This window comes from Mytilus californianus, unplaced genomic scaffold, assembly GCF_021869535.1.
Source record: "Mytilus californianus isolate M0D057914Y unplaced genomic scaffold, xbMytCali1.0.p SCAF_11, whole genome shotgun sequence".
Taxonomy (NCBI): domain Eukaryota; kingdom Metazoa; phylum Mollusca; class Bivalvia; order Mytilida; family Mytilidae; genus Mytilus; species Mytilus californianus.
This window is the reverse complement of record NW_026262593.1, coordinates 30,628,047-30,767,659: the sequence shown is the minus strand read 5'-3', so window position 1 is coordinate 30,767,659 and position 139,613 is coordinate 30,628,047. Positions and strand designations below refer to the sequence as shown.

At 32.0% G+C, this 139,613-nt stretch overlaps 3 protein-coding genes and 1 long non-coding RNA gene across 6 annotated transcripts in view; 3 read left to right on the top strand and 1 right to left on the bottom strand.

Annotated features, from left to right (window-relative positions):
• LOC127719891 (uncharacterized) overlaps positions 1-4,094 on the top strand; it is a 17,347-nt gene extending 13,253 nt beyond the window's left edge. For both annotated transcript variants that reach the window (XM_052226246.1, XM_052226245.1), the window contains one exon: positions 760-4,094. In XM_052226246.1, the coding sequence (XP_052082206.1) occupies positions 760-875 (116 nt within the window). In that variant the 3' untranslated portion in view covers positions 876-4,094. The remainder of the gene's footprint in view (positions 1-759) is intronic.
• Positions 4,095-60,176: 56,082 nt separating this feature from the next.
• LOC127719894 (uncharacterized) lies at positions 60,177-63,818 on the top strand. The gene is made up of 4 exons (XR_007990532.1): positions 60,177-60,229; positions 60,799-62,178; positions 63,122-63,248; positions 63,731-63,818. It is a non-coding gene; the product is annotated as an uncharacterized LOC127719894 (long non-coding RNA).
• Positions 63,819-75,700: 11,882 nt separating this feature from the next.
• Positions 75,701-120,171, bottom strand: LOC127719886 (dynamin-like 120 kDa protein, mitochondrial). Of its 2 annotated transcripts, XM_052226240.1 has the most exons (30): positions 120,062-120,171; positions 117,033-117,414; positions 116,541-116,672; positions 114,960-115,035; positions 112,775-112,816; positions 110,115-110,185; positions 109,442-109,495; positions 107,163-107,267; positions 105,545-105,631; positions 102,605-102,681; positions 101,366-101,483; positions 100,826-100,900; positions 99,936-100,007; positions 99,427-99,526; positions 98,854-98,984; positions 98,245-98,317; positions 97,404-97,476; positions 96,343-96,458; positions 95,364-95,428; positions 94,553-94,629; positions 93,896-93,988; positions 88,099-88,171; positions 87,235-87,390; positions 86,320-86,428; positions 83,045-83,178; positions 81,501-81,587; positions 80,495-80,611; positions 79,321-79,414; positions 78,505-78,615; positions 75,701-76,734 (listed from the first exon to the last, which is right to left on the bottom strand). In XM_052226240.1, the coding sequence occupies exons 1-30, from the start codon at positions 120,091-120,093 to the stop codon at positions 76,670-76,672; spliced, it is 2,997 nt and encodes a 998-aa protein (XP_052082200.1). In that variant the 5' UTR covers positions 120,094-120,171; the 3' UTR covers positions 75,701-76,669. The 2 variants fall into 2 exon arrangements, with proteins under 2 accessions (XP_052082200.1, XP_052082201.1); XM_052226241.1 differs by lacking the exon at positions 112,775-112,816.
• Positions 120,172-120,361: 190 nt separating this feature from the next.
• On the top strand, positions 120,362-139,327 carry LOC127719872 (general transcription factor IIH subunit 2-like). The gene is made up of 14 exons (XM_052226218.1): positions 120,362-120,483; positions 126,692-126,806; positions 129,871-129,957; positions 130,614-130,719; positions 131,194-131,299; positions 131,871-131,961; positions 132,611-132,698; positions 133,254-133,330; positions 134,792-134,822; positions 135,561-135,624; positions 137,039-137,142; positions 137,594-137,702; positions 137,922-137,961; positions 138,550-139,327. The coding sequence occupies exons 1-14, from the start codon at positions 120,425-120,427 to the stop codon at positions 138,676-138,678; spliced, it is 1,206 nt and encodes a 401-aa protein (XP_052082178.1). The 5' UTR covers positions 120,362-120,424; the 3' UTR covers positions 138,679-139,327.
• Positions 139,328-139,613: the final 286 nt, after the last annotated feature.

Sequence of the window (139,613 nt, the reverse complement as noted above, 5' to 3'; positions counted from 1 at the left end):
ACATTCTCGAAAAAAAAGTGAGTAACATGCAGACGCCCAAAATTATCTGAAGGACTCGGTATTCGTATTTAGATCAAGAGAAGTGGTATGCTTGCCACTGAGACAAATTTCCAACCGAGACCAAATGACACAGAAATTAACAACTTAACAGTCACCGTATGGCGTTAAACAATGTGCAACATCCATACAGCATACATAGCTATGGGTTGGGGAATTAAAACTTCAATGCTATATTTGAAAATATTAGCGCCAACTTTAATTTCAGATCTATTTGGTTTCAAAGATTTCAATCATCCTAACTATACCAATATGCAAAATGTTCACACCTGTAGCTAAAAACAAGCTTGATGACCTTTAATTTTTATCGGGTATCAAATCATATCAAGATTTAAAATTTCGGTAAAGTTTAAGAATAATTTATCATTTTTGTTAATATTCCATGTATATGGATACTTCGCCAGATATTGTTTTTAAATAAGAACGTACCTTTTTGTGTGCATCGATTGTTTCCACATATGTATAAACAAGTCTTCTGTCTGTCAGTCTTTCAGTCGGTAATCATGTTTCTGTATGCTAAATCAAATACTTAATATTGGAAATATAATCGGAGAAAGCAATGTCAAGATCATAGAAAGCCATGACAACTTTATTGGGCCTTTCACGGGTCAAGACAAATTTTGATATATGGTTAGATATGATTGATCATAATTGAGATTATCACAGATTTGCATTTATTTGGTTCTTCATTTTTCTTTACAGCTGACCATAATCAAACAACCGTTCCTTTACTAGCAACAGATTCGAATGAAACACCCTTTATGGCATTATCAACTTCTTCAATGGATTACATCATTCAACAAAGACCAGAGTTGTAGTTGAAGATGAATGCAGATCGGAAGAACCGAAAGCTCAGATATCTTTGTGTTATTGATTTAAAGAGATATGAATAATTTCCCCTGTATTTATTTCATGCTAGGAATTTTTATTGAGTACATTCAACCTTTACTTAAATTCACAGTAGTACAGCTCCATATGCGTTGTTTGATGTTCTAACAATTTTATGGCCTATTTCTAAAAAGATCACCATAATATTAACGCAAAATCAAAAACCCACTAATTTTAACTGATTTGGAAATTTTCAGTATTCATAAACCAAATATATTGAAGAAGGAAATCTTAACTATTTCATTTGAAACTTTTTTTTATAGTTTTGTTCCTACGCATGTAAATTTTCTGAATTTTGCATAAAATTTTAAATTAGATAATTTCAATTGATTTAAAAGAGTGTGTTTTAGAAAAAAAACCAGTTTGAATTACAGACGTACTGCTAGACCGCATCTTTCAATATTTATATCCTTGCGAGTTTCGGCGTACAGGTTAAGCAATTACAAACCGTTCGATTATACAAAGAATTCAGAGATAAATTATATAAAACGAGTCACATTTTGTTTTGCGAAACAAGAGTTCAATTTTATTAAAGCTACACGTGCTTCGGATATGTTATATTTTTTTTAATCGTCGATAGATGCTCAGGTGAGGTCATACACTTTGGAAAATTATTTTTATGAAATTGATAAATAGCATGACGAATACATAAAAAAGAAAACTGTGTCACGCCAGTGACTTCTCCTGTAAAAAAGGTTGTACGCAAAGTGTCTGTGTTTTTAGCTTTTAAAATACGTATTCAGAAACTTTAGGTAAAGAGAAGTGGTTTGGTAACCGAGGTATTTGATGCGTAATACCGTTTGTTTTTAATACGCTGTATATTAGTATATGTGATATTTCATAACTACGGTATACTAACTATGAAACGTCAAGGCATATATACATGCAGGTGCCTTTACAAGGATCTGCTTGCCTTCGATGAAAATCTTATGTATGTGTTAGATGACACAGAAAACATCTAAACATATACATTTGTTATGTGGGATGTCAGTGCATAAACATTGTATGGTTTCATGCATGCATCCTCCTAAAGGTCAATTATACAATGTATGATATGGTCTGTAGGTGAGTTATGGTGTAAGGTCTGTTGTCAAAAGTCGATCTTCTTCTGTATATAATATGATTGGATTCAAATTTATCATGAAATTATGTATTTTTTTTTATCTTTTTTCTGACTTAAATATTGCTTTTGTGTTAAACCAGTATACAAACTTCAAAAGGAAACAGGATAAAACCTTCTTTGTCACAATTGGAATTTTATTATAACATATTTTAATCAATTTTTCCAATTAATAAAAAATAAAAAATTCTCAAGTTTTTAGTGCAAATGGAAGTTTCTTTTAAGCTTTCTCAGACAGAAATTGTCTATGGCTAATTTAGGTCATATTTATATTTGCTCTTGAGCTAAAATTGTTTAGCAAGCTACTATAATGTATTACTTTTCTGCTACCAAAATGGTACTTATACCATACTCAATCTTGTTCTTGATCGACAGTCATATAATGCGTCGTAGACTGTTCTGAAAGCATGCCTGCAGAGGACTTCCTTTAGACAATGCAATATTTTATAAATTGAAACTTCACAGTCAATTTAGGAAAAGAGCATTGAGATTAATGCGTATGTCAAAGTATTTAAAAAAAAAAGAGAGAAATTGCTACTCTATAATAAAAGAGTAACGCATTTATTAGAGTTAGGTTTAAAATGTATAAAATTTTCAAATTCCCATCATTATTATTGTAGAGATATCTTGTAGATTTTGTCAATTAGAACTTTTTTTTATGTCTAAACTATCTTTTGTTAGAAAATTGTTTTAATTTGGGGATGTTCACTTGTATTTTATTCGAATATTTTAGCATTCTTATTTTTAAATATTTGTATCTATTTAGTTATATAATATGATCGTAAATTTTGTCAATTTAAAATGTCAGAACTTTAATAATTTTTGTTTAATAATGGTGATGGTTTGGTGCAAAAAAGGGCTTACTTTTCCACGAATAAAAAGAAAGGAAAATACAACTTCCATAAATTATAATGCACAGAAAAAACCTACACAACAAAGAATATGGACGAAAGAAGAAATAGAACACACGTCAAAGAGACAGAAACCCAAGGAAACAAAAATCCCCTAGAGACAAACGTCAACATAAGTCATGATATTTTGGTACAAAGTACAGTTTGGATCAACATAAAATAATGTTCAAAAAGATATTATGAACCTTCATTCACTCACAACTTCATTATTTTCCCACTCTTTTATATAGCGTCTTCAAACATATGAATAATTACATACACATATATAAATGAAGTATTGGAGGGAAAATGTTGCAATGGAATTAGTTGGAGTGGGCAAATAAAACAGATTTATAACAATAGAAACTTTGAATTCACAATTTGACGTTTATACATAATATCCTATCTATAAAACATTATTTTCAGTTGAATAATAAGGGTCGTGCATAATAACATACCGGAACCATAAAGTCTGAATAAATTGTAAAAGAAGTGATATGAAGTTGATGTACATGGTACAATATTTTCATGCAACACTGTAAAGTTAAATAACAAATTTCCAAAGTCATTAGTCTGTTGTAAAGCGATTGTCGTTTGTTCATGTTTGTCACATTTCTTTTTTCGTTAGTTGTTTTGTTATAAATTAGGCCATTGGTTTTCTTGTTTGAATTGTTTCACATTTTTCATTGAACTCTGTTGGATACTGTTGTCTCATTGGCAATCGTACCACATCTCCTTATTTTCAGAGTATGGGCTTAAATTGTTTATCTCAATGTATTTTGGCATAAATTTTTATGAGAAATTTAATTTTCGATTGTCTTTTGTGATTTATTCACAGTTTTTAGACTAGTTAGAGGCCAGTTAGAGCTTGACACATTGTAAAGACACCTGTCTATTGTTAAAGACCACAAGATGAACACCAGATGTCTTTCGGTTTTTCATGTTGCCGCGTGGGTTTCTGGCTCGTCGACATATACTTAACTTCTTTTTTTAATTTATAAATATATACATTTATTTGTATTTAAATTTTAGTCTTTTTTTTAAATGCATTGTATTTAAAGTATCAATCAAAAACTTCGAAGATACATTTATGTTTTTATCATCTTTGTAATTTTAATAAAATGGTGGTGGGTTCTTCATTGAGTGTAGTATCTATTATACTGTAACACAATTCATTTACTATGAGGGGCCTGATGGGGGGGGGGGGGGGGGGGGGGGTCTCATCACGATTCACGAGTTGATTTTTTTGTCAATCACGATTCACAGAAAATAAATTTCCATGATCACGGATCACGAAAATATAAAAAGAGTATAAATCTGTAGAAAAACGGATCACGATGGCGAAAATGCGCCGATCACGAAGAACGAAAATAACCCATCAGGCCCCTCTACTATAACATTTATGTTTCTGTTGGTTATGGTTTAATATTTTTTCATTGTATGTATTATACGCAACAAATAAAAGTATGTTTTCAACAAGAGTTATATTTATTCTTTTTTTATTCGAACAAGATTGATAAACTGTTTAACATTTTTACACAAGTATTCCCAATTCCAAACTTGAAAGAGTTGGTCCTGCTTTTTTTCATATAAAAGAACGAGCAACGTAGATACAAGTAATAAGTCTTATGGATATAAAAGAATGACGAAAGATACCAAAGGGACATTCAAACTCATAAATCGGACATAAACTGACAACGCCATGGCAAAAAAAAAAAAAGGTCCAAAAGATAAAAAAAACTTTACTCAAATCACAAATTGGAAAAATTAAGACTGAGCAACACGAGCCGCACCAAAAACCATGGGGTGATCTCAGGTGATTTAGAAGGGAACGCAGACCCTGCAGCTCCACATGTGGCACCCGTCGTGTTGCTCATGTAAGTACGAACCCGGTGATAGGTCTGATTCGGGTGGTCAAATCTTGTGAAATAAGAACGGGATTGTGGTTACGATGATTGAAACATATCTGTCGTCATCTGTGAAACGGTCAACCAGCTCGTGATGGCGTCCGTGAAATTTTCGAATGGATGATTTCAACTTCACCACTTGAAACTCTTTCCGTGTGAACAGCAACCCTCTATTAAAGAAATCATGATAGGAAACGCATTCTCTGGAATATCGTAAATCAGCTGGGAGATATATACTCAATATGCAAGCGCTGCTTGAATGTTGCTTCATTGAAATGCACGTTTTCTTTTTATTGTATATCGTACCAATCGGATGTGTCAAGTACGAACCCGGTGATAGGTCTGATTCGGGTGGTCAAATCTTGTGAAATAAGAACGGGATTGTGGTTACGATGATTGAAACATATCTGTCGTCATCTGTGAAACGGTCAACCAGCTCGTGATGGCGTCCGTGAAATTTTCGAATGGATGATTTCAACTTCACCACTTGAAACTCTTTCCGTGTGAACAACAACCCTCTATTAAAGAAATCATGATAGGAAACGCATTCTCTGGAATATCGTAAATCAGCTGGGAGATATATACTCAATATGCAAGCGCTGCTTGAATGTTGCTTCATTGAAATGCACGTTTTCTTTTTATTGTATATCGTACCAATCGGATGTGTCAAGTCCTTTCTTGTTGATGTTAACACTGTTCCAGGTTAGGGGAAGGGATCAATCACGTTAAAACCGGCACAATTAAAATCCCGTAAAAACCGGCACATTCTTTATGTGCCTGTCTCAATTCAGGAGCCTGTATTTCAGACGTTGTCGTAGGTTGTTGTCTGCCATACATTGTTTTCCATTATTGTTTTAAGCTTTATCAAGGCTGTTGATTTTCTCATGTTTTTATTTCTGATTTTTTTTATGCCGGAGGATTTTAAAGCTTTTCTTTCTCTAATTGTTGAGAGCCAAACGGTTACCTATAGTTAATCCGACTGGCCACGTTATTACTGGTGACCTTAACATTGTCATTAACACTTCACTGCGAAATGTGTTATCCAAATGCCCGAAATATCGTGAGCCTTAATCCATCAATTAGAAACACAACTTATAAATAATGATGGATTCAGTCAGGATTATGGCAGGTAATAAGTTTAACGCGAGAAAAAAGACGTAGATACTCTCTCCGAATGGATTACGGCTGTGAGGTCGTTGATACAAATCAGAATTAAAAAACTGAATGGGTTTATAAATACAGATGCTTCATCAATCTTTGAAGACCGAACTGTTGCAAAGCCCCTGTCCTACCGATACCGACATGAAAAATATGTTGTTTTAACTATGGGAACCAACTGTGCTCTTCTTCTTGTTGACTTGTTCCTTTATTCATATGAGACTGACTTCATACAGGAGCTTCTTAGGAAAAACGAAAAGAAACTAGACTATCCTTTAACTTCACTTTCCGCTATATAGATGATGTTCTCTCACTAAATCATTCAAAGTTTGATGACTATGTTGAACGCATATATCCCATCGAACTTGAAATAAAGGATTCCACATATACAGTTAAGTCTGCCTAATAGCTCGACTTACATATAGAGATTGAAAACGAGGGTCGGTTGGGAACAAAACTTTACGAGAAAAGAGATGATACAAGCTTCCCAATTGTGAACTTTTCATGCGCGTTCAAACAAAGCACAAAGTCCTGGTCTAAGAGTACTCGCATCTACGTATACTTAAAGCTTGTTCAAAGCTAATTTCATCTAATAAATACCCCATGTTTTCTTAGACAAAAGTATTAAATATTACACATCCAACGGATTTAGTGTAAAGACGTCATAAACAGTTTGAGAAAAGCAAGACCTTGTGCAATGAAAAAATATGACCAATAGGGTGTAGAACAATAAGCACATATAACTGCGGTGTCTTCCTCGAATGCCAACATTTTATATGTTACCTATTCCTTGAACGCCAACAAAAATATTTCAATAGATGTTTATATAAAACAATAGGTGTTTTTATAACTATTTAAATGTTTATATAAGTATTTAACTGTTAAAAATAATTAGTGAACTTGATAAAATTGCAACATTTTATCACTTTTTGATAAGAAAAAATAGTATATTTTGGGGTTAAAATTATTATGAATTTAAAGAAATAAAGAAAACTAAAACATTTTTATTACTTTCTATTAAAAAAAAGATATTTTGGGATGGAAAATCTTTATTAACATAAGACTTATTAGAAATATCAAAGAAATTTTAGTTAAATACAATTATTTCAAGCTGAAAAACGGATATAAGAGATTTGGTGGAGAAAATCTGGTTTCAATCTCTCCAAGACTTGGAGGATGCAGATACCTCAATCAACACCGCAAGATTTACTGACTACGTTACCGAGTAGTGGGTAGAAGGCAACCGTCATCTGTGGAACCATTACAACACTGTAGGACCAAGAACAACCAACAACTTAGAGGGGTGGCACTCAAAGATTAAGAAAATCGTCCAGACTCCACACTCAAATATCTACAAGTTGATCGAGCTGTTACAACGCCAAGAAGCTGCTTCCAGATGTCAAATGCTGCAGTACGCCGCCGGTGGTAAACGAATCAACAGAAAAAGAAAATGCAGAGAAATTGAGACCAGACTCGGTAACCTGAAACAGCGAAACGCCAACAGAGAGATGACATCTGTACAGTTTGCAGACTCAGCATCGTATCTTTTACACTTGTAATAGACTGTTAAATGTGAAAAGTGCTTGTATAAACTATTCAACAATTGTAATCAGATCAAATATATAGTGCTTTTTGTCAATCTGCTAAATGTTTGCTTATGTTATATGTATTGTTTTCTGTGTGCTCTGTGTACAAATAAATAATTTATTATTCAAAATTTATTTTTTTTCTTCTTTTTATGCTATGAAAAAAGTATGAAAATATCATCCACAACTCTACAAAGTTTCAAGAAAATCCATAAAATAGGGTAACAAGAATCCTGATGAGTTGCGAACATAACAAACATCTAAACAATGTATTATGAATCACTTACAATAAAAAAGGGTGTAATATTATAACCAAGAAAAATATCCTGAACAATTGAACAAAATAAAACATAGTAATCTAACACGAGATACAAAGTTTCAAGAAATTCCATCAAGTAAAATGGGTGGATATTACAGCACACACAACTATAGAAATATTGAAAAAAAAACATCAAAGTCCAAAGAGTCTATTGTAGAATTTTTGAAACTGGAATTCCTGACAATATGCACATGTTGACTTTGTGATGCAACACTTTTCAAAGTTTCATTTTAAGAGAATCCATATTTGTTCAAGCAGTAACAGCAAAAAATGATTTTCAACAACTTGACAAACATGGACTAGATTTAGCTACCTGTAATTTACCTATCTGTTTAATTAGTATGATTGTTTTGATAAGCATGCACTTTAGTTGTGATAACTACTTACACCTATTCCTCGAACGCCAACATAATTTTACAGGTAAATTGTCGGTAGATCAAAGGATGTTGGCATTCAAGGAATAAACCATAACTGCATAGCGATACATATTTTAATTAGTCATGCTTTAATCAATTAAACAAAAAAAAATCAATGTTAGTACTAATTAACACAATATTTGAATATTTGACTACAGTGTTTTGTTGATACACTTTGAGACAAGGTTAATTTAAATTTAAATTTGAGATGCCTCGAGCATCACTGAAAAGACATTGATTGTCAAAATGCGTATCTGATGCAGAAAAAATGGTACCGTTTATGTTATTAAAGGATAAATAAGTTAACATAGATCGTATCTAAATTGACGGGATCTGTAAACAATATTACCATAAGATTTAGACGTGAAATTCAGTTTGAAATAATGATTCTACGGCTCAGTCAACAAACGTCCAAATTACATCGTTGTATTTATGAAATAATTTGGTATCGGTCTCAAGTAGTGATAACGAAATTCCCGGCTAATGAAATTACTTATTTTAGCACATGTTATAATAGATTACGTTCATTGAAATTTAAAAACATTACTACAAACATGAGCATAATGAACGAGTAGGGAAATATACACATTGTAAGAAAGAACGGAAGAAACATCACCATATAGATAGCCTGGCATCCCGGCCCGATCTAGCTGCGCATATTGTACTTTGTATAAAACAACGAATCAAACTTGATGCTTTGGTATACTGGCAAGAAATTCGGATATTGATTGAAAAAATAGCTTTTTACAATTTTGTTTTTAATTATTTTTAAACTGAGAATATATATATCCCTCCTACAAAGCTATGATTCCTTATCCAGAATTGGCTTTACTTTATGTCTTTTCTCTTACATTTGTATACGATTTAGGATATTCAAATATTTTGGCCTCGAGCATCACTGAAGATACATTGATAGTCGAAATGCGCATCTGGTGCATTAAAATTGGTACTGTTTATGGTATTAATACGTTTATGGTATTAGCCAAGAAGTATGGATAGATTATAATTGGATGAACTATATGAATAAAAGTGAACATGTTGGTGAACAGGAGAGCACGGTTGAATCACATTGGAATGCAGATTTTCTGTTAGAAACTATTGCTTTAAATCGTTACAAATGTTTTATAATTAAATAAATCAAGCATAATGTAGTTTAATAGTTCTAATCTCTTGTTTGATTCGTTGTTTTATACAAAGTACAATATGCCCGATCCTAAATCAAGACATTAATTTGTATCAACTTCGGTCATATTTATGAAATACTGTTGAATACATTTTATCCTTCTCCTTTATTTCGTGATACATACTATTAATACACAGGCACTTGTCTCTGACAAATGTGTTACCTATTATATTATTTTAATATAACAGTATATAGGTTTTTTTTCAGTGACGAGCGCCTGTGATACTAAAGTGAGGCAGTTGTCTCCTCGAGGTTGTCTCAATGTCTTAATAGAAGCTACACCACTGATGTCACACAATTAAACATTTCATAAAAATAACGGTCATAATACATTCTAAATTATTTTACGTATTATGCCTAGACCTGACATGACCTGCTTGAACTTTATATTACATGTATAAGATACCGTATAAATTTGCCAGTGGACTGCACTCTTTTTTTATAACCGCGAAAAGCTGTAATGTTTTTAATAGTCTGCCATGCGACAAATATTTTAAAGGTATTTTTTCTTAGGTTAAAGTAAGACTTTCTTGAAAACGTATTATGCGTCTTGACCTAAATGAACCTAATACTACGTGGATAATATACAGTATACATGCGCCAGATGACTGTATGCTTTTTTTATAACCATGAAAAGCTGTGTTATTTTGGTAACCATGTTTTAATACCACTCTCATTCTAGCTGTCTCTGCAAGTCAACCCAACGACAAATATTGCACACTGGGTAATTTTTTTCTGATGTTGATGACGTTTTTGTGATTCATTAAAAACTTCCGTCTCTGTTCATGCACATATATCACAGTGGGTAAGGTTGTCCTGCAAGAGAACGTTCTGTGCTGGTGATTCGGTCCTGACTGTTGCTGGTGGGTCCTGATTCTGTGCTGGTGGGTTTGTTTACATTGCATCAGAACGGAAATAAAACAACCGTTCTGTTGCTTAATTTTTTCTCTGATACGTCCTAAGTACCATTTGAGGTATGTTACAACGATTTTTTATTTCAAAAGTCTTGCAAATTCGCCAAACGAAATTGTCCTGACGACGTGCTGGTGATTAGAAAAACGGTCCTGGTTCTGTGCACCTATGTCCTGGTTCTGTGCCTTTAAATTTTAGTTAAAAGTGGCAAATATTCAAGATCATTGATGCAGAAAATAGTGTAATTGATAGAAAATATACCTAGCATATATTTGGTGGATATGTCATATGAGCAAAGTTGAGTTTATTTTGTTTTAATTTGATTTTTGAGAGGGGGCAAGATCTTTTCTGTTAAGGGATACAGTTTTGATCCCATAATGAAAATTTAATGAAAATTTGCAAATAGGCTATTTTTTACCTGATTAAATCAAATATGTAATAAAAAATATACCTTCATGTGCTACTTTTTGAGTAAAATGAGTTCGAAATTTCAGATATTTGCTCAAAATTCGGATTTGTGGACGTATTTTTCCTTCCGACAGAAATGCATAACTTTTTTGTTTTAAAAGATAAACACAAGCTGTTTTTTGTTAAATTATTTGTAATTTCTGTTTTATATAAGTATCCTCTAAATTTATGAAATCTTTTGTTTAGAAATAACTCAAATTTATCAAATGTTCATGAATGTAGAAAAAACGTCATTTTTTGCTGTTTATTTATCAAATTTAAAAAAATTGCATTATTGACTTTTTCATGAAAATTGGTACAAATAATCTTCATACGTAATCAAACCGAATGTCATTTTAAAAAAGAGGGGTCCATGAACTCGTTTTCAAGTTAAATCAGTTTGAATGATAAAAATCAGTCGTGACGTTAACTGTTATTGGCTAATTAGCTGTTTTCCAAAAATTTACATTGTTGTGAACTGTTTTTATGAAAAAATGACCCTTGTTAACTGTTTTTTTTTTAATTTTTGAATTCACACTTTCTGTTTACTCATTTAAGATAATTTAAATTGCTGTTATCGGTTATCAATATTTTAAATAACTGTTATCTATTTTGAGCAAAATAAAAGATTATTGCCCTGTAATTGAACCCCTCTTGTCCCCCTTTTGAGATAAGAAAATATGCATATGATTAGCGGGATTCTTTTGCATGACCATCAAAATACGGTGTAAAATATCCAATACCTGTATAAAAAAGATTATGTGGTATGCTTGCCAATGGACAAATGAAGTAGGTGTTAACTCCTATACGTCACCGTACGACCTTCAACAATGACCCGAAATATTAAAATTTAAAAGGTTTTGCATAAAAATGGAGAGCAAACATATAGAATAAAGGGTTTGTTTTACTAAGGTGATCACCGCAAACTATCAGGTGAGCCTGCACACTTCTTAAATGAGCTTAGATAACAAATTCAGTGTAACCTAAGCATCTTGGATATTGTTTCTTGGACAAATTTGTACGATACTGTAGATACTTTTCTTTTTATTCAACCAAATGAATCTCAGCCTTGTTTGTGCGCGTAAGAATCATGTATCCTTAGCAGCTAAAATCAGATGCTTTGTAACAATTTAGGATGAAAATAATGTTGTGGTTTTGTTTTTTGGGAAAAAGGGAGATGGAGGTCAGTGAAAGTTGCTAAGCTTGGAATAGTTTTGAAATACTAAAATTGTTGATAAAAAATAATTTGATACAGATGATCAAGAACGATTTTATTACTGCAGATGATAATTTTACCATGAAAACATTTTCCAAGAGGAGAAGGGGGTTCACGTAAGATATAAAACTTGTACTTTACCTAAAATTATTGTCTGATCAGAATTTGTCAGAGAATGAAGACTAGATAACCTAGATATGATCCGTTCATCCTATTTTGACTCCTCAAAATTCAAGAGTCTATCCTAAATTGAGGTAAATTGTATGGCTTTCCAAATACTGTTTCGATTCCTAACATCACTGAAGAGACATTAATTGTCGAAATCCGGATATGGTGTACAAAAATCTTTGCACCTTTTGTTTGCGGTATACCATCTTTGCCGCAAGTTTATTGTTTTCTGTTTGGTATTAATTTATAAATAAGATCCATTTATTACACCTGGTGATCCGTTTATTTGGCAATCGCCATTGGCAGTCGGCAGGGTTTAAGAACATTTGTTGTTCGACCTGTTAGTCAAATGCGTTTTGTTAAAATATACTTTTTCACTTTTTTGGTCTTTTGGAAAATCTTGTTTGTGCTGTATTTAGACCCCTCTAACAAGAAATTTGTTTTGCATGCACACGTATAAAAATTGCGTTTTTTATCCAACGCAATCATAGGTTTGAACGTTGTTTTCAATTTAGACTTGGTTATATTTTTTCGTTTGGGCTTGTATTATATTTGCCGTCGGGTTTATATGATCCGTTCATCCTATTTTGACTCCTCAAAATTCAAGAGTCTATCCTAAATTGAGGTAAATTGTATGGCTTTCCAAATACTGTTTCGATTCCTAACATCACTGAAGAGACATTAATTGTCGAAATCCGGATATGGTGTACAAAAATCTTTGCACCTTTTGTTTGCGGTATACCATCTTTGCCGCAAGTTTATTGTTTTCTGTTTGGTATTAATTTATAAATAAGATCCATTTATTACACCTGGTGATCCGTTTATTTGGCAATCGACATTGGCAGTCGGCAGGGTTTAAGAACATTTGTTGTTCGACCTGTTAGTCAAATGCGTTTTGTTAAAATATACTTTTTCACTTTTTTGGTCTTTTGGAAAATGTTGTTTGTGCTGTATTTAGACCCCTCTAACAAGAAATTTGTTTTGCATGCACACGTATAAAAATTGCGGTTTTTATCCAACGCAATCATAGGTTTGAACGTTGTTTTCAATTTAGACTTGTTAACCTAGATAACACACACACAAATATTTGTTTTTAAGTTATGCATTTTTAAATCCAAAAGAAAAGTCTGTTGTCAAAGATGTTTGATAAAGAATTATGGTAATTAGTGAACGATGTGTCCTACTTTTCTTTATTTTTTTAAATATATTTCACGACTAAAAATAAAATATGCCTAAATTTCAATTGAAAATGAGTGAAAAATTAGTGAACGAAAATAAAAAATACCAGTAACAAATACACCTTTAGTTAGATATTTGTAATAGCACGAAGCTTTTAATTTTTGTGTTTCAAACACACCTTCTCTGTAGTAATGCGTCAAAGACTCAATACAAAGGTATTTCACTTTACCCATTTATTTCATTTCTTGATATTGTGAATTCGCAAAGTTATTATATCAACATGTAGCCTTAATATATATATATAAAATAAAATGCTTCGCTGAGCGCAGCTAGATACGACCGCAGAGGTCCAACCCTGAACAGTTGGGGCGAAAATGGACACAATATTCGCGCTTGATACAGGTCTGAATTTGGATTGTTATTAAATATTTGACACATAATAAGTTTCTGACACCGAATAACTGTAGTCAAAGAACTTAGAATTGGTTATGTGATTTGAATTTATATTCAATATTTTGCTTTTGAGCAATACACTATGCTTTTGCGAATTGACCCCCCCCCAAAAAAAAAATACCCCCTCCCTTTTTTTTTGCTTTGTGAAATACACTATGCTATTGCGTATTGACCCCCCCCCCCCCCCCAAAAAAAAAAAAAGAAGAAATTTTCTTTTTAATTTCTGAAATCTGAAATGAAAAAAAAATTGCCCCCCACAATTTCTTTTTTAACCCCCCCCCTCCCTTTTCCAAAAAAAATTCTTTCCCTCAAAATATGTTCATAATCTCAATTCAAATTTCCAATGGAGTTTGCAACCATAATTACCAATTTAAATACTTCATAAAAGTCTTAAATAGATAATTTAAAAGCAGTAAAAGGGAGGTAATCCAGCATTGTACAACATTGTACAATTGTGTTTTTGGATTACCTCCCTTACACTGCTTTTAAATTGGCCATTAACAAGGAAACCTTTGTTTTCCCCCTTTTTGCCCCTTATTCCTAAACGGTTTGAGCCATAGCCCCCCCCCCCCCCCCCCCCCACCCAAGGCCAATCTTAACAACCCCTTTGTGGTATGGCAACTTGTGGCATAATTTCAGAGAGATCCATACACTTAAACACAAGTAATTGTCTGGAAGTTACAAAAATGCTTATTTTTGGCCCCTAATTCCTTAACTCTTGGTACCATAACCCCCAAAATCAATCTTTACCTTCCTTTTGTGGTATTGAACCTTATGGTAAAATTCCATAGAGATCCATTCACTTAAACTAAAGTTATTGTGCGAAAACCAATGTGTCTTCGGATGACGACGCCAACGTCATACCGATATACGACCGCAAAATTTTTTGCGGTCGTATAAAAATCGAATCTAAAGCCAGATATATCATACAGTTTTTATATTATACGTTTTCAGGACAAAACAATCAACTCAAACACGCCTGAACGTAAAATGTGTATTCGACTCTCTCTTAACTATAAGATAATTGCCAATTTTTAGACCCCCCACCCAAATCAAGCTAATACTATTTCCGGAGGCAGAGATGCAAATAAATGCTTAAAGATCAATATTTATCTTTTCGTGTATGTTTTTTTTCAGTTGAATTTATGATTAAAGATCCCGAAGTTTTTGCACCTACCGAAATCGGCTGTTTTGTTAAATGTATCTTTAATTAAAAAATCTACAAATATCTCGTATCTTCATACTACCAATTGAGTATAAACAAGTGTATAAGATGCAAAAAATCTTAAATTAATTTATACACCTACATTTAACTTTTAAAGGCCATAAAGCAGTTTTAAACAATCCAAAAATACAAACTTTATCTAATAAAGAGTTCCCTTTTTTTGGCGGATACCAACCTGTTTCGCCCTAAGCAAACCTGGATCGAGGGAGGGGCCTATGTGAGCTATTGACTTGGCGTCCGTAATTAAAAAAAAATCTTCTCTGATATTACTTGACCAAATGTTAGCAAATAAATTTTCCTGAGTGAATCAAAGAAAAGAAAGAAAGCTTTTAGAGTTTAATGCAAAGTATGTTTAAAGTCTTTCGCCAAAAAATCCTATAAATTACTTCTTATGTTTAACTCCATCCCTTTACGATAAATAAATTGAACTGTAAAATACTACTTTGTATCTTCCACATGACTTTATAATGTATGATGTATACATATTTATGGCAATAACTGTTGTGAGCACAAGATTCACTGCACAGTTTTGATATTCTGCTCAACTAAAAATTTTAAATGTGAACTTAAGTTTTGCGGAATGTAGGTGGGGAGGGGAGAGCGCAAACAAACATGTTAAGTCCTGTCACGAGTGCTTAAAACCAGTGGTTGTCGCTGGTGGCTATTTGTCATATTTGTTTTTTGTATTTTAAATCAGGCCGAAGGTCTTCATTTTTTAATCGTTTTGATTTTTATAGCTAGTATTCGTTATGGTTTTTGCTCGATATTGAAGGTCATACTTTGACTTGCAGTTGATCACATCTTGTTCCATTCTAGTAAGTAATTATTAGTCATGTATAAAAAGTAAATCTAGGTCGTTTTTTTTATCCTGAGTCTAAATGTATTGGACTGGAGACAATGTATATATGAAGGAAGAATTAGAGATACCAGTAGTTAGATCATCTAAGATAACCACGATTATTTCACTGAAATAAACCAGTCAAACGTTTATTGTCGTTAGAAATGTCGCTTTACCTTAAGCACCTTTTAAAACTGTTTTAGTTACCATATTATGTTGAGAATCATCAATTTAAGGGCATTTAATATCTTAAATAAAATTATTCTAATTAGATATATTTTCATATGATATTGGACGGAAGATGTTGCCCTTTTATGTAAAATAAGTCACAATTATTTGAAAACGCTTATTAAACAGCCAAATGGATGCACAAAAGTAAAAATAAGGGTCACAAATTCGATTGAATACAATTCTCTGCCCAATTTTATTGATTCTGTAACGTTTGTTTCAAACAGGATCAACCTTTTACCAAAAATCACCAGCACCGTATCAGGACCCACCAGCACAATGCCATGACCCACCAGCACAGAATCAGGACATGTCTAAACTGAGAAAATGTACAATTTTAATAAATTGCACAGGTTTTTCACAAAATGATTTTGTCGTGTGGATTTGGGTATAGAAAGCGGACTCCAGGAGCTTTTCTGTTTTATTATTTCAGTTCTAGATTTTCTAAAAATTAGCACTTTTGTGTTACTCTTACTGAAACAGTTAAGAGGGTCACAATTTTAATTGTTTGCCTATGAACCCATAAGAAACAAAAATAAAACGTCTCAACTGTTGCCTTCCATTTTTTATTCGAGAAAAACGACAAAAATCATAATTTTGTCTTTGTTTACATATTTTCAATGATCACCAGCACCAGTCAGGACCAAATCACCAGCACAGAACGTTCTCTCGCAGGACAACCTTACCCACCGTGTATATACGATCATATTCTTTGTAGTCTGTCTTGATAATTATATAACATTTATCATTTCTCTAAAATAAAACTAGTTTCAAAGAAAACCGTGCACCATCTTCTTTAGGCAACTGGCGACCATTTATCTTTTATATATGGGTGCATGGTTTTGTGTCTTGGGACACACATTTTTTTCGATATTTTTTCAATAACACAGGAACAAATTTATTTAAGCTCGATGTTGAATTCATTATTTCCGTAATTTTCGATGGAAACGCATCCCTTCTGCAATTTTTTTTTCTCTCCGTCAAGAAATAATTATTCAAAACAAACCCATGCCCTTAAAAAGATAAATTCTCGGTTACCCCCATTTTACGCTCGCCTAGCTTGTCCCTCTCGGCTGATGGAACAATTAACCAATGTTCATAGACCAAAGAAGGTTATCCCTGGATAAATTACGAGATCTTAACAACGACAACATAGGACAGGTGGGCTGTGTGCACAGTTCAAGGTCAAATCTAAATTTTATTTTTTTACGATGAAAATAAAGAAGAAAGAAACGATTTAAAAAACATAAAAAAGATGTGTGAGCAAAAAAGATTGATTTTGTATTTTTTATTATTGGTTAAAATCAAGGAATGATAATTAATAAATTTTTTGGTCAAATCTAGCCCCGGGCTGTCCTGTTTCGCGCGCTTTAAACGTCTGCCATATTGTATTTCATGATATACGAGAAAGACGTTATACTTTTTGCTCCTAGATAAAATGGCTTATTACGAAGATTCAGTGACAAATACATAATTACAGTGAGTTTATTAAACGAAAGGCAGAAGGAGTTTGAAAATGAAAATCCTGGCCTGGATAAAGCTGAAAATAAATAATGAAAATCCTGGCCTGGATATAGCTGAAAATAAATAATCTTGCACACAAGACGAGTTGAAAATTTCAGCAATTCTGCAACTCAAAATGCAGGAAACTTGATCATTTGTTAGGGGACGACCATTTCATATTCTGGGGGGGGGGGGGGGGGGGCAGGATGATTTGTTTTGGATCGGTTATTTATTTTTGTAAACTAAGAGGACAGATTATTTATTTTCTGCACTGTTGAAGCAAGATTTTTCATTTTCATTAAAACAAGGGACTGATTATTTATTTTCATAACTATATTAATAATATTTGAAAACATACAATTTTTAAATTCATTTTTTATTATAAATAATACATGTACAGTCAAGTCATTAATGTACCATTTAATCAGAATTAATCATCATCCTCTGCGGAAATGAATCTTCTGAATTCCAAATTGCATATATACACGGTATTAGAGTTGGGGCTGTGACTAGCCTCTTTTAAAAGTATTGCCAAATATATTTACGCAGAGCGGAGCGAGGCAAAAAAATTTTGAAGGGTTTTAAAGCCGCTGAAGGCCAAAAGAAACTATAGAACAAATGATGCAAAATCATGCTTTCTGGGCGTTCCCAGACCCTTTCTTATTCTGAAAACGCAAGTTCTGTTTTAATAATTTTTTGACAATATTTTGGTCTCAAAGCAAAATTTATAGATTCAGCGTAAGACTTAAGTTTTTATGGACAACATCAAAAGACCAATATGAAGAATAAAGTAAAAATGTAATTCACATAGTTAAGTATGTGGCTGCTGTTTTTTTTTTTTTTTGTTTTTTTTTGTTTTTTTTTTTTTTTTGGTGTTTCGGCATGCAGAATTTAAATCTTTTATACCTGTAAATTATATGGGGTTTTATTCAAATTAAGTTAAGAGGGGGCTGATTATCAATGATATAACTATGTCAAGTATTTTTTAATAACACATTTCAATTACAACTTGATGTAGCTCTTAACTGGGATACAATTTAAAGTAGTTAAGTTGTAAAATTAGCTAAAAAGCCTTAAATAAAATAAAACTCATGATCAAGTTGAAAACACAATTACTAAATCAAAAAAGGAATGCAACACTAAGAGAATACAGAAGGGCAATCAATAAAAAGACAAATTTAAAGAAACATTGATCCCGAAAAAACAGGTGCTACGTCCAAAGGAGAACAGAACTTGCTTCTTGCAAACACTCGCTGTGAAAACAATTTGATATGAAGACAAGCTTTTGGTTTTAAAATTTCCTACATAAAGGCATTTGCCTCAATGTAGTTACAGCCCTGTAATAAAAGTGAGGTAAGTGTTCCTGAGCCAATATACCTCAAGTTAAATGAAACCCATTTTCAGACATTTCAAGTATATTTAAATAATATTTATACCTTTATTATTAAAAGATTTGGGAAGTGTCCCGAATTTTTTTTGGAAAAAAAGATGAATTTTATGAAGAATCTGGTGCCACCTCATACTTTCGAATAGCATTTATTAAATGGCTTAAAGACCTGCCGAGTTATTCATTTTCAATACATTGTAAGTCAGGTTATTTATTTTCGAACTACCACAGAACAAACCATTTATTTTTGTGATTATCAAGGCTGAGTTATTTATTTTCAAAATCCTCCTGGTCCCCCCCCCCCCCCCCCAGAATATCAAATGGTCGTCCCCTTAAGGTGTACAAATTCAAAAGTAAATAATAACAAATTCAACATTTAACGAGTTACCATGCCAACAAACTACATCTGAGAATACTATAACACATGGGGTCTGTCTTTTCTCCACTGAACACCACCGCACACCGCCGAACACCACCGAACACCCAAAAGACCACTAACCCTTTAGAAAAATAGTAATGTTACACAATAAAACAATAAAATCAATTAAATTACGTAAAATTTAATCCTATGGTCATGTTTTTCACAATTTTATGTGCATTAGTGATGTTTTAAGTTGAGAATCAAAATAAATAAAAAAAAAAACGCTTCAGGATCCAGCAATATTTTTTTCCGGATTTACATTGTCTGTATTTCCTTGTATATTATCTTATGGTCTTTACTTTTCAATAATTAGAAATAAATTGTTCAAGTAAGTTAAAACATTTTATTTAATGTAAAATTATAACAATTATATTTAAAAAACTGTTAGACTTGAAAATGTACTGTTCTGACAACAGCCCTGCAAGACTGTTCTTTTTGGTTCTCTTGTTATCATTTCTTATTAATTTGTGTATATATATATATATATATATATATGTATAAACATATTCATTTTCGTTCAGAAGGCAAGTCAAATATATAAGTATAGATGAAAACAATATATTTATGTGTGTTAGATGGTATTTTAATGTGTTCGCCGGTGTGCGGTGGTGTTCTGTGGTGAAAAGACCTACCGTAACACATGTGTTATAGTAGTCTCAGACTAAATGTATATATTTTGTACAATTTCTTGATTTTCCTTGTTTTACATCAACTTTTAAGTCAATATAAGATAGGGAAAGTATATGTGTGCATCTCATTTGAACTCGTACCACATATCATATATCTATCCAAGAAACCACTTTGTATTTGGTTAGAATATAGTCAATGGTTATGATAAAGCTTCTCTCAAATTATTTTGTTGTTTCTTGCCGCCTGCGCATGATGTTTCTTTAAAGGAAATATTGACGGAAAACTGCACAAAGTTAGCAGTTTTCTTTGTTTTCATAAAATGTGACGTCATAACCTCAAAAATCTTGTGTATATAATTCGTTTATATTTCTTGATTTTATGCATTCCCAAACGTGCAAATTTGAAGAGTTTATTTTTGGACAAAACCGGGTCTTAATGCCCCTTCTCCTTTCATGTACATTTTGTCTTGTGTACTGTACTCATCATATTTTCATTCTTCAAGTACAATGTTAGTGCATCTCATAGCACTTTAAGGGCATTTGCTAGCTTACTGTCCAGTGTGCTATGATAATAGTGTGGTAACTCTTATAATATTTTAATGTTCCTGTCCCAAGACGGGAGCCTCTTTTGTCCTATGTCCTATCTTAATGTTTCTCTCTTAATTTGGAAAATTGGATTTTTATGGCAGAGCGATCATTTGATTCTTTTTTTTCTGTTAATATTCATAACTTTTATAGACTTTGGATGATTAACAGTTAAATAATGATTTAGAATTGAAAAGTTCACTTTGTTCGACATTGTAGAAAACATATATGATCTAAAATTACATTATTTATGCTTACAAAAAGAATCAAATGTAAGATATACATGTATATATATTTATTTAGAAATCCTAGAATTAATTTTGTTTAAAAATCTGGTCAAGCAGAGCAGTGGCGGATCCAGCCATTTTAAAAAGGGGGGTTCCCAACCCAGGATAAAGGAGGGGTTCCAACTATATTTCCCCATTCAAATGCATTGATCGTCCAAAAAAGCGTTCCCCCCCCCCCCCCCCCCCCCCCCTTCTGGATCCGCCACTGCAGTAGTGTCATTTGAGTGATGTGACTTTGCGGCAATATAAAGACTATATCATAGTTTGTAATTTCTAAATCTTTTGTGAGTGAAGAAGGTTAGTCTCCAGGATTATTTGATTTTCACAATGTAAAGCATTATAATATATATAGTCATCAGTTCATCTAGTATCTATCTTCCCTAAGGGACTAAGGGAAATAAACACTTAGCTTCTTTTTGTCTTACACATGTTGGGACCAAACAACTTATATGGTGATAATACTTGCATAAGTGAATAAAATTATCCTTCTTTAGAGGGCTGGAGGTATAAAGGTTTAAAACCATCAAATCATGGTACATAATCTGGTTGCATATATGAAAAAGGGAAAAAAATAATCCCTTGAATTTGACAGTTGAAGGAAATTAATCCTACATCTCATTGCAGTAAAAAAATCATAAACATATATCTTGGCTGTTTCAAAGCACCATTATTTTTTTTTATTTGGTGTTTCTATTGAATATTTTAGAAACTGGCTGTTACATGGTTACTAAAGCTTGTACACAGGAAAAAAAGAGGTGAAAATTTGATTGTTTAACTTCCAGTGATGGTTATTTTCTTATACGCATTGAAATGTTATTTGAAATTTAGTCTATAGTTCTGGACAGGATAAAACTTTACTCATGCCAAGTATTTTTTTTATTTGAAATAAAGATAAATTCTGCACAATTTTTTGAAAAGTGCAAATTTAACAAAGACTAATAGGTGAAATTGAATGGTGGTATTACACCTATATTTGTTTAAAGTTGATTTAAAGCAGGAAAATGGCTAAAGTGCTTTTCTAGCTACAATCTCTGTCTGTATCAGTTAAGTCTATGAAAAGGTATCAATTATTGACCGGTCAATTATTGCAGGTTACTACAAATTTGGACCACTGGTTTTCAGCTAAAGTGAAAACATTAACTTGCAATCTATGTCTAGGTTAGTCTATGGAAAGGTATATACTATGAAATTTAGAGCGAGGGGCTTGCCCCGAGCTCTTAATTTCATAGTATATATCTTTCCATAGACTATCCAATTTAGCACATATTTACAACTCGAGTAATCTTTTAATTGGTCTATTGATAGTTTATTTTGGCTGACTACTTGTATCACAGGTGTTTGTAAAAAGGAGCTCATTAACGAAGTTTTGTAATTAAATCTACTCACTAGTATCATTGTTAAATATGTGATTTCAAAAGGCCCTTCACTCCAGAATGAAAAGATGGTAGCTGCTGGTGTAAGTATGTATACTGATATAAAGCGGTGTTTTACTATACATGTTCTTCTTACATGGTAAGATGACAAAATAGATTGACCAAAAGCAGGCAATAATTAAATTGCAGTGGAAGCTTTACATGTTTTGAAAACATTTTTTAATTTCACAGTAAAACTAAAGCTATAATAAATTTGAAACATAGAGATAGTTTGTCCCCATAGATATAGTCTAGCAGATAGGCATTAAAAAGCAACTACCAATAGATCAGAGATTATAGGTTTTGTGTTTTGTGTTGTTTTTTTTTTTATTATTTCAAAGTAAAAACTAAAAGATTTATCAGAATATGTTTATATATATATATAGGTGGCACATTATCTTCAGACATAATCACAGTTTTTCAATTCATGACATCGTCCTGAACATGCATGAAATATTTGCCACTGGACATTTAGCAACCAATAATCAATAAATCAATCAATTCATGACGAAATAGATCACCTTCCTTAAGAAAGTTTATCACCAAGTTGCTTTAATTTTCCTGCACAAGGTTTCATAGTACACACTTTTATGTGTACAAAGTAATTGCATGGATGATACATTATCATAATTTTAAGATATCGTTGTACTCTAATCAAGGTATAAAGAACCATATGTATTACCCTTTATTTAAATGATAAAATTTGCAGTTGTCAAAAACAATTTTTAGATCCAAAGATTTTAATAGCAGGATATTTAAAAATCAACGTGAAAACTAATTACAAACTATTTAATTTGATTTGGAACACAGCATTTTATTCAAAATAGCCAGTGGCAATTTTTGTTTTAAATATCTTGATTACGATACAATGAAATCTTACCCTTGTGGTCATTCATGCGTAGTTACTTAGTACACAGGAAAAGTATGTACTATGAAAATTAGAAGGCAAATATAAGCAATTTGATTGGACGAGAAGTTGTAAATATGTGCTAATGTACCTGAACACCTGACCAACAACAAAAGGGAAAGTTGACCATTGAATTTTATGTTAAATCTAACAATAGAAATCTGTTCATTGAGGCATAACTGAGTAGAATTTACCTGATCATAACAGATTTCAAATATGTGTATTTTCAGTCACTTTAGCAGTAAAGTAGACATGTGCATATTAAATAAAGTAGGTATACATCAATTGGTGCATTGAATGTTGCAGGTTATTGCCATAATAAGTAGAAAATGCTCTTTTGCCATTTTCTGCTCAAATACAGTCTCAACAAATATATCTCATTACAGACGGATAATTTTAATCAGCTGTTGGTGGTTAAGGAAATCACTTTACAAGTATTGTCACCATATATGGGGTTTGGGTGTTGGAAATTAAAGAATTGTCTCAGATTGTATAATAATAGAATAATTTCATTATTTGTGTCAATATTTACTGATTGTTTGAATCATTGTTTTCAGGCTTACAGTTCAGTGTTTGTAATGTCAGCCACACTAGACAAAACACTTTGGCAGGCAACACTAGACAAGATGATGGAAATGACAGGTTGTTTCATGGTAAGCATCTTTTGTAATTAATTCACTCATTGTCTCCTAACCTCAAATGTAAAGTCTTCCTGGTTGGTCAGTGATAGGGACAACCTGCCAAATAGGGAATATAATACCTTAAATGAATAACTATCTCTCTATTTACTCAATTATGGTATATAATTAAAGTGTTATTGCGAACCAAATGAAAGTCTTCCACAGATTTTTTGAGGAAATAGTTGTATAAACTCGCATAAACTGCATGCAATATTGTATTTAATCAATATCAATAATATATTTTCAATCTGTTCAATATAAACACTGATTTAATTATAAAAAGTTTATTTCTGACAAAATTTTTAGTATTGTTCCAATGAATATGCATGTTTTTGTTGTTGTTCAGTTATAGAATACATTTTATCAAGACCTTAATAATTTAAACACAATAATTTTCAAGTTTTTATTTGTCAAACACACAAAAAAAAGCAAATTTTAATAGGAAAAATATAAAAAATTGGTTCAGAAATCAACTTTTAATTTTTGAATCAGTGTTTATATTGAAACTATTAAAAATGAATTATTGATATTGAATAAATACAACACCACATACAGTTTTTTTGAGTCCTTATTTAGTATTTGTACATGTATTTTCATTTTTGACAGTTCAATTTTTTGTTCAGGTAAATTAATCAGTGAGTGATAGATATCTCTTTCAAGAAATTTTAAGGTTCCATCAAATAAACTACACAGAGAAAAATAGCTATTGTATTTATTAGACAATGTTAGATGGGACAAAAGAACTTACAAAAGTTTAAATCCACAGGTAACTTGCAGGTGAATCTGTGGAAAAGTATCATTGGGTTCCCATATGAATTTATTTCCACGTCCAAAGGAAGGAAGGAAGGAGGGTTTGTTGGTTAAAGGTTGCAATTCTGTAAATATAGACAATGCAATTTCCCATAGGAACTTCCTTTGTGGCTAAAACTGTGACACTTTTACTATGAAGTTTCTTGAAAAATAATATCCCAGAACAGAAAGTTTATATGCACTACTATTTTATTCAAAGGTCAAAATATAGGGCTGTGCGGCATATTTTCAACATTTATATGCCCTGAACTTCTAAGAGTTTAAACTTATACTAAAATCCTATACTACCCTTACCTTCATTTTTGGACCTCCTAAGAATTAAAATTTAGGCGCTACCATGTTTTTCTATACTGGTTACATTCCCAAGTGATGTCTTTATGAGATGAAACACAGAGATCATAAATGGGAACCAGTACGTTAACAAATTAACATATCTATGAATATTATATATCTCCCCAAAAGAGGCGTGGTTTAAAAAACAGCTGTAATTACAAAGTGCAACCTATACAAACATTTATTCAAATAGAAAACTCTCTAAAAACACTTTTTCTCACAACAATGCTTATTTATCAGAATTATAGCCTTAAAGAAATCACTGCATATACTCTAAGTTTCCTTTTACAGTACATTTTATACCCCTACCCCTGTTTCATTTTTTTAAAGAATTTGAAAACAGAACTTTAATTATTGCCAGCTTACCCTATGTACATGTTTTCTGACATGAACTGTCTAAAACCTGTTTGAAACTGTTCTGATAACAAATTGAAAGCATTTTAGAATACTATAAATGTAATGTTTAGTAGTTAATCATTCCAAAATTCAAGATTATTCAAAGTATCCAATCCTGCCTGTGTCTCCAGTCCACATCTTACTGTATGCCTATTAGTCAATGAAAGTTCACAATTTCTGCCTTAAATGGTCAGTTTAGAATTCTTGTCACAAAAGTATCATCCCTAACCATATATCTAACATAAGTTAGTTAATATATGAACTAGAAGTGTTTAAACAAAGCCATATTTGCAAAAGTTGTATTTATGAAGATATCAGTCTGGTGCATAAATTCACTAAAAAAATGATAGAAATGACTGCTTACATCTGATTTTTGCATAACTTCTTAGCACAGTTATTGTTTTCTTTACAAAAGACCTTTAAAATAATAAAATCATAGCATTTACAAGTTAAATTATCTGTTTTATGACCCAGGGGTAGGCATTTTTCTCTGTTTTTTGTCCTTGGGGCCTCACATTTCCCATATGTTTTCCGTTTCTAGCAATATGGAATATTTAGTACATATTTAGGATAAGTCACACTATTGTAAGTTTTATTGAGGACTTTTTGTAATTCTAGCTTGTACTTTTTTATGCCGCGGTCACAAAAATGCACATTTAGGTGTTACGGCTTACTTTTGGGTTATCGACAGGACAAAAACACCCCACCAAAAATAATTAGGAAGGATCAATGAGTTGCAATGACTGTGAAGAGTAAATATAAGCACTTCTAAACAATTTAAATTACAAAAAGTCATATATTATGAATTTATTTTGAATTCAGGGCTTTAACTAAAGCATGCACACTGTAAACTGTGAATTTATGCTGAGTCATCATAGTTAAGGCCCATGAAATCCTCAATCTTCATGAAATATTTATAAAACTTCATATTTAAGTTAAATTCTTTAAAATCTCTGAGATAAACCAGATTTTATGGAATTCTGTACGTTCTATTTTTTAACCCTATATACAAACATTTATTCAAATAGAAAACTCTCTAAAAACACTTTTTCTCACAACAATGCTTATTTATCAGAATTATAGCCTTAAAGAAATCACTGCATATACTCTAAGTTTCCTTTTACAGTACATTTTATACCCCTACCCCTGTTTCAATTTTTTAAAGAATTTGAAAACAGAACTTTAATTATTGCCAGCTTACCCTATGTACATGTTTTCTGACATGAACTGTCTAAAACCTGTTTGAAACTGTTCTGATAACAAATTGAAAGCATTTTAGAATACTATAAATGTAATGTTTAGTAGTTAATCATTCCAAAATTCAAGATTATACAAAGTATCCAATCCTGCCTGTGTCTCCAGTCCACATCTTACTGTATGCCTATTAGTCAATGAAAGTTCACAATTTCTGCCTTAAATGGTCAGTTTAGAATTCTTGTCACAAAAGTATCATCCCTAACCATATATCTAACATAAGTTAGTTAATATATGAACTAGAAGTGTTTAAACAAAGCCATATTTGCAAAAGTTGTATTTATGAAGATATCAGTTTGGTGCATAAATTCACTAAAAAAATGATAGAAATGACTGCTTACATCTGATTTTTGCATAACTTCTTAGCACAGTTATTGTTTTCTTTACAAAAGACCTTTAAAATAATAAAATCATAGCATTTACAAGTTAAATTATCTGTTTTATGACCCAGGGGTAGGCATTTTTCTCTGTTTTTTGCCCTTGGGGCCTCACATTTCCCATATGTTTTCCGCTTCTAGCAATATGGAATATTTAGTACATATTTAGGATAAGTCACACTATTGTAAGTTTTATTGAGGTCTTTTTGTAATTCTAGCTTGTGCTTTTTTGTGCCGCGGTCACAAAAATGCACATTTAGGTGTTACGGCTTACTTTTGGGTTATCGACAGGACAAAAACACCCCACCAAAAATAATTAGGAAGGATCAATGAGTTGCAATGACTGTAAAGAGTAAATATAAGCACTTCTATAAACAATTTAAATTACAAAAAGTCATATATTATGAATTTATTTTGAATTCAGGGCTTTAATTAAAGCATGCACACTGTAAACTGTGAATTTATGCTGAGTCATCATAGTTAAGGCCCATGAAATTCTCAATCTTCATGAAATATTTATAAAACTTCATATTTAAGTTAAATTCTTTAAAATCTCTGAGATAAACCAGATTTTATGGAATTCTGTACGTTCTATTTTTTAACCCTATATAGGTTGCAATTCTGTAAATATAAATGCAATTTTCCATAGGAACTCCCTTTGCGGCTAAAACTGTGACACTTTTACTATGAAGTTTCTTGAAAAATAATATCCCAGAACAGAAAGTTTATATGCACTACTATTTTATTCAAAGGTCAAAATATAGGGCTGTGCGGCATATTTTCAACATTTATATGCCCTGAACTTCTAAGAGTTTAAACTTATACTAAAATTCTATACTACCCTTACCTTCATTTTTGGACCTCCTAAGAATTAAAATTTAGGCGCTACCATGTTTTTCTATACTGGTTACATTCCCAAGTGATGTCTCTATGAGATGAAACACAGAGATCATAAATGGGAACCAGTACGTTAACAAATTAACATATCTATGAATATTATATATCTCCCCAAAAGAGGCGTGGTTTAAAAAACAGCTGTAATTACAAAGTGCAACCTAAAGATGTCAGTTCATCCGTTCTCATTTTCATCAGTCAATTTGATTCTGAAATTAAGACAGTATCAAGCTTCAAGTGAGCATGCAATATAGAGATGTGTAAACTATTATTAGGGCCCTCCGATAGGACGAGGGATCCCTTTTGTTTTTCAATTTGTCCATCTGTTTTTTGTCCACAATTTTCTGTGAACGCACAAACCAAACTCCGTAAAGAAGCCAATGAAATTTTGCACAGTTGATTTGTCTTATCTGTAGATGTGAATTAAAGCCTCTCTTGTGACGAAAGTCATGGAAAGTGAAACATAGGGATTGTTTTTCTGGCAACAATGACAGCTTCGGCTCTGGCGTCAGCAATTGTTAAGTTTTCTGCTCAAGTTAGTTTGAAAGGAACTAACACAGTGCTAGATTAATGATATTTTGTATGAAGTCGCTTTACTATCAGTTTGACGACTATTTTGAGGCCCTGCCCGTAGGTCCTAGGGGCTTTGAAATAATTAGAAATTTTCAATGTTAATTTAAAGTTATTCTGCTCGAGTCAGTTTGATAGGATCTATTTGTGATAGATCAATGATATCTTGTATGTCCAGTCGCATTTCTATCAGTTGCTATCAATATAACTTAAGCAGAAAATCATAACATTGAAAATTGCTAAATAATTCAAAGTTACAATAAACAACAATATTTTCTATAAAGTTACATAAAGTTCTGTACATCTCTGTGTTTGTCAACCATTTTCAGGCCCTGCCCACTAGATCTTGGTCTAGTGACTGATTTAATAAGCAATCTTGCTGTCCATCAGATTGTCTTTTTCTGAATTTTATGCTGAAAGGCAAGACATGTCTCTGTGTCAACAGTTAATATAAGCATTAGCATTTCTCTTTTCCGTGGAGGTTTATATTTGGCCCTGCACCTTCAGTCATGGTTCATTGATTTTTTTAATGTTTTCCATAGTTTGCATGTTTAAATACTGTAATCGGGCATGTATAGTTCGCACTGGTACATTGTCCGCACCCCCTTCTCCCCACGAAATTTCAGGTAAATAAACTATTTGTAACTGTTGGAAAATGTCTAATGAAACTGCGGTAGTTTTAAATTGTGTGTGGTCGTTTGCGGTATTTTCAAATTGTGTGTGGTCGTTTGCGGTATTTTCATGGAAAAACCTGTTTTCCATCATCAAACAGAAGTTGAAACTGCTTGTAAATGATTCTAGAACACTTCACGATTGTTAAAGTAAGTCAAAATCACACAAAAAACAATTTAGAAACTTGTGTATGTTTAAACCGGAAGTTTGAATAGCACATGTAAAAGATAATAAAAACGGTGAGTCAAAACCCGTACTTATTAGATATCACTATAATACAACTTTGAAAGTAAAACAGTTCCATCCTTGTGTAAAACAATGTTTAATATATCTATCACATTAATGTATGAAGGGTCTTATGCTAATACAAAACATATTCGTCTGTATGAAACACCAAAACGTAACGAATAATAACCGATTATGTTTTGTAGTTTACACATCGTAAGCCGGTTTATTGTTGACTTTTTTTTACTCTTTTCGTTCCTTTTCATTCAAGCAGATTCCAGTTTAATTTAGGCAATGCAGTGAAAAGAAACGAGAAATTTGTAATGAAGCATTTAATTTTTGTCGAGCCTGCGACTTTTGTCGCAGAAAGCTCGACATAGGGATAGTGATCCGGCGGCGGCGGCGTTAGCTAACTTCTAAAAAGCTTTATATTTTAGAAGGTGGAAGACCTGGATGCTTCATACTTTGTATATGGATGCCTCGTGTTACAAGGTTTCCGTCAGTCACATGTCCAATGTCCCTGACCTCATTTTCATGGTTCAGTGACTACTTGAAAAAAAAGTTAAGATTTTTTGTAATGTTGAATTCTCTCTTATTATAAGTAATAGGATAACTATATTTGGTATGTGCATACCTTGCAAGGTCCTCGTACCTGTCAGACAGTTTTCACTTGACCTCGACCTCATTTCATGGATCAGTGAACAAGGTTAAGTTTTGGTGGTCAAGTCCATATCTCAGATACTATAAGCAATAGGTCTAGTATATTCGGTGTATAGAAGGACTGTAAGGTGTACATGTCCAACTGGCAGGTGTCATCTGACCTTGACTTCATTTTCATGGTTCAGTGGTTATAGTTGAGGTTTTGTGTTTTGGTCTGTTTTTCTTATACTGTATGCAATAGGTCTACTATATTTGGTGTATGGAATGATTGTAAGGTGTACATGTCTAGCTGGCAGGTGTCATCTGACCTTGACCTCATTTTCATGGTTCAGTGGTCAAAGTTAAGTTTTTGAGTTTTGATCTTTTTTTTTCTAATACTATATGCAATAGGTCAACTATTTTTGGTGTATGGAAATATTTTATGATCAATATGCAGTCGCACAGGTTTCAAATGACCTTGACCTCATTTTCAAGGTTCATTTATCAGTGTTAAGTTCTTGTGTTTTGGTCTGTTTTTCTTATGCTGTATGCAATAGGTCTACTATATTTGGTGTATGGAATGATTGTAAGGTGTACATGTCTAGCTGGCAGGTGTCATCTGACCTTGACCTCATTTTCATGGTTCAGTGGTCAAAGTTAAGTTTTTGAGTTTTGGTCTTTTTTTCTAATACTACATGCAATAGGTCAACTATTTTTGGTGTATGGAAATATTTTATGATCAATATGCAGTCGCACAGGTTTCATTTGACCTTGACCTCATTTTCACGGTTCATTGATCAGTGTTAAGTTCTTGTGTTTTGGTCTGTTTTTCTTATACTGTATGCAATAGGTCTACTATATTTGGTGTATGGAATGATTGTAAGGTGTACATGACTAGTTGGCAGGTGTCATCTGACCTTGACCTCATTTTCATGGTTTGGTGGTTTTACTTAAGTTTTTGTGTTTTTGTCTGTTTTTCTCATACTGTTTGCAATAGGTCTATATTTGGTGTATGGAATGATTGTAAGGTGTACATGTCTAGCTGTCAGGTGTCATCTGACTGTGACCTGATTTTCACAGTTCATTGCTCAGTGTAAATTTTTTTGTGTCCATTTTTATTCTTATACTGTTTTTGATTAGTGAACTATATTTGATGTATGGAATGTTTATGAGGTGTTTATGTCTGTCTGCCAGATATCATATGACCTTGACCTGATTTACATGGCTCATTGGTCAATGTTAAGTTTTTCTGCTGAACTTTGTCTTGGTTAAGTCTGTTTCTTAGAAACTATAAGCAATAGGTCAACTATATTTAGTGTATTGAATGATTGTAAGGTGTACATGTATTTCTCCTTCGGTTTATATGACCTTGACATCATTTTCTTGGATCATGTTAAGTTTATGTGATAGTTGTAGTAAAGCTTTATATTTAGGACTATCAACATAATATCAATGGTTAGTAAAGAAGGCGAGACATTTCAGCGTGTGCACTCTTGTTGAATTTATCAGTATTAATTTGATATTGAATAAAAATAACTTATTAATATGGATAAGATAAAATTATTAGTTTAAAAAATGATGAGCGCCCTCTACAAAATCAAAAACAAACATGGCAGAACATAAACAAACCACCTCGCGAAATCAGATTTTTTCTTTTATTTCTTGCTTATTGTACTCTATGGTCCGCACCCCTGTCTGGCAGGTTCAGTTTTGGAGAATAAACCGCGGACTATACAAGCCTTTTAACGGTAACCATTTTAATTTCAACATTTGCATTTAACTATCAAAATTACAAAAAGGGTGACATATCTGTGTCAACAGTTTATTTATTAGTTATTGGCTATGAACTAGCTTTCATTAATAGGATTAATCTCAGATCTGTACTTTGTGTCTTAGTGTTTTCATGCTTTTTATCCATCTGATAAGTTCAGCCCTTTCAACTGGCGTTGGTTGTCTGTCGTCCGTCATTTTACTTTTACAAAAATCTTCTCCTCTGAAACTACTGGGCCAAAGTTACCTAAACTTGGCCACAGTCATCATTGAGGTATCTAGTTGTTGAGCCTGCGACTTTTGTCGCAGAAAGCTCGACATAGGGATAGTGATCCAGCGGCGGCGTTAGCTAACTTCTTAAAAGCTTTATATTTTAGAAGGTGGAAGATCTGGATGCTTCATACTTTGTATATGGATGCCTCATGTTACGAAGTTTCCGTCAGTCACATGTCCAAAGTCCTTGACCTCATTTTCATGGTTCAGTGACAACTTGAAAAAAAAGTTAAGATTTTTTGTAATGTTAAATTCTCTCTTATTATAAGTAATAGGATAACTATATTTGGTATGTGCGTACCTTGCGAAGTCCTCATGCCCGTCAGACAGTTTTCACTTGACCTAGACCTCATTTCATGGATCAGTGAACAAGGTTAAGTTTTCGTGGTCAAGTCCATATCTCAGATACTATAAGCAATAGGTCTAGTGTATTTGGTGTATGGAAGGACTGTAAGGTGTACATGTCCAACTGGCAGGTGTCATCTGACCTTGACCTCATTTTCATGGTTCAGTGGTTATAGTTAAGTTTTTGTGTTTTGGTCTGTTTTTCTTATACTGTATGCAATAGGTCTACTATATTTGGTGTATGGAATGATTGTAAGGTGTACATGTCTAGCTGGCAGATGTCATCTGATCTTGACCTCATTTTCATGGTTCAGTGGTCAAAGTTGAGTTTTTGAGTTTTGGTCTTTTTTTCTAATACTATATGCAATAGTTCAACTATATTTGGTGTATGGAAATATTTTATGATCTATATGTCAGTCACGCAGGTTTTATTTGACCTTGACCTCATTTTCAAGGTTCATTGCTCAGTGTTTAGTTTACTTGGTTAATGTTAAGTTTATGTGACAGTTGAAATAAAGCTTTATATTTAGGACTATCAACATAATATCCATGATTAGTAAAGAAGGTGAGACATTTCAGGTGTGCACTCTTTTTAAAAATGTGTCCAAAATTTTGCAGTTTTTGTAATTATCTTGAATATTATTATAGATAGAGCTAAACTGTAAACAGCAATAATGTTCAGCAAAGTAAGATCTACAAATAAGTTACATGACCTAAATTGTCAATTGACCGCTTAAGGAGTAATTGCCCTTCATAGTCTATTTTATAAAAAAATTTTGTGAATTTTTGTGATCTTTTACAAAAATCTTCTCTGAAACTACTGGGCTTAATAGAATCAAACCTAAAATTAGTTTAAATGTTTATCACGTTAAGATCTATATACCCTATAATTTTCAGACGAATCAGACAACCCGTTGTAGGGTTGCTGCCCCTGAATTGGTAATTTTAAGGAAAATTTGCAGTTTTTGGCAATTGTCTTAAATATTATTATAGATAGAGACGAACAGCAATTAGTTCAGCAAAGTAAGATCTAAAATTAAGTTAACATTATCAAAATTGTCAATTGACCCCTTAAGGAGTTATTGTCCTTTATAGTCAATTTTTAACAATTTTTCGTACATTTTGTAATCTTTTACAAAAATCTTCTCCTGAAACTACTGGGCCAAATAGAAACAAACTTGGTCACAATCATCATTAGGGTATTTAGTTTAAATAATGTGTCCCATGACCCCCGCCTGCCAACAAAACTGGCCAACGTGGTTAAAAATAGAACATATGGGGTAAAATGCAAGTTTTGTCTATTATTCCGATAACCGTTATAACTATAGGAAATCTGTAAAGGGTTAAATTTTCAGAATGTTGAGCTCTACCAATTGTCCATATACGTCAAAACTGTCAAATGATTTCCTGTAGGAGTTATTGCCCTTAAATGACAAATTTTACCACTTTTTGTCTCGCCTTGACGCAGTCAAAAAGCGACACATAGGTATGCTGTTTCCAGTGGCGGTGGCGGCAGGGGCGTCAACAATGTATTAGTTTGTGATTAGGTCTAGTTCATGGTGAACCACTAGTGGTAGGTCAGTGATATTTGGTCTGCAGTTGTATTAGCATTGGCACATCTCATTACCATGAAGATTATTTGGCCCCGCCCCCTCATTTATGGTCTATTGACTTTGAAACTTTTGCTTACCCTTCCCTAGATTTTCCATCAAACATGATGGAATTTTGTGATGGAAAAAATGCCATCACATTCCATCATGTTGATGGAGTATTGGAACAACTTTCCATCAACTTTCCATCAATGCTGGAAAATGGTTGATGGAAAAGGTTTGATGGAATTTGTGTTCATGATGATGGAAAATTGATGGCATAATTTCGATCTGATGGTATTTTTGCCATCTGATGGATAATTGATGGTATTTTTGCCATCTGATGGAAAACTGATGGTAATTTTGCTATCAGATGGAAAACCAATGGAATATTTCCATTACATGTAAAATGCATGGAAACTTGATGGAGAATTGACCATCAGATGGAATTTGATGGATGAGTAAGGAGAATGTCTTTAGAAAATCTTTCCATTTATGGCATTTTCTGTGATTTAATAAAACAATATTTGTTCTCTGTCGTCTATAGGTAGTCCTGTTACATGTGTGTATCTTTTTGTTCAGTGTCCCATTGAACTCGCTGTCCTTAAAGTTGAATTAGTTGATGGCAAATTCTGCAAAATAAAAGTAAAAGAATCTAGCATATAAAAGAATAAGTTAACATTGTACAGATATAAAGTTAGTTAGTTACATTTGTTGTCAATTCTGAAATTATCAAATGAAAATAACACTTTTTGAAAAGATTTGTATTAATGTGTCACTTGCAGGGTCAATTTCTAAGAGTGTCAAATCCTTCTAGAAATTTAATATTCAGAGGTGGATTTAGGAAAGTGGGCTCCCCCTTTCTGAGCTTTAGAGCTACATAACTTATTAAATAGAAGTTTTATAAGTCTTACTCCTAATGTTGACTTAGCAGCTGATATATAACTGTACAATACATTAAACCTCATGTCAGTACTAAATTATCATCATTATAATAAGTGACTGTCCCTAGAAATAAAGAGGTTGTCCTTTCTTTTTTTGTTGAATATTTGTTTTTCATAATCATTGTACTATAACATAATAGGTCTTGCCCATGTTTTATATCATACTTTTGGTGGGTAGTGTATATACTATACATGTATATATAAAGATAAATTATTTTACCATTTGTGGATATATAAATGTCATATTGTCAGTCACACCACAGATCTCTAATTTTATAGCAAAATTACTTTTTCAGAAGTACTATTTTATAAAACAAATAATGTTTTAAAATGATACAAAATATGACTCATGTCCTACACAATTTTATGATATGTATATGCATATTTTATGTGTCATTTGGTCTCTTGTGGAGAGTTGTCTCATTGGCAAGCATACCACATCTTCTTTATTAATACTTTTTATAAATCTATGACCTTCTTTTTTTCTTGACTCTTAAAAGTTAATAAAACACTTTAAATGTCACTACTTTGAACTAAAAGAGCATGCACATATATTCAAAATTGTGGAAATTCTAATACATTGTACTTACCAAAAGATATAATCCAAAATATGTTTACACCCGAGACGTCCCAAAAATATATATAGGCGGTGCTCCTGTCATTGGCGGTAACACTACACAGTTTTGTACATACACATGGCGACACGAAACACAATCGGAAATCCATTTTACGATATCAAATGTTTCATAATGGAGTGGAAAATATCGTGCGCAACGTGGGCGCTTACATTTGTCACTCTATGCACCATTTCTGGTCGAAAAGGGCAATTGGCGCAAGGCGGACGTCCTTCCCGATAACTGTGTTTAATAATTTATTTAAATGGTTGTCAAGTTCCCATTAAAAAAAATTGACTTGTATTTATTTTAATGTCAGATCCTTAAACTCCCATCAAAATTAGATACTAGTACTTACTACTAGCAAACTTGTTGGCCATTTTTAATGGCTGCTTAGATTGTTAAATTACCAAAATTATCAAAATGGTTCCCAACCCCACCCCCTCCTCCTCATGTTCACTAATACCCTTAAGCATTTCATTGTCTTAATTCAATAATTGTATTTAGACCATGGCTTAACGATGCTCGCTGTTCAGTTTCAAATATTATATTAGGCCTAAAATAAAATATTGTCTGTTTCCCCAATCCCTACCGACCCTGCAAAAACGGGTCTGACTCATAAAATTTTATTGTCAAAACTAAGTCAAATATTATTTTATTCAGTTCCAATTTTCAGGCTTGCCAGATCGACCAATATTGTTCCAGCTTTTTGGAAAAAATAAAATTATTTCCCTACCTAGGCTACCTACCCACATCTGGCTTGGCGGTGTCGGATTGGGGAAACAAACAATATATTAATTTAGGCTTAATAAAAATCAGATATAAAGGATACATGTTAAGTTCTTCTCCTTTCTGTAATTAAATTTGCTGTCTCTGTACTTCCAACTAGTATTGCTGAGTAAAGGTAACTGGAATCTGCATGCAATCTGTTTACTATCAAAATTGGCAGCTCCATTTTAAAATCATTAAATCCCCTAAAAGTAAAAAAAAATCCACAAAGAATCAATTGTTCAAGACGTTTTGAAGCAATAAATTCAATAGAAATATTATTGCATGTTTATACAGTACATTGGAAGCCATTTGGAATCAAATTAATTACCCTCCCCCTTTTTTATCCCCTGAAGATTAAAAACCGGCGACTTATTATTTTCACCAAATAACCATTCACACAACTCAATATTTTTTTACATGTCTACCAGTTATGCCTGTTATGTGACAACAAGATTAGGAGAAATTCGCCTAATTGCGGACACTTTTTCAAATCCGGAAGTTTGGATACAGTTGAGGCCGATTGCGGACATACTGGTGGTTGCATTTGACAGGAGAGGATAGAGGGGTATCAAATGGACTATTTCCCGCGTTTTCAGGTCTCCTCTCTTGATTGGTAGATTGCAAACTCATAAAACCCGCGGAAATGCCGAGTCGCGTAAATGCGGACAGGGGGAGTTAAAATACGGACACCTTGTCATCAAAATGGTGGACACTTATTTTTAAACAGTTCTTGCTAATTAAAACGCAGGTATTATGCATATATAACATTAGCTCTCATGAATACCCATCAGGAATACCCTTTCAGTGCATCTTAAAGCATGTTTGAGAATGGTTTTCTCGCATGAACTGGTAATACATGTGAAAAGGTGAGAAAAATAAGATTAAAAAAGTTCATTAAATATCTTATACCACACCAATTATTAAATGATATAAGATGCAGAAACTTTTTTGTACTGACAACTTCCATCGGGATATTGTCATCCAAGATGCATGCATGCTTATATACGAGATATAGTTGTGATAACTTTCAATTTCAAATCGTATGGCATTCATTGTAATGTGTTTTAATGTCCTAATCACTTAAAAATCCGTAGCCCTCACTCAAGAGTATAAGATGCCTTGAGGCGAGATTTTTTTTGGCACTTTCCGATACTTATAAGATAATTTTATTTATCCTCGGGTTTCTATGTACTTTTGACAAACATCATTTTTTGCGGCCCATCCAACACCATGAACATCTGAAAACAGTTTATTGAATGGGTAAAAAGGCTTAATTTTTAAGAATAGGGAAATCAAAAATGGGAAAACCCAAGGTGTGAGGGAACATGCAAATTTTGTAAATTGAAATGTTAAAAAAAAAAAATAAGAATATGGAAAAATGGACACCAAAAATTGTAGGGAATTATGGAAAAGTCAGTATTATGATTAGTTTTATATGTATTGTCTATCATTTGTTGTTTCTGATGTATTGGTCTTTTGTTTGTCAATGTATGACAAATATATGTTGAAAAACCTAGCCCGTAATTATAAATTATGTAATTCATTGACCGCTCCCGACATGTGTAGCTTCAAAGCATATTTTAGCGGCGATCGATGTCTTTCAAAATTACTGCACTTTTCTTATATCCCTGGTGCTTTCGACTGAAAACCGTCGTACACAAGCATCGCACATGTTGGCACCCCGATGCGGGTAGGGAGCAAGAAGGTGAACTTTGGTTTATTTTTATCAATAGTACCGCTTAAGTCGACGCTAGGGGCCGTCTTGACCTTGTAGGATATGAATGATTCGTTCATTGTTGAAGACCCTACATCAACTGTCAAGATGAAGAACAGGAATAAAAGCCTTGTTCATTGATAATTTTTTATTTTTTTCTATGTATTGTGTGCGATTTTGTCCCATGTACATTTACTCCATATCCTTTTATTTTCTCTTATGAATACTGACCCATGTCACTCCTCAATGAAGGGTCCAATATCTCGAAAATGAAAAGTAGAAAAAAAAATGAAAGGGAGCTTCCCCTAATGTTACTAAATGTTGTGCTAAAATTTCTTTGAAAATCTGTCTAAGTAGATTTGAGTTATCCTACGACATAGAAAGTGTAGACGGACGGATGAATAGACGGACAGAGTGATTACTATAATAGGGCACCTGCCAAAAGTCGACAGGCCATAATAAAGACGTAGTGCTGGAGATTGTGGTCACGCATGATGATACGCTATTGGCGTTTGTTGCATTTATGATAGGTGTAAATTAAGGATGATTAATTACTAACATTCATTCGTCCATGCAGGTAAAAAAAAACGTGAGGCATACGTCGTTCACATGAGAAAATTACCGAACCAAATATGGAAGATGCAGGTGATACAGTTTCCCCCGAGGAGAAGGATGAGACGAGGAAGAGCTTATTAAAAACCTTTTAGTTATTAAATAGTCTACATTTGAATTGTTATATGATTATAAAGCTTTTAGTTTATGATTATTTGATAACTAAAGAAAATAAGTTTTTGATTACCAAAGCAAATATTTAATGATTATGTGATTATGTTGACAAAAATTTGGTGATTATGCGATTACTGGTACCTCCCCATGAGGGGCCTCGTTTGTTTTTCGATTTGTCACAGACGGATGGACAAACAGACAGACAGACGACTGGATGCACAAAGTCGTTACTGTTGGACGCTCACAAAATTCTAAAGAGGTCTTTAAAACCAATGTATTGGTTACATTATTTCTATCATGTTTTGAAAAGATTTATAGAAACATTTCTTTCAAAAGAATATTCGTGATATCAATAAGTTCATCTGCCTCTTCCGCAGTAAGAATGTCCAACTCTTTACCTCTTCTACTTGATTTTCTAGCAATAAACACAATGCTGCTGAATTTATTTTCCTTATCACTTTCAATAAATTCGCATAGTAGTGTTGATACATATTCATCTTTTGATAAACGTATTAATTTTCTAAATAAATAGCCAATAACATCATTGTCAAATAGCCACTCGTCTACGAAACATTTGTGCAATTTCATCCGGGTGATTGTTTTCTGTACATTTTATTTCATTCCATTTGCTTTCGCAAAAAGTCCTAAACATGTAGACATTCTGTAAAGAAAGAGAAATAGATTGGCTTGCCATCCCAGGGATGACGTTTTCAGTTTGTGACCTATTGAAGATGTGTGCAAGTTGCCCACTGGAGTGGAAATCAGACTTGTAAACGCATTATGTTCGTAATATGCAAAATGAAAGCAAAACAAATAAACCCAAATCAACACTTTATTGATATAAATGTATCGGATTGAAACTGATAATGCTAGATTATAAGAAAGTTTTGTTTATTTCCGTCATCATGGTATTGACATATGCACCACTGCACGTGTTAGTTGTTCAAAATATTTTGTGTCCGCATTTCGGCTATCATATTATTTTCGGTGGTGAAAATGCGGACACTTGCCTATTCCTATTTTGTAATAAAAATTTAGACAAATCAGTAAAAATAATTAAAATAAATGTTTCCTTGCATAAAATACGCAATGCCTATTGCTTTTCAATACATAAATTGCCATTCTTACATGAACAACTGTGTATTGAATGTGACACGCTGACTTTGGACCTTTTTCAAAATTTCCCGGTTTTCAAACTTTTTGACATAAGCTATTTATAGCATGCAATTTCAATCACATGACACAAAAGTAAATCGTAGGCAATAGACATGATAACCTTATTGCAACAAAACAGAGATTCAATAGTAAATAAAACACCTTATTTCTTATATCTATTTTATTTCAATTTTCCATAATTTTATTGAAAAGTGAGATATTCGTTTTCCGTCCGCATATCGGCGCTGTCCGCAATTAGGCGATTTTCCCCTATTCATTGTCAAAAACTCATGTTAAAAATAAACTTTCTGATGTTGATTTGCTCAAATAAAAACAATAAAAAATCATAGTTCTTCAATGAATTATAATTTATAATCATAATATACACATGTTGAATTAAATTTCTAATGCACTTATCTGAAAACATCTGCATCGGATTTTCCAGCATCGGATTTTCAAGTTTGATCTCCATATCAGCGTAATCACATTTTGATGACGTGTTTCTCAAGTGCGCTAACGTCGAAGTGACAATCTCGCCCCATATTATATCGACCAGAAATTAATCCGTTCCCGTACCGGTATTATGAAAATAGATCAAGGGTGTCGCATAAAAATATTACAACTGGCCAGTTTTAAATAAAAGAAAAAAACAACGTTAATTTAATCGGCACAGGGTGCATGCGGATGAACTATTGGCCGCATTATCTAGAACGGTATTTTCTAGGGTCGAACTGTTCAGTACAATTACAAAAAACACGTGGTCATGATTTGTTTACATTTTACACAAGTTGAGAAACCAATGTTTCACGATGTCGATCATTGATCTGATAATTAATAGAAACGCACTTATGTGAACTTGGGAGAAAATCAGAAACGCCCCAGCTTTTCTGGCAAAACAGCCGTTGGCGTTTCTCGAGTTCCCTGTCGTTTATATCGCGAAAATCTCGGCATTTTTCTTACTTTGAAATACGGTCAAACTGAAATTCGTAATTCTTCCATGAACAGGAAGTTCAGCTAGCTGTGTAAACTGTAAAATTAAGTGACCCATTAAGTGCATGGCTTCACCTGACAGCTTTGGTGTTAAACACATTGTTAATTAAACACCAATTATCTTTGCTTTATGTCAAAAACAATTTGTCTATTTCAAAAATGTTTGCCAAAAAAAAAATGAGTTACTTCCCCTTTTTTATCACCTTTTCACAATATATTCCGTTTATTTATGGGTTTTTTTTCGTAATTAAATAAATATAAAACAAATTGAATGCAAATGCATATTAGAATATTTCTTTTAATTATTTTTAACCTGAAAACACTTAGAATATAAATATTTTGAAAATTGTTTTTTTCATCTTCACTTCCATTCATTGCTCTATCAAGTGCATTGAAGTAATTCAATTTGCTATATTATAAGGTTGCATAAGATCCTAAAGATGAGTAACTAGGTTAACTTATATGAAACTCATAAGCCACTAAATAATTAAATTCAGCAGCAGTGTAAACGTGTTATTAGTCACTATTAATGACCCGAGATTTTTAAAGCTAAACATAAAAAATTGTGCCAAAAGTATTGAATTTTATTACTCCCCTTCAACTGAAACTTGATTTTACCTTAGTGCCTGAGTTTTATTTTAGTTTAATTGCCCTTTTTTCAATGACATTTTACGAATAAAATTGTCATTTTTCTGACTAGAGCACCCTGCCTTTTTAAATCCTGGCTAGAACACTGTATCTTCATATGAATGTGAATATATATATATTTAACAAACAATAGTTAATTTCAGTCCCAAAGATTTTCTTTTTTATTTGGTTGAATTTGTAATACAGATTATATTTTTTCTTAAGTCCCAATACCAGGAATCATCCAGGCCTTTTTTTTTCCATTCAGATAGAATTTGTAAATGTCCTGAAAGTTGGATGAATGATGATCGAAAAGTCCTGATATATTCTGGTTTATATAATATGATTTTTGAAAGTCTTGAGATATCCTGAGAATTCCCCCAGTTTTAAGCTGCTTGATTTGAAAGTCCTGACATTTTCTGGAATTCTCCCATTAAGTTTTTCCCTAAAAAAAAGGACTTATAGCCTAACAGGATATTTTCAGGATATCCCAGAATAATCTTAAGATATCCTTATTATAAAAGTTGTCAGGATTTATTTCTGCAAGGGGTGTATGCATCATTTGATGGAAAATGTAAAAAAAAAAGTATTGGTTACAGAACAGTCATATAAATAGTGACAAAAAGTACTTTTAACAAAAAATAATATGTCACATTTAATAAGTTTACACTGGTTGAAATAAAAACCAAAGTATTCTTGAAATCCTTTCCTGTTACAAGATATATATACAAGGTATTGCACAGTTTAGGAAATTGTTTGTTGCAACTTTCTAGCAAACAAACTCTTTCTTGCAATATTGCAAAAAAATACTGCAACTTTCTCACGAACAAATATTATTTCAGTAACATTGAGAGATTATGTTACAAGTTACAGCTGCAACAACATGTAACTTTCTTGCTAGTACTTCTTGTAAACAAATTTGTTTGCTCCAATATAATAGAAAACTTTTTACCTCAGTAAGGGATGTTAAATTTTCAGACACAATTATGCTGAAATTTTCTAAGTTTTTTTCCATCAAGCAAAATGACAGAGTTTAAATACCATCACACTTTCCATCAACAAAATATTCTAAGTCCAAATTCCATCTCACTTTCCATCAAAGAAAATGTTTAAGTCCAATTTCCATCAAACTTCCTTCATTTCCATCCTATTTTTCATCAGGTGGAATAAATGCCATCATATTTTCCATCAGAGGGTAAAAATGCCATCCAATTTTCCATCAGGGGTTAAAGATGCCATCAAATTTTCGATCAAAAGAATGCGGATGGAAATAAAATTCCTAATTTCCATCATCCTTTGATGGATTTTTTTGGTTTAGGATGGAATTCCATCAAGTACCATCAACTTTCCATCAATTGTCCATCAAGTGTTGATGGAAAATGAAGAAATTGATGGAAGATCTAGGGAAGGGTAGTTTTCATGTATTAGTTTGTGTTTAGGTCAGTTTAAGGGGAACTGTTAGTGGTAGGTCAATGATAATTGGTATGCAGTTGTATAAGCATTAGCACATCTCATTTCCATGGAGAATATTTGGTCCTTACCCCTCAGTCATGGTCTATTGACTTTGAAACTTTTACTTAGTTTACATGTATTAGTTTGTGATTAGGTCAGTTTAAGATAAACCACTAATGTTAAGTCAATGATATTCTGTATGCAAATGTATTGGCATTTGCAAGTTTCATTTCCATGGAGATTATATAACCCCACCCCCTAATTATGGTTCATTGACTTTGAAACTTTTACATAGTTTACAAGTTAATGTTTGTGTTTAGGTTTGTTTAAAGGGAACGACTTATGAAAAGTCAATGGTATTTGGTTTGCAGTTGTATTAGCATTGGCATATCTCATTTCCATGGAGATTGTTTAGCCCTGTACCTTCAGTCATGGTTCATTGACTTAGAATATTTTTATAACTTACATGTTAAAGTATTTTGCTATTTTGATTTCAACATTTGCATTATCAAAATGACAAATAGGCGAGACATATCTCTGTGTTAACAGTTTATTTTCATTTTTGTCAAGCCTGCAACTTTTGTCGCAAAAGCCGTCGGCAGCGGTGTCCACAAATATTCACTCTGTGGTTAAAGTTTTAAAATTTTAATAACTTTCTTAAACTATCCTGGATTTCTACCAAACTTGGACAGAAGCTTGTTTATGATCAAAAGCTAGTATTTAGAAGGAAGTTTTGTAAAAACTTATTTCCTGTTTTTCCGTATATTACTTATAAATGGACTTAGTTTTTCTTCAGTTTACATTTAACATACAGTCTGCAGTAAAAGTTTTTAAAACTTTTATTAGATTCGTAAACCATCCTGAACTTTTACCAAACTTGGATAGAAGCTTCTTACAAACAAAAGATAGTATCTAGAGGAAAATTTTTAATAATTTTTTCGCCATTGTTGTTGAGCCTGCGACTAACAGCAAAAGTAGGCGGAACCCTTACAAATTTTTGTCTTATATCTTATAACTTATAATAGATAAAAAGAAACTTAAATAAACAAAAATGATCAGCGAGACAAGATCTACAATTAAGACGAATGGCGGAAGTTGTCCAACAACTCCTTATTGGAGTGATTGCCCTTTAATGACGAATTTTACCATTTTTTTGCATTTTGCATTATATGATAAAAATTATAATAGAAAGATAGAAACTTAAATAATCAAAAATGATTAGCAAGAAAGACCTACTAACAAGTCAAATTTTGCTGATATAATTAGTAGACTATAAATCTTTACAGGAGTTGTTGCCCTTGAATTAGGAATTTATTTTTACCCTCTTATTTGTTTGGAGCAAAAGCTAAATTAGATAGAGAGAAATTAAACAGACTTCAATGATCAGCAATATAAGATAAAATAAAAAAAAACCAAGATTTTTGTCATTAATTCTATTCTCGTCTACAATGTTGGAGAGTATCCTTTGTTGAATATGCATATAGACCCAAGGTGAGCGACAAAGAGCCTCTAGTTATAGTTCGTTCTTGTTATGCTGTTAAACCACTTATAGCTTGTTCTTAATTTAATAATGTTATGCTGTTAAACCACTTAAAGCTTGTTCTTAATATAATAATGTTATGCTGTTAAACCACTGTCCCAATTAAGTAAATGGGAGGATTGGATGCCAGCAAACATGTTTAACCCCACCACATTTTAATGTGCTTGTCCCAAGTCAGGATCCTGTAATATAGGGGTGGTTGTTTGTTGCTGTATATCATATATGTTTTATCGTCTATTGTTAAATTTATACATATAAATCAGGCTGTTTTTTTTCTCATCTGAATTTTTTTGTTTTACATTTGTCATAATGTTGAAGGCTATTTGGTGACCAATAGCTATTGTTGTTAACTTCTACGTCTTTTGGTCTCTAGTGGAGAATGGTCTCATTGGCAATATACTACTTCTTCTGATTTTCGTATTTATTCTTATTACGCTTGTCTAAAACTGACTTATTCTTGTCTGTGGCTTATGAAGAGGATTTATCAATCAAAACTTTCACATATTTCGTGTTAATGATTAATCAAATATACTTTTTGAGAGCATTTGATGTCACTGTTAGTGTGCAATTTTCCAGGTTATATTAAAGGGACATAATTCTAGAACAATAAGTGACTCACAGCTCAAATTCGAACACTTTTTACGAGTTTTGGTTCTGAGCATTGCACATGAGTTTCTCAAATTTTTTAGCAAAACTTGGCCCAACTGCAGAAACCAGCATAACGTACCTTAGAAATAAAAAAAATACCTGTGTTATTTCCCTTATTGACTTTGGTATATCGAAGGCTCTTCATATCATAGCACAGTTTAAATATCTGTAAGTGTTGAGATCATTTCAAACATATACTTTTAACTCTGTTTAAATTGATCAATTAAGTTTTTATAAAATGTGTACCGTTAAAAGGCTTGTATAGTTCGCGGTTTTATTCTCCAAAATTGACCCTGACAGCAGGGGTGCGGACTATTAGAGTACAATAAGCAAGATACAAGAGAGAAAAATTCAATTTCGCGATGTGGTTTGTTTACGTTCCGCCATGTTTGTTATTGACATTGTAGAGGGTGCTCTTATCATTTTTCAAACCAACAATTTTACCCAATTCATATTAATAAGTTATTTTTATTCAATATCAAATTAATACTGATAAATTTAAAAATTAAATGCTTCATTACAAAATTCTTGTTTATTTTCAATGCATTGCTAAATATAAACTGGTATCTGCTTGAATGAAATCGTACAAAAAAAGTAAAATAAGACAACCGTAAACCAGCTTACGATGTGTAAACTACAAAATGTAATTGGTTATAATTCGTTCCGTTTTGGTGTTTCCTGTTGACAAATATGTTTTGTATTAGCTTAAGACCCTTCAAACATTAATGTGATAGATATATTAAACACTGTTTTACATAAGGAGGGAACTGTTTTACTTTCAAAGTCGTATTATAGTGATATCTATTATGTACGGATTTTGACTCTCGCCGGGTTTTTTCATCTTTTACACGTGCTTTTCAAACTTCCGGTTTAAACATACACAAGTTTCTAAATTGTTTTTTGTGTGATTTAGACTTATTTTAACCAGCGTGAAGTGTTTTAGAACCATTTACAAGCAGTTTCAGCTTCTGTTTGGTGATGGAAAATAGGTTTTTCCAAGAAAATACCGCAAACGACCACACACGATTTAAAATTACTTGAGTTACATTAGACCTTTTCTAACAGTTACAAAAAGTTTTTTTACCTGAAATTTCGTGGGGAGAAGGGGGTGCGGACTATGTACCAGTGTGAACTATACAAGCCCAATTACCGTAGTCATTATTTACATGGATAGGCTTAAACATATTGTTTACTTTATATGATATTTATAATCGGATGCTTATCCTAAGTTGGATATGGCACAGGTATTACAATTATATCAGTAGTTTACAAATCTAAAGTTTTCAATAATTGAATTATTTTTATATTGTAGATGATGTTTTTGGTATATATAGAGCGGAACTATAATGGAGGGGACAGCCGTAGATGAAACTTTTGAGATAGAAGATCTAATGTTGTACTGAGAAGGCAGTTCTGCTGAGAGTTTTGTGATGTAGAGGTTTGAGATTCTCTAAATTTGACTTAAAGAAATTGGTAATGAGATTGGTTAAATAAGACATTTAAAAAAAAAGGATGTTTTTAAGGGCCGATGATCCATTTCCTTTATTTTCTAAATATACAGGTTCCAAGAAATGAAGTCTGCAGATGACTTATTGCAGTTTAACTACATCCAGAATCCTGTGAAGAATCAACTTTCTACTTTACCGTTAAAAAGTCCCTAATTATTGAGTTATTTTTCTTTTTAAGTAGCCACCAAAATTAAAATGAAATTATGCTGAAATATCAAAATATTAGAATTTCCCCAAAAAACTCTAGCCTTTATATTACACATCTTTTGTTGGCGCGGCAGTATATTTAAGAAAAATGAAAAAAGTGAGAAAAAAAAATGTGGAGAGCTGAAGAAAAAAATTTGATACTGCTGAAAACCTGTGTGATATAGAGGTTTGAGTTTCTCTAAATTTGAGTTAAAAGAAATTGGTTATAAGATTTGTTATATTAGACCTTTATTTTTTAAAGTATGTTTTATAAGGGTGAAGATCTATTTCCTTTATTTTTTAATACACATGCTCCCAGAAATGAAGTCTGCAGATGACTTATTGCAGTTTAACTACATGCTGAATTTTTAGTTTAAGAATCATGGGAAAAATTGACTTTCAACTTTATCTTTAAAAATCCTAATTATTCAGTAGATACTTTTTAAGTAGCCACCAAAATTTAGGTGAAATTGTGCTGAAATATCAAAATATTAGAATTTCCCGAAAAACTCTAGCCTTTATATTACACATCTTTTGTTGGCACGGCAGTATATTTAAGAAAAATGAAAAAAGTAAAAAAAAATGTGGAGAACTAAAGAAAAAAATATGATACTGCTGAAAACCTGTGTGATATTGAGGTTAGAGTTTCTCTAAATTTGAGTTAAAAGAAATTGGTTATAAGATTTGTTATATTAGACCTTTATTTTTTAAAGAATGTTTTATAAGGGTGAAGATCTATTTCATTTATTTTATAATACACATGCTCCCAGAAATAAAGTCTGCAGATGACTTATTGCAGTTTAACTACATGCTGAATTTTAGTTTATGAATCATGGGAAAAATTGACTTTCAACTTTATCTTTAAAAACCCTAATTATTCAGTAGATTCTTTTTGAGTAGCCATTGAAATTAAGGTGAAATTATGCTGAAATATCAAAATATTAGAATTTCCCGAAAATACTCTAGCCTTTATATTACACATCTTTTGTTGGCGCAGCAGTATATTTAAGAAAAATGAAAAAAGTAAAAAAAAAAATGTGGAGAACTAAAGAAAAAAATATGATACTGCTGAAAACCTGTGTGATATAGAGGTTAGAGTTTCTCTAAATTTGAGTTAAAAGAAATTGGTTATAAGATTTGTTATATTAGACCTTTATTTTTTAAAGAATGTTTTATAAGGGTGAAGATCTATTTCATTTATTTTTTAATACACATGCTCCCAGAAATGAAAATCTGCAGATGACTTATTGCAGTTTAACTACATGCTGAATTTTAGTTTATGAATCATGGGAAAAATTGACTTTCAACTTTATCTTTAAAAACCCTAATTATTCAGTAGATACTTTTTAAGTAGCCACCAAAATTTAGGTGAAATTATGCTGAAATATCAAAATATTAGAATTTCCCGAAAAAACTCTAGCCTTTATATTACACATCTTTTGTTGGCGTGGCAGTATATTTAAGAAAAATGAAAAAGTAAAAAAAAAATGTGGAGAACTAAAGAAAAAAATATGATACTGCTGAAAACCTGTGTGATATAGAGGTTAGAGTTTCTCTAAATTTGAGTTAAAAGAAATTGGTTATAAGATTTGTTATATTAGACTTTTATTTTTTAAAGAATGTTTTATAAGGGTGAAGATCTATTTCATTTATTTTTTAATACACATGCTCCAAGAAATGAAGTCTGCAGATGACTTATTGCAGTTTAACTACATGCTGAATTTTAGTTTATGAATCATGGGAAAAATTGATTTCAACTATCTTTAAAAACCCTAATTATTCAGTAGATTCTTTTTAAGTAGCCATTGAAATTAAGGTGAAATTATGCTGAAATATCAAAATATTAGAATTTCCCGAAAAAACTCTAGCCTTTATATTACACATCTTTTGTTGGCGCAGCAGTATATTTAAGAAAAATGAAAAAAGTAAAAAAAAAAATGTGGAGAACTAAAGAAAAAAATATGATACTGCTGAAAACCTGTGTGATATAGAGGTTAGAGTTTCTCTAAATTTGAGTTAAAAGAAATTGGTTATAAGATTTGTTATATTAGACCTTTATTTTTAAAGAATGTTTTATAAGGGTGAAGATCTATTTCATTTATTTTTTAATACACATGCTCCCAGAAATGAAAGTCTGCAAATGACTTATTGCAGTTTAACTACATGCTGAATTTTAGTTTATGAATCATGGGAAAAATTGACTTTCAACTTTATCTTTTAAAACCCTAATTATTCAGTAGATTCTTTTTAAACAGCCATTGAAATTAAGGTAAACATTTTGATAAAATATGAAATTTTAGAATTTCCAATGAATAAATAGCCTTTATATTACACATTTTTTGTTGGCGCGGCAGTATATTTAAGAAAAATGAAAAAAGTAAAAAAAAAAATGTGGAGAACTGAAGAAAAAATATGATACTGCTGAAAACCTGTGTGATAATAGAGGTTTGAGTTTCTCTAAATTTGAGTTAAAAGAAATTGGTTATGAGATTTGTTAAATAAGACCTTTATAATATGTTTTATAAGGCTGAAGAACTATTTCCTTTATTTTTGTCAAGCCTGCGACTTTTGTAGCAAAAGTGAGACACAGAGATCCTACATTCCGTCATGGTCGGCGGCGTCCACAAACATTCACTCTGTGGTTAAAGCTTTCAAAATTTTAAAAACTTTCTTAAACTATCCTGGATTTGTACCAAACTTGGACAGAAGCTTGTTTATGATCAAAAGTTAGTATCTAGAAGGAAATTTGGTAAAAATTTATAACCTGTTTTTCCGTATATTACTTATAAATGGACTTAGTTTTATTCCGGTTAACATTATGTACAGTCTGCAGTTAAAGTTTTTAAAACATTTATTAGATTCATAAACCTTCTTGGAGAAAAGAATATGATACTGCTGAAAATTTGTGGGATTTGAGTTTTTATAAAATTTGAATATAAAGATATAAGTATTAAGGATCTTGTACAGTCAAACCTGTTTTAAGCATGTCACTCATGGGAAGTATCAAAAGTGATGGCTGGAGAAAAATGACCTTTAAAAAGAGTTTCTGTGGCTGGGATTGCAACTTGGTTTAGTGTTTTAGTTGGAAGATTTATTGTTCGTGTGAGCAAACAAATATTAAAGGGTGGACTCTTGCGCTGTCAATTTGAAGAAGACATTTAAAGGTTTTGATATAATTGGATAAACAAGTCTGTGAAATGCTTTTCAATGATATTAATTGAAGGGAGTGGAATACAAGGATTAAAAAATTTACTTCCTATTGCAAGATCTATGTTGCAAATGGGTTCCAATTCTCATTTTGATTTTGATACTGAACACATATATTTTTCATCATGATTATAATTATAATTAAAAACAGTAAAATGATGATTTCGTGCAAAAAATAAGGTGACCGCATAGGACAGATGACCACTGAAATGCATTAAATATATAGAGAAAATGCTTGAGAGGGTCACCAGGAGACCGTTAGAGATAGTTGACCTCTTAAACAAGGTGGTGACCTTAAGGCAGGTTTGACTGTATATGACTTTTTTTCACATCTAGAATTTTTGTAATCAATAAATCATGTAAAGAGTGACTTTCAATCAACTTGATCATTACCAACCCTAATGTTTTAGAAGTTTCTTTTTAAGCATAAGCAGCAACTGTTTTTTTTTAAAGGAAATACCTACATGCATGAGATGGAAAGAGTGGAATAATCAGCAAGGAGACATGAAATTCATTTGCAGGTATAATTGGATTGCTGCTACATAAGAAAAGTTCACAATCAGGAAATTGAAGTCTCTTTTGTCAAATTATTAGCTCTCAGCTGGTCCTTGCTGATGGTTTCTGGGCGACGGCAAGTTTTGAAGCACAGCATGCCATATCTGTTGTATCCTTCTTCTGGTTCAGTGGGTTTGATGTGATCAACTTTTGAGTTATCTATATTAAAAGAGATCACCTACATTGTGGAATGTGAAATTAAGGGATAATGCTTGATTCTTTTTATCCTTGATAAGTGCCTGTATTAAGTCTGTCTTAAAAGGGGCAAGATTCCCATAGCAATGTCAACATTTTTAGCTCACCTGGCCCAAAGGGCCAAGTGAGCTTTTCTCATCACTTGGCTACCGTCGTCCGTTGTCGTTGTCCGTCGTCATCGTTAACTTTTTACATTTTGAACTTCTTCTAGAGAACCACTGAATGGAATGAAACCAAACATGGCATGATTGTTCCTTATGAGGTGCTGACCAAGAGTTGTTACGTTGTAGCCGATCCATCATCCAAGATGGCCGCCAGCATGGAACTTAGTTTAACATAGGACCCTATGGACAAAACATACAAATGTCTTCTTTTAGAGAACCACTGAATGGAATGAAAGCAAACATGGCATGAATGTTCCTCATGAAGTGCTGACTAAGTGTTGTTACTTTGAAGCTGATCTATCTTCCAAGATGGCCACCAGCAGGAGACTTCGTTTAACATTGGACCCTATGGACATGCAATACATACACGTCTTCTTTTAGAGAACCACTAAATGGAATGAAACAAACCATGGCATGAATGTTCCTTATGAGGTGTTGACCAAGTGCTGTTACTTTGAAGCCGATCAGTCGTCCAAGATGGCCGCCAGAGAGGGACTTAGTTTAACATAGGACCCTATGGGAAATACATGCAAATGTCGATCTTCTTTAAGAAAACCACGAAATGGAATGAAATAAAACATAGCAAGAATGTTCCCTATGAGGTGCTGACCAAGTGTTGTAACTTTGTAGGTGATCAATTATCCAAGATGGCCGCCAGTGGGGGACTTATTTTAACATAGGACCCTATGGACAATACATACAAATGTCTTCTTTTAGAGAACCACTGCATGGAATGAAACCAAACATGGCATAAATGTTCCTTATGATCTGCTGACCAAGTGTTGATACTTAATACTGATCCATCATCCAAGATGCCTGCCAGAGAGGGACTTATTTTAACATAGGACCCTATGGACAATACATACAAATGTCTTCTTTTAGAGAACCACTGAATGGAATGAAACCAAACATGGCATGAATTTTCCTTATGAGGTGCTGACCAAGTGTTGTTACTTTGTAGCCAAGCAATCATTCAAGATGGCTGCCAGAGGGGAACTTAGTTTAACAAAGGACCCTATGTGAAATACATACAAATGTCTTCTTCTAGAAAACCACTGAATAGAATGAAACGAAACATGGCATGAATGTTCCTAATGAGGTGCTGACTAAGTGTTGGTACTTTGTAGCAGAACCATCCTCCAAGATGGCTGCCAGCAGGGGGACTTAGTTTAACATAAGACCCTATGGGAAGTATATACCCCAAAGATTTTTTATTGAATTACGGGGCCAATATTTGGACTCAATCATTATTAGGGTATCTATTATGATTTCCAAAACCAAAGTAGAATCAGGTGAGCGACACAGGCTCTTGAGAGCCTCTATAGTTTATTTTAGTTCTTTTTTAAATTTTTTAATAGTTTTCCTATGCCATTTTTTCCTTTTTTCAGATGAAAAAAAATTCTCCCTCTTCAACATTATTTCATTATTTAATTATTTAACTTTTTCTCATTCTGAATCAGTATAAAGGTCTGCAGTAATGCTTTTAGAAATTTAAATTATTATTTTTATTCCTCTAAATTTCCAGTTTATTAATTATGAGATAATGAAATATTATCTCTTTTGGCTTTTTAATGATCATGAAAAACTGTTTTTGGCTCCACATAGTTTTGGTTTCTGGCAATCCTAATGAAGGTTATTCCACTAACCAGTTGGCTACACTGAAAATTGTAACATCCATTCACTTAAGTTTATGAAATATTTTAATTTCTTTAAAAAATTATACTTGTCCCTCCATGTCTAGTACTTCATTTAAAAATCTTTTTATATTTTGAAGTATCAACACTAACCTGGGGGTTTACTAACATGATACTTCCTAAATAGGTTGTTAGGTATTAGTGGCGTGATAGATGGCGCAAGGGAGAGAGAGATTGATGTATGACATTCTAGTAAGGGTTTGGGGTACTAACCAGATGGAGGGATATGGTTGCTTTGTATTTATTAAGGTATGTGTGCACACTAGAATTTATTGGGCTGAGACTGACTGTCGTTAGTAAATAACTTTCAAAAGACAAAGTGCCATAAATTTAGTCTAACATGATTAAAACTTCAGATAAATACCTAATACCTAAAATTCAGAATGGGATAGTTAAATAAGGAATCTCTTTGAGGTGATGCCATGTTTAATTCAGACCTATTCACGTTTAGATTTTTTTTTACATTTGTTCTTTGCATTTCGATTGACCATTATTATAATCAGTGATATTGTTGTCTTTTTTCAAAACTACCTCTACCGTTTTTTATTGGGAAAGATGCATATTTTTTATTGAAATTGGGAAATTTGTATATTTTATTCTAAACACATTTCCGATTTTTTGCCGACCTTTGCAGTCTTTTTTGCACTGTTTTTTCATGTATATTTTGGTTGTCAGACATTTTCAACCTGAAAGGTACTTTTCTAAGAGGGGAAAGAAACAGAAGCAATGATGGTACTTAATGCATTGAAAACCACATGTGTTACAAACACCATGATGATTCTGATCAGAAAACCGGATCTCAAAAGTGCTTTCTAATATCAAAATAATAACATGAATACGATATTTACAATCATTACTACCAATGCCATCACTGTTTGGGGAAAATGTAAAACTTTTTGGGAGGAATTTTAAGCCATTTTTTTTAGTAATTGGGAATTTTCTCTAGGGGAAAAAGCCGAATTTCGGCTGTAATTTGAGGCAAACAATATCACTGATAATATTCAAATTTCAATTTAATGGGGAACAGATAAATGGCCACATTCCTTTTAAACTCAATTTATTACCAATTTAATGTCCTATTTTTGTAACACAGTTGACATTTCTATAGGAACCAACTACTGTAAACCAACTTATTTTATGGACATTTTATTTGTGTTGCGCCATTCCTATCATATTTCACAGCTGATATTTTTTTTTGCGTAGCAACATTTCTTTCATATTTCGCAGCTGATATTTTGTTTCGCGTATTGCCATTTCTATCATATTTCACATAGGAATTTTTCCGCGTATATATAAAAAAGAAGATGTGGTATAATTGCCAATGAGACAATTCTCCACAAGAGACTAAATGACACAGAAATTAACAGCTATACATTGTAGGTAACTGTACGGCCCTCAACGATGAACAAAGCCCCAATCGCATATTCTGCTATAAAATGCCCAGAAATCACATATGTAAAACAATTCAAATGAAAAAACTAATGACCATATAGACATTTCTATCCTATTTCGCAGCTGATATTTTTTTCGTGTATCGCCATTTCTATCATATTTCACATAGGATTTTTTCTGCTTATATATAAAAAAAGAAGATGTGGTATGATTGCCAATGAGACAACTCTCCACAAGAGACTAAATGACACAGAAATTAACAGCTATAGATAACTGTACGGCCCTCAACGATGAGCAAAGCCCCAACCACATAGTCAGCTATAAAAGGCCCAGAAATCACAAATATAAAACAATTCAAACGAAAAGACTTAACGACCATATAGCCATTTTTAGCATATTTCACATGGATATGTTTCGTGATTATCTAATTTTTCGGTTTATTTCATACAACAGACAATTCTATTTTGAAATTCTCGTGACTTATATTCGGCTTACTTCTTTTCTTTGAAGTCTATTAAATAAATTGTTTGAAAAATGAGTTGGTTCACAGTATGCTCCTCTTCTAGTCTTGGTTTTTCCTCCTGTAGCAGTCTCAATAATCCTTTATTCCCCGCCCCAGCTGAGTCAAAGGTAGAGACTTCAAAACTGGTATTGCTACATTATTCCTTCACAACCCAAAAAAACCTAAAGAGAAAGAGCAAAGACAAGTTGGCTTTGAAGAAACACTAGAATTTTTTCTTAAGTAGTCTTTATCTTATCTAGTAATTGTTCTAAAAATGACTCAGCATATGTATAAAACGATATGTGGGATAATTAACGTCAATGAGACAGCAACTTACTACAACACAATATGGCCAAGACACATAATAACTAGGTTAACATACTGTCTTCAACAATAAAATGCTGTTCTAGAATACAAATATGGAGATGTGATATGATTGCCAATAGACAAACTCTTCATCAAGATCAAATGACAGAGTTTGATGCAGGGTCTTTAACAATGGAGCAATGACCTAATATTTCATATTCAAATCACATTTACATATAAACATCAGATGTGGTATGATTGCCATTGGGACAAGTATGTTGCTGGTTTTAGATATCCACCCTATCGTTCATTTTTACATATGAAGTAGACTTGATTCAGGGGCTTCTTGGGGAAGACAGAGGAACTTGCATTGTACTTTTACTTCACATTTCCCAATTTAGGCATTTCTTTTTTCAAAGTTTGTTGACATTATTGATTCCTTCTGTAATTCCTACATAGCTAGTTATAAGGAGCATCCGATACAGGTAGAACTGGCTCATATCTTGACCTTAGCCTGGGGGTTGTTGGTGAGGTCAGTTGGGAACTATAAAAAATTACAACAAAGGAGACTTCTTTTTTCTGAATGTGAACCTTCTATTACTATGTAGCAAGAATCCAGGTATACTTGTATATATGGATTTTGTATCACCATGTTGATTATTCCACTCTTTGCATGTGCTGTACGACGTGTTTCCTTAATAAAATGTTTGCTGTTTTTAAAGGATATCACTGAACCAAGGGTTCTTAATGATAAAAGTTGTAAACATATATATAATTACAAGGACATGTGGTATGATTGCCAATGAGACAACTCTCCACAAGAGACCAAAATGAATAAAGATAACAACAGTATACTGCTGTTCAAAAGTCATAAATCGATTGAGAGAAAAATTAACAAATCTTGGTAACAAACTAATACCGAGGGAAACATATCAACTATAAGAGGAAAACAACAGAACAACAGAAACACTGAAGTGCAACAAAAATAAACGCTAATGGAACATGCATAGAAACGACACAAATGACATAGCAATTAACAACTATAAGTAACCGTATGAACTTCAATAATGAGCAAAAGCACCAACCCTCCCTTTACTTTTGACATTTGATATTTTTATTATCTAGAGCTGCTGTTAAAAAATAAAAAAAAATAAAATACCAAAAAATAATATGAAAACAAAATTGTGAACAGAGTTCTAGATAATAAACATGGAGGGTGGTGAAAAAAGTGGGATTATTTTAAATATTATTTATTCACCCGCTGTACATTCATTCCAAAATTGGCCTCCATTCTCCTTACTTTAGCTTGACTGGACCTTATGTTATAAAAAGTGTACACAATGCTTAATACTACAAAACACAGATCAAGTTCAAATTTGATTGGCGACACATTTTTTCCTTTTTTCGAGTTGTTCCCCTTGTGGCCCTGAAATTACAGCTATAAAACAATTAAAACGAGAAAGCAAAATAATGAATAAAAAACAAACATGATATATAGCATGAACAAATGACAATCGCTGAATTGCAGGCTCCTGACGTGGGACAGCCATATACAGAACAAGGGGTTAGGGGTTAAACTAGTTTGAAGGTTCCAGTACCCTCCCTACCCTTACCTGGGACAGTTGTGTAACAGTACAACATAACAAACTATTAAAATCAGTTGAAGATGGCTAATAACTCATCAGATTGATACAAAGCAGAAATACATCTAACAAATACACAAAACTGACCGGAAGGAGAAGGGTACTTATACATAAGTAGTTGCTGACAGTTAGTTCAAAGACAATAACAACTAATAAAAAAATTATGCATCTAAGACTAAAATATCAATCAGTACACATCCACACCAATGGATTTAGTGTAAAGACATCATTAACAGTTGGAGAAAACCATGACCTTGTGCATGTTTATTCTTTGTATGATTTATTTATGATTAACCAAAATTCTAGAAATAAAAAATTATTCAAATATTAAATCCTTATAATGGCGTATGATAGATACAAATATAAGTTTGTAAATTATTTAGAAATTAAACAGCATCAAAGACAAAAGCTTGATCTTTTTTTAATTTCTGTATTTTACTGATAAATAGACTCTCTCTCTTTTTAAATTCAATATTACACTGACAGCAGCTATAGCAGGCAATACATTAGGTTCCACACAACCACTTATGAAATTTTTAATCTTTGACATGAAATCAAACCGACTAATTCAAATGGTGACTATACCATTGCATGTTTTTGTCTGTATTTTTTTTATATTTGTGTGTACATCATGTGATATGATCATCTGCAGACTTTTTTTTTATATTTATGTGTACATCATTTGATATGAACATCTGCAGACTTCAGAGGCCGTATTCTCAAGATTTAATTTGATGGTGTCTAGTCTAAAATTTATACAAATGTTTTACTTTTTTGGGGAATCAAGGCATTGTTCATTGTTTCTTTTTGACTTTTTATACGCCCATTTACGGGACGTATTATGGTATACCGTTGACCGTCCATCCGTCTATCCGTCTGTCCATCCGTCGTTGACATTAATTCAAGAACACTTTCACCAATTTGCATGAAACTTTGGTGAATTGTTTATATCTATTGACGTGAGTTCTCTTTCGTTTTTTATAAATTTTGGATTTACCATTTCCGAGTTTTGGGGTTTTATTCATTAAAAAAGGGGGGATTTTCAAGTTTTCAGACAATAACTCAAAAACAATTTCAGCAATTTGCAAGAAACTTTGATGAATTATTTATTTCTATTGACGTGAGCTCCCTTTCGTTTTTTTTTTATAAATTTCTGATTTACCGTTTCCGAGTTTTGGGGTTTTATTCATTAAAAAAGGGGGGATTTTCCAGTTTTCAGACAATAACTCAAAAACAATTTCACCAATTTGCAAGAAACTTTGATGAATAGTATATTTCTATCGACATGAGCTCCCTTTTGATTTTTATAAATTTTAGACTACACGTTTCCAATTTATGGGGTTTTATTCATTACAAAAAGGGGGATTTTCCAGTTTTCGGACAATAACTCAAAAATGCTTTCAGCATTTTTTATGAAACTTTGGTAAATTGTATATCTAATTTTGTAAGCTCCCTTTTGACTTTTATAAATTTTCGAATTTAGGTTTCCGAGTTATAAGATTTTATTTGTTTATAGTCTGACAACAGATTTACTAAGCATTGCGCAACAGCACAGTGTAGTGCACAACAGCAAGAAATCTTTAATTGGATATAAATTCAATTCATATAACCAATTTCAAATTCTTTGACTACATTTATTCAGAAACCTATAATATGTCAAATATTTAATTACAATCCAAATTCAGACCTGTATCAAGCTTGAATATTGTGTCCATTTTTGTCCCAACTGTTCAGGGTTGGACCTTTGCGGGCATATCCAGCCTTGCTCAGCGAAGCAGTTTATTGTAAATTGTATATATGTTTTAGAATAGTTTAATACAAAAATGAGAATTTGGATCAGATTCTTGAGCCAGAATTTGACAGCTAATGTTTGGTTAAAACCCAATGATTCCAATTCACTATTCGTAGACGTTCCGTTTGCATATAGCACTAATCCAGCTGCATACATAAAAGTAACAACATTTCATCCAGGTTAAACTTGAATAAGTACACCTATGGACTTCATTTTGGTGGAACATGTATTCTAAAATAAATAGAACATATTTTCATCCCTAAATACAGGAGGTGAGGGTTGGGGTCATTTCTGTTGGAATTTTTGTATTGTTAAACTCAGTCAACAAAACTGTTATTAAAGGAAATATGAATATTTTTTAACCAAAAATGATCAGAAAACATTTGAGAAATTAATTTTGAAATTATTTCAACAAAATCTCTCCAGACTGATATTTGAGGCTAAAGTATTGGAAAGTCAAGAACCCAATACATTCATTAAAGAACTTTAAACCAAAAATATAGTAAAACCTTGACCGAGATTCAGAACTATGCACTACAGTATAGTTCCTATGTGTAGGGACAGTGCCACTCTGTACATTTAAAGAACCCTTGTCACAAGTCTTTGAGGGGTCAGTAGGTGGCCTGTTGCAAGGCTTAATTTCTCCCCAACATATCCTCCTCTCAGTTGGCAGTCAAAATTTCCCCTACCTTCATCATCGGCCCACTTTATAGAACCTACAGATTGATTTGTTATGAAATGAAGTGTTGTGAGACAACTATCCTACAGAGACCAAATGAAGTTGCACGTTACTGTATGGACTTCAACAATGAGAAAATCAACTAACATTAAAATTTTGCAATATTCTGAATTAGAATGACTTTGTTAATACCTCTAACCTTTAACATCTGATATTTTTATTATCTAGAGCTCTGTAAAAATATATAAAAAAAGAAAATACCAAAAAATAATATGAAAACAAAATGGTTGGTAAACAGAGTTCTAGATAATAAACATTGAGGGTGGTGTAAAAGGTGGGATTATTGTAATATTTTTTATGACCCCCACCTTAAAGTCTTCTAAAGTTATCATGTTTAAAACAAACAAAAATTGGAATGGCAATTTAAAAAGTATAGTTCATATGTGTAGGGACAGTGCCACTCTGCACATAAAAGAACCCTTGCCACAAGTATTTGAGGGGTTACTAGGTGGCCTGTTGCAAGGCTTAATTTCTGCCCAACATATCCTCCTCTCAGTTGGCAGTCAAAATTTCCCCTACCTTCATCATCGGCCCACTGTATAGAACCTACAAATTGATTTGTTTTGAAATGAAGAGATGTGAGACAACTATCCTACAGAGACCAAATGAAGTTGCACGTTACTGTATGGACTTCAACAATGAGAAAATCAACTAACATTAAAATTTTGCAATATTCTGAATTAGAATGACTTTGTTAATACCTCTAACCTCTAACATCTGATATTTTTATTATCTAGAGCTCTGTAAAAATATATAAAAAGAGAAAATACCAAAAAATAATATGAAAACAAAATGGTTTGTAAACAGAGTTCTAGATAATAAACATTGAGGGTGGTGTAAAAGGTGGGATTATTGTAATATTTTTTTATGACCCCCACCTTAAAGCCTTCTAAAGTTATCATGTTTAAAACAAACAAAAATTGGAATGGCAATTAAAAAGTATAGTTCCTATGTGTAGGGACAGTGCCAATCTGCACGTAAAAGCACCCTTGCCACAAGTCTTTGAGTGGTTAGTAGGTGGCCTGTTGCATGGCTTAATTTCTGCCCAACATATCCTCCTCTCAGTTGGCAGTCAAAATTTCCCCTACCTTCATCATCGGCCCACTTTATAGAACCTACAAATTGATTTGTTATGAAAAGAAGAGATGCAAGACAACTATCCTACAGAGACCAAATGAAGTTGCACGTTACTGTATGGACTTCAACAATGAGAAAATCAACTAACATTAAAATTTTGCAATATTCTGAATTATAATGACTTTGTTAATACCTCTAACCTTTAACATCTGATATTTTTATTATCTAGAGCTCTGTAAAAATATATAAAAATAGAAAATACCAAAAAATAATATGAAAACAAAATGGTTTGTAAACAGAGTTCTAGATAATAAACATTGAGGGTGGTGTAAAAGGTGGGATTATTGTAATATTTTTTATGACCCCCACCTTAAAGTCTTCTAAAGTTATCATGTTTAAAACAAACAAAAATTGGAATGGCAATTTAAAAAGTATAGTTCCTATGTGAAGGGACAGTGCCACTCTGCACGTAAAAGCACCCTTGCCACAAGTATTTGAGGGGTTACTAGGTGGCCTGTTGCAAGGCTTAATTTCTCCCCAACATATCCTCCTCTCAGTTGGCAGTCAAAATTTCCCCTACCTTCATCATCAGCCCACTTTATAGAACCTACAAATTAATTTGTTATGAAATGAAGAGATGTGAGACATTACTATCCTACAGAGACCAAATGATGTTGATGTAAAATAGGTTACTGTATGGACTTCAACAATGAGAAAAGCAACTAACACTAAAATTTTGCAATATTCTGAATTAGAATGACTTTGTTAATACCTCTAACCTTTAACATCTGATATTTTTATTATCTATAGCTGTGTAAAAAAAATATAAAAATTATAAAAAAAGGAAATATCCAAAAATAAAATGAAAACAAAATTGTGAACAGAGTTTCAGATAATAAACATTGAGGGTGGTGTAAAAAGTAGGCATATTTAAAATTTTGTTTATTATTATGAAAAGTGCACTGTATAATTTGTAAAAATGTTTATTGTGAAGTCTTGAAAATTGTGAAACTGTAGAACTGTATTTATTTGAGATGTCTATATTCAGTCTTCAATGATTGTCATGGCAATTGAGGACAATAGAATATTGCTCTGTGTAGAAACTGTCTTTTTTATATCAAGAAAGATCCAACAAAAGTTTTCAATGATATCTAAAGAGACGAAAGACTGAGAAATACTAAAAGGTCAAATTAAAGTTTTCTATGAGATTGGTGGATTATGTACAGTCAGACAAGGCTGGCACACTCAAGCTAAAAGTAATAGCTATTAAAATAAAATTATGAACTTGTATAATAACATTAATGAAGACAGATGTTCTATAGTGAAGACATGTTCCTACATAATGTTCTATAGTGAAGACATGTTCCTACATAATGTTCTATAGTGAAGACATGTTCCTACATAATGTTCTATAGTGAAGACATGTTCCTACATAATGTTCTGTAGTGAAGACATGTTCCTACATAATGTTGTATAGTGAAGACATATTCCTACATATTGTTCTATAGTGAAGACATGTTCCTATATAATGTTCTATAGTGAAGACATATTCCTACATATTGTTCTATAGTGAAGACATATTCCTACATATTGTTCTATAGTGAAGACATGTTCCTACATAATGTCCTATAGTGCAGACATGTTCCTACATAATGTTCTGTAGTGAAGAGACGTTCCTACATAATGTTCTATAGAGAAGACATGTTCATACATAATGTTCTATAGTGAAGACAGATGTTCTATAGCACAAACAGATGTTCCTAAGTTGCAATGAAGTGTTCAGAAGACAGACAGAGTTTCCTTTTGCAATGAAGTATCCAGAACACATAGTTGATTAGATTTCCAGTTCTTCATTACATATTCTGACGTTTTCTCAAGAAAAATACAAGGTATTGATAGTTTAATAAGTCTGTAAAAAGTGTATTATTTGCACAGAATTTAAATTTGAATTTTAATGGCCAAACCTGTTAGTGTGGATTTATTTTATGATTTTCTTGTTCCTGATTTATGATGCTTCTTGAATATTTAAATTTATGGGAGGTAAATTTTTCATGGCTAATATATTTTTGATGTTTTTGTAATTTTTTCTGGTTTTCTTTTTTATTGTTGAACATGAAGAATTATGAAATTTGTATGACTTGATAAGATACTTAGTATCGAAAAGAAAAGTTATATCAAAACTGCCAATAAATACTTTTTGACAATTCATTTCCTTAGATGAAGACATTGATATTTCCTCAGTTGAAAACATTGAAAATGCCTATAAAATAATAGCTTAATTAATATTTCATTAGAATCTATTGTAAGGTAGCATGTTATTTTGATTTGTTGGTTATTTGTAAAATCATCCAGAACTTTTTACAAAGTAAAAAAATAATAATTGAATGCTAACAAGGGGAAATAGTTTATCAAATTGTAAAAGAAAATACACTTAGTAAGCACTTGAAAAAAGCTTAAAAGTAACAACAGTACCAAACGTACATCTTACTGCAAGTTAAAACTGAGGGAATTCTTTGCAAAATGAGAATCTTCTTACAACCATTTATTGAATAACACTGATGGAGGGTAATAACAGCCATAGATAATATTGATAGAAAAAGAAAAAAAATGTATTTAACAATAATGTCATACATTAGCTATGACATTAAGATGATGTGGTAGGATTGACAATGGAGACATCTATATAGCAGTGACCAAATGAAATCAATTAGTTTGATTATCTCCCTATTATAAAATTTAAAAAAAAACATACAAAAATCTTAATTAAATAGTTTTAATTTAAATGATTATTTCATGTGAAGTATTCATAAAAATGAATTATTTTTATTCTAGATTTCAATGTTCAACCTGAAAGGAGAAATTCTTAAAATTTATGCTGGACATCTCATATCAAGGATCCATCACAATATTGGATATCTAAAGATATCAGACTTATGAAGAATATTCTGATAAATTAATGGTAAGTGTTTACCTTAAGGAATCTTGTGGGTTGATTGTGATGCATACAATCACCTGAATTAATATGAAATTGGAACCATTTTACAGCACTCTAATAGAAGCCAGCTTTTTATATTCAAAACCAAAAAAAAAGTATATTTTCAAAATACCTAGTAATTTCTTGAAATTGTGTCAATCTGTTTTACAAATTTGATCTGATTAATAATAATATTCAAAACAAAAAAAAGTATATTTTCAAAATACCTAGTAATTTCTTGTAATTCTGTCATTCTGTTTTGCAAATTTGATCAGATTGATAAAAAAGTACTACTGGGATAAATGTGAGATGTATTGGACCAAATAATAAGCTCAAGTTGTTTCTAATATTGTAAGGGTATTCTCAATGTTTTCAGAATACTGTAAAATTCTTGAAGGTATAAAGTATAAATAAATATTGTTCATGCAGATGATCCAAAATACTAAGACATATTTTCTGTGTTTCAGATGTACGACAAATCGTGCTACAAGTATCATACCAGCAGAATTATTTGATGGGAGTAAAACATAGGAGCAGGATCTCACCTCATACAAGGTTGGTATTCTTACTTTCTTAGCAATTAATTATCTGTCCATCTGATGTCACAATGTTCTAATAAAAAGATGTGGTTTGATTGCCAATGAAAAAACTCCCCACCAGAGACCAAATGATGTAGAAGTTTACAAATATATCTTTCTTGGTTGGCAATGTGACAGAGCTGCTTAAAACTGTTTCACTCAGTCAACTTATGAACATGATGTACTGGAAATAACCAGTTGATTAAAGTAACTACTTTTATTGTTGTTCTTCATCATAACAGTTGCTGTAGAGTCTTCACCTATATGAACTAAAATGTTTATACTTAATAACAATGTCAAGATTACCCCTATGGTTAACTTGAACATTATATGTGCAATAATGGTAACATGACTCCAACTGGAGGTATCAACTGTATTAAATAAAGAGACCAAATAGGAAAATTTTATGAAAAGATTATTAGATGTCAAAAGAATGAAATAATTGTCGATGTATTTTGGTTATTTTTAGTTTTTGTCAGAATACCTCACCTCCTTGTATTCATATCTGAAATTAGAACAAAATGACGCCTTTTTGAGAATTTTTAATCTAAGCCTGCTTGAGGGACCTAAATCGGGGAAAATATTTCTATAGTAGTGACATTAAGTCTTCAGAATAGTACTGAACTGCTCTCCATTATTGCTGTAAAACCTTTTTGTTCAAAATTCAAGTGCTGTTCCCATATTCATTTGAAATTTTTGTTATCCAATTGAATTAACTAATTAAATTGTTGTTTGTAGTGAGGACTCAGGAACAATTGAACTGATGAACTTTGAACTGATAAACTTGGAAACATCTGAAAGGTATACATAAGAAAAACAGACCACCTCTAGAATAAGAAAAAAGAAAGATTAACTCATAGAGTAAAGGGTAAAAACAGACCACATAGAATAAGGGAAGAGGAAGATTAACTCATAAAGTAAAGGGTAGACAAAACTAGCAACACTTTGAAATTAACAAGAGCAATAATCAACCATCTCAGAGGTTAGGTCTCTGACTGACTCAACTGATGAACTTATAACAAGCTTAACAGATTATCAGCATAGTAGAACAATGAACACATCAGAGACAAAATCTTCTTGGCAATGAAAATATATGACTGAAATTTCATAATTGTATATGGTCAGTGGGAGAGAGAGAAAGATGTAGAATGGTCAGAGTGGGAGAGGAAGAACACTTATGATGATGATGAGGGGAGAAATAAAGAACAATTATTGCAACTGGTAAATTTGTCTTCAACCAAACTCATGGCTTGTGTTGATGTGTCTAACCTTAGACATCTGATATTTTTGTCGAGCCTTCGACTTTTGTCGAAAAAGCGAGACATAGCGAACCTACATTCCGTCGGCGTCGTCGTCGTCGGCGGCGTCCACAAATATTCAGTCTGTGGTTAAAGTTTTTGAAATTTTAATAACTTTCTAAAACTATCATGGATTTCTACCAAACTTGGACAGAAGCTTGTTTATGATCATAAGATAATATTCAAAAGTAAATTTTGTAAAAAAAAAATTCCATTTTTTCCGTATTTTACTTATAAATGGACTTAGTTTTTCTGCCAGGAAACATTACATTCACTCTGTGGTTAAAGTTTTTGAAATTTTAATAACTTTCTTAAACTATCCTGGATTTCTACCAAACTTGGAAAGAAGCTTGTTTATGATCATAAGATAGTATCCAGAAGTAAATTTTGTAAAAAAAAATTCCATTTTTTCCGTATTTTACTTATAAATGGACTTAGTTTTTCTGCCAGTTAACATTACATTCACTCTGTGGTTAAAGATTTTAAAATTTTAACAACTTTCTTAAACTATCCTGGATTTGTACCAAACTTGGACAGAAGCTTGTTTATGATTAAAAGCTAGTATCCAGAAGTAAATTTTGTAAAAAAAAAAATCCATTTTTTCCGTATTTTACTTATAAATGGACTTAGTTTTTCTGCCAGTTAACATAGTACATTCACTCTGTGGATAAAGTTTTTAAAATTTGAACAACTTTCTTAAACTATCCTGGATTTGTACCAAACTTAGACAGAAGCTTGTTTATGATTAAAAGCTAGTATCTAGAAGGAAATTTTGTTCCATTTTTTCCGTATTTTACTTATAAATGGACTTAGTTTTTCTTCCAGTTAACATTACATACAGTCTGCAGTTTAAGTTTTTAAAACATTTATTAGATTCATAAACTATCCTGGATTTTTACCAAACTTGGACAGAAGCTACTTACAATCAAAAGATAGTATAGAGAGGAATATTATTATTAATTTTTTTCCTCATTTTTGCTGAGCCTGTGATTAACAGCAAAAAGTAGGCGAGACACTGGGTTCCGCGGAACCCTTACGAATTTTTATTATCTAGAGCTCTGTTTGAAAGAAAATGTAAAAAATAATATGAAAACAAAATTTAAACCGTTCTAGATAATAAACATTAAGGGTGGGCATATTTTAAATTATTTTTTTTCACCAATGTATTTATGAAATTTAAAACTTTAAAGTGAGAATGTTTAATTGGACGTACAATTGTTTTGATTTTAGATATTTAGAGACAAAACCTATTCTTCTCCATTTATTACACTCTAAAAGTGTCATTAATTTGCAATGTTCTTATTTTGCAATGTCTTTGCTTATACCTCTTACTTTAGACATCCAATATTTTTATTATCTAGAGCTCTGTAAACAAAAAATTACAAAATTGCAAAAAAGTTCTAGATAATAAACATTAAGGGTGGTGTAAAAATGGTTATATTTTTTATATTTTGAATTCTTCTCCCCCTCCCCAATATATTTACGAAATTAAATACAAGAGATATTTATTGGTAAATGATTTGTGTTGGATAAGTTTTTTCCTTTCATTAGTGTATTTTAAAAAATGTTTTTTTCAAGCTGTACATTTTTCTTTGGTATTGAAAATGGCTTTGAAGTTAATATGTTTGATTGGAAGCAGCATTTTTTTATTATTAGATATTGGAGACAAATTTCACCTTAACAGTGTCTTAGATTTGCAATGTCTTTGCTTATACCTCTAACCTTAGACATCCAATATTTTTATTATCTAGAGCTCTGTAAAAAAAACCTAAAAAAATAATATGAAAACAAAATTGTAAACAGAGTTCTAGATAATAAACATTAAGGGTGGTGTAAAAAGTGGGTATATTTTGAATTCTTAAATGGCCTTAAAATTTGAATGTTTAAGGCCGCAATTAAAAATATCTTTGTTTCCCCTTACCCTACCCACCATTTTGGAAGTGGGTAGGTAGGTAGGCTTTTTTTTTTTTTTTTTTAGAGAAAATCCCTTAAATATACATGTATCTAACATACAGGAAAACACAGAAAAACAACAAATTGAACTTTATTGATACTAAAACAACATACTGTATAACGTATAATGCATGACTAGAAGACCTTACAATTTCAGACTAGAAAATGTTTGTAAATATCAATGTGTTTGTGACTTAGAGTAGACCACATATAAATTGAGACACGGTTCTATATCTTTCTTATAGTTTTATTAATTCAATTGAAAATATAAAACCCCAACGAGACTGCTACCTAGTAACATTTGATGCAAAAAATATGTACACTTGTTTTTCATTTAAGGAAATACTAGAAGCCACAAACCGTGATCCAAGCGAGTATGACTACGCCTATTAAGGCTTATTCTAGAAAACTATGAATTTATTTTTAACAATAAACTTTACCATGAAACCTTGGGCGTGCCTATGTGCGGATCAGCATTCGCTGAGTTAGCAGACCTTACAATGTTTGTTAATTCTTGAACACATTTTACAACGCTTTCAACACAGAGAAACAAAATGATAATGATAGTTGAAGTTCACCTACGAATTTTCTTGTAATGAAACAATATTCTTAGACACTGTCATAATTATACAAAGGAGAAAGATTCTTTAATGAAGGCATAGTATGATACAAGACATTAAAACCAATATCAAACCAACTGAAACATATCAATATCTGCACAGACACTGCTCACACCCAAAAAGTGTTTTCATTGAAAGGATTTATCAAGGGTGAAGTATTGAGGTATCTCAGAAACACAAGCAGCAAAACTGATCTTAAAAAAACAGTAAGAAGCTCAAACGAGGATATCAAATATCTGAAATCAACGATTTTTTTTATTAAACACAAAATACAGAAAGGGAAACCTTGCTAACACATCGCCCAGCGAAACGGGAGCAACCGCTAGTAATGTTAACAAAATTCAACCCATCTATACAGAAACTAAAAATATAATAATGAAAAACTGGCATCTTATTTCACAAAACCCTGAATGTGTGACCATATTTAATCATCAGCCCATTATAGCTTATAAAAGACATAAGAACTTACAAGAACTTTTATCAAAGCATTAGCTGGTGTAGTCATCTCGACTTTTCACAACACAATATGATGCTGAGCTCGAAAAAAATCAACTACTATTTTATCCAAAGACAACTAGTGTATGGTCCAATATCACGTACGAAATGAAACAAAATAGCATAAATAGCACGCCAATATACAACTTATTGAGTCAACCACTGATAAAGGCGAACTCAGGGATTTAAACCACAAACACGACAGAAACACCGGGCCTACGTTTAAGCTCAAGGGTGAGCTCGGATGCGCAATCGTAACTACTCGACCATTCTTGCTACGCATTTTGTTATTGGAGGCGTAGCTAGAATGGAATAGTAGTTAAGATTGCTTGGATGCATTTATTTAAAACATTATTCCATTCCAATTTCAGTATCCTTGCATACGTTGTTTACCCTTTGCTGCAAACACACGGGCGACAATGATTTCGCGGAATGTTGAAAATACGGACCATTCAAGAAACGAAATTAAAAAACGATCTTTTGAGCGAAACGAAAAAAAAAAAACAACAACGTGATTTTCGAAAAAAATTATGTCAGTCGGCGGATTTTTAGAGGGTCGGTCGGGTAAGGGGAAACAAACTTAATTTTAATTTTGGCCTAAATGGAAGTAGAATTATTTCAATTTTAGATGTTTTGAGATAAAACATAATCATCTCGGTATATATTTATACTGTGTATTATCGCTATTTTATGAAAATTTCCTTTGATCTTACTGACTGATAATTTCCTTTCTCAGCGGAGTCGAGTGATATGAAAATTATCGCTAGAAACTAAGGGGGCACGTGCCGTTGCTAATGAAATTGACAATGTCGTCATATGTAAAATAGCGATAAACAGATTATCATTGGTCATCTCAACTCGATTGTTTTTCTCGCTTGAGCCGGAAAAAGCGAGAAAATCAATCTCGTTGAGATGATCAACGATAATCTATAATAACTGTGTCTTAAATTTTGCAACATTGTGATTTTGAATGTCTTTGTTAACTCTAACTTTTAACATTTGAATTCCATTCAGTATTAAAATAATATGTGATATATTATAATGTGATTATAATATGTGATACAAATTTTTCTTGTTATTCTTTGTTATTAAGGATATTGGTATTAAATGTTTTTGTCTCACCTGCCACAAAAACTTCAGAATGAAAGACATAGGCATCTGGCGGCGGCAGAAACTATTTGTATTAAGCTTTATATTTCAGTAATTGATAGGCTTGGAGGATTCATACCATTAATACAGACAGATGCCATATGTTTGGAAGTTTCCGTCTGTCACATGTCTGTTGTCCTTGATCTCATTTTCATGGTTCAGCAACTGCTTTAAAAAAGTTTTTTTTTATTTAAATTTCTCAATGATGAGTAATAGGATTTGATATATGGGTCATTGCAATGTCTATATGTTCTTCAGACAGGGTTCACGTGATTCAACCTCATTGATCAAGGTGAAAGTTACATGATTGGATCTGCTTCCCAGATGCTGTAAGCAGAAGTTCTACTTTATTTGGTGTATGGAATTATTGTAAGGTCAGTCTGGCAGGTTTTATCTGACCTTGACCTCATTTTCATTGTCTAAATGTTAAGTTTTCCTGGTTAATATGAAAATAAGGAGATGTGGTATGATTGCCAATGAGACAACTATCAACTAAAGTTCAAATGAAGTGGATGTAAGCATTATAGGCAATAGTACAGCTTTCAACAGCTAGAAAAACCCATACTGTGTAGTCTGCTTTAAAAGGCCCTGACATGAAAAATATGAAACAATTCAAATGACCTAATTTATAACAAAACTATTTGTGAAAAACAAATATGAGACATGAACCAACGACAGCCATAGAACTGCAGGTTCCTGACTTCGTCGCAGGCACTTAAAGCATGTGGCAGGGTTTAACAAGGGCTCAACCCTCCCCTAACCTGGGAAAGCCTAAGGAAAAGAGCTTTTATTGTTTTTCACTATCTCAGTCACAGTGAGGCCTTCAACACAGAGCAAACAAAAATTGCCTCACTTGTACTGCAAGTTTAAGATGACACCTAGCAGCAGTTTGAGTGGAATACATTGCAAGATGATTCCAATCAGGCCCGGTTAAAAAAATGAACATACTGGAAAGTAGTACATATTTAAAACAAAATTGTTCCTATGCATCGGTGTAAATTATGTATGGAATGATTGTAAGGTGTACATATCTGGCAGATTTCCTCATTTTCGTGGTTCTTGTATCGATATCTAGTATTCATGATTTGGTCTGTTTCTTGTATACTACAAGGAATAGGTCAACTATATTTGGTGTTTGTAATGATTCTAAGGTGTCTTTCTGGCTTGGTTTATCTGAACATGACCCAAAACTATCAGCATAAAATAAATTATAAATAGTATTTTTAAAGCACTGGCCAGACATTTCAGCATGTGCTCTCTTGTTTTCCTTGGAAGGAGAATAATGTTTAAAAAAAACTTAATTTGATTAAACATGTCGGATGTTTATCCTTCTTGATCTAGTTAAAAAGAAATAAAGGAGATTTGATAATGGTTATGAGAAAACTATCCATAAATCAAAAGGACAATGGTGTGAGTAGTTGCTGTCACTGTAATGCCTTCGAAAATGAACAAAACCTCTACCATATAGTTAGATATGAAAGGCACCTGTATGACTGATACAATTCAAAAGAGAAAACATAACAGCCTTTTTGATGGTACAATAATCATCAAAAAACAAATATGATGGACAGCAACCCCAAAAAAAACTACTGTATTGCAGGCTCCTTACTTGGGACAGACATGTACAGTTTGCAGCGGGGTTGAACATAATTGTGAGTGCTCAATCCTCCCTCTAGCATTAACAAGTGGTGTAATAACACTGGAACAAAGAGTATAGGTCGGTTGGAAAGGGTTTAACTCATTGGATGAATAAGAATACAACCAAAAAAGACGGTGTACAAATCTTGAAGATTACTATGTATACCTGCCTTTACTGAAAGCTAGTTCAAAAGAAAATAAGGAGATGTGGTATGATTGCTAATGAGATGACTATACACTATGGTAAAAAGGATTCAAATTTAAGCAATTATAGTTCATTGTACCTCAAATGGTCGAGTAGCAAGACATAGGGATGCTAATCTGTCATAGTCATGATCGATGGTATAAACAAGATACTTCTTATTTTGTGTACAAGGATTTGTGGTCTGAATTTTGACCATTTTTTGTGTACTTTTTGGAACCATTGTAGATAAAGACTGTAAAAAGCAAAAATCATCAGCATGGCAAGATCTATACAAATAAACATGACTAAAATTGTGAGTTATATCCCTTGAAAAACGTTTTTAACACATTTTGTGCTTTTTTGTTGAAACTACAGTAGATTGAAACAGCAAAAAATACAATCAGGATTATTTTTTTCCAATCAATTGACATGGCCAAAATTAGCATTCAACTTTATTAAGGACTTAAGTGCCCAGAAACAATCATAATTATTCTTATTGCATAATATCAATTTTATGCAAAATGCTATGGGAGCGATACAGAACACTTTTAAGACACAAATAGGTCAGTATCTCAATTATAAGGAATAGTAGGTCAACTATGTATGTAAGCCAACATGGCTAAAAATAAATGTTTAAGAGTGTATTGCCCCAACTTAAGTATATGACCTGTTTTTGCAATTTTTTTATTTTAAATATAAAATAAGGAGCTTTGGTATGACAGCCAATGAGACCACTATCCACCAAAGGACAATGTTAAAAGGATGCATACAAATATAGATTATCATACAGCACAGGGATGTCTCAACCAGTGGCAGATCCAGAAAATAATTCCAAAGGGGCGGGGGGGGTTTGCACTGACTGCTAAAGACGTTTGGCTCATATTGATATTTACTAAAATCCCTACCCATACATATATTTCATAAGACAAGTCAACCCATTTGTAATATTTCCCAGCTATCTTAATACAATCTGTGACATGTTATTTAGATGTTATCCGCATGGGACCATTCACATTTATAAACCATTTACATATAAATTTCTAACCATTGATATATTTAACCTATCTGAAATTGCACCCCATTGATATTTTTAACATTCAAAAAAATGAATTCAATTGGCATTGTCTGTGCATACCTTCATATAGGAAGAGCCCCCCCCCCCCCCCCATACCTCACAGCCTTAAAATATGAGAAAAAATCCACACCAAATATAGTAAGCTGTATTTTTACAGCCAGAGATAAGAAAACTTGAAAAAGATACATCAGAGAAAAATTAAAAAATATGGTAACCAACAATTATAGACTACGAAGGCTTTGGACAAACACCTAAAGAATGTGGCAGCTAGTAATAAACTCTTTGTCTCGTGGGCAATTCTACCATTTCTCCTTATTTTTATATTGTGAGAACTTTATCCTAAACAGTGGTGTAACAGCACGACATAAAAAAACTAAAAGTCAGATGGCTGACTAAATTAACCAAGCTTGACTCAGTATGCATATAATCTTGAAACCTACAAAGAAAATTGGTGGTTGGGTTACGGAGGTCTATCTAACAGTCCAATATTTATGTACAAGTTATGTAACCAGTCATTCATGCAAAAAATGTAGGTCATAGTTCCAAATGTTAATATAGACCTTCAATATTATTCAAGGATTGCCCCCTGACATCACATTTGACCTTTAACAGCTCCTTAGATCAGGACAATATATAGACAAAACTGAACCTTTTATTCAAACATAATTGTTGTTCAAGAAGATTCGATTTTAACATCAAACTTAGTTACTCAGTTGGGGATCCAGGATTTACAAAAACACGGGGAATCATCCATCTGCATTAACCACACATGTAGCTCCATAAAAGGAGGGAGCAGGCCTCATGGTCCCTCTTAATCCATTTCTGTTACTACACTTTGGTAAGTATTTAAAGATTTGTTCATTAAGTTAGTTCTCTTAAAGCCTTGTATTTTTTTTAGGTATGAATTTTAACTATAAAACTATCCAAGTTGTGAACACTCAAATAATGTCATTCCTCCGTGAGTTGCAGTTTCTTAGATTTGTGGTTCTTTTTCCAAGAAATCTTTCAAAATGAATTCATTGTTAGTTTATATACTGTTCGGAGGATGAAAGATACCAAAGAAAAATTTGTATTGATAAATCTAAAACAAACATATATTCAAAAAGGGCTCTCTGTTTGAAATCTTTCATTTGAAACCAAAATTAACAAATTATTTTACATATTTTGGAAGTTCCAGTTATGCATAGAAACTATTTTGTTTTAAATCTATGTATTATACATACAATATTTCCTGACAATTTATCCAACATTTATCACAATGTGACTGGTGGTTGTCTAAATGCTTATGTTGTTGCACGCTTCAGTGTGATTGTCAGGCTTAATTATGACAGCATATGTTTGATTTCTTTGCCAGATTTATTTCATTGGTATAACACCATGGCTTTTTTGTTCTTCTATTCACAGTTGTGGCATGATCATCAGTTTGCAAAGAATTCCGCTCAAACTAGTGCTAGGGGCTGTCTCTTAACTTGTAGTGTGGTGTGAGATTTTGCTCTGTGTTGAAGCCCAAACTGTAACTTTGAGATAGAGACCAGCAATAAAAGTGTTGTCCTGTGCTTTTTATATTTTTTGCTATACATGTACTGATTTTGTGTCATGAATGATACCCCTTTCTTTCTTTTCTATTACTTTCTTGTATGTTCTTCCTAACTAGGTCCATAACTTGAGGTTCTACCCCTTCAGTTATCTTTTCTCGTTCAATTTTTTATGTAAAGTTACAGAAATGTAACAACAAATAAAAGGAGATAAGGAGTAAATATCAATGTGACAGCAACCAAACAACACAAACAACCAGACATCTTGAAGTAGGTATGTTGATATTACAGTTATGAACAAGGGTGATAACAAATTCAACAAGAAAAGCACATACTTTGAAACTCTTCAATAACAAGTAAATATCAGAATATCATACAAGTAAGAGGTTTAGCTAGCTATAAAACCAGGTTTAATCCACCATTTTCTACATAAGAAAATGCCTGTTCCAAGTCAGGAATATGACAGTTGCTATCTATTTGTTTGAAGTGTTTGAGCTTTTGATTTTGCCATTTGATTAGGGACTTTCCGTTTAGATTTTTCCTCAGAGTTCAGTATTTTTGTTATTTGACCTTTTATAGAAGGCAAAAAAGTCAGTATTGTTTCTTTTTTTAATGGATAATAAAGGGGAATCTGACAATGGTTTAAAGGAATTAAGAATAGTGTAAACATTGAAATGAGATCAAGGTCAAGAAACACCACATGATGTATTTTCAAACCAAATATATTTTGTGTATTTATTTTACCAGTTCTTATACTTATAAGTGGCAAAAATAATATGTGTGATCAAAAGTGTGAAAGTTAGGTCAAAGTTGGATGACCTTGTCTGACTAACGTTTACTTTACAACAAAGTTTTTAGAGGTCAGATATTGAAGGTGAAGGTTAATAGTTTACAAATTGATTTTATCATAATGATTGATGAGATTACACAATGTCAATGAATCATTTGAAGGTTATTCCATTAATAATGAACATGGGAGAGTAGGAAAGGGAAGTTTCATCTTAAGACATAAGTCATTGGTCATTTATAATTGTATATCAATTTGATGTATGTAAAATTACTCCTGAATAATGATGGTGGGGGGGATCCCAGAAGTTCATTCCTACCCTCCCAATATAAAAATAAAAAGATGTGATATGATTGCTAATGAGACAACTCTCCACCAGAGACCAAATTACATAGAAGTAACAAATCCATTTCAAAAGAACAGCCCTATTTAAATTGTGGTATTCTGGACATATAAACACAAACTTAGTAAGAAGATAAAGCAGGATATAATTACTTGTTTATTATGTTTATTTTACATATGTCTGCAAATGAAAGACAGAATGCACCACAATTACCAGTAAATAAACAGTTAACATTGATCATACATAAACATAATACATTTGGCAATAATCATCTGAACAAGTCTGTTACACTTCTGTTGCAATTAGTAAAGGTTAAAAATTGTCAATTCTCTATTTTGCTTGGAACAAATGCTTTGCTCAGCATGATTAGCTTAAAGTCAATAGTTTCATTTTCCTAATACATTGTACAACAGCATATGTAGCATGCATACATTAATTTTACATTTTGTCTCAAGAAATATGTTGTCCATTAACATATGGTTTAGAAATTAAAAAAAAATCATACCATTTTGCATAATATACCATGTAAATGTGTATACACTTATCTCTGAATACATAAAAACATATGCAAAAACCCTCACATTTAACAATGCCAAAAAAGTCACAGAAAAATTTCTTAGGACAAATTTTCATTTTGAATTTTCTACTGTAGACATGCCACTTCGTTCCATTATTTTAATTGGCACTTCTGAATAGTCTGACAATGAATATGTTTATTTTACATATGTCTGCAAATGAATATTCATCATGTTGAATGTGGGCAGTATATGGAAGAAGAATAGTTGCAAAAGAATAAAGATTCCTCACTTAGCAGAACAAGTACCTAACGCTATACTTTCCATAGCTCCACTTAGAAATATATTTAAAAGTTGAAAAAAACAAATAAACATTTGGAAACAGTGGAGAAATAGATTCTTTCACAAACAAATCAGTTGAATATATTGTGGAATGAATATTCATTACAGTAATGTTAGTACCTAGCTTAATTGCCGGGAATGGAGGAACTCTAAATGACAAAAAATAATGACACACAGGTTATAAAAAAAGACTGGAATCTTAACAACTAAATTAAAAATAAATTTATTATTGTGATTTATAACTGTGAAATCCTACATGTCAATAATGCTTCAAAAATTTACAACGACATTTTTTAGGCGAAAATAATTCCATCACAAATAATGCAATAAAAAGATACTGAAAGATTTCCAAATTTACAATAACAAATAGATGAAATTAGTATTCCATTGTTGGTCTTCATCTTCATAAAGTCTTTACACTGAATGTACCCAACAAAGATATACACAGGACTTTTTATTTAACAGATATTGATCAATTTGACCAGATGTTATTGCATGCAAATCAATGTGTCAAAAAACGGTTGAAAAATGCCAAAAACAAAAATATATTTACATTTACCATAAAATGTACATGTGTCAAAATTTACACCAAAATTGATCTGACAAGTAAATATCATGCATTGATTGGTGGAGAAACAAACAACTGCACATTTATCAGAGATGTTATATTTATAGCATGGACTAGTTATACCAGTTATAATATGATCAAATAAAATGTCCATGTATTAAAATTAAAATGTATACCAAAATTTCTTTGATAAGTAAATATCATGCATCGATTGGTGGAGAAACAAACAAACAACTGCACATGTATCAGAGTTCTTATATCAACAGCATGGACTAGTTACACCAGTTTTAATATGATCACAGATATTCTAATGTCTTTTAATGGTTTTATTTTTCTTTATTTAGAGCTTGAATGAATTCTTCTAACTTGTCTTGAATCTGTCTGACTGTTTCTGTAAAAATATAAATACAGATTAAACTGCAGGAATGTTGTGCCAAATTTTTACATCACTTATATACAATACTGAATCTTTACCATAATGGACCATTTCAAAATTCAAATTCGTTCCCCGTATATTTTGAAGAGTAATTTTTAGCATTCTCCAATTCTGAAAAGAGTTCTCCAATCATATTCCTTCTTTTCTATTCTAATGCAACTGGCTTATATTAGCATTGTTGCTTATTACCATTAAAACACTTTATTTCTGACCCTGCAAATCTAACAGATATCAACATCAGGTTGACAAGTGACATACAAAAGTGAAAAAAACGTGTATGACTGCACAGATAATGATATGATTAATAATTAGTATCATCAAATTGTGAATCACTTTTCATAGTTTCAAGTAGTTATAGAGCTTATGCCAACTTTCATTGGTTGTTCCACTCAAGACTTGTAAAAAATGTTCTTCCTAAAGATGACCTTGATTGATTAATTATTTGTTGTTTCTTCAATGTTTAGCGGAAAATATTTCAGAAGAATACATTAAATAACAAACCAATCAGAGAGGTGCAGCAAATTGGGTCAATAGGATGAAAATTTGAACTGTCATATAGAAATAAAAGTGTCAGTTGTTGGATAGAGTCAGAGATTTGACATTGCAAAAGGTCACATACCAAAGTTTATCTTGGTGTTTGGCATATTTTAAACAAATGAAAATAAAATGCTTCTCTGAGCGCAGCCTGATACGACCGCAGAGGTCGAAACCTGAACAGTTGGGGCAAATTTGGACACAATATTCAAGCTTGATACTGTCTGAATTTGGATTGTGATCAAATTTCTGACACAATATAGGTTTCTGACACAAAATAAATGTGGTCAAAGATCTTACAAATCTATTGCGCAATACTGTGCAATTTAAGGTTTCTTCTTTCTTCTTGAAACTTTTCAAAAATTTGAAATTTGTAAAAATTTTGAAAACAAAATATGAAGCCCTTAAAAAAATTGGAAGCCTCACCATTTTTGAATCCCTCCTTGGAGCAATTACCTCCAAACTCAATCCCAGCCTTTACTTTGTAGTATGGAACCTTGTAGTACAATTTCAGAGAGATCCATTCACTTAAACACAAGTTATTATCTGGAAACTAGAAAAATGCTTGTTTTTGGCCCCTTTTTTGGCCCCTCATTCCTGCATGTATGGGACAATTACCCCCAAACTCAATCCCAGACTTCCCTTTGTGATATGGAACCTTGTGGTACAATGTCAGAGAGATCCATACACTCACACACAAGTTATTGTCTTGAAACTATAAAAATGCTTGTTTTTGGCCCCTTTTTGGCCCTTAATTTCTAAACTGTTGGCACCATAACCCCAAAAATGAATCCCAACCTTCTACTTGTGGTATTAAACATTGTGGTACAATTTCAGAGCAATCAAAAAAAATATACACAAGTTATTATCCTGAAACTAGAAAAATGCTTGTTTTTGGCCCCTTTTGGGCCCCTAATTCCTAAACGGTTATGACCATCATCCCCTAAATCAATCCCAACCTCCCTATTATGGTATTGAACCTTCTTAAAAAAATTCATAGAGATCCATTCACTTAAACTAAAATTATTGTCCGGAAACCAAATGTGTCTTCGGACGACGACGCAGACAACGACATCATACCATTATATGATCCCAAAAAAATTTTTGCGGCCGTATAAAACTAACTGTTATGAACTTTCACAGTATAAAAAAAATATATTAAACTCCACAATACAAACATACACAACTTACTTAATTCTTCAGCAAGTGTAACTCTTCTTCCTGTTAACAATGTCTTCAAAGTGTTTTTATTTTCACTATATTCTTCTAATACTTCTTTAATTATTCGTTCCAATCTTCTGGCTGTAAAATATACAATGTTTGAATATAGATAAGTCTTTAAATCACAAAAATCCTAAATAGATTGATGTAAATAAACTCATGATAGATACCAGGATTAAAATTTTGAACGCCAGAAGCATGTTTCGTCTACAAACTTATAGATTGATTAAACAAGAACATGTGTCCATAGGACACCAAGCCTCGCTCACAATATATCATTTCTTTTTTCAGTGAACTACGAAATCTGGGTCAAAACCCTAATTTGACGTGTCTTAAAACATTCACATCATAATGTTCATGTGTACTAAGTTTGTAGCTGCTGTGACAGAAGTTCACCATAAACTACCTTAACACAAGACTTCAACCTGAAACTGGTCAGACAGATGCACAGACTTGAAAACATTATAGTAAGTGGTGCATAAAAACACCTGTGTGTTAGGTCCTATTCAGCTATTTATGTAAATGGATAGTCAGGCTGAATTCAGACTTAACTATTGATCGCTACTTACAAGTCTGCACTTTGCACATGATTTCTCTTTCATGATTTTATAATGCCACAAATCTGAAGAAAGTGATTTTTAAGATTTAGATTTCATCAGCAAAAACAGAAAACTAATGACAGGTTTCTTATGTTTCAATGATCACATCAATCTAGTTCCAACTCTGAACTGCAGAACTGTATTGATTTTGAACCTACTTAAAAAGAATTTAAATAGTTGTCCCTACCTTCATTATTTACAACCTGTTGTCTCAGAGCATTGCTGGTTACTTGTAACATTCTATGTAATCTCCAAAATAATACAACATCACTACAATCCAACTGTAATGGAAAAACAAATAGTGATACAGCCATATGCTATCAGCTTGAAATTCAGAAATTACTAAGTTTTTATTAATGTGAAAAATGAGATAGCTCTCATCTACCTTATAAAAGTACTTACAGAAAATTGAGAAATTTTGCTTGAATTTACTATTCGGTTGTTGAATGAACAATGGACAAAAATGTGAAATTAACCATTGTAATTTAAGAAAATGATGAATACCATTATAGTTATTGGAATTTTTAAAAGTCAGCTTTTATTTATGGAAATTGTTCTGGACAGAATTTTGTGGAGTAATAAAAACACTGCAAATTTTTTTTTAAGTATTACCATTTATTAAATTTTTAAACTTGATATTCAAAAATCAGATAGCCATGAAAACTCAGCTGGTAAAATAAACTTTAGATAAAACTAAAATTAATTTCTTAAAGAACTTAATTTCAATTGATTATCTCCCCTTTACATTAGAATATATATATATATATTGCGGTATACCATCTTTTCCGCAAGTTTATTGTTTTTCTGTTTGGTATTAAATTAATAATTTTTAAGATTCATTTTGTTACATCTTGTGATACGTTTATTTGGCAATCGCCAATGGCAGTCAGCAGGGTTTAAGAACATCAGTTGTTCGACCTGTTAGTCAAATGCAAAACGTTTTGTTAAAATATACTTTTTCACTTTTTTGGTCTTTTGGAAAATGTTGTTTGTGCTGAATTTAGACTCCTCTACCAAGAAATTTGTTTTGCATGCACACGTATAAAAATTGCGGTTTTTATCCAACGCAATAATAGGTTTGAACGTTGTTTTTAATTTAGACTTGTTTATATTTTTTCGTTTGGGCTTGTATTATATGTGCCTTCCAGTTTATATAATCCGTTCATCCTATTTCGACTCTTCAAAATTCAAGAGTCTATCCTAAATGGTCAAGAGGAATTTGTCTTCGAAAAAAGTTATTTTTCTAAATTTTTAAATCAACATTTTGCTTTCCTTTTGTCTTCTTTATTAAGATATCTGTAATAAAAGAAATGTCCCTATTCCCACAATTAATACTGTTGTAGTAATTATATGTTACTCACCCCAGAATCTGAGAATCCTTCTTTGTAATAATAAAAGCCTTTTCTACATTCCTGAGCCTGTGACAAGGACTTCTTTACAAAATGTTGTCTGTATACATGGTGCCATGTTTCTTTAATCTAACAATAAAAATATTACTATCTCCATAATGTATCTAAAGTATACACAGTAATATTGGTGCCTATTCCTTTTATTCTTTTTAATCTGTAGTTTAAAGATCTTAAAACTTAAGGATATAAATTTCCTGAGTTCAGTAATTTATCTGAAATTAACTGAGTTACTGTGGATTCATTATTATTCGTTGGATACCAATTTTCGTGGATTTCATGGGTACAGGTGAACCACGAATTCAAATGTTCAACGAACTGCAAATTTTCTGAAGGGTTGTTTGCAGACTTTGGCAAAACCACGAAATCAAATATCCATGAAAATGCAGATTTTTATCAATCCACGAAAATTTGTACCCACGAAAATAAATGAACCCACAGTATGTCAATTTAACATAAAGAAAAAAAGGTTCTTTAGTATTCACAATAAAATTGATATTTAAAATTATTTAAAAGATAAACAGTCTTCATTGAAACAGAAATACATTTTACAGCTCATTTCTTTATATTCCTGCATGTTATTATTTAGACTATGCAAAGCATTAGTTATCATCTTAGCTGTAGGAAAAAAAAAATTAAACAAAAGGATAACAAATAATGACATTGTATAACAGAGGGGATTTCCATTATATCAGACATTGTGGATAAATTATTTGATTTGTATTTGTTTTTTATTGAAGTATTAATTCAAGACATACTGAGAAATCTTTATTTTAAAGTGCAAATTTCAACAAAATATATAATATCATACATTAGGTGGAGATGCATGTCTGACTGGTGTTTTTGATGAATATGAATTTTCATAGGCAAAACTATGCAGTTTGACTCGTCACAAGGATATAATGAAAACTTGCATGGAAACAATGAAACTGTGGTACTGTCCAAAACTAAATGTACTTACAAATTCCTGGTCAACTTCTACACCTTGTGAGTGTAAATTTCTTTTGACTGTTGTAAGTTCATCTGCTGCCAGTACTGACTTGTGACTCTGTAACAAAGGCATAAAGGAAAACTACTTAAAGAAGATCCTCGAAAGATACTAACTCATCACTAACAATAAGAAACATGAATATATGTTAGTGTATGCATCTAACCTTGAAAAAGCTTTGAAAGATATAACATAAATTTAAACAGCCAAGTGTAATGTTTGCATACAAATAAAATAAAAAAATACATAGAAGAATGTAATTCTACTTTTCTATAACAATATAAATGACTGTTACCATCATTTTTTAAGAGTTATTCATTCAATCCAGTGTGTTTGTTTTCTCCTTAAGGGTAACTTACAGCCTTAGCTTGATCTCTCTGTTTATGTTGTTCTGTTTTATACATGTGTACCTGTGTGGTGTGTAATTCAGTGTGTTTGTTTTCTACTTAAGAGTAACTTACAGGTTCTCTACTAAGAATCTTATCCAGTTCAGCCTTAGCTTGATCTCTCTGTTTATGTTGTTCTGTTTTATACATGTGTACCTGTGTGGTGTGTAATTCAGTGTTTTTGTTTTCTACTTAAGAGTAACTTACAGGTTCTCTACTAAGAATCTTATCCAGTTCAGCCTTAGCTTGATCTCTCTGTTTATGTTGTTCTGTTTTATACATGTGTACCTGTGTGGTGTGTAATTCAGTGTTTTTGTTTTCTACTTAAGAGTAACTTACAGGTTCTCTACTAAGAATCTTATCCAGTTCAGCCATAGCTTGATCTCTCTGTTTATGTTGTTCTGTTTTATACATGTGTACCTGTGTGGTGTGTAATTCAGTGTGTTTGTTTTCTACTTAAGAGTAACTTACAGGTTCTCTACTAAGAATCTTATCCAGTTCAGCCTTAGCTTGATCTCTCTGTTTATGTTGTTCTGTTTTATACATGTGTACCTGTGTGGTGTGTAATTCAGTGTTTTTGTTTTCTACTTAAGAGTAACTTACAGGTTCTCTACTAAGAATCTTATCCAGTTCAGCCTTAGCTTGATCTCTCTGTTTATGTTGTTCTGTTTTATACATGTGTACCTGTGTGGTGTGTAATTCAGTGTTTTTGTTTTCTACTTAAGAGTAACTTACAGGTTCTCTACTAAGAATCTTATCCAGTTCAGCCATAGCTTGATCTCTCTGTTTATGTTGTTCTGTTTTATACATGTGTACCTGTGTGGTGTGTAATTCAGTGTGTTTGTTTTCTACTTAAGAGTAACTTACAGGTTCTCTACTAAGAATCTTATCCAGTTCAGCCTTAGCTTGATCTCTCTGTTTATGTTGTTCTGTTTTATACATGTGTACCTGTGTGGTGTGTAATTCAGTGTTTTTGTTTTCTACTTAAGAGTAACTTACAGGTTCTCTACTAAGAATCTTATCCAGTTCAGCCATAGCTTGATCTCTCTGTTTATGTTGTTCTGTTTTATACATGTGTACCTGTGTGGTGTGTAATTCAGTGTTTTTGTTTTCTACTTAAGAGAAACTTACAGGTTCTCTACTAAGAATCTTATCCAGTTCAGCCTTAGCTTGATCTCTCTGTTTATGTTGTTCTGTTTTGTACTGCCAACTTAACCATTGTTCACTTGTGCTTGGTCCTGTCATCTCTTTTAGTTTATTTTCAGCTGAAAAATATCAGAAACGGTTTTGATTTTTTTTTTAAATAATCAAAAGGCTTATACAGACAAGAGACATATGCTCCTTTGTTCGAAGAAATTATAATTATAATAAAATATTATACAGCAGACTTTTGAAGGTACATATTAAAAGGAAGCTACATAAACAGATTGTATTATGGATTCGTCAAGTTACTTAGATCTTTTGTACCAGTGGCATCAAGTTTTGCATCGCTGCTGACCCAAAAGTTATCAATGTCATATCTTAAAATAATTATAAATATCCAATGCTTGACATTTCACAGATTTTCTGTTGTATCATAGAGTTGTTAGGCTATCTACTATAGCTATTATCAAAGTTATTTAGATATTGGTTTATTTTATTTGGAATTTATTGCATTTTTTCATCTAGAATTAATGGTTCTTAGCAGGTGGTCAAGCAATTGTTTGTATATAAAATAAATACTTGAATACAGGTTACTTTCTCTCTATAGTTGCTCAAAACTCAAAAAGTATTTCATTGATACTTGCACAGAAAACAAGAAATGATTGTAACAGGATGCTGTTACGAAGTCTCCCAAACGAAGCTCCCATAATTCGTAATTCCCAGGGTCGCCTGACATTGGGCAAAGTCTAGTGAAAATTGGTTTGGTCCAGTAAAGTTATATGCATTAGTGATGCCTGGGGACTAACCCTGTATATCATTCAAATCATCTTGGCATGACAAACCAGAATATATATGGTTTAGGGGTGGGGATCTTGACCATTTACAAGATATTAGAACTTTCTCAAATGGCAGGGGGTCGGGATGACCCCTGGGGACTAACCCTGTATATCATTCAAACCATCTTAGCATGACAAACCAGAATATATATGGTTTAGGGGTGGGGATCTTGACCACTTACAAGATATTAGAACTTTCTTAAATGGCATGGGGTGGGGATGACCCCTGGGGACTAACCCTGTATTTCATTTCATGTGCTTTATCATGACAAACCAGAATATATATGGTTTAGGGGTGGGGATCTGGACCATTTACAAGATATTAGAACTTTCTCAAATGGCAGGGGGTTGGGATGACCACTGGGGACTAACCCTGTATATCATTCAAACCATCTTAGCATGACAAACCAGAATATATATGGTTTAGGGGTGGGGATCTCGACCATTTACAAGATATTAGAACTTTCTCAACTGGCAGGGGGTCGGGATGACCCCTGGGGACTAACCCTGTATATCATTCAAACCATCTTAGCATGACAAACCAGAATATATATGATTTAGGGGTGGGGATCTTGACCATTTACAACATATTAGAACTTTCTCAAATGGCAGGGGGTCGGGATGACCCCTGGGGACTAACCCTGTATATCATTCAAACCATCTTAGCATGACAAAGCAGAATATATATGGTTTAGGGGTGGGGATCTTGACCATTTACAAGCTTAAGATATTAGAACTTTCTCAAATGGCAGGGGGTCGGGATGACCCCTGGGGACTAACCCTGTATATCATTCAAACCATCTTAGCATGACAAACCAGAATATATATGGTTTAGGGGTGGGGATCTCGACCATTTACAAGATATTAGAACTTTCTCAAATGGCAGGGGGTCGGGATGACCCCTGGGGACTAACCCTGTATATCATTCAAACCATCTTAGCATGACAAACCAGAATATATATTGTTTAGGGGTGGGGATCTTGACCACTTACAAGGTATTAGAACTTTTTTAAATGGCAGGGGGAGGGGTGACCCCCTAGGGACTAACCCTGTATTTCATTTAATGGGTTTTATCATTTAGAACATTTTCAATTAAAAAGATTGTGTCTATCTCAAACGGTTTTCAATTTATAATCATTTGAAAATTTTAAAAAATAAAATCCCATAGGGTTCTATAGTTAAACCCTCAATTCTTTTTGCCCCTCAAAGTACCCCTTTATAAACCCCATTGCACAAATAAAACCCTGATTGCACCACTAGACATGTTAGTCTAACATATTGTGAAACCCTAAGTTAATCTGACAAGCGATTTTGGAGAACGGGTGCGGACAAGTTCAAATTTAAAAGCGGCGGAAGAGGAAGAAGAAGAAGAAGAAGAAGAAGAAGAAGAAGAAGAAGAAGAAGAAGAATAATAATAATAAGAACTGAGCAAAAACAATAAGTCTTCCCAAACTTCGTTTGGGAGACTTCATAATAAACAGCTGTGCCATGAGCACATGATACGCCCATTGCTTTTTCAAAGAATAAAGTTCAATAACTCCTCACTGTCATATCAGAAATTTATAAAAAACTAAAGGGAGGTTGTTTTAATAGATATAAACCAGTCACCAAAGTTTCATGAAAACTGCTCAAAGCACTTTTGAGTTATTGTCCCAAAACTGGAAAATCACCCCTTTTTTTATGAATAAAATCCCATAACTCGGAAACGTAAAATCTAAAATTTATAAAAATCTTAAGGGAGCTTATGTCAATAGATATAAACAATTCACCAAAGTTTCATGAAAACTGCTCAAAGTGTTTTTGAGTTATTGTCCAAAAACTGGAAAATCCCCCTTTTTTAATGAAAAAAAAACATAATTCGGAAACATAAAATCTAAAATTGAAAGGGAGCTCACATCAATAGATATAAACAATTCATTTAAGTTTCTTGCAAATTGGTTAAAGTGTTTTCGAGTTATTGTCCGAAAACTGAAAAATCCCCCTTTTTTTAATGAATAAAACCCCATTACTTGGAAACGCAAAATCTAAAATTTATAAAAGTGAAAGGGAGCTCACGTCAATAGATATAAACAATTCACCAAAGTTTCATGCAAATTGGATTAAGCACTTTCGAGTTATTGTCTGACATGTTGACGACGGACGGACAACTGTTTACCATAATACATCCCGTAACGGGCGTATAAAAATGTTGATTCTGTATCTATTTGCATAATATAATATTTGGTTGAGACAAAGTGGGAATTAATAATGTGTTGTCATAGCTACTTGCAACAAAACATCAGTTCCAAATAGAAATTAAATGGAATTTCTGTGCAGAAAATGTTAAGTATCAATTCCAACACAAAACCTTGGTACTGAAGGAAGAATCTCGGCTTCACAGGTAGCATGACAAGGGAGGGAAGCAGACTTAAATTAATTGATTCTTACTTTGTTGTAATTTTTCTCTGAGAGTTTCCTCCATAAATTTGACAGCCATGTCCCAATGTTGTTTGTCAGGTATTGTTTTGTCGTCTAGTGTATTTTTTTGCATAACTCTCTACAATAAAATAAAATAATGATAATATAGGTCCTTAAATTTCATATAAGCTTACAAAATTATACTTGTGGCAAATTTTCAAAATTTAGTCTGTATAAAATATGAAAACACTTTATAAATTTCATGCATCCGAAGCGATTTTCTGGATTTATCTTCATCAGGAACGCTCAAAGCTGAATATTTGAAAGCCAAGGATGCATAAGAACCGAAACAGTTGAAGAGCTATAAGACCAAAGAGGACGTAACAATAAAAGCCAAATCCATCTAAGAATAACTTTGCCTGATGGAGTTGAAACCTTAGTTTCTTAATAATTTATACATTTATAAACGGACAAACGGAAAGGTTTGTTATAAATCATGTCAATTGTTATCTTTCTGCTACTAATGTTTTTAGTGACTGCCACCTATCATCAACAACTTAACCATATGGTATATCTATGGTTGGGCCTCAGTTGCCTAGTGGTCTAATTAGTTCATATTCAGTTCAGCCTGTCAACTCTGTGGTTTTGAGTTTGAACTAAGCTCATTACAAGGTTCATGCAAATCTTATCCTAATCCTAATTAACAAGGATTGCAAGTTTTGTTGACGAAGGTTGGGAGTTCTCTCTGGTTATCCAGCTTCCTACACCAATAAAAACTGGAACAGAAACAATTGTGTTTAAAACCAGCAAACAAACCCTGATATATTCAGCTTTACACTAAGGTTTATAGCTTTCACTACAAAGTTACCAAGCTAGCTTTAAAAGTGATTTCCCTCTGATGTTTAGAAATACTGTTATCTACATGATCTATGGCCATAAACTTACCAAACTGTCCTCTGCTTTGCTCTCCCAATGATGTTTTGCTTTACTGGTAGCTACCACTGCCAACTTTAACTGGTCAAAAATTTCATCATGATCTTTACCCTTCTTGTCTTCTTCAACGATTCTCTGGAACTCATCATGAAGTGTATCCCATCCAACCTTTAAACAACAAACATATACAATCGATGATTTGTGTTTACTGTTTTTATGTTCCTTATTTTTGTGCCTCGTACCAATCTTTTGAGTTAGGCCAATTGCTACTGTTTTACAGTTTGTTCTTATGTTATGCTGTTACACCACTGTCCTACGTCTTTATGTGCCTGTAATTCAGTGGTTGTCGTTGATTCATGTCTGTCCTATTTGTTTTTGTAAATTGTTTTGTTATAAACTAGGCCGTTAGTTTTCTCTTGAATTGTTTCACATTTTTCATAACAGGCCTTTTATAACTGACTATACGGTATGGGTTTTTCTCCTAGTTGAAGGACAAATGGTTGCCTATAATTGCTTAAATTCACTTCATTTGAACTCTGGTGGATTTGTCTCATTGGCAATCATACCACATCTCCTAATTTTAATACATTAAAATTAACAGTATTATTCAGCCTGATTTACCTTTCACATTGGTTTAAAGGACACAAAAAAATAATGGCTTGTAATTTATTTACCTATTGATTTATTTTTTATATTTATGACCTATCCTTAAATGTTGTACATGTCAGGGAAAACTGCAAAATCTGTCAAAATGCAAATCGATATATTGAATTATATTCTAAAATTTATTTTGAAATGGTTAGCAGGCTTTCTCTGAAAAATGATAATGTTAGTTAACTAAAATAAAATATATCATAGATGAAACAAAGTATTTACCTCAACACATCTCTTTGGTAATACACCAGATGCCCATTTTGCTAGTTTTACATCAATATTGGTATTTAATTCTCTGAAATGGGAAAACATTTTTATACTGTGTTGTTAACATATTATGGATTATGATAATAAATAAACTTAAAAACCAAGAGTGCACACACTCAAATGTCTTGTCTACTTTACTTATCATGCTTAAATTTATGTTGAAAGTGTGTTGTATGAAGGTTATACTAAAAGTTTCACATAAACTTAAAATTATCAATTATCAATGTTAACCAGGTCAAGGTTAGATTAAACCTGACAGACATCATGTACACCATGCAATCATTCCATAAACCAAATATGCATGTAGTTGACCTATTGCTTATAGTATCTGATTAATGGACAGACCAAGGAAATTTAACACACTTTGTTCAAAGATCTACCACTATCAGTTTGGAAAAAGTTTATGAAGGTTTGACATAGTTATATTGAAGTATAAAATCATTAACCACAGTCTGTACCTAAATGTTGACTACAAAAGAAAGAATTATTTCAATTTTTTTTAAAAACAACTACAATATTATTGGAGCGAATATGATTTTTTAGAAAACAATTAAGAAATAAAATGCTTCGCTGGGCGCAGCTTGATACGACCGCAGAGGTCGAAACCCTGAACAGTTGGGGCAAGTATGGACACAACATTCAAGCTTGATACAGCTCTGAATTTGGATTGTGATTAAATATTTGACACAGCATAGGTTTCTGACACAGAAAGAATGTGGTCTAAGAACTTCAATTTTTTGAATTTACCTATTATGGTCCAATGTCCAAAATCAAAATACATGGTTAGATTCAGCATATCAAAGAACCCCATATATTCAATTTTTGTTGAAATCAAACAAAGTTTAATTTTGGACCCAAACTTGGACAAACTTGAAAACTGGTCCCATAATCAAAAATCTAAACACATGTTTAGATTCAGCATATCAAAGTACCCCAAGAATTCAATTTTTGTTAAAATCAAACTAAGTTAAATTTTGGACCCTTTGGACCTTAATGTAGACCAATTTAAAAAACGGGACCCAAAATTAAAAATCTAAAAACATGGTTAGATTTGGCATATCAAAGAACCCCAATAATTCAATTTTTGATGAAATCAAACAAAGTTTAATTTTGGACCCTTTTGACCTCAATATGAACCAATTTGATAGCAGGCCCACAAAATAAAAAATCTAAATACATGGTAAGATTCAGCATATCAAAGAACCCCATATATTCAATTTTTGTTGAAATCAAACAAAGTTTAATTTTGGACCCCAATTTGGACCAACTTGAAAACTGGGCCAAAAATCTAAAATCTAAATACATGTTTAGATTCAGCATATCAAAGAACCCCATATATTCAATTTTTGTTGAAATCAAACAAAGTTTAATTTTGGACCCCAACTTGGACCAACTTGAAAACTGGTCCCATAATCAAAAATCTAAACACATGTTTAGATTCAGCATATCAAAGAACCCCAAAAATTCAATTTTTGTTAAAATCAAACTAAGTTTAATTTTGGACCCTTTGGACCTTAATGTAGACCAATTTAAAAAACGGGACCCAAAATTAAAAGTCTAAATACACGGTTAGATTTGGCATATCAAAGAACCCCAATAATAAAATTTTTGATGAAATCAAACAAAGTTTAATTTTGGACCCTTTTGACCTCAATATGAACCAATTTGATAGCGGGCCCACAAATAAAAAATCTAAATACATGGTAAGATTCAGCATATCAAAGAACCCCATATATTCAATTTTTGTTGAAATCAAACAAAGTTTAATTTTGGACCCCAATTTGGACCAACTTGAAAACTGGGCCAAAAATCTAAAATCTAAATACATGTTTAGATTCAGCATATCAAAGAACCCCATATATTCAATTTTTGTTGAAATCAAACAAAGTTTAATTTTGGACCCCAACTTGGACCAACTTGAAAACTGGGCCCATAATCAAAAATCTAAACACATGTTTAGATTCAGCATATCAAAGAACCCCAAGAATTCAATTTTTGTTAAAATCAAACTAAGTTTAATTTTGGACCCTTTGGACCTTAATGTAGACCAATTTAAAAACGGGACCCAAAATTAAAAATCTAAATACACGGTTAGATTTGGCATATCAAAGAACCCCAATAATTCAATTTTTGATGAAATCAAACAAAGTTTAATTTTGGACCCTTTTGACCTCAATATGAACCAATTTGATAGCGGGTCCACAAATAAAAAATCTAAATACATGGTTAGATTCAGCATATCAAAGAACCCCAAGAATTCAATTTTTGATGAAATCAAACAAAGTTTAATTTTGGACCCTTTTGACCTCAATGTGGACAAAGTTGATAACGGGGCCCAAAAATCAAAAATCTAAATACATGGTTAGATTCAGCATATCAAAGAACCCCATATATTCAATTTTTGTTGAAATCAAACAAAGTTTAATTTTGGACCCCGATTTGGACCAACTTGAAAACTGGGCCTATAATCAAAAATCTAAATACATGTTTAGATTCAGCATATCAAAGTACCCTAAAAATTCAATTTTTGTTAAAATCAAACTAAGTTTAATTTTGGACCCTTTTGACCTTAATGTAGACCAATTTGAAAACGGAACCAAAAATTAAGAATCTAAATACACGGTTAGATTCGGCATATCAAAGAACCCCAATAATTCAATTTTTGATGAAATCAAACAAAGTTAAATTTTGGACCCTTTGGACCTCAATGTGGACCAATTTAAAAACGGGGCCCAAAATCCAAAAACTTAATACACGGTTAGATTCAGCATATTAAAGAACCCCAAGAATTCAAGAATAAAACCCCATTGAAGTTGATCAAGAAATAAGCAATTTATACGAAGTATCTTCTATTGCACCATACTGTGCAATTGAATATTTCTTGCTATTGTGCAATACTGTACAATTGACAATTTCTTGCTATTACGCAATATTGTGCTATTGGATATTTCTTGCTATTGCGCAATACTGTGCAATTGAAGATTTCTTGCTATTGCGCAATACTGTGCAATTGAAGATTTCTTGCAATTGTGCAATACTGTGCAATTGAAAATTTCTTGCTATTGCACAATACTTATTATATAATAATTTACACATCCTGTTTGGTGTGTATCTCCTACCATATCATTATTATTTGCTTTTAAATATTAATCAGAAATAACCAACTTAAAATGGAAAATTTTAAAAGAAAAAAAAAAGGAAAAAAAGAAAAAAAAAGAAAAAAAAAATCCCCCCCCCCCAATTTTTTGAACCCCCTTATGATTCATCACCCCCAAACTCAATCCCAGCCTTCCTTTTGTGGTATGGTACCTTGCAGTACAATTTCAGAGAGATCCATACACTTGAACACAAGTTATTGTCTGGAAACTAGAAAAATGCTTATTTTTGGCCCCTTTTTGGCCCCCAATTCCTAAACGTTTCGGGCAATTACCCCCAAACTCAATTCCAGCTTTCCCTTTGTGATATGGAACCTTGTAGTACAATTTCAGAAATATCCAAACACTTACACACAAGTTATTGTCATGAAACTAGAAAAATGCTTGTTTTTTGCCCCTTTTTTTGCCCCTAATTCCTAAAATTTTGAGGCAATTACCCCCAAAATCAATTACAGCCTTCCCTTTGTGATATGGAACCTTGTGGTACAATGTCAGAGAGATCCATACACTTACACACAAGTTATTGTCTGGAAGTTACAAAAATGCTTATTTTTGGCCCCTTTTTGGCCCCTAATTCCTTAACTGTTGGTACCATAACCCCCAAAATCAATCCCCACCTTCCTTTCGTGGTATTGAACCTTATGGTAAAATTTCATGGAGATCCATTCACTTAAACTAAAGTTAGAGTGCGAAAACCAATGTGTCTTCGGACGACGCCGGACGACGCCAGACGACGACGACGACGACGACGACGACGACGACGCCAACGTCATACCAATATACGACCAAAAAATTTTCAATTTTTGCGGTCGTATAAAAAGCCAATGAGTTCTTTCTATGCACTGTTTAGCTTTTCTGCTACGCCAAAATAACATGCAATTTGAATAAATAAACAAGAGGCTCTCAAGAGCCTAAATTGCTCACCTGTAATTTTTTGCTTAAATCTTTCATCAATGATTATTTTTGCTTTTCAATATATATTGATGAGTGGCTTAAAAATGCCATTTAAATGTTTTTTGTATCTGTCATATTTTCTTCAAAAGCAAAGAAATACATTTTACCCCTATGTTCCATTTTAGCCATAGCGGCTATGTTTCTTGACGTATAAGAAAATAAAATACAAAATTTATACTAGATACTCTGAAACTCATTCAGCCCAAGTTTGGCTTAAATTGATTCAGCAGTTTCAAAGGAGAAGATTCTTTAAAGTAAGCAAACTAGATGAACAAATTGTGAAAAATTGTCTTTAAAGGGCAATAACTCCTTAAGGACACATTTGACAATTTTGGTAATATTAACTTATTTGTAGATCTTACTTTGCTGAACATTTTTGCTGTTCACAGTTTATCTTTATCATTAATAATATTCAAGATAATAACCAAAAACTGAAAAATTCCTTAAAATTACCAATTTAGTGGCAGCAACCATACAATGGACTGTTAGTATCATCTGAAAATTTAATGGCTGATAGAACTTGGCCTAATGAACATTTTAACCTCTCATCAGATTTGCACTAATTGCTTAAGTGTTTGAGATATAAGCCAAAAACTGCATTTTACCCCTATGTTCTAATTTTAGCCATGGCGGCCATTTTTTTTTGACGAAACAGAAAATAAAACATAATTTTATTCTAGATACCCTAAGGATCATTCAGCTTAAGTTTGATTGGAATTGGTTCAGTAGTTTCAAAGGAGAAGTTTTTTTAAAGTTAGAAAACATGATAAACAAATTGTGTAAAATTGTCCTTAAAGGGCAATAACTCTTTAAGGGGTCAATTGACAATTTTGGTCATATAAACTTATTTGTAGATATTACTTAGCTGAACATATTTGCAGTTTACAGTTTATCTTTATCGTTAATACTATTCAAGATAATAACCAGAAACTGCAAAATTTCCTTAAAATTACCAATTCAGTGGCAGCAACCCAACAATGGGTTATTAGAGTCATCTGAAAATTTCAGGGCTGATAGAACTTCACCTAATGAACACTTTTACCCCTGTCAGATTTGTTCTAACTGCTTTGGTTTTTGAGATATAAGCCAAAAACTGCATTTTACCCCTATGTTCTATTTTTAGCCATGGTGGCCATGTTTTTTGACGAAACAGAAAACAAAACACAAACTTTATTCTAGATACCCTAAGGATCATTCAGCTTAAGTTTGGTTGGAATTGGTTGGGAGTTTTAAAGGAGAAGATGTTTGAAATAGTTTACACCAGACGGACGACGACGACGACGGCACTTTCCCTGTACATTTCCTATGTCACAATGATTATGATATTACATCACAGTACAAACTGATTGTTCAATGACTTCAATTATGCTAATTGAGCTTGGGTCAACCGGAGTAACTCATTCATAAAGAAAAACTCTAGATTGATCTATAAAAAACTGTTTCATATGATCTTGTAAAACAACTATCCTGGCATCAATTACAATATTATAAGCGAAAAAGCTAGTATGTTTGCTATTCTTTTCTCTTTTATTTCTTTGCATTAAATATATCAAGCTATTATCACCTAGTATAGTTGCAGTGGATAATGTGGATTTTTCTGATTTTTTTTTATGCATTAAAAACTAAGTAAAAGCCAGTATTACCCTAAGTTTTGTGCCTGTGCAGCAGGTAGATAAATACTCTCAAATATGTGTGATGCATTCTTATCCCAAATCTTCTTAGAGAATGCATCCTCCCTGCAAAAACAAAACAACATTAATATATACGATAAACTATTTAGGACTACTTTTGTAAAAGCATTCAGTTAACTATCTTGCATGTACTTATGCAATTAGGTCTAAACCATAAATTATTATACAAGTGTTTTGAACAAACATTTTGGAATAATAACATGTTTACCTTTCTATTATATAAAAGTTGTAAAGAATTCAACCCATTGTACAATAGTAAACCTTCTTATAATACTATTAATTATGTGGTGAATAAGAATTGGAGACTGTTTTTGATTAATTTTTTAAAAAAATGATAATTAAGTCATTGCTGAAGGCATTTTTCATATTTTTCATATAAGTGTACAATAATACAGGTAAAGTTGCATGTTAAATGGTTCATTTGTCTAAAAATACAATTCATTCACTGTAGATGTTTCTCCCATACCAAGAGGTTATTTTTTGTATTGGAATAATCATAAGGCTACATTTATTTTGCATGAAATAAATAATTATTTTTTTACTTCACAGCTTAAAGTTATCTTATTAGATCTTCAGAATGAAAGAATTACACATGAAAACATAATTTACCATTCTTTTGCTGTTACTTGACTTAAGTTGATTATTTCATCTAAAATCTCCCCTTTAGCTTTTTCAAACAGCTCCATCTGTAATGAAAGATAGTTAGTGATAACTAAGAAACACGTTACAGTACAACAAAATATAAATGCATCTAGTGTCACTTATGAAATAGAAACTACAAATCATTGACATCTGGTGTGTGTGCTTAAAGAAATTATAGATAATCAATGGTTTTTCCAACAAGAGGGTGTTTCTCAGCTACAACCTCATCGAAGGGCAACAGCCCTGAGATGAGATGTGGCCGAGATACATCCTAGAGTTTGAAAGACCATTGATAATCTGTTTATTGCTATTTTGCCTATGACGTCGTTGATGTTTACATTGACAACGGCACTTGGGTCCTTAGTTTCTGGCGATAATGTTCTATCTCAAGCGAGTAGCATGATATGAAAAATCATCACAAAAAAAGATCAAAGGAAAAATATACAAAATAGCGATAAATATAATTGAAAACATTTGATTTGTCCAATACTATAAACAGTAAAATTCTCATCAAGTAGGTCTTTGACAATGAATTAAAAGAGTCCACAATTATTAAATTTTCACTACAGGAACATTCGCAGAATCATTTTTTTTAGCAACTAAAATGGAACTGATGACTATTACATCTTCACCCATTCAAAAGTTGTTTTTCGTTTTGTGTGGTTGTGTAATTTTTGTCTTGATTTACTTTTTTTCTAAGAAATAAACTGAGATGTCTTTATCAGTAATTTAAGTCAATTTCATTCAGTATTTCCTTTTAAAAAACAATAGTACTAACCCTATCTAATTCTCGTAATCTTGGGAATGTATTCTTCCATTCTGTTTCTAAGTTAAATCTTTGAGCTGCAATTCAAAGTATACTCATGAAATATTTATAAATGGCATTTATAACCAATCAGCATTTTACCATTGATGTATAAGTCCTGTTCAGAGAATGTTTCACACTTATTTTTTTTAATTTTTAATTTATTTGAAAAGTTTGAAAGTTGACTCTGCATAAAACTTCATATCAATGTTTCACTACTCAGTAATAATTAACTAAAAAAAAAAAAGGTTCTTTGTGACTTTTGTCTTTATTTCTCTTTGTCTTTTAGTTATTTTTATGCTAAGTAGCAATCAGGTGAAACAAGCCCTTTTTAGCTGCTTTTTACAGTTTTATATAATTGTGTTTTTACCACTGTCCCAGATAAGAGGGAGGGTTGAGCCCTCTCTTACATCTGTCCCCAGCTAGGAGCCTGTAATCATGTTAATGTTATTGGTTGCTGACTGCCATACTTAACTTTCTTCTGTTGTATTAGTACAAATTATAGATTTCTCTTTTGAATTGCTTGTCACCTCCAAAGTTAAAACAACTAACACAGGTGCAGATCATACTTTTACACTTAATTTTAGATTTATCAAGACATAAAATGTAAAAAAAAATGTGTTTTTTATTTGTATAATGGTTGGGTTGCCTCAGTAATATTTACCCTACATCTATCTTAATTAATTTAAAATAGAAATGAAAATCTGAAAACAAATTGTTATGTCTGAATGATGCATTTTGATTTGTAAAGCAGAATTTTTGGGATCGTTTTTTCAACCTATTTCATAGCGTAAAAATATCCCCTTCCTGTAATTTCTAAATTTCATGAATAAGGATAATCAGAGATAGTAAAAAGAAAAATATGAAAATGAAACCTTGCAAACAGATTCTGGATAAGAAATTGTGAAATTTAAACTTCTCGAATTTAAACCATTTTACAGTAATTACTGACCTTTAAAAGCATCAGCTTGTTGTTCCACAGTCTCCTTGACCATTTTCCAGAATAACTCAGACACAGACATACTAAGGTTTTGTGTATTTGTTGTACTTGGTTTTAGCACACCATCTCTGTAAAAAAACAAGTGTGTTGATTATTTCATGTCAAACTGCTATAAAAGTCACCTTTTTAAAGCAAAACCTGTCTTGTCAGGTCACCCTCTTCTTGTCCAATAGTAGTAATAGTAGTAAGTCATAACATCAAAAATCATATGTAATCCATTTATGTTTCTTGGTCTTGTGCATTTACAAACATTATGCCCAAATTTGAAATAATTCTCAATAACGTTATTTTCTTGGGCCAAAAACAGGCCTTAATGTCCCTTTCTTTAGGTAAATTTCATGGAATTGAATGTGGGAGGGAAGGAAGAGAAGTTATATTTTTGGACAAGGGTCATTTGTGATTATACAATGTACATCTATTTGATGTATGTAAATTACCCATAGAAAGTATGTTGCTTGTGGGAGATAATGGTTCCTACCATCCAACATCAATTTCAATGGAATTAGTTTGTGTAAGTAAAGCATGAACTTTTTAATCTAAAACTACTTGAAGTGAAATAAACTTTGTGAAGAACAATTTTATAATGAAAAGTAATTTCATTTTAAGTCACATATCTTAAATATAAATAAGATGATAATGTCAAATCATTTTTTATATTTATTTACTGTAAATTCAGCAATTATTGTGTGCTCTTATAACTGCTATTGTTAAATAATTGACAAAAATACAAGATTAGTTATTGCAATTTCATGAAATGCTACATACAAGTAAAGCCTTAAAATTTTTAAAAGTTAGCTTTTATGTTTGCAAAACTGATTCTGTTGCAGTTCTCAAAATTAATAAAAACATTGCAAAAATTTCTGAATTGACAGTATTTAGATGTGCATACTAAAATGTCTTTGCACATAGATATGGATGTTTTGGGTCCTACTTAATAACCCTTAACCTTACTAAGACAAACTATAGAGATATCTTTTACAAACAAATGATGGGACAATCCCATTTGTACTTACTTGAATAATTTAGATTTTTGGAAGAACTGTTTCTCATATTCCTTTATAGTCTGTATACTATCATTACTATTACCTGTAAAATAAGAACCAACCATTTTATTAAATTGCTCATTTTTACTTTCATGAATTTCAATTAATATGAACTTATCAACATTTTTGTACATCATCATGGTTTAGCACTTATAATACTTGATACTATTCTTTAACTATTCAATATGAACTGCAAAAACAAGCATGTTCATGAATATCATCCTATTTAATTCAAATATATATCTTTACTAGTTTTATCATACAATAAATGGAGAATGTGTCTATGGGTCAAAGATGCCCCCGCTTGTAAATATGCATGAGTCAACTTTCACATACAGATGCAGGATTCACATAGTTAAGACCGTTTTGTGATTATAAGCATTGTGTATAAGTTTCATAACATTTGGTTGAGGCAAAAGGAAACGAAAAATTCAGCAATTTTTATGCTTATAAAGGGGCATAACTCATGAGCGGTAAAAGTGACACCATCCAATTTCGAACTTGATCTGTGTTTTGTGGTAATAAGCATTGTGTATAAATTTTATAACATTAAAGTTATAGAACGGAAACCAATTTTGTGGACATACGGATGGGACGGTAACATTTAATGCCCCCTTCACTACAGCGGGGGCATAAAAATGATTGGTCAAGCTTTTTTGCGCCTTCTAACAACATCTTGAAATATCTGTCTTATTTCTTATTCTTGCACATTTTGTCAAATTTTGAAATGCAAAGCCCAAATCCTAAATGAAACTTAGGCACATCTTAGCCTTAAAAAGAGTTCAAAATACATGAAATACAATAAACTTGCCTTTTCCAGTAACTACTGCAAAATAAGCCAATGCATTCATAGGGAACAATTGTCCTGCCAGTATTTGTTTAATCTGCAAAAAGTCAAACATGGTTTTAATTATCTACGAATATAACATAAGTGTTTAACAAATGCAGATTTCCCATTGGCTTGTAATCAGAATTTGTGAAAACCACATACTGTGGATTCATTATTTTTTCGTTGGATACCAATTTTCGTGGATTTCGTGGGTACAGGCGGATCACGAAGTTAAATGTTCAACGAATTACAACTTTTCCATTAGCTTGTATGCAGACTTTGGCAAAACCACAAAACTAAATATCCACGAAAGTGTAAGTTTTCCTCAATCCACCAAAATTGGTTTCCATGAAAATAAATAAATCCACAGTAATCAAGATTTCGAGAAAATGCAGTTTTTTCTCAATCCATGAAAATTAGTAACCACAAAAGTAAACGATTCACAGTATATATGTTGGCTTCCCAAAATAATCATACTCAATGGTTCAAAATAGTTTTGGAGCAAAACAATTGTCAGATGGAAAGTACTTCTATATAAATACAAAAAATAAAAATATTATGTTTGATAACTGAATAAGGCTGCTGTCCTACCCTCTCTGGCTTAACTAAGTTATTTTCCACCATATCAGCCTTTGTAAGAACAAATATTGTACGTTTTCCATGTGGATCTGTCTCTCTCACAATGTCAGTAACATTACTTCTCTCAGCATCTAAAGATCCATCTGTAAATGTAAGAAAAATCCTACAATATCTGTAACTTTTGATTAACTACCCAATGCATTTGAATTTATGTGCAGCAGTGGCAGGGCAATTACCTTAACTTTGAAAATAAAAATACTTATTGACCGTCTCAAATGCATTGTAAGTGGAGAAGTTAAGCGCAGCCAGCACAATTAATATTTATTGTCATCAAATCCTCAACTGATATGGGTAGGGACAAGGAAAACATTGTAAAAATGCACATGTGATAGTAAACACATAATGAACATAAAGCAGTTCAAACATTTTGTAACTATTCTGATAAATATGTATGGTTTAATAATTAGAGATTTTACAAAAACAAAGCAATAGTTTCAGTGATTTTGAAGAACTCGTATTAAACAATTACTGAGATTTTATAAAATCACTAAAACTGCCAGTTTTTAATATATTTAATGACCATACCTTGTATACACAGAATAATGGCATTAGGATTTTCCATATATGTCCTCACCATGTCTTTTATATCTTCTCTTGTGTCCTTTGCCATAACAGAAGTTTCAGTCTGAAGTAAAAAAAAAACAAAAAAAATAAGGAATACATAATATACATGCACAAAAGGTTGTAAAGAGGCGTCAACAATGTAATATTTACATCTTTATTATGGCTGCCAGATTTTATTGGTGAAGGAATCTTTAACCTTCTGCACGACAGCAGAAAATCCTTGTCTGGAATATTCTATGTTCTCAATCATGTTGCTTCCCTCTCTGACTCTCCAAATCTTTCAATCTATCTTATACTGTCTTAATTTTACATAAACATTAGACTAAATGTATTGAATGAGCATAACAAGTTTTACTAATAACTTTACTTTATCTTTTGAGCAATTAATCAAACAAATAGCATTTCAGAATACAATGAATCTTTCATTTCAAATTAAAATAATTCACTTGATTATAATAATGGCTACTTACAGAGATAATTCCAGGTAAGTCAACTAGTACCATTCTCTGTATACCTGGACCTTTGACTGTCATTGATATACACTGAAACATAATGATAAGGCCATTTTAAAAGTTTTAGGCGATTCTCATCATACTGTTTTGATTTTGGGTGTGTGCAAATATTATATTTCTATGTTTTGCCCTCTTGATAGAAAACTTATAGTAAAATGAAGGGTAAATCCAAAAATCTAATTTCATTTTTTAGGCCCTGAAAAAAATCTGGTTTGGGTATAAACATCTATTAATTTCTGGTATGATCTAAATAAAACCCAAACTTGAATGTGATGCACGTTTTGGCTTTGTGGTTTATTCAATGTTAAAATACCTAATTAACCATGACAGAAATATATAATGACAAAATCAAAATGTTTAGGAAAAAAAATTCCATAAACCTATTATCAGTAAGTATTGATTTAGTTGCACATTTTTCTAGTGGAAAAAAAAAAGAAAAGCAATAACCACTTATGATTTATCTATATTGTCATATATTTCCCATAGTTTTACATTCTAAAGGTTAAATCACAAAATTTTTGACATAAAAAAGACATTGCAGAGATTATCAGCATGTACCACTTAAGTAAATACCAGTGTTGTACTATCCTTAAAATGTTCCTCAATTCTTACGCTAATTGTTAGAGGGATTTCCAATGGCAGTAAAGATGAGGAACAGCAATACAAAGTCTGTTTATCTGGTATAGGTAATTCACATTATATTTTTCAATAATATTTTATTTTTATCTAGTCCCTCATATGACTATGTATTTACATCATATTTTTGTATAATATTGCAAAACTAATCAAATTCCGAAGAGGAATGATTGCTGAATGAAGTCAAAACATAAGTAGAACATTTAACCTACCTCCTTGCTGACAGTTTGTCCTTCCTGAACACTTTTTTTCATTCTCATTTCTACTTCACTGCGTAATCTTGCCAACTGTCAAAGAAAAATAAAATTAAGTATTATTCAATGCCTTCTTTGAACTTAAAAAGAAACTTTGCACATGTTTGTCAATCTTAATATATTCAACTTGTTATTCAAAGCATAAGAAAACAGGAAATAGGTGTGGGCATATCCCACAAGCTCTCACTCAACACAACTCCTCACTGTTAAGCTTCTGACCAAATATAAAGTCATTCTTTCCTCTTATTTTTTTAAAGAAAAGTGAGCAAATATTTGTTTTCATTCAACATATTGAAACATTCAAAATATAGGTAAACAGGAAGTAGGTTTTCGACAGATATAAAAAGTGTTAATAACTGCAGACCAAATATTAAGTCAATCTGTTCAGTAGTTTCTGAAGAATGTATGACAGAAATATTTGTCTTACGAGTGGCGTTATAATTACTGCATAATGTTAAACACTATCTTCTAATAGGATTAAATTCTCAGTCTACTTACTTCTGACTCATCAGTCAGATCAAATTCTTTACTACTGTCTTTAAATTTTGCAACATGGTATGGTCCTTCACTCAATGTAACTTTAACTGGAGCTCGTGTCATCATTTCTCCAGATCCTCTGTGAAAAATAAAGACAATTGCAAGGTTTATATTACTACACAATACTCAAGAATGGGAAATTTTCCCAAAGAGTTTATTTTTTCACTTATTTTGTGAATAAGATATAATCCTGAAAATATTCCCTTGAAATTTTTTTTCTGTTAGGTAATTTAAAAATGTTTAAATAGGAAAACATAAGAATAAAACCACTCATAAAAGGTTTACGATTAAAATCACCAAGTTTTAACTTCACAAAAAAAGTTCTTTATTAACAGTATCTGATTTTTTTCAATCCATTATTTTTAGGTTTCAAAGTACATTTGAGGAGTGAAAGCAACTATCATTTTAGTTTTGATGTAAGAATTAAGTTAAAGAAATTAATAGAATGAGTCTTCTGGAACTTTGGAGAAATAATTATCCACATTGGTCATATTGACAGTCATACAAAATGGTTTTCCCCTAAATTAATTTAAATAATAAGATTGAAAAGTTTCAAGTAAAGGAAAATACTGGCACCAAAATAACAACATAATCAAACAATAATATTTAGAGACCTATTACACTTTCCCCTACCACTACCTGTTAAAACCAAGAGCAAAGGAACAGCTGAAAATAGATGCCGGGGTTATATATATACACATATTAAAGATTATAATAGGAATGCAATACTAGGTAATTACTAGTCCAAAACAAGAATGTGTCCATAGTACACGGATGCCCCACTCGCACTATAATTTTCTATGTTCAGTGGACTGTGAAATTGGGGTCAAAACTCTAATTAGGCATTCAAATTAGAAAGATCATATCATATGGAACATGTGTACTGAGTTTCAATTTGATTAGACTTCAACTTCATCAAAAACTACCTTGACCAAAAACTTTAATCTGAAGCAATTTTTGTTTCAATATGTGATACTTTTGAAAATGAAACTTTTCACATAGAAAAAAGTATTAACAAGGTGCAGGAATATTATTAATTTGGGTAAAAAATATTTATAGACTTATATATGTTGCAAGACATTTCAAACAAAAAACTGTGACCTTTATCCTCCCTGATTAAGTATATTGGTGGATTAAACACACAATCGGAAAAATAAAGATCTCAAATTGGATTATGAGATACAGAAATTTTCTATTTACCTGGGAAATATTCTAGCACCAGCAATCATTTCTAAAGTACTTGTTTTCCCAGAACTCTGGTCTCCTACAACTACAACCTGTAAACAGAATTTTACATTGAATACAACCTTACTATCATTAAATTTAATCTCTAACATCAGTTTGTAAAGAGGAGCGGCAGTCACCAAGTAGTCTAAAAATTTCATCTACTGTATCACTAGCCTGTAAAGACTGAGGTTGTGAGCTTGAACCCTGCATGTGGCAGGTGTGTTCAACTCCAGTCTTAATTAACTAGGATTGTACATTTTCCTATCAAATTTTTTTTCTTTTCTCTGATTTTGATAACAATAATTTATTTGAATTTAAAATTCATCTTGAATGATTCAGAATAAACTTACATGGTTAGAGAGTGCATCATAAGCCTGGTAAGGCTGGCTAACTATTTTGTATTTGTAAATTTGTATTAATATGTTTGCTCATGTTGCACTAAATAAAAAAAAAGGAGATGTGGTATGATTGCCAATGCGACAACTATCCACCAAAGTTCAAATGAAGTGGATGTAAGCAATTATAGGCAATCGTACGGCCTTCAACAATGAGAAAAACCCATTCTGTATAGTCGGCTATAAAAGGCCCCGACAAATATGATAACTAAATGTTATAATAAATACTATAAGAAGACAGCTCTCTCACAAGCAAAAAAACCCATAACTGTAAAATATATTCGTTTTCTTCTACAATATCATTTAAACTTCAAATGAAACCTATACTGAAGCATAACAAACTCCCTGTCTGTATTATACAATTTATTAAGTTAAACAAAAACAAATTTATTAATAAAAACAGTACACTTACTCCTCATTTTTAAAATTTTATACTTGTGTGGACTGTAGACAAAACATGATTGTCAATAAGAACAGTTAATACAGTCAATAAGAACAGTTAATACAGTCAATAAGAACAGTGAATACAGTCAATAAGAACAGTGAATACAGTCAATAAGAACAGTGAATACAGTCAATAAGAACAGTGAATACAGTCAATAAGAACAGTTAATACAGTCATTCAATTAACATTAACAGGTTTCTTTTCTTTGTTACACAAGAAAAGGACTTGTAGTGATAATTCAATTCATAAAAACATTTAATACACTTTCAGTTGTTTTTTTTGCTTCAAGTCATTCTGGATTTGGATTTCGAAGTTAACTGAATCCATGTGAACAAATACAGTCACCAGAAAGAAATTGTGTTACTAATGTCCGTCCCCATTACAATCAACAAATTAAAAGGACATTATTCTGCACATTATTCATACCTACCCTAGGTAAGTAGTCTTGTGTATTGTATGTGGAATCATATCTACCTACCCTAGGTAAGTAATCTTGTGTATTGTATGTGGAATCATATCTACCTACCCTAGGTAAGTAGTCTTGTGTATTGTATGTGGAATCATATCTACCTACCCTAGTTAAGTAATCCTGAGTATTGTATGTGGAATCATATCTACCTACCCTAAGTAAGTAATCTTGTGTATTGTATGTGGAATCATATCTATATTTACCTACCCTAGGTAAGTAATCCTGAGTATTGTATGACGAATCATATCTACCTACCCTAGGTAAGTAATCCTGAGAATTGTATGTGGAACCATATCTACATGTACCTTCCCAAGGTAAGTAATCCTGAGTATTGTATGTCGAGTCATATCTACCTACCCTAAGTAAGTAATCCTGAGTATTGTATGTGGAATCATATCTACCTACCCTAGGTAAGTAATCTTGTGTATTGTATGTGGAATCATATCTACCTACCCTAGGTAAGTAATCTTGTGTATTGTATGTGGAATCATATCTACCTACCCTAGGTTATAATCCTGAGTATTGTATGTGGAATCATATCTACCTACCCTAGGTAAGTAATCTTGTGTATTGTATGTGGAATCATATCTACCTACCATAGGTAAGTAATCTTGTGTATTGTATGTGGAATCATATCTACCTACCCGAGGTAAGTAATCCTGAGTATTGTATACGGAATCATATCTACATATACCTACCCTGGGTAAGTAATCCTGTGTATTGTATGTGGAATCATATCTACCTACCCTAGGTAAGTAATCTTGTGTATTGTATGTGGAATCATATTTACCTATCCTAGGTAAGTAATCTTGTGTATTGTATGTGGAATCATATCTACATGTACCTACCCTAGGTAAGTAATCTTGTGTATTGTATGTGGAATCATATCTACCTACCCTAGGTAAGTAATCCTGAGTATTGTATGTGGAATCATATCTTCCTACCCTAGGTAAGTAATCTTGTGTATTGTATGTGGAATCATATCTACCTACCCTAGGTAAGTAATCCTGAGTATTGTATGTGGAATCGTATTTACCTACCCTAGGTTAGTAATCCTGTGTATTGTATGTGGAATCATATCTACATGTACCTCCCCTAGGTAAGTAGTCCTGAGTATTGCATGTTGAATCATATCTACATGTACCTACCCTAGGTAAGTAATCTTGTGTATTGTATGTGGAATCATATCTACATGTACCTACCCTAGGTAAGTAATCTTGTGTATTGTATGTGGAATCATATCTACCTACCCTAGGTAAGTAATCCTGAGTATTGTATGTGGAATCATATCTTCCTACCCTAGGTAAGTAATCTTGTGTATTGTATGTGGAATCATATCTACCTACCCTAGGTAAGTAATCCTGAGTCTTGTATGTGGAATCATATTTACCTACCCTAGGTTAGTAATCCTGTGTATTGTTTGTGGAATCATATCTACATGTACCTCCCATAGGTAAGTAATCCTGAGTATTGCATGTTGAATCATATCTACATGTACCTACCCTAGGTAAGTAATCTTGTGTATTGTATGTGGAATCATATCTACATGTACCTACCCTAGGTAAGTAATCTTGTGTATTGTATGTGGAATCATATCTACCTACCCTAGGTAAGTAATCCTGAGTATTGTATGTGGAATCATATCCTGATAGTTCATCTAATACATCTGAGTACATATCTATTAAGGACTTCTGCAAAAATAAAGAAAATCACAAAATAAATTTAATTTGACTAAAAAGGTATTTCTGAAAAACAAAGATATGAACACCAAATATTCTGAAATTTCCATATTACAAAGTATGATTAGTATTTTTTTCTCAACTTATCTTTTCTGACTTATATCAATGATTATATAAAGAAAACATCATGAACTTACATAGTTTAAATCACTAAAAACTTTTTTTTTAAATTAAGTCCTGAGCACGAAAGCAGTTTCAGTTTAAAAATTTCTTTCAAGACAAGGGAGATAACAAAACTTTACATCCAGCATGTTCATATCAAAAGCTATGTACACTGTTGAAGTCTATCCCAAAAATATCAATTAGTTTTTATCTAATTTCCAGACATAAAGTAGTGATTAAAGGAATGATTAGTAGTTATAATTTTACCCTCAATCTAAAATAAGTTGTAAAATTCAATTCAAATGAAAAGCAATTTTTGTTCTTATTACTTCTCAAACAATTAAACAAATAAAATTAAAAAAATATATGAATGTCTGTAAATGTCTAATGTAGAGTTTATATATCATAAGTGTCTACCTACACCAAAATATAATATATTCACTGTAAAGAATGTGGCTCAAAACTTTTGCAAGAATAGTTTTTACTTGTGGTTATGCAGTCTCAAGTCTTGTTTGGCTTGTTTCGAGGTTCTTAACATCGTGAATTTTAAATCTTATAGTTAATGTCAAAACAAAAATCTTGTATTTCATTAATAAAATCAATGGTTTAGATAATCTTCAAAACTCATATCATTTCAAAACTCTTAAGACTTTCATAGTATATTTCAATATAATCTGTGTAAGATATTTAAAAGACAAAGAGCAGTTTAATGCATAACTGTTTCCCTTTTTTACAAAGTCAGGAAGTAAATGAGTGCAAACTAGCACACTTATGCATAGGTAGCAGGTCTGTGTTCACATTCAGAAGATATATTTTTTATTTTAACACACATATGAGGTCTGTTGTGTCATTCACTATATTAGGAAATTTGAAAAAATTTCTTAACTTACAAATTTAAATGGAACCTGGAAGAAAATACGATGAAGTCAACTTAATCAACAATCTTTTCAGTTTATAGTGTTTAAGTATTAACACACATGGAAATGTTGGTGTCAGGAATCAGTTGGAAAATTGTAATCGATTAATCAGAACAATTGAACAGAGTGTTCTGATATGATAAATGAAAAGTAGACCATACCTTTTCTCTTTGCTTATATATCAATGAATGTTTGTGCATGTCTGAATTCTTTTACCAAGTATTTTTCAATTCCATGTTGTTGTTTAAAAGATTCAATTTCCTTTTTATAGCATACAATTTCTGCTTAACTTTTTTGCCTCTCGTTTGGTTGAAATATTATGCCCTTTTTTTTGTCCTTCAAACTCAACATCTGCAAACTTTACAATCAATATTATTTTAAACGTCTTTTCTTCTTTTAGTATGTGGAAACATAAGACTTTTTTAAATGATCTTTTTTTTTTGACATTTTTTCTTAAAACTCACCCTCCAATTGACTTTCTTTCCTGTTTTTTCTTCCTTTATTAACAATTGTTTTCTTAAGTCTTTATTCTCAGCTTCTAGTCTCTCTACCTCTTTTTGGTATCTCATCTATATAACCATTAAAACATTACATGTAAAATGCCATATTATTTGTACAGTAATAAGTAAACTAACAGTATTTTCCTCATTATGCGATTATAAAACATCTTTTTGTTCAGTTTTTGGAATACTGTTAATTCAGAAATTATCGCAAGGTTTTTATATAATAGTTATTAATGCGAATAAAGCGACTTGGGGATTATAGCAATAATAAGAACTTGCATTCTGATATCTGATACGTATATCTGTATGCAGCATTTTCTGTCATCGTAATAATTAATCGCAGTGTTGTACCTTCTTTAAATATCGCAATAATAAATGCATGCAATAATTTCTGAAATTACAGTTATTACTGTAAATCTTTAACTATAAATATTTGTTTACAATTGGAATACAATGATTAAACTACAAAATAAACTTCAGTTGCTGAAAAATGAAGTAGTAGGTTAATCTTCCAGAAAAGTATGACCAACATGTTTGGCAAATGGAGCTGGTTGTACTAGAATATTCAACAATAAAAACAGATTTAAATCATTTTGACCACCTGTATATTGAATTAAAGTGCATTATCCAGTAAAGGTCACTACAGCAATAATGAATATCCAATTATTCTTGTATTTTTTCCTAGGTACATTTGTACACATGTTAAATAAACTGCTTCGCTGAGCGCAACTGGATACGCCCGCAGAGGTCTAACCCTGAACAGTTGGGACAAAAAAGGACACAATATTCAAGCTTGATACAGGTCTGAATTTGGATTGTAATTAAATATTTGACATACATGTATTATAGGTTTCTGAATAAATGTAGTCAAAGAACTTGAAGTTGGTTATATGAATTGAATTTATATTCAATTATAGATTTCTAGCTGTTGTGCAATACACTGTGCTGTTGCGCAATACTTAGTTAATCTGTTGTCAGACTATAAACAAATAAAATTTATAAAATTCTAAAGGGAGCTAACATCAATAGATATAAACAGTTCACCAAAGTTTCATACGAATTGCTGAAAGCATTTTTGAGTTATTGTCTGAAAAATGGAAAATCCCCCCTTTTTTAATGAATAAACCCCATAATTCGGAAATGTAAAATCTAAAATTTATAAAATTCTAAAGGGAGCTTACATCAATAGATATCAACAATTCATCAAAGTTTCATGAGAACTGCTGAAAGCATTTTTGAGTTATTGTCTGAAAACTTGAAAATCCCCCTTTTTTTATGAATAAAACCCCATTACTCGGAAATGTTATAAAAATCCAAAGGGAGCTCATGTCAATAGATATAAACAATCAACAAAAATTTCTTGCAAGTTGGTGAAAGCATTCTTGAGTTATTGTCTGAAAACTGGAAAATCCCCCTTTTTTTAATGAATAAAACCCCATAACTCGGAAACGTAAAATCTAAAATTTATAAAAAACAAAAGGGAGCTCACGTCAATAGATATAAACAATTCACCAATGTTTTATGCAAATTGGTTAAAGCGTTTTTGAGTTAATGTCCGACATTTTGACGACGGACGGACAGACGGACGTACAACGGTATACCATAATACGTCCCGTAAACGGGTTTATAAAAACGAACTTTCAAAATAACATTAAAAGTTTTTACCTTCTTAAAATAATTCAAATGGTATAATTCTGAAACAGTGGTTCAGTGAAAAATGAAATGGCCTTCATTTCATAGAAGGTAGTAAAATTATAAGGTCCTACCCAAAAGGGAACTTTAAAAGTAATTGTCTGAAAATCATTTTGTCCATTTTGAGAAAGTTTGTGTGGCATAATTATAGAAAAGTAATTGCTGCAACTGCAAAAGTCAACCTTAATCTGCATTACATGGTAGTACATATGTAGTAATATCGAAAAGTTTAAGGTGAGAGTCATAAAAATTTGCTCCGGTCTAATTTTTTGGCATAATGATACAATGTTGCTGTATAAAAACATCATCAACAACATTACTGTGGAGTTGTTATTATATGTGGGGGTACTAATTTTCATGGATTTTAAAGGTATAGATAAACCATTCACGAAGTGTACATTTTCTTAAGGCTTGTAAGCTAAATATGACAAAACAAACAAAATTTAATATTCATGAAAGTACAATTTTTCCCCAATCCACAAGAATTTGTACCCATGACAATTAAATGAATCAACAGTTGAATGGATTACAAAGAAGGCAGATTGTACCTGTATGTTCATCATCTCTTCTTGTATTTCTTCCATTTTTTCTTTTTCTGGATTCTGCAAAAATTATGAAAAAGATAAAGTCCTCTAATACTTTGATTTCAAACAATTTCTATTAAAACATGTAAAAGTGGACACATAACATAAATCATTTAAAAAAAATTGTCCATTGGACATCATATCCTACTTGCATTATCACAATTTCCATGTAAATCTGCCTATCAGAGTGAAGCTGTTCAATCTAAGAACATTTGATTTTTACAGTATCTAGCAATCATTGAAATATCTGTAATTACACTCAGATCTTAATCAGAAAATGTAAATATTTCAACTTAGTTTTTGTGATGAATAATAAACAACAATTCAAAAACAAAAACATTTGTTAGTCTAAATTATTCAGTTTTGCTGACAAATAATGTATATACCCCTTTAGTTTTGTGATGTTTAATTTCCATGATTGTTTTTCTACAATCATGATTTTTTTTATGAACAATCTTTTTGCACTTGTTATGAGCTGCAAAAAATAACAAAGATCAATTGTTTACTGTTAAACAAAAATTAATAAGATTTTAAATTCGTGACTTAGTCTCATTACACAATATCTACTGAAATACTAAAATAACAAAGAGAATTTCAGACTCATACTCTTTTATAAAGCAATGAAATATTTATTTACCTTTTTAGCACTTTCATCATCAGAAGATCTTCCAAATCCTATGATTGGTACAGATCGCCTAAGATCTAAATCTGAAAAAATAGATAATTTTTTATATTTGATGAGTTTCCCTCAGTTTTAGTTTGTACCGGATTTGTTTTTTTCTCAATCGATTTATGAATTTCGAACAGTGATATACTACTGTTGCCTTTATTTATAAGGTATGCCCACTTAAAATACTTCTTATACAGTGTCATTATAGATGCCAATTTACCAACTGGTAAAGAGGACCTGCCTACTGGAATGCTTCTCCAATATAAAATTGACTCATTAATAATCTACTGAATGAATCTTAATTTGCTTTGATAAGAAAAATATGCCATGATTAGACAGGCTTTTTTAACCCAAAATTGATTTAAATGATTGTCAAGAGAAAACATAAGAAATAATTTCTTTGTAATCTTCAAAAATGTTATACATCCTGCATAAAAATAGTCTGAAAAGTACTAAATATCCCCATAATAATATTTCACATCAAGATCAAATATTTGATTCCTTATTTTTACGTCAATAATAATCAAAGTATTTCAGAGGTAGGCAACTATGTGTGACAGTGTTTTTTGTAATAATGATTTCTAAAATATAGATTTTAGGTTTACATGTTTATCAAATCTTTACCTGGTTTGAGATTAAAAATTTTCTCTTTTAGTCTAAGACACAATGATAAAGGATTGCATAGTGACAACCACTGTATATGGGCCCGTTAAGACATGTACAAGAAGTTTAAATATTCATAGAATTCTAATATCAGTCCGCAGATGATTGTAAGCAAGCATGGTTATGTTTTTGCATCAAGTGATGACAACAGCAATATGATTAAAGAACCATTATTGATAAAAATATCCCTAATCTCATTTCTATATATAATATATAAAGAGATTTAAAAATATATAAAAGCAGTAATTATATTTTTTGAACTGATACAGCATATATGTGTTAATTAAGCAACCAGTCAAGCACAGTTGGTGAAATGTCATGAATACTAAGGGGTCATATATTAGAAGGAGGTAATATTTAGTTTTCGAATGACTTAATTTGAAAAAGAGTTATCTTCTAATGACGCCATATTGGAGGTCAACATGCACATATCATTTAAACCAACCAAATATAACTTGTTAAAAGTTGCCAGACTTTGAAAAAGTGTTTTTTATTCAACAATCTTCATTTGTTTAAGCCTTGTTTTGATCATCACTTCGATCTATTAAGGATCTCTTATCCGACTTGCTTGTACTATGTAAAATTGCTGCCAAGGATGATCATTCCAACTCAAATTAGGTCATATTAAAAACTATCTATTCTATTGACTGTCATGGGTATTACCAAATGCATATGATCCATGAAATAAAATGCACAGATCCAATACTTCTGCTATACTTTTTGTAAGCCAGTGTGCAATTACATATTTTTTTACCGAAGAATGTCATACATTTATAATTTCCTCTATTTTTCTTTCTTAATTCATATTTTTTTTATCTGTGAAAAAAATGATAATCTATAACTTGTCCTAAAAAAAAATCTTAAATGACAATGATCCAAATACTGTTAATTCAGGATTTCTGCTATTTTTGTATTATTGCAAAAAAATTGCAATGCGATAGGTTTTGAAAAAATAAATCTCTTATTTAAAATTTTTATAGCATTGTTTTGTATGCAGCATTTTCCGTAATTGTAATAATCAATCAAGATTTTGTCCATAGTTCAACAATCGCAATAATAAATGAATGCAAAAGTTTCTGAATTTACAGTATATCTTGATACATTCTTCATGTTTGTTTTGGCTTATTCTATTTGCTTAAGAATACAATGTCTATGAACATGCAGTAAACATGCAGGGTCAAGATATCACTTGTGTGCAGAATGAATTTCAGGGAAACTTTGGTTTTCTTTATTGTCCACACTTGATTTTTTTCAAAATATGCATATAAATGAAAAAAAAAAAAGAATTTTGAGGCAGAAGAAAACATATTTCGAAATTAAAAAAAATAGGTTTGATAAAAATAAAATAAACTTTATTAAAAAGTTGCAAAAATGTTTTAACTTTTCTAGTGATATTAAGCACTGAAGAGAATAAAACTAAAAGTTAAAAATGAGAATAAAGAACAAATATAAAAAGAAATCAAAGATGTAAGGGATTGGATATAAGATTTAACAAACAGTTAAATATGTAAACTTTAATCATGAAAACCATTAGGTTATACACTTGTTATTCCCTGCAACATAACAAATGTCACTTTAAAGTACTTGAATTTGAGTGGAACCACATATTTATGATTTCATGGGGAATCAGAACAATGAAATGATATGAAATACAAATTTTCGAATTATGGGAGATAAGCAAAGCCTAAAACCATGAATTCAAAGGCCTACGAACCAATGGTCCCTGACAAAATTGAAATCTTCAAAATTAAGAGTGAAAAATTTCACTGTATTCAGACTACTTCAGATAATATCAAAACCTTTCGTGGAATTTGTGAACAATTGAAGAAGAAATTAAAATCTCAACTTCTTTAAAGTTTTTCAAATATTTCTTGTAATCATCTAAAAGATTTGATCAGTTACAAGATAAAATGTGTATACTCTTATGTACTTTTCACAATGAAATGGAGTTTTATTCTACACACCTGTGAGATCTTGAGATGGATGAAGCAAAGCACCACTTGAACCTGACAAAATACAACAGTTACTATTAAGAATGAGCATACAGGGAACCATCATAATGATATGCAGTCTTTGCAAGCCATAAATGATCATAAAATTATCAGGATTTCAGATTGCTAGATTAATAGTCAGTAAAAGGAGTAATATTCATTTTTGTGGTTGGAGAAAAATTTCTTCCTATACAAGTAACTAAGTAAAGAATGAAAGATTTTCTCATAACAAGACTGATGTAGTGGCAATATACCGGTATTCCTTATTACCCTACAATCAGTCAATTTTTTTTAATACTGTGGATTCATTTATTTTCTTGGGTATCAATTTTCGTGGATTGAGGAAAACTTAAACTTTCATGGATGTTTAATTTCATGGTTTTGCTAAAGTCTGCATACAAGCCTATGGAAAATTTGTAATTCGTTGACAATTTAAATTTTCCCTGAACCCAGGAAATCCACAAAAATTGGTATTCAACGAAAAATAATGAATCCACAGTATGTTGAATTTCAAATGAAATGTCACCTATCAGGAAAAATCAAAAGGAACATTTCATTTCACATCAAATGTTTATGGCATTAGATTTATCAGGATAAATTCATAGTAAATAGTTGAATTGCTTATCAAGAATAAAGTAATTACTAGGTCCATTATTTGTATTTGAGTTATTCATCTTTTTTAAATAACAGTATTCAAAAGTTAATGAGACAAATCAGTCAGTAATGTAACTTAGGGAAGACTATCAATTGTCCTTAGTACTGAAGGAAACCAAAGAAGTCATATGATAAACTATGGAATAAAGTCCAAATAACAATCTTGATGAAAGCATGTTAGTATGCATGACCTTCTCCATGACCTTCTCCATGGTGCTTTGGTGAACAATGTTTCCAATAATGAATATAGTCTATCAGTTGCTTTGTTTTAGGGAAAACAAAAGTACAAGCAAACAAATACACATATATGTGTTATATTATATTTGTAAGTGTTAACTGCTCATTATGCATATTATATTACAATAATTTTATCACAATAATGACATAAAAAAGATAAACTAATAACCTATTTAAAACAAACTGAAAAAAAAAGTAAGTACAACAATTATATTACCAAATTCTTCAAAGGGTTCTGTTTGTTCAGGAAACAGATCTTCAGATTAGCAAATAATAATTTTGACAATAAACAGATCTTCATATTCAATAAAAATTTATAATTTTGTGAACTTGGCTTGTCTGAAATCTTAACAGAACTCTGATGGTTTGCAAAATGTGCAATTCATTTCACCTTCTACTTAGTATTTTGGTTGAGTATATCAAGGATGAAATAATATAAACGATAAGTAAAATTTAGGGTTTAGTTTGTGTTTTTGATTTTATTTTCAGCTGTACATGTCATCAACATCCATAATAACTGATATCAAGTTATAAATAAAACTATTCACAGTGAAGTGAATTACCAGCCATAAAAAACAAATTTCAGAACTCTGCATAGATTTTTTTCACAATTTCTCTTTGCATTTCCTATTAGTCTGTGGGTCCACTAAATGACATATTCCAAATGATTTCTATTAAGTCATTTATTTATCAACTTATCTCAAATTTTACCTTTAATTGATTGTTTTTTTTAGTTAAAAAAATCTCCAAAAGCCAAACAAGGATCATTCCCTATATATGTTGGGATAAACCCCAGACATTCTATTTGGCAGTTATTTGTGTACTCATATTCTAAATATAAAAGCCATAGAGCTATCCCTGGATCATTTATCTATTTGTCCCAAAATGTAGACATGTAATGGTGAGAAAACCTTCATGTCAACTAATGGATGGTTAATTGTTTTAACACTTTATCTTCTATACCTATTTATACTTTCCCATGACTTCTAAGTTTTATACTTTGGATTTTATTTTTCTACATATAATGGATCAAATCAAAAGTGTTGCTAAAATTCAATATTTCACTTCTTAATTTAAGGATTGGGTATGGAAGCACCACTTTCCACATCCCCAGCAATTTGAAATAAGATAGTGTTTGTCAATTTAAGCCTGTCCCCATTTTGGCAGAAAAGGCCAAACTTTGCCTAACAGTGACCTTAATTTTTCAATAAGCATATGCTGTCTGAGAAAACAAATATTGACAAGCTACAACTTAAAATGAACTTACTTGTGACTGCTAGGGAACTCTTACTGAGTAAATCTTTATAACCTTTTAGATCTGGTAGGTGACTTGTAAACCACCCCTGAAAAATAAAAAAACTGGCACTTTAAACACATGTTTATAGCAAAATAAAGTAAAAATTCAATAAAAATTGTTCTATTATTGACTATTAAAATAATTTGTTTTATATTTTCTTTCAATATAAAAAAAAAAAGTTTTCCCAATAATATTTACTGAGATTTAGAAACAATAACAACTTAATTTTTTCAAAACCATAAAATGCAAAAGAATAACTGTTATGTAAGAGGGAAAAAATAATTGGATAATCTTTAGAAAAATTAACTACAATACTTAAAATATCAGGTATTGAAAAAACAATGTCAACCCTGCCACATGTAATTGATTTTTCCAATTATTTTTGTAATAGGTTATCTTTAGTAGCATCATAGTGGTTTGTCATTTGAAGAGCTTGGTTTTAAAAGGTAATCTTTGGTAGCTTCAGTAAATTCATTTAAAAGAAAAGATAGAGCTTGACATCTGGTAAAGAACAATTGTTAATTGTTGAAAACCTGAATATATATACCCCAAATTAAATCAAATTTTATTTACACTTACCAAAACAAAATTCCAAAAAAGTATTTTGACATTTGAAGCTAATTTAGTATTTTTTACCTTGATTTATAAAAGCATTATAAAAGAACATGTTGAATACTTTGAAAATTTTATAGATTTATATTATAAAACATTTGTCAAGTAGACAAACATGAAGTTAACCAATAACAATCCATGTATATCATATTTACACTGACATATGTCTTTCACATGTGAACATCAAGCCAGTGATTTTCAGAGGTGCTTTGCTGATTTTAGAACAGAACTAGATGTATTTGTAAATAAGAATTACTTTTACTTGCAGATGTTACTTATGTGTCAAGGGGCTGTAACCCAATGAACTGAATGACATTTGAAACAAAACACCATCAATAATCAATATTATACACTTTTAGATAAAAATCTGCTCAATATCTACATTGATTGATTGATTGATTGGTGTTTAACGCCACTTTCAAAACTATTGTGCTATTTCGTGGTGGTCAGTTTTTATTGGTGGAGGAAGCTGGGGTGCCGGGAAAGAACAACCAACCTTAAGTTGGAAAACTGACTCAATATCTACAAGCAGAAGGATAAGAGCCTGGACAACTGTTGGATATCAGAGGGATAGAATGATGGACTGATTAACATAAGTTACACAATTACATCCTGGCTACTCAGTGATGGGAGCTTAAAAAGTATGAAACTAAGAATTCTTTCTGAGAAGTTACAACCCCTGCTGAAAATGTTCAAATCTCATTATTTTGTCTTAAATGTTTGTTACATGTATTAAGTTTGTGGTATCATATAGGTTTATTTGTGTAATTTTATGTATAGCAGCATGCACACACTTATTGTTTGGAGAAATGTGCAAGGCCCACTAGCATGACTAGTATGGTAGATTTGTAAACAATGTAAACCATTTTGTCAACTGTGAATTTCATCATTGAAGAATTAAAATTTTATTTTGTCTGGGTAAAATGTATAATAAATAACCTTTTCTGGAAGATGAATACTCCTTAATGTTCGCAGGACATTATTTTTGACATGATCCAATGTTTCTGACTCTGGCAGATAGTCCTTCATCCATTCTATATCTGGAATATACTGCTTCCATTCTTCATATTTCTAATAAAATAAATTTACAAATCTTCATTAGAAAGATGCAATGATAAGAGACAAAATGAAAACAAAATCATAAATTTCAAAACAACATTACAAAACATGTTGAAAATTAACAAAGATTTATTTTTACACATATCTTTTAAACTGTGTTTCCACATAGTTTTTCTTTCTAAGTCACTTTATAGTTCATACAAACAGCATTTCAAAGAGAAGCAAGGCCATGGAATAGACATGATAGAGAAGAAAAGATTTAATTTGAGACATTGCTATTTTTATAAATAATTATAAAATCTTTTCTTGAATAATTTAATATTTACAGTAAATGGTGTTGACATGTGTTACAGTTCTAGTTTTCATATATACCTGGTTCAATACCACTCCACCACCAGCTACTGTGCCAAGTACAAAATATCTGATCTTCAGTACTCTACCCACAACCCTAGCTAATTTTCCTATTTGTCTATGATTTAACACAATAACAGGTGCTCCTGTTATATTTAATGTTTTCAATGGTCTGGGTATCACATTATGAACAAAACGAATTTGTGGTAAGAATGTTTTAGAAACTTGACTACCACTACCATATGTGAATTGTTGTAGATTGTCATTCTTATATGCTTTACTTCTAATGTATGTTGGATTGTAAGGAAATGTTGAGTTTAAACGACTGAAAACAGCTACAGACTTTGATTGTTTTAGTGCAATTCTTCTTGTAGCTATCTTTACACACTCTTCACACAAAGGACTGAAAAACCAAAAAAAAAAACTTTTTCAAAATAATATTTACATACTTTGAAGTAATGTCAATCTTTTATTTACAATTCAAAGCACTGTCAAGCTTTATATAGTATTTATAGAAAGTAATGCAATTAAATACGACTAAATATTCAACTTGGAGAAACTATCTATAGCTAGATTGATGATTAGGTGGAACATCTTCTAAAATATACATCATGTACATGAGCACATACATTGACATGGGTAATTATCTTTGACACACAACTAGGAAGGAAATAGAAAGTTGATATCTTTATATTTTTATCAGAAGGGGAATAGAAATGCTAAGATCAGGAGTCAAAATAGAGTCAGTTGGGAAACTGGAACCAAACATATGTCTTTATTTGGACTTTTGTTTCATGAAACAGCCTTTTCTTTGGTTATATTGTTTAACACTGTAAACAATTATTTCCATTTTATGTGGTGAAGTTTATCATGAATATCATATTCATATAATAGGTGCTGTGCACTTCCAGTGATTTTTTGTTTATCATCTGATGGGGTGTGTTCTTATAAAGTGAGGACGAGTGTGTAGAGGTATGCAGAAAGTATAATAATTTCTATATTAGTTTGCAGTTTTTTTATGGAGTGTGAAAACATGATGGCTGAATGATATCACAAAATTTCCCCCTAGTTGCCAATTTTTTGTATTACGATGCTGGCTGTCAATTTTTTTTTTAAACGTTGTGTTAACAAAATAAAAGGACTTAGTGAACAAACAAAATTACTCAATACCAGACATGACAGTATATGTTTCTGATAGTTTTGATTAATAACATAAATAATTTAAGATAATGTGACCGTATTAAATAAATTTAGGTGTTCATGTATTTTACAATACTTTGCAGAACAATGAAAAAAAAAAGAATCTCAAAATAAAGAGTAAAATAAAAAATTTTGAAACATCATGAACACAGAATACATTGATCTTTTTATATCTTATTGTCTTTTCCAGCTGACCAACAAAATAAATTTTTAAGTTATTCATAACGGTATAAATTTCAAGATAATGTCACAAATAAATGATGTTGATGTTAACCTGAGCTGCATCAATGGACATATAAATCTGCTTGTAATCATTCTGCATTACAATATATCTGTCACATTATATGATGATTGTAATGGGGGGGGGGGGGGGGGTCTTTCATCATGAATCAAGGTAAAAAAATGTTGACAAATGAGGATATCAGTAATTTTTGATGCATGACGATAAAATGTACAATTTCTATATGACTATAAAAAAAATAGACTATAAAGGGCGTTCGTATCCTCTAAGGCCAAACAAAATAGTATGTGTGTTTACTGTACCCCTACCTACCCTAATTTTTATCCCCTACTGCCTACTCTCATGTTTTTTTTTACCATTTTTGATTTAAAAGCACTGTTAAAGTCACAATGTTGCTCCCATAGACTCAATGTAAAAAATATTAAAAATTAAAAAAAATCCCTACCTGCAACGGCTACATGTACATGTAACAGTAAACACATACTTTTTTGTTTGGCCTAATATATGAATATTACACATGTACTGCATAATGTATCATGTTTGTTGCTTTTATTTTGTATGCATCATTTGTAATTGTTATCTGTATCTGTGTGGGTACGTCATAGTTACCAATACTGGCCTTTAGCTTTATACAACAGGGTGCTTGTAAATAGACGTATTTACACTTGTATGCAAATTTGTCGGCCATTACGTAAAATCACACAGGTTCCCGTAAACTTTTACGACGGTGGTACAGGGGGATGCTTGCACGGAAAAAAACGTGAAATAAGACATAATTTCACGTTGAACGTGAAATAATTTCTGTCAAGAACGTTGCACGAAAAATAAAGACTGTTGTGAACCTTTTGTGACTGAGTCACTGTCTTCTTGTATATATAAACTCTTTGTTTTACTTGTTATTCCCGATTTAGTATACACATTTATGATGTAAATGGTTTACGGCTTTTAAAAAAGTATTTCTTGACGATCCCTGCCAAGTATTTGAATTTTATTTGAAAAATACCGAGCACGCAAAATAAGCATTTGAAAATCACGATGCACGTAAAATTAAATAAGCAGAACACGTTGAACAAGGCACCTGTCTTGCACGACTGAATGTTAAATAAAAAAGAAAAAACATGTTGAACGTGAAATAAAAAACGGCGATCATGTTGCACGAAAATAACCCTTTACCACCCTCTTTGACATCATAATTCAAAAATTTGACGTCACAATTAAAAAGTGATTGTTGCTTGACGTCAAAAGGTGATTCAGAGTAGATCTAAGGTCATTGGGAGGCAAAATACAGCTAAATACCAAAAGCGTAAATAGGTTTATGCTTCTGGTCATGTTTGACTGTGGGACCTTGATTGTTTGAATGGATTAATACTTTTAAAAATTTAAATTTATATCTAAGTATACAGAGTTAATTTTGTGGTATGCATAAAGCCATTATGGTCATATATTTATGATGAACCTAGATAATAATGATTGTCGACTGGACCAAAAATTATTTCATTAGTGAGCCGTCCAGCATCCTTTGGCTTTGCTCACTCTGTCATAGACTATCTGTCTGACAAGTTAATCTTTTTAGAATTTATTATGGTTTCGCTATATAACATAAATTTACCCGAAGCGGCCTCTGATGATTATGTGAGACATTTTATATCTGAGGCAACACTTCAAAATTTTTAGTCATTTTCGGTTTCGAGTTCGAATGTCCTTGACCTCTACTACCTAGTATTTATTCTGTAAGTTAGTTTCGCATATCTAAAAGTTAATAATAATGAGCTCACCATATTTGTATAAATTAAAACAATCTGTATCATTTTGTATTAATGATCTTAAAATATTTATTAAAAGGGTGATACAAAAAGTAATCTTTCAAAATTTGCAAATTTTACGAAACTATTTCGACAAGGGAGATAATTTCGCGCACACAAAGTGCTGGAAAAAAATTTAGAATAGGACATTACTGTGAAAATAAAGAAAAATGGGAGACGAAGACGGCGAAAAGGGTTATAGATGGGAAACAGAATATGAAAAGACTTGGTATATTGTCACTTCTTATTCCAAAAATGTGTCAGACAGGGAATGACATTATTTTTATATTCTTTGGTGACACACTGTACTTTGACTTAAGGGTTGAATCCGGGTCCGTTCGCCCTGACTTTAAAGGTTTTAGGTTTCTGAGTTTTGTTTCTCATTTGACCGATTCCGTGTCCGTTTGCCCCCAAATCATGTTCAATCCCATACACCTTATCGCTATTTGTCCGCCATTACTGGACATCACACAAGTTCCCGTAAAATTTTGACGTCATAATAGAAAACATCTGACGCCACAATGGAAAAGTGATTGTTGTATGACGTCAAAAGTTCTGCGGGACTGATTCTCGGGTCAAGCAGGATTAGCGATAAGGTGTATTCTCGTAAGCCCCCTTTCACTTCACACCCACAAGTTCGCTCCCATTCTCGTGCGCACCCTTTCACATCCGCACCCACACGTTCGAACCCTGAGTCCGTTTGCACCCTTTTTAAAGGCAGTGTGTTGAATTAGTTTTTAATCCTGCTTAAGTTAGTGTTTAGCTATAAAATAAAGAAAATAAGGATTTTTTTATTGATTGAAAATACATTCTAAGCGTGAACAAGTTTTCTTCTGTGAATAATTTTGACGAAATGAATAATGAAGCGTGTCATGATGATCAAAGACTAAGTCATTCGTCCTTAAGACATGTAAAAGAAAGGCAGAAGATTCCTAACAGCTATGGAATTGGTCACAAGCTTTTTAAAATAATTATGTCATTTTTTATACGACCGCAAAAATTAAAAGTATGACGTTGGCGTCGTCGTCGTCGTCCGAAGACACATTGGTTTTCGCACTCTTACTTTAGTTTAAGTGAATGGATCTCCATGAAATTTTACCATAAGGTTCAATACCACGAAAGGAAGGTTGGGATTGATTTTGGGGGTTATGGTACCAACAGTTAAGGAATTAGGGGCCAAAAAGGGGCCAAAAATAAGCATTTTTGTAACTTCCAGACAATAACTTGTGTGTAAGTGTATGGATCTCTCTGACATTGTACCACAAGGTTCCATATCAAAAAGGGAAGGCTGTAATTGATTTTGGGGGTAATTGCCTTAAAATGTTAGGAATTAGGGGCCAAAAAAGGGGCAAAAAACAAGCATTTTTCTAGTTTCATGACAATAACTTGTGTGTAAGTGTTTGGATATTTCTGAAATTGTACTACAAGGTTCCATATCACAAAGGGAAAGCTGGAATTGAGTTTGGGGGTAATTGCCCGAAACGTTTAGGAATTGGGGGCCAAAAAGGGGCCAAAAATAAGCATTTTTCTAGTTTCCAGACAATAACTTGTGTTCAAGTGTATGGATCTCTCTGAAATTGTACTGCAAGGTACCATACCACAAAGGGAAGGCTGAGATTGAGTTTGGGGGTGATGAATCATAAGGGGTTTAAAAAATTTGGGGGGGGGGATTTTTTTTTTTCTTTTAAAATTTTAAATTTTAAGTTGGTTATTTCTGATTTATATTTAAAAGCAAATAATAATGATATGGTAGGAGATACACACCAAACAGGATGTGTAAATTATTATATAATAAGTATTGTGCAATAGCAAGAAATTTTCAATTGCACAGTATTGCACAATAGCAAGAAATCTTCAATTGCACAGTATTGCGCAATAGCAAGAAATCTTCAATTGCACAGTATTGCGCAATAGCAAGAAATATCCAATAGCACAATATTGCGCAATAGCAAGAAATTGTCAATTGTACAGTATTGCGCAATAGCAAGAAATAATCAATTGCACAGTATTGTGCAAAAGAAGATACTTCGTATAAATTGCTTATTTCTTGATCAATTTCAATGGGGTTTTATTCTTGAATTCTTGGGGTTCTTTGATATGCTGAATCTAACCATGTATTTAGATTTTTGATTTTGGGCCCAGTTTTCAAGTTGGTCCAAATCGGGGTCCAAAATTAAACTTTGTTTGATTTCAACAAAAATTGAATATATGGGGTTCTATGATATGCTGAATCTAACCATGTATTTAGATTTTTGATTGTTGGGCCCTGTTATCAACTTTGTCCACATTGAGATCAAAAGGGTCCAAAATTAAACTTTGTTTGATTTCATCAAAAATTGAATATATGGGGTTCTTTGATATGCTGAATCTAACCATGTATTTAGATTTTTGATTATGGGCCCAGTTTTCAAGTTGGTCCAAATCGGGGTCCAAAATTAAACTTTGTTTGATTTCAACAAAAATTGAATATATGGGGTTCTTTGATATGCTGAATCTAACCATGTATTTAGATTTTTGATTTTGGGCCCAGTTTTCAAGTTGGTCCAAATCGGGGTCCAAAATTAAACTTTGTTTGATTTCAACAAAAATTGAATATATGGGGTTCTATGATATGCTGAATCTAACCATGTATTTAGATTTTTGATTGTTGGGCCCCGTTATCAACTTTGTCCACATTGAGATCAAAAGGGTCCAAAATTAAACTTTGTTTGATTTCATCAAAAATTGAATATATGGGGTTCTTTGATATGCTGAATCTAACCATGTATTTAGATTTTTGATTATGGGCCCAGTTTTCAAGTTGGTCCAAATCGGGGTCCAAAATTAAACTTTGTTTGATTTCAACAAAAATTGAATATATGGGGTTCTTTGATATGCTGAATCTAACCATGTATTTAGATTTTTGATTATGGGCCCAGTTTTCAAGTTGGTCCAAATCGGGGTCCAAAATTAAACTTTGTTTGATTTCATCAAAAATTGAATATATGGGGTTCTTTGATATGCTGAATCTAACCATGTATTTAGATTTTTGATTATGGGCCCAGTTTTCAAGTTGGTCCAAATCGGGGTCCAAAATTAAACTTTGTTTGATTTCAACAAAAATTGAATATATGGGGTTCTTTGATATGCTGAATCTAACCATGTATTTAGATTTTTGATTATGGGCCCAGTTTTCAAGTTGGTCCAAATCGGGGTCCAAAATTAAACTTTGTTTGATTTCAACAAAAATTGAATATATGGGGTTCTGTAATATGCTGAATCTAACCGTGTATTAAGTTTTTGGATTTTGGGCCTCGTTTTTAAATTGGTCCACATTGAAGTCCAAAGGGTCCAAAATTTAACTTTGTTTGATTTCATCAAAAATTGAATTATTGGGGTTCTTTGATATGCCGAATCTAACCGTGTATTTAGATTCTTAATTTTTGGTTCCCTTTTCAAATTGGTCTACATAAAGGTCCAAAGGGTCCAAAATTAAACTTAGTTTGATTTTAACAAAAATTGAATTTTTAGGGTTCTTTGATATGCTGAATCTAAACATGTATTTAGATTTTTGATTATGGGCCCAGTTTTCAAGTTGGTCCAAATCGGGGTCCAAAATTAAACTTTGTTTGATTTCAACAAAAATTGAATATATGGGGTTTTTTGATATGCTGAATCTAACCATGTATTTAGATTTTTGATTTTTGGGCCCTGTTAACATTTTTGTCCACATTGAGATCAAAAGGGTCCAAAATTAAACTTTGTTTGATTTCATCAAAAATTGAATTCTTGGGGTTCTTTGATATGCTGAATCTAACCATGTATTTAGATTTTGGATATTGGACCATAATAGGTGAATGTCCAATTTAAAATTTTTAAGTTCTTAGACCACATTCATTCTGTGTCAGAAACCTATGCTGTGTCAAATATTTAATCACAATCCAAATTCAGAGCTGTATCAAGCTTGAATGTTGTGTCCATACTTGCCCCAACTGTTCAGGGTTCGACCTCTGCGGTCGTATCAAGCTGCGCCCTGCGGAGCATTTTATTTCATTTAAATTCTTCATTGTTTTTACTCCTACCTCTATTAAAATAATACCAATTAGCTTTGTAAATAGGCCAGTTAACAGTAATCTTAAATAAATCATAATTAATCATTAATCATCGAATCACAAAAAAAAAAATTTCATATAAAAAATTCATGAATTTTTATTCATGAAAATATAAATAATTTGATATATTCATCTAAAAACATCTAACAATTCAACCAGTATTTGAATAAAAATATGGTGCAATCAGACGAAGTGGGTAAACTTGTGTTGGGAGCAAATGGACCTGAACGGATCATCAGATCTATTCAAAGTAGAAAAACTAACTAAAAAGTAAAATTACAAAAATACGGAACTCCGAGGAAAGTTCTAAACTGAAAGTCCCTAAGTAAATGGCAAATTCTAAAGCTCAAACACATCAAACAAATGGATAACAACTGTCATATTCCTGACTTTGTACAGGCATTTTCTTATATGTAGAAAATGGTGGATTAAACCTGGTTTTATAGCTAGTTAAACCTCTCACTTGTATGACAGTTGCATAAAATTCTTTTATATTGACAACGATGTGTGAACAGAACAAACCGACATAATAGGTAAAAATGTCAAAAATAGGGGTACAGCAGTCAACATTGTGTTATAATCTTAATCACTCCAAAAACAAGCACCTGTCCTAAGTCAGGAATCTGATGTTCAGTAGTTGTCGTTTGTTGATGTGGTTCATAAGTGTTTCTCGTTTCTTGTTTTTTATATAGATTAGACCGTTGGTTTTTCCCGTTTGAATGGTTTTACACTAGTAATTTTTTGGGGCCCTTTATAGCTTACTGTTCGGTGTGAGCCAAGGCGCCGTGTTGAAGACCGTACTGTGACCTATAATGGTTTACTTTTATAAATTTTGACTTGGATGGAGAGTTGTCTCATTGGCACTCATACCACATCTTCTTATATCTAAATATGTCAACAAAGACAAACAAAAAGGCATATAAAACACAAACCGGACGCAGCATGGTGTTCATAAATCCCCACAACAAAAGAGACACTTAAGTACAAATCTGAGAGTATTAGCAGTTACTGACCAGTCAGGGGTACTACTTAAACAAGTGATTTCATTATCACCTATTTCAGTGATTTGATAAATTCAGTTATCACCTATTTAAGTGATTTTGATGTTTCCTTTGATCTTCAAATGCTAATTTCATTGATTTTCCATATTTTGACAAACTTTTCTATAATCTTCCTACATAGAACTAATTATCCCTTTCTTTTGTATATCAATTTCACCAGTGCGCTTGGACAGTAAGTTAGTAAGCTTTTCAAAGTACCCTTGGGAATTTTTCTATAATCAAATATTCATTAACTACTCTTACTATCAGACAAAGGTCAACAATATTAGGTAACCTGATTGGTTTTCTTTAGAGTTATAATGATCTATTTCAAGGTTATGTCCTGATCTACAAATTATTCCAGTTTTTTCATATTTCTAAAAAACTGTAAAAACTGACAGGCTAATCAAGCAAAAGACAATTTCTGCATGTACATAGTTGTTTTTTCAATGGAATTCTTGTCTTTTTACCAATCAAAAAGGCAAGCTTGTGGGAAAAATATCCAGAAAATGTTATAAGCACTTGTTGAAGTGATTACATTTTAACTTCTCAAATTACTTGTTTCAGTGATTTTAAAATGTCTGTGTCTATTTTTGTGAAAATTTTTAATATTTCACAGCCAAAATCACTTGAAGAAGTGATTCTGAAATCACTTGTTTAAGTAGTACCCCTGACTGCTGACAGCTAGTTCAAAGTCAATAACAACTAATTAAAAAAATCATGTATCTAAGGCTAAAATAGCCATCAGTACACATTAAACATTCATACGATTTATTGTAATTGTTCATTTGTCATAATTATGTCCCACCCATTATAGGTTTATTATACCCCCGCTTTAAAAAAGTGGGGGTAAACTGTTTTACCTTTGTCCGTCTGTCCGTCCATCCGTCCCATGAATATTTTCGTTGCATCTTTCTCAGGAACTACATTACAGGGATTTCTGAAATTTGGTTTCGGGGTTTATATAAGTCGGCTATACCGTGTGATGCGTTTTCAGATTCATCACTCAACAATTTCCTGTTTACCGAACACTTGTATCATTTTACACATGATAGCCAAGTTGAAAATTTTCGTCACATTTTTCTCAGGAACTACAATACAAGGATTTCTGAAATTTGGTTTCAGGGTTAATATTAGTCAGCTATACCATGTGATGCGTTTTCAGATTCATCACTCAGCAACTTCCTGTTTACCGAACACTTACATGTTTTTACACTATTAAAATTATCCACTTGCGGCTGGGGTATCATCAGTGAGCAGTAGCTCACAGTTTCACTTGTTATATAACAGATTACATTCATTATAGGGAAGCAATCCGTGAAGATGATGAGGGATCCCTACAAACAAGTATTGATGACATTGTACACAAGGCAAAGCGTAGAAGGTTACTCGAGAAAATTGGCAGTGTTAGGTTAGGAATGGTAAGTATAGTGAAGGACAGAAGATACATATTTGTAACTTAGAAAATTTAGTAGTGTTATGTTTGAAATGGGAAGTAAAATCAAAAGTTAATAGAGATTATTCTCTTGGAATTTAACACTAAATCAACATAATTTTTCACTTAGTCGACTCCCTAGAAAAGTTTTTAACAGAATATTTCCAAATTGAGAACCTCAAACCCATAATTTAAAAGTTGACATCTATGACACTACGAAACCGTGAAGCTATTTATTAAGTCTCCCAAACGAAGTTTGGGAAGACTTATTGTTTTTGCTCAGTTCTTATTATTATTATTATTCTTCTTCTTCTTCTTCTTCTTCTTCCGCCGCTTTTAAATTTGAACTTGTCCGCACCCGTTCTCCAAAACCGCTTGTCGGATTAACTTAGGGTTTCACAATATGTTAGACTAACATGTCTAGTGGTGCAATCAGGGTTTTGTTTTTGAAATGGGGTTTATAAAGGGGTACTTTGAGGGGCAAAAAGAAAAGAGGGTTTTACTATAGAACCCTATGGGATTTTATTTTTTAAAATTTTCAAATGATTATAAATTGAAAACTGTTCGTGATAGACACAAACTTTTTAATTGAAAATGTTCTAAATGATAAAGCCCATTAAATGAAATACAGGGTTAGTCCCCAGGGGTCACCCCCACCCCCTGCCATTTAAGAAAGTTCTAATACCTTGTAAGTGGTCAAGATCCCCACCCCTAAACCATATATATTCTGGTTTGTCATGCTAAGATGGTTTGAATGATATACAGGGTTAGTCCCCAGGGGTCATCCCGACCCCCTGCCATTTGAGAAAGTTCTAATATCTTGTAAATGGTCGAGATCCCCACCCCTAAACCATATATATTCTGGTTTGTCATGATAAAGCACATCAAATGTTATACAGGGTAAGTCCCCAGGGGTCACCCCCACCCCCTGCCATTTAAGAAAGTTCTAATATCTTCTAAGTGGTCAAGATCCCCACCCCTAAACCATATATATTCTGGTTTGTCATGCTGAGATGGTTTGAATGATATACAGGGTAAGTCCTCAGGGGTCATCCCGACCCCCTGCCATTTGAGAAAGTTCTAATATCTTGTAAATGGTCGAGATCCCCACCCCTAAACCATATATATTCTGGTTTGTCATGATAAAGCACATCAAATGTTATACAGGGTTGGTCCCCAGCGGTCACCCCCACCCCTTGCCATTTGAGAAAGTTCTAATATCTTGTAAATGGTCGAGATCCCCACCCCTAAACCATATATATTCTGGTTTGTCATGATAAAGCACATCAAATGAAATACAGGGTTAGTCTCCAGGGGTCACCCCCATCCCCTGCCATTTAAGAAAGTTCTAATATCTTCTAAGTGGTCAAGATCCCCACCCCTAAACCATATATATTCTGGTTTGTCATGCTGAGATGGTTTGAATGATATACAGGGTAAGTCCCCAGGGGTCATCCCGACCCCCTGCCATTTGAGAAAGTTCTAATATCTTGTAAATGGTCGAGATCCCCACCCCTAAACCATATATATTCTGGTTTGTCATGATAAAGCACATCAAATGTTATACAGGGTTAGTCCCCAGCGGTCACCCCCACCCCTTGCCATTTGAGAAAGTTCTAATATCTTGTAAATGGTCGAGATCCCCACCCCTAAACCATATATATTCTGGTTTGTCATGATAAAGCACATCAAATGAAATACAGGGTTAGTCTCCAGGGGTCACCCCCACCCCCTGCCATTTAAGAAAGTTCTAATATCTTCTAAGTGGTCAAGATCCCCACCCCTTAACCATATATATTCTGGTTTGTCATGCTGAGATGGTTTGAATGATATACAGGGTAAGTCCCCAGGGGTCATCCCGACCCCCTGCCATTTGAGAAAGTTCTAATATCTTGTAAATGGTCGAGATCCCCACCCCTAAACCATATATATTCTGGTTTGTCATGATAAAGCACATCAAATGTTATACAGGGTTAGTCCCCAGCGGTCACCCCCACCCCTTGCCATTTGAGAAAGTTCTAATATCTTGTAAATGGTCGAGATCCCCACCCCTAAACCATATATATTCTGGTTTGTCATGATAATTCACATCAAATGAAATACAGGGTTAGTCTCCAGGGGTCACCCCCACCCCCTGCCATTTAAGAAAGTTCTAATATCTTCTAAGTGGTCAAGATCCCCACCCCTAAACCATATATATTCTGGTTTGTCATGCGAAGATGGTTTGAATGATAGACAGGGTTAGTCCCCAGGGGTCATCCCGACCCCCTGCCATTTGAGAAAGTTCTAATATCTTGTAAATGGTTGAGATCCCCACCCCTAAACCATATATATTCCTATTTGTCATGTCTCGAACATTTGATTGACGTATACGGTCAGTCCCCAGGGGTTCCCCCCACCCCCAATGTTCTAATATCTTGTAAATGGTTGAGATCGCCACCCCTAAACCATATATATTCCTGTTCGTCATGTAATGAACATTTGAATGACGAATAGGGCCAGTCCCCAGGGGTTTCTCCCCACCCCCAATATTCTAGTATCTTGTAAATGGTTGAGATCCCCACCCCTAAACCATATATATTCTGGTTTGTCATGCCAAGATGATTTGAATGATATACAAGGTTAGTCCCCGGGCATCACTAATGCATATAACTTTACTGGACCAAACCAATTTTCACTGGACGTTGCCCAATGTCAGGCGACCCTGGGAATTACGAATTATGGGAGCTTCGTTTGGGAGACTTCGTAACAGCATCCTGTTACAATCATTTCTTGTTATACAATGTAATTACATTTTAATTTTGAATGAGTCATGGTTATCTTGTGTGGGGATATATAGTGTACCAAATAAAGTTAAATTCTGCATGCTATTGAGCAATTTAAAATGTATGTGTTTGAGTATAGAATCAAAGGAAATTAATAACCAGAAATGCTTAATATCTTGTTATGTTTGACTATATGAGTAAAAGATATCAGAGAAAAATTTCAAAACCTGTTCAAACTTATAGTAAAATTCATTGAAATAAATTTATCCTATATATTAATTTCAGATGAGACATTTATTTTTGATATTGGACATGTCAGAATCAATGCAAGATCAAGATCTGAAACCAACAAGATTGATTTCAACTCTGAAGGTATGTCTTTTAAGAACTCTTTAATTACAGTCCTGAACCATTGTTCTCTCAAGGTAATTTAAATGCTGGGATTATCTGCACTATTACAATTTACAGACAGAGCTATCCTAATGACTGTAGCAGTATGCTTTTGTCAATGAGTGAAAGGTATGGAAGAAAAACTTCAATACGAATAAAAGAATGTATAGGGTACATGTCAATGAGACATCAACCCAGTGAGAAAATAACCAAAAGACATCTAGAGGACAACATACAGCCATACAGTCTTCAATAATAGACAGTCTATACAAAAGGTCAAGCTCTAAATTGTCATAAGACCAGGTTTAACCCACCGTTTTCTTCAGAAAAATGCTTGTACCAAGTCAGGAATATGACAGGTGTTTTTCACTCGTTCAGTTAGTTGAAAACGTTTGATTTTGTCAGTTTTTGCTGACTTCCCCTATTTGAATTTAATTTGGAGTTTGGTATATGTTTTTTAATATTTTTTTGTCCTGGTAGATAAAATTCAACAGAATGACAAAACACTGGGAAGGAAGATGGACATGTTACTTTTGAAATTATTCACTAACAATAAATGGTAACTTAAATAATGAAATTTTCATGTGTATATGTTAATCATTCAAAATACAGATTTTATTTCAAATAATTATTTTTAGCTTCTTGAACACTTTGTTGAGGAATACTTTGACCAGAACCCTATCAGTCAGCTTGGAATGATTGGGACAAGAAATAAACGAGCAGAGAAAATAGCTGAACTTGGAGGTAGTTATTAACTCCTGTCATTATTCCATAAGGATAAAAATGAAATTATTGAGATTAAGATGACAATGAGAACTTGTAAGATAGCATGCATATTTGATTATAATTTTAACATAGACATATTTTATGTCAAGGCTACAGTAAGTAAGGGAGCATTATGTTTTTGAGTCTTTGCATATGTCCATTCATTCATCCATCAGTTTATATAATGATCCAGTCAGTATTTGGTTAAATTTTATTATCAAGTTACATACCAAGAAATTGTGGTCAAATCAACATGAATTAGTACACATGTTAATTCTAATGTGAAGGTTATATAACATATGCTAGATCAGGATTTTGACCCAGCTTTGGTAGTTCACTGGACATGGAAATGTGATAGGGCAAGCAGGTTCGGGATGCCCTATGGACACATATTCTTGTTAGGTACTGATGTTAATTTACCTGACTTATCAATATATTTTTCTTTAATTCCAGGTAATCCCAGAAGACATGTATCTACCTTACAGTCTTTAGTAAAATCTACCTGTCAGGGAGAACCTTCTTTACAAAACTCTTTAGAACTTGCCAGGAATACTTTGAGGTTTGTATGTTTTACCTCCACAGTAAGCAATACTTATTTTGTACTTGCATTGTGTAATTTTCTATGTAACAGAAGATGCAGTTATGAGAAAGTCTTCAAAATTCTTCTGAATTTGCATGAACAGTTTGCCACTGGATGTTAAGCTATCAACAATCAATCAATCAATCAAAATAATACTTTTGGATTTACCTACCTCAACACTAAAATGGTAGGTGTAATTAAAGCTTCTTTTTAATTTTTGGAAAATTATTTATACATATCGTAACTTTCCTGGTGATAGTTGTCTGTTGTTGGTAACAATGTATATTACTATGTGAAACACTTCAAATTAGAAAACATCTTTTACAATACAGTAAAAATAATAATCTATTGTGTTTTGGAAACTTGAAGAAAAAAATACATAGCACACAAAATAAGCACTGGAAATCATGAATCACGTAAAATTGAATTAGCAGTTGAACAATGCACATGTCTTGCTCAAACTGAATGCCAATGTAAAGCCGAAACTCTGAAAAGTTTTCCACAATAAAATTAACTGCTTTTACATTTGCGTTTATGATCTCAATTTCAGAAATATGCCAGGTCATGCTAGTCGTGAAGTTTTAATCATTTTTGGAAGTTTGACAACATGTGATCCTGGTAATGTTATGGAAACCATTCAGGTACATGATTCTGTCTTTATATTTTTACCTTTTCTCAATATGTTTTTTGATTTTATTTATAAGACAATATTTTGATTTCATCTAGCTATAGATTCTTCCAATCACAACATTGTACTCACAAAGTATTATAATACTGATGTCTGTATGACAGTCAGTATGTCAGTAATAATTTTCCGGGCCCAGTTTAGATAATAGCAAAGATTCTATCCATACAAAATATGTGGAATGTAAATCTTATTTAGTTAAAGGTCCGTGTGATTACAAAATTAAGGCATGTTCAGTCAACTCAAATATCAGAAAAAATGCAATTAGGAATGTTTGACATGAAAAGGGTTTAATGGATAGACAGAAATATAACAACTTTTGGTGTTACCCATGCATTTGGAGCTTTGGAACTATTACATCCAGCTATAGGTTCCAGTATCATCCTTAATTTAAAATCATAGATTTTCTGACCCTAGCCTGTTATATCCTAAATTTGTTTTGTTTTATTGTTGTTTGTTTGTCCTGAGAAAGTTTAGTTGTAGTTTCTAGAATATATTTCACGATATTCTACCTGTGTAGACATATCTGCTGGGTTTTCCTTTAAGGAATTTCCAATTAATATTACTTTAATTTATCTCCATTCATTAAATTGATTTTTTTACAGACAATGAAAGACACAAATATAAGATGTTCTGTAATTGGTCTTGCTGCAGAAATCAGGGTCTGTAAAAAGCTTTGTATGGATACTAATGGTAGGTGCATTTATTTGAGCATTGTTACTGTTTAACATTGCAAAAAAAAGAAAAAAAATAATTTTTACTCAGTTGATTAAAGCTAAAACATCAATTGGTCAAAACATGTATATGCAAATGATTTTTCTAGAAACAAGTTAAAAATTCATTCTTTTCAAATATATTCCTTTTAAAGAGTAAATATAAAATATATAAAAGCCAATAAAATAAAAAATCAGAAATTACATCTTGACAAACGATTATTGCTTATTGAATTTAAGTATGTTTTTATCAAATAACTTACTTGAATACTTTTTAGATTTTTGTTGAACTAAAGATTACTACTGTGGATTCTTTATTTATGTAGGTACTAATTTTTGTTGATTGAGGAGAAATTATATTTTCATGGTTTTGCCAAATTATGTATATAAGCCTACATAAAATTTTTGATTTGTTGAACAATTTAAATTTGTGGATCACCAATACCCACGAAATCCCCCAAAATTGGTATCAGACGAATAATAATGAATCCACAGAGCTTTCATTATAGTTTAAGTTAAATTTTTCATTTTACAGGGATTTATAATGTTATACTAGATGAAAATCATTTCAAGGACTTACTGTTGCAACATATAGATCCTCCACCAGCTACAGTAAGCATTTTTACAATAAGTTATATATCTGCCAGGTTGATGTTGACATATTATATAATTAATTAGGGCAAAAAATAAAAATATAGACTTGTTTCCTGTCTCCTGGCAGCAAAATATAGGAAAGATAGGTAGGTAAAATTATTTTATAAAGGAGGTGTTCTTGACTTGAATGATACAAAGTCAAAAATGTCGGAACTTTAACAGGGCTTAACCAAATATACCTGGACTTTAACAGTGCTTAACCAAAAATATCTGTAACAGTCTTTATCCTAAAAAGTCTGAACTTTAACAGTGCTTACAAAAAAAAACTAGACTTTTACAATGCTTAACCAAAAAATTCTGAACTAACAGCCTTTAACCAAAAAAGTCTGAACTTTAACAGTGCTTAACCAGAAAAGTCTGAATTTTTAACAATGCTTAACCAAATATGCCTGCACTTTAACAGTGCTCAACCAAAAAAGTCTGAACTTTAACAGTGCTTAACCAGAAAAGTATGAATTTTTAACAGTGCTAAACCAAATATGCCTGCACTTTAACAGTTCTTAACCAAAAATGTCTGGACTTTAACAGTGCTTAACCGAAAATATCTGGACTTTAACAATGCTTAACCAAAAATGTCTGGACTTTAACAGTGCTTAACAAAAAATGTCTGGACTTGAACAGTGCTTAACCAAATATGCCTGGACTTTAACAGTGCTTAACAAAAAATGTCTGGACATTAACAGTGATTAACCAAAAAATCTAGACTTTAATAGTGCTTCACCAAAAATGTCTGGACTTAACAGTGCTTAACCAAATATGCCTTGACATTAACAGTGCTTAACAAAAAAGTCTGAACTTTAACAGTGCTTAACCAAAAATGTCCATACAATGTGTAAGGGTATTATAAAGGCAGGATACACACACGACTATAAATAGTTGATATATGCTTGTTTGTTTCCTTTTTGTCAGTGAATTTTACAGCCGATTTCATTGAGTGTGTAGGCAAAGGTAATATCTTTGGTTAGCTTGCTTGCTAGCTGAACCGTGAAGTCATTATTAGGTTAGGTAAACTACCCTCCGTTGAGAGTAGACTAGTCCGACAGATAACCAATCTATCTGTCTGTTGGACTAGGTTACTTGGAAAGAAGGGTAGTATACCTGACCTAATAATGACTTCAAGGTTCAGCTAACAAGCAAGCTATCCAAAGAAATTACCTTTGCCAACACACTCAATGAAATCGGCTGTAATATAACTCTTTTTTTAACTATGTTAATTTCTGTATACCCTTCAAACAAATAGAAATTGGTACTTTTATATGAATGTAAATGTCATAGGATTTCAGTAAAAGATTGACAAGCTAACTTCAGTGCTACTTAAAATGTTAAAATTTATAATGAAACCAATTTTGTATATATGTATTTAACTATTAAATTCCAACATGAATGAATCAATAAAGATATATATTGTAATTTTTACAGGCCAATACAGAGGCATCTTTAATAAGAATGGGTGAGTTTGATCAGACGTAAACTGAGTTAAAAAAGTTCAGCAACACATATTTTAAATCTATATTTAAAAATAAAGTATACTTAAACATAACAATTTAAAGATTGTTGTTGCAACAAAAATAAACCACAAGGTGCATTTTCCCTTTGACAAAAATAAATAATCAAAATTTATTTCCGCAACTTTGGAAATTTATTATTTAAAGTGTTATGAATAAAATATATGTTGCTTAACTTTTTTGACTGAGTATTTATACATGAATTTTGTAAATACTTGACAAACAGACAGTTTTATATTTATACAATGAAGTTGAAAAATACAAATTAACACAGTACAGCTTCTAAAAGATTACAATCTAACTGAGACAAAATTTTAATCTAAATGTGTGTATAATAAAAATAAATGCAATACTTCTGCTTGACATTGTTATTAGAAACATTTGTATTAAGTAATTTATAGCTACTAATTTAAATTTCCAAACTATGTATATACTTTTTTAAATGTACTGATTTTGGCTTAGTTTTACTGCCGAGTCTGCAAAATGGGTTGTAAAAATACTTTCAATTTGTAAATTGTTGGCTGAAAAATAGGGTTGCAAAAATACTTTCCAAGTAGAGTCTGCAAAATTTGATGCAAAAAACTTTCAAGTTCAAAGTGATCCTTTTTATTTATTTATTATAGTAATTTAAATATCTATTGGTGTAGGATTTAAAATCACTGAGTCAGACCCTTTTCTTACAGGTTTTCCTCACCATCTGTTAGGAGGATCTAAAGACAAAGAAGAAATGCCTTCTATGTGTATGTGGTGAGTAAAAGATTATTGAGGAATGAGTTGTATACGTCAATGCCTAACTTCAATTCATTTATTTCTCATGATTAAGGTGGTACCTAACACTACAGGGAGATAACTCTGTAAAAATCAGCTAAACGTTTTAATCATGTTGTATTGTTAAGGAAATATCAAGATTCTCAATGATCAAAATTAGTGTTTGTCAAACTGCTATATAACCAGTGAAATTTTTCTGATAAAGTGGTTGGTTCAAATTATTTGAAATTTTTATATTTTTGTCAAAGGGTCAAAGTAAACATTTTGTCAAATTTTTAGGAAAATTAAACGAGCCAAATTAGTATTAGTCAAGGTGTTGGGTACCACCTTAAGAGATGCATTTCTGAAAAGGCCAAAGAAAAACCTATGAAAAAACATAATTTTGGAAGAGAATATGCAAAATAGGACACCCTGTAAATTTTGTCAACAGCAACAGACAGGTCAATTAAAAAAAGAAGTTTTATATCCTGGATTTGTCAAACTATTTAGAATAATCAGGCATATCGAGTACTTTGATGTTTTTTATGCCCCCAATGTAGCGGAGGGGGCATTAAGGTTTACCCTTGTCCATACGTACGTCCCGAAATTTATTCCGTTCTCTGACTTTAGTTTGCCTCAACCAAATGTTATGAAACTTATACACAATGCTTATTACCACAAAACTCAGATCAAGTTTGAATTTGGGTGGCGTCACTTTTACCACCTGAGTTATGCCCCTTTATAACGTTATATGCAAATGGGGCATCATCTGTTTCCCATGGTCCATTTTCCATTTATTTTTTGTCTAAATGATTTCTATAGATTGAGATGTATAAATGTTTATTTTAATTATACTGTATTTTGATGGGGTTGATGTGTGGGTTTATTGACTTTTGAAATAATGATATTCACTGAGGCCAACGGCTGAAGTGAATATCAAATCTTCAAAAGTCAATAAAATAACATATAAATCAAAACAAATGACAATTGTTGTTTATTTCTATATTCCGAGAGAACAAAATGGTATTTTATGACAATTATTTAATAAGGTTTTTAGACCAATTATTTTTTAAACATTTTATCATAATTATACAGGTAAAAGGTTGTGATGTTTTAGCGTGATGAATATCAATTTCCTTGAGGTGAATATGCAGTTTTATTAAGATTCTACTTTGTATAGAAAAACCCACTAATGTAATACCAATATGGAAGGATGTTTTGTATTAGTTTTTAAGGAAGTAAAACTTACAATGGATTTAGATAGAGGAGTTATATTGACTAATTGTAATATTGCTTTCGCTCAGTCATTTAGACGGTAAAATTGATGAATGGTTTGGAAGGATTCGTTATTTTTTTGTAATATTTCTTTCTTTCTTTTTTTTTTTTTTTTCTTACAATTTTTTCTTTCTTTCAGCCATTTAGACAGTAAAACTAATGAAGGATTTGGAGGGAGTGGTTACTTTTGTCCACAGTGTAAAAGTAAATATTGTGAACTGCCTGTGGAATGCAAAGCATGTGGTATGTTTTCTTCTTGCTTCTGACTTACACAGTTAATGTTGTCTATAACTATTTTAAGAAAAATTAATAATAAAAAATCACTCTTAAATTTGAAACAGTGTGTCACTTACACCTCAAATAGTGAAAAGCAGCTTTGATTTTAGCTGAGTAAGTAAATTTTGATTTTTTTATAACAGCATTTAGACCCCTAAAGAATATTTTGTAAGATAATTGTTTTATTAGATTATTCAAAGCTTATTTGGTTTGTCTAATTTTTGAGGAATCTAAACATGATTAAAGGTGAAATTTAAAGTTCTACTATAAAAATCCCAAAACTGATAAAAGAAAATATTTCAGCTATTGCAGACGAAATTTTAATAATTTGTTAACTCAGTTCATTAAAAAAAGTTTACTCAAAAGTAGTGTATACTTGAAGAGGATATATTCTTTTTATCAATTTTGCTTATTTCAGGATTAACCTTGGTATCAGCTCCCCACCTAGCCAGATCATACCATCATTTGTTCCCATTAGAACCTTTTAAAGAAATAACGTCAGACATGAACACAGAGTATGGAAATATGTAAGTACATTATGGATTGAAGTTCATTACAAATATCTTGTTTCATAAAGATAAGATAATTTAGTCTTAATCCATAAAGGAAAAAATAGTATTCCTGTATTGATCTCATTATAAAAACTGTAAAATTAGCTTTTGTTTTGTTTGAAATGAACAAACAAGAAAGTCAATAAAATAAGTTTTACATAAATAACAAGGCTTACTCAGTTTTTTATTTTGTAGAATGTGTTACTCATGTAGAGTCGACTTCAAGAAGCAAACCGTAAGTAGATAATTTTTATTACCCAATTGATTCATTATGTTCATATTAATTAGTATTCTTAAATATGTGTTCTAACATTAATTACTTTGTTATACATAGGGAACAACCATTTAACCTTGAAGGTGATGGGAGTATGGTTTTATTTTTTTGGTACCACATGCATCAAATTATTAATTTGTTTTGCAAAGTGTGCTAAATTTTTTAGAACTTAACATTAAATTTAATGGCATATACTCTCAATCAGAATTATCTTTTTTCATTCTCCCTGATCCAAAATTTTTTTCTTCAAAGTTTGGAACCAGAATTATTTTTAGGAACCCCCCTTCTTAAAGTTAAATGGTTTTTCCTCTATGAACTTTAAATATTTTGTTATAAAGAGAATTTTCTGAATGTGCAATTAAAATGACAACACATTGTTGAACTGTAGAATTTTATATAGAATTTAAATGGGGCTGAATAAAATTTATAACACAATATTTTGTGAGCACAACTGAATTTAGCAAAAAAAGATTGAAAACCTCTCACTGATACCAAAAATTCATATTACATTTGACGTATGATTTAATATTTTGTTATAAATTCTTGTAGGTATACATGTGTGAAAAATGTCAACAAATTTATTGTGTGGACTGTGACTTATTTATTCATGAGACACTTCATTCATGTCCAGGATGTGCTAGTTCAAGGGCCACTCAACAAATGTCAAAGATCGTTTGATATTTGACAGAAAAAACACTAGGCAGTAAAATGCCAACTTCACGCGAACTCTTGCAACTGGACGTTAAGAAAGCAACATTCAATCATGCTAACTCTATGGGAATTAAATGACTTGAAGAATCATAATCTATGTAATTTGGTCAAACTTGTGAAGATGACGTATAAAGCAGAAGAGTAAACACTCCATTTTCCACTTTCTTGAGGCTTATTATGCAGGACTGGAAATTTTTACAATTTGCCTTAGAAAGAGTGTTCTGTTATTATTAATTGTTAAAGAACTGGTGGGCCTTGACATCCCAGTATTCTGTTGGAGGTTAAAGGTCAATGTATAGCATGTCATCAGGCTGTGTTACTGTAGACAAGTTAGAGATGCATTTTACTACTACAACAAAGTTCTATATGATATTTTTTTTTTTTAAATTCAAAATGTATGAAAAAATAAACACAGAATACAAGTTCAGAATATTTGCACTGCAGACTATTATCATGCACATGTCTGCAGGATCCTGGATCTGTATTGCATAATCTTAATTTAATAAAGTTACTTTGTTGAATTTGCATGATCTGATAAAATACAAAAATGTTCATACGAAGGAACTTATGCCTTATTGCCTTATTGTTGAATAATAAATTGTTATATTTCTACCAATTTTTAGTCTCAATTCATGTATTCTCTGGTACATACAATTGTAACAGCTATACTAGTGATATATGGGTGGTGTCAACAGGAGTGTCACATTTGAGTTTGAATGGGTACCACTATAATTTGCCATTAGAAGGAACATTTCCATGTCTTTTCAATAAGTTCTGATGCAAAACAGAAGAATACTAAGATAATTGAGTAGGAAGTGAAATAAATTTTGGCAGAAATTTCAAATTATTAATGTCAAAGAGTGTGACATTGTTTTAAAGACACTTTTTAACATTATATAATG

What these genes read in the sequence shown, in the direction of transcription:
- LOC127719886 (XM_052226240.1), bottom strand. Translation starts at nt 120,093, where the DNA reads ATGTCTCACATAATCATCAGAGGCCGCTTCGG. An exon ending in ATGATGAAAGTGCTAAAAAG is followed by an intron (nt 109,496 to 110,114) that starts GTAAATAAATAT and finishes TAATTTTTGCAG; the next exon opens with AATCCAGAAAAAGAAAAAAT. An exon ending in CAAAAATCTAAATTATTCAA is followed by an intron (nt 96,459 to 97,403) that starts GTAAGTACAAAT and finishes GTTTTTTTACAG; the next exon opens with AGATGGTGTGCTAAAACCAA.
- LOC127719872 (XM_052226218.1), top strand. Translation starts at nt 120,425, where the DNA reads ATGGGAGACGAAGACGGCGAAAAGGGTTATAGATGGGAAACAGAATAT. An exon ending in ACAGAATATGAAAAGACTTG is followed by an intron (nt 120,484 to 126,691) that starts GTATATTGTCAC and finishes CATTCATTATAG; the next exon opens with GGAAGCAATCCGTGAAGATG. An exon ending in ATGCCTTCTATGTGTATGTG is followed by an intron (nt 135,625 to 137,038) that starts GTGAGTAAAAGA and finishes TCTTTCTTTCAG; the next exon opens with CCATTTAGACAGTAAAACTA.